Source organism: Anolis sagrei, chromosome Y, assembly GCF_037176765.1.
Source record: "Anolis sagrei isolate rAnoSag1 chromosome Y, rAnoSag1.mat, whole genome shotgun sequence".
Taxonomy (NCBI): Eukaryota; Metazoa; Chordata; class Lepidosauria; order Squamata; family Dactyloidae; genus Anolis; species Anolis sagrei.
The window spans coordinates 6,252,963-6,390,906 of NC_090035.1; the positions used below are offsets into that span (position 1 = coordinate 6,252,963).

Below are 137,944 nucleotides of genomic sequence, written 5' to 3' on the forward strand. Positions count from 1 at the left end.
GAGGAGGGAGCAAGCTTGTTTTCTGCTTCCCTGGAGACTAGGACGCAATGGAACAATGGCTTCAAACTACAAGAGAGGAGATTCCATCTGAACATGAACTTCCTGACTGTGAGAGCTGTTCAGCAGTGGAACTCTCTGCCCCGGAGTGTGGTGGAGGCTCCTTCTTTGGAAGCTTTTAAACAGAGGCTGGATGGCCATCTGTCAGGGGTGATTTGAATGCAATATTCCTGCTTCTTGGCAGGGGGGTTGGACTGGATGGCCCATGAGGTCTCTTCCAACTCTTTGATTCTATGATTCTGCAGTTGTTGGTGGTTGGTGATGGAAGGGTTAATGTAAGTCTTAGTTCTAAAGGGTTGAGTAATCTGTAAGTAAGAGTTCATGGGTGAAAGCAATTAAGGGTAGAGGTATGCAAGAGATGGATTGCAGCTGGGTGTTTCTGGATATAAGGAGCTAGCCTTGGGACTGATCTTTGGGAGAAAAGTATTGTTTTACCTTGGTGGTAGATGCTGCTGGTTTTTCCCCAGGTTTGTTTACTTTTGGTGTCCTGACCTGTCTCCTGAACCTTTGGAATTCTGGGACCTTGAACCTTTGGACTGGCTTTTGACTATGGTATAGACTCTTGATCCCTGGACTTTGTTTATTCAACACTCAGCGTTTGACCACTGGACTGGACCTTTTGACTATGCAACGCACTCTACGTGGGGTTGCCTTTGAAGACTGTTCGGAAACTTCAACTAGTTCAATGGGCGGCAGCCAGATTACTCACCAGAGCATCATACAGGGAGCATACCACCCCCCTATTATGTCAGCTCCACTGGTTGCCGATCCAGTTTCGAGCACAATTCAAAGTGCTGGTCTTGACCTATAAAACCCTATACGACTCCGGCCCAACGTACCTGTCCAAACGTATCTCCTTCTACGTCCCGCCTAGGAAATTAAGATCTTCTGGAGGGGCTTTTCTCTCGGCCCCACCCTTGTCACAAACGAGACTAGTGGGGACGAGGGACAGGGCCTTCTCGGTGGTGGCCCCCTGCCTGTGAGGGAAATTCGATCATCGTCATCCCTCCTCTCTTTTAGAAGGAAATTAAAAACATTTATATGGGACCATGACAAGGACAATGACGACAAGAGCTTTGGAAATGGATTATGATAAGCTGAATGGCTCACTAAATACGGAACTTGGCGAAACGATGGCCACTCAGTTGGCTTTTTATGAGATTTTATTGTAATAATTTTATGGTTAATTATTTATAATTATTGTTGATATGTATTTTTATTTAACTGTAGGGATAGAATTGTGCCGGCTGGAAGCCGCTCTGAGAAAGGCGGGGTAGAAATGCACGAAATAAATAAATATGGAGTTATCTTGAACCTGCAACAGTGTTTGCTGTTTTTGTTTTGTATTCTGTGGCTGAGTGCTATCTTTTGTTTTCTATTTTGGACTATTAAAACAGCCAGAAAGTGAGTGCCGTTTTAATTAAATTGTTTTATACAAACTGGGTTTATACAAACTGGGTTTGTTTGGTTCATCTCTGCCTCTGTAAAGGCCGAGCCCTGGCAACGTGAAAAACAAGGACATTGTGTGAGTTGATGCAACTGATCACATGATTGCACATAGAATCATAGAATCAAAGAGTTGGAAGAGACCTCATGGGCCATCCAGTCCAACTCCATTCTGCCAAGAAGTAGGAATATTGCATCCAAATCACCCCTGACAGATGGCCATCCAGCCTCTGTTTAAAAGCTTCCAAAGAAGGAGCCTCCACCACACTCCGGGGCAGAGAGTTCCACTGCTGAATGGCTCTCACAGTCAGGAAGTTCTTCCTCATGTTCAGATGGAATCTCCTCTCTTGTAGTTTGAAGCCATTGTTCCACTGCGTCCTAGTCTCCAAGGAAGCAGAAAACAATCTTGCCCCCTCCTCCCTGTGGCTTCCTCTCACATATTTATTTATACATGGCTATCATATCCCCTCTCAGCCTTCTCTTCTTCAGGTTAAACATGCCCAGCTCCTTAAGCCGCTCCTCATAGGGCTTGTTCTCCAGACCTTTTATTATTTTAGTCGCTCTCCTCTGGACACATTCCAGCTTGTCAATATGTTGTTCTGAATTTTATGTGGCATATTTTCTTTCTCTGGCAAGACGGTGTGTGAACTGGTCAAATGTGAAGTACGCATAATTTTCATTTCGTCACATTTTGCCTTTAGCCTTTTCTCCCAAAGTGCACTGATTCCTCACCAAACTACAAATCCCAGAATTCTATGTCATTGATCTGTGACACTGAAAGTGATATCAAACTGCATTCATTCAATAGCGTAGATGCACTCCTTGTTGCTGGGACCTGAAAATGAATGATAAAGAAAAGTACTGCCTGTAAATCTTACATAAATGCAGGCATTCATAATTAGAAGGGGATTAACGGTTGCGCTGTGCTCCAGTAAACACCTCCCAATTGCTTGGGGCTTTGCACTGCGATGCAATTATCGCTGGACTCACACAGTGTTGGATTTCTTTAAACTACCTTTGCTTTCTCAACATGGTATCGTTTCTCTTTCCGTAGGAGAAAGTAGGAGTTAGTTGGTGGTGTCCATATCAGTGGGGTAGTGAACGCACTCTAGATTTCAGTCTGAATTTAAGGACATTATCGAAGCAGCTGAGTCTATTCTGTGGATAAGATGCAAGTGTAGTAATCATATCCTTTGAAGTTCAGACTAAAACCCATTGCAGATTAACTGCCTTGCTGATATCAGGGGTACCAGCTGCTCTTGAGCAGACCTACCACTGGCTAAAAGTCGAGCTAAAAGACCAAAAGTTAGTCTGACTAAATGGGCGCATGCAGCAGATTTTGTGCCAATGTTGCAGCATCAGTTAAACCAGCCCTACAGCACCTCGTGCACCCGGTGACACAGTGGTTAAACCGCTGACCTGCTGAGCTTGTTGACCGAAAGGTCACAGGTTCGAATCCGGAGAGCGGTGTGAGCTTCCGCTGTCAGCCCCAGCTTCTGCCAACCTAGCGATTCGAAAACATGCAAATGTGAGTAGATCAATAGGTACTGCTCCGACGGGAAGGTAACGGTGCTCCATGCATGACCTTGGAGTTGTCTACAGACAATGCCGTCTCTTTGGCTTAGAAATGGACATGAGCACCACACCCCAGAGTCGGACACGACTGGACTTAATGTCAGGGGACAACCTTTACCTTTTAAAGCTCTTCACAGGGCAATCTGATAGCTATTTTTATGTCTGATTTGGGATGATCAATGCTTTTAAAGCTGTCCAAATGAGATCAAATTTAGACTAGGACTGTGGATATGGAGGGTCCATGCCCGGTGAGCATTTACGCTGAAGCCCAGTTCCAGATTAGAGAACACACTCGCCAGGTGAAGACAAGCCACGGAGGTTTATGATCCTGAAAGCAAGAATCCCTTTTAGGAGCAGCTTAAAGAGCTGGGTCTGTTTCGCCTCCCGAAGTGAAGGTTGTAAGGAGACATGCTCACCATGTTTAAATATTTGAAAGGATGTCCTGAGAAAGAGAGAGAAGCCTTGTTTTCTGCTGCCCTGGAGACTGGGACTCAATGACAGGAAAGGAGATTCCACCTGAACATTAGGAGAACTTCCTGACCATCAGAAGAGCTGTTCAGCAGTGGAACTCCCTGCCTCAGGATGATGTGCAAGCTCCTTCTTTGGAGGCTTTCAAAGAGAGGCTGGATGGCCATCTGTCAGGGGTGCTTTGATTGTGCTTTTCCTGCATAGCAGAAGGGGGTTGGACTAGGTGGTCCATGTGGTCTCTTCCAACTCTATGATTCTATGCCTTGGAATCTAATGACAGTACATACTTTGAGTCTTTATTGTGTTCTTTAACCAAAACAGAGATATTTGCAAAGAAGATGCCCCCTCTTATACATAAACTATAATTCAAAAACTTAACATCTATCCATTTGCTTGCTTTACCTCTTTTCAGCTAAAATGAAGTAAATGAAGGCTGATGTTCTATTCACATTGTCCAAAGCATATGAACTTATTACTGGTATATAGGATTTTGTGTATTCAAGTCTTATTGCGTGTGTATATTGTGTATTGTGTATTATTGTGTATTCAAGTCTTATTGAATATTTGTGTATTCAAGTCTTATTTGTGTATTCAAGACTTATTGCGACCCCATGAGTTCCATGGGTTTGTACTGTATTGGTTTTTTATTACAATGGCGTTCCTGAAATTGAAATGACAGTGTCCTCCGTTGTCTTCTTTTGGCCCAAGTCTTTAGTCCTTTGGGGTAGGAACTGAATTCATAATCCTGATTTTCCATATTCACTTTGCAGTCCAATTCACAATATTTACTAATTCCACGTGGCGTGATAGAGAAGGTGCGGTTTCCAATCTTTCTATTCTTGAAGTCCAGCTCTGCGGACCAACTTAAGTTTGATGGGATTTTTTGGTTTCAGGAGGACCTCGCCACACACTTCCAAGGGGATCTGTTTCATTAGGAAAGAAAGAAATAGTGTTAGTGAATAGGTTGAAAACAGCATTGGAGACATTGGAGACAACTTGAAAACTTATGTATCTCCTCTTATTGCTTTAAATTTACTATTAAGGGTGCCTCTATACTGTAGAATTAATGCAGTTTAACACCATGTTATGACGCAATGCTATGGAATCCTCTGAGTAGTAGTTTGGGATGGCACTAGCACTCTTTGACAGAGAAAGTTAAATACCTAATAACAACAATAATTTGTGTGTGTGTGTCAGGAGCGACTTGAGAAACTGTAACTTTTTCCTGGTTGTAATCCCACCAGTTCTTTGTTGCAGGCAGATGTTATTTGTGACAAAAGTTCGAGTGAATCATCTGAGCAACGGTGTTGTGCCTCTGCTTGGAGGCTGTCTGCGTGATCTTCTTGCAGCAGCTGAGGATGGGATCTATTGTTTCATCTGCTTCCTTGCAGAGTCTACACTTGGGATCTGTCGCTGACTTTCAATTCTGGCTTTGAAGGCATTGGTTCTCATGGCTTGCTCTTGGGCTGTAAGAATCAGGCCCTCCTTCATCTCCTTTTTCAAAGTTCCATTTGTGAGCCACAGCCATGTGTTTCCTTTGTCAATTTGGCTCTCAATTTTTCCCAGGAACTGTCCATGGAGAGCCTCCTTATGCCAGTTTTCTCGTCTGCTCCGGATTGTGATTATTATTATTATTATTATTATTATTATTATTATTATTATTATACCTTGCCACCATCTCCTGGAGGAACTCGGGGCAGCTCACAAAGCACTCAAAGATGTCAGGATTATTTAGTTATGTATGTGTGTTTTTCAATGTGTTTCTATGTAATTCAAGATGGATTAAGATGTATTTCAAGATGGATTCTATTCTGCTCTATTGTGTATAAGAAAGCATAGTGCTGAGGCTGTGAAACTGTATTATTATTATTATTATTATTATTATTATTATTAAACTTTATTTGTACCCCGCCAACATCTCCCGAAGGACTCGATGTGGCTTACACAGGCCAAGGCCTCAACACACAATATAACAATACAATCTAAGCAAATCAAAACAATTAAAACAAAATAAAGCAGAAGAACAACAGGCAATAAACAATACATTGTAACCTTGACAGAAATGAGATAACGTATTATCTGGCTGGGAAGAAGAGGGAGGATCTGGTCTCAGCCAGAAGTCAGATAAGCAGATGTTCAGAGACTGTTGTTTGTGCCTAGGAGTTCCTGTCTGTTGCTTGCTGTGAATAGACGTGTATAGATGTACTTAGTAAACTTAGTTTTCTGTTGTGGCTGAAAGCTTGCAGAGTCCTGATTTCAGTGTCTGCTGATCTAGCAATCCTTCCGCTGGCAAAGCTTCAATTCTCTGACAAAAGATGCAAACATGCAATATACAAAAAGCGCAAAGACAACACAAAGCAACAACAACCAACATAGACATCACAACCCTTCCCCCCAATCAAGATCAATAAAATGCAACAATAGCTGCAGAATACAAAACTGCAATCAATATCAGTCTCATAAAGTGCACGGTGAAAATCTCTACGTCCTCTTTGATATAGAGGTATCCAAATTTTTGTTTTCTACTTATTTTATTTAACAGCGTATAGGCAAGCAAATCTGCATGACAGTTTGCCTTATTACTTCTTTAAGCATAATCCCTGCTTACTTGGGTCTCTTTGCAGGGTCGGAAGGTATATTTTTGCAGGAGGATCACGACAGCCACTTTTAGGACCAGCAGAGCAAAGCGCATCCCGATGCAGTTCCTGGGACCTGCTCCGAAAGGCAGGTAGACGTATGGGTTTTGGGTTTCCTTGTTCTCTTTGCTGAACCTGTTTGCACAGCAACGGAGAGAAAGGCGTGAATGAAGCATCTCTTCCAGAAGATGCTGGGAGGCAGAAAGGAAGAAACACCTTTGATCCTTCGCTGCGGGAGGAGACTGGCGAACCCAGCTGGTGCTTGTGGCCCCTGGCAAGGCATGCTTTGATCCTTCTCTAATGGGGACTTGCCTGAGTCAAGGAGGCACACAAGAGTCATTAGTTGCGGAAGGAATTGATTTGGGTCGAATGAATGATCTGAGGCCAGACCCAAAGGGTATGTTCTTTAGAGAAATAAATATAGCTGGAAATCACAAGCACAGCCCAAGGTGGAATGATTAACCAACATCATTCTTCTGGGAGATAAAGGTTTGAGTGTTGGATCATGGCTTTGGAAACCAGGAGTTGGCTCCTCGCTCAACCAAGGAAACCTGCTGAGCAAAGTCACTCTCTCTCAGCCCTGGAAAACTCTATGTTAGGTATGTCTCACCTCACTGCCATAGATGCAGGCGAAATGTCAGGAGAGAATGCCTCTAGAACATGACCATATAGCCCAAAAAACCCTACAACAACCCAGTGATTCCAGCCATGAAAGCCTTCGACAACATATGTCTTAAGGTTGCCATACGTCAGAAATAACTTGAGGGTGCATAGCAATAATAGCTTACCCTTTCCCTTTCAAAAAGAAAACAAGAGAAAATAATCTTAATGCTTCCTTAGTATAACACAAGTTTCTGAAACACTGCCGGAGTTTAAATGTGATAGATCAGCGTTTCTCAGTCTGGGGGTCAGGGCCCCGGGGGAGGGTCATGGAGGTGTCAGAAAGGTCATCAAAGACCATCAGAAAACACAGTATTTTCTGTTGGTCATGGGGGTTCTGTGTGGGAAGTTTGTCCCAATGCTATCATTGGTGGGGTACAGAATGCTCTATGATTGTAGGTGAACTATAAATCCCAGCAACTACAACTCCCAAATGTCGAAGTTTATTTTCCCCAAACTCCACCAGTGTTCACATTTGGGCATATTGGGTATTTGTGCCAGATTTGGTCCAGATCTATCATTGTTTGAGGCCATAGTGCTCTCTGGATGAAGGTGAACTACATCTCCAAAACTCAAGGTCAATGCCCACCAACCCCTTCCAATATTTTCTGTTGGTCATGGGAGTTCTGTGTGCCAAGTCTGGTTCAATTCCATCATTGGTGAAGTTCAAAGTGCTCTTTCATTGTAGGTGAACTAGAAATCCCAGCAACTTCAACTCCCAAATGACAAAATCAATCCCCCCAACTCCATCACTATTCAGATTTGGGTGTGTTGGGTATTTGTGCCAAATTTCATCCAAATTCCATTTTACCATCAAACATTCTATCAGATAGACGTGTGAAAGAGACTTGGCTCTAAAACCCTTAATTAAGTTACCTCTCATCACCAATTCTAAGGTTTTTATTCTTGGGACTCATGCTTCATGCCCAGATCGCCCTGGACAATGTTGAGGAGACCCAAGCGCCTTCAAACCGCTCCTTTGGCATCAAAAGGAAGACTCTGTGCCTTCAACATAGGCCATTGGTCTGGGGGTTGTGTTTGTTTCGGCCTTCACAGCCATTGAGAAAAGAGGGAACAGGAAAAGCTTCTTAGCTGCGAAATCTCCTTGGACCCAAGACAACCAGAGACTCAAAGGGATAACTCTTTGTGAACAATAAAACCTATTTTGAGTTATCTACAGTGTTTTGGTTCTTGGGGGTTCCAGTTCTTTAAAGGAAGGCATGAAGCAATCCCCTGGGGAAAAGATTGCTCTTCTATGTCTCTTTTACTAAGAGTTATAGCCCCCAGGCGTGACGGCATAATCCTGCATATCAGATATTTACATGACAATTCATAACAGTAGCAAAATTACAGTTATGAAGTAGCAAGGGAAATAATTTTATGGTTGTGGGTCCCCACAATGAGGAACTGTATTAAAGGTTCCTGGCATTAGGAAGGCTGAGAACCACTCGTGATAGATGCATGATACATGGGACATTCGTAGGGAGACCAAGGTGCTTGTCTATAAAGCTATTGTCCTCCCAACCCTGCTATATGCCTGTGAGACGTGGACTGTCTACAGTCGTCACATGCAACTCCTGGAACGTTTCCATCAGCGCTGCCTCTGGAAAATCCTGCAAATCTCCTGGGAAGACAGGCGGACAAACGTCAGTGTGCTGGAAGAAGCAAAGACCACCAGCATTGAAGCGATGGCCCTCCAACATCAACTCCGCTGGGCCGGCCACGTTGTCCGGATGCCTGACCACCGTCTCCCAAAGCAGCTGCTCTACTCCGAACTTAAGAACGGAAAACGGAACGTTGGTGGACAGGAAAAGAGATTTAAAGATGGGCTCAAAGCCAACCTTAAAAACTCTGGCATAGACACTGAGAACTGGGAAGCCCTGGCCCTTGAGCGCTCCAGCTGGAGGTCAGCTGTGACCAGCAGTGCTGCAGAATTTGAGGAGGAACGAGTGGAGGGTGAAAGAGAGAAACGTGCCAGGAGGAAGGCGCGTCAAGCCAACCCCGACCGGGACCGCCTTCCACCTGGAAACCAATGCCCTCACTGCGGAAGAAGATGCAGAGCAAGAATAGGGCTCCACAGCCACATACGGACCCACAAGGAAATCCATAATGGAAGACCATCTTACTCGTCCAACAAGGGATCGCCTAAGTAAGTAAGTAAGTAAGTAAGTACATGGAATGATAGATCGATAGATCAATGAACAATGAGATAGGAGAGAATGACAAACACAAGGGAGGGCATCCCAATATGATCAAGAAAGAGTTTGGCTTCAAGACCATCAATGGTCAGGTGTAATCAAAACAAAAGGAAGTGGGAAGTCTCAATATTTCCAGAGACATTTTTCCTTCCTTTCATAAACCTGCTGCCTCTCTCTCTTTTTTCCATGATGGCTGATCATTGGCTACTCAGCTTCTTCTGGCAACCTACCTCTCTGGTCTGAATTCTTCTGGTTCTGGCCAATATTCTGGATCACGATGCAGGGCAAAAGTGGGGATCACAATGACGGTTCCTTTCGGGATAGTCACCCCATTGATTTCCACCGTGTCTTTGCATTCTCTTTCAACCCGACCTCCGACGGGGTAGAGCCGGAGGGTTTCATTGACCACCATGTCAAGATACTCCATCTGATGGAACGCATCGTAGGTGGGAGTCGCCTAGGAATTAGAAAAAGCACCAAATACATAGAAATATTATCATAGAACATCTAGATCCTGATATGTGTTGGAACCCTGTGTTCTCAACACAGAGAAACTACATCCTATCTATAAATGTGCCTGTATGCTGGATTAATACAAGATGTTTATGAGTAAATAAGGTATGTTACTTTTAAAAGAAGACTTTGTTGAAGCCCCCCCCCCCCCCGAGTCCCCCCCTCTGGGTGAGAAGATCAGGATACAAATATGCAAAATAAATAAATAGTTAATTTTGTTCCTGAGTGTATATTTTAAACTAAGAAGTTTAATTCTTTTCAATTCTGGCTTGGCTAGCATTTGTTTTTAAGTACAGGCCAAGGTCTTTAAGCACTGCACCCAGTGTGCCGATCACCACCGGGCCCACTTTACTAGCTTATTATTATTATTATTATTATTATTATTGAATTCTTACCCTCTGGTAGATAGTACAGGGTGACAAAGACAAGGACAAACAGACTGAGTGATAGCTTCTATCCTAGAGCTGTAACTATATTGAACTCCATACTTTCGCATTGACGTGGCACTGGGAGCTGTGTGATGGTGGTTGAGGTGTGGAGAGATGGGTGTGTTGTTTTGTGGTGTGTGCTGGGGAAAGAATTTAATTTCATTGTGCAATAGCACAATGACAATAAACGTATTCAATTCAATTCAAACGCCCAAGAGATATCACCACCCTGCTTTCAAAATTACCTCCCTAGCCACGAGGACTAGATACTAGGCTTGGGTAACAATTTGGTTCTAAACTTGTTTCGTTTGTAGGGGGCGATGGTGTTTCGGGTTTTTTTTTTTGGACTTCCGAAATTGTCCTTTTCAAAATTTCGAAATTTACGAAATTTTGTAAATTTCGAATTGATTCGTTAATGGTGGACGCGATTGCGCAATATGCTAAAAAACCTCCAAATGGGACAGGGGGAACTTCTGAAGCTTCCTTCTCCCTCTGTTGTTGACTGTTGGTGTGATAAAACAAACAACAACTATATTATATTATATTATTATAATATTATTATATTATATTATATTGTTGTATATTATATTATTATATATTATATTATTATAATATTATTATATTATATATATTATATTATATATTATTATGTTATTATATTATATTATATATTATTATATTAAATATTATTATATTATATTATTATAATATTATTATATTATATTATTGTATATTATATTATTATAATATATTGTATTATATATTATATATTATTATATTATATTATGAAAATAATTACGAAATAATTACGAAAATTGGAAAAATTGTTTCGATTCTTAATTACTCCTCACACTATTCCTGCATGGCTCAATATTGGATCGTAAGTGAATTTAAATACGAATTAATAACGAATTACGAAATTAACGAACGAAACTGCCCAAGCCTACTAGATACATTTTTCAGAAATCCACTTGAAAAACTTCCATACATCACAGACCACTGGATTCATGTTTGGTCCATGGAGACTTTTACCTGGTTGGGAAGGGTGGCATCAATCTCCTCCTGAAGTTTCTGCTGGACATCAGGGTTGGTGGCCAGGAGGTAAGACAGGAAGCTAAGGGCAGTGCTGGTAGTTTCGTAACCGGCAAAAATAAAGACTATGGCCTGTGTCAAAATCTCTTTGTCAGTTAGAGCTGGAAATAGACGAGGAAGGAAAACACAACAGTAAATCAGGTCTGCGGAGAAGCAGCCAGTAATAATCAGGGTGGGATTAACTGTAACACTGTGTATACTGCAAGTATAAATCTCAAAATCACTTTTGGCCCACGCTGCGGTGAAATTCATCTTTGGGATGAGAGTGCCTTTAAAAGGTCTTTTTCGATGACAAAGAGCAGCCCACTGATTTCCAGCCGAAGGGAGAGAGAAAACATCTGAAACTGGGGCCCGGCAATGGAGTTGTTTTTCAGATTTTTTTTTGAGAATGTGGCAAAGCTACACCAGATCTTGAAAATGTCACATTTTCTTGAACTACAACTCCATTGTTTAGCTGGCATGGCTACCCACTGACCTAGGGGATTCTGGTGATTTGGGAGAGATAGCCAATACTCCAGAGGACAGGAGCAGGATTCAAAACGATCTTGACAGATTAGAGAGATGGGCCAAAATTAACAAAATGAAGTTCAACAGTGACAAATGCAAGATACTCCACTTTGGCAGGAAAAACGAAATGCAAAGCTACAGAATGGGGGATGCCTGGCTCGAGAGCAGTATGTGTGAAAAAGATCTTGGAGTCCTCGTGGACAACAAGTTAAACATGAGCCAACAATGTGATGTGGCGGCAAAAAAAGCCAATGGGATTTTGGCCTGCATCAATAGGAGCATAGTGTCTAGATCTAGGGAAGTAATGCTACCTCTCTATTCTGCTTTGGTTAGACCACACCTGGAATATTGTGTCCAATTCTGGGCACCACAATTCAAGAGAGATATTGACAAGCTGGAATGTGTCCAGAGGAGAGCGACTAAAATGATAAAAGGTCTGGAGAACAAGCCCTATGAGGAGCGGCTTAAGGAGCTGGGCATGTTTAGCCTGAAGAAGAGAAGGCTGAGAGGAGATATGATAGCCATGTATAAATATGTGAGAGGAAGCCACAGAGAGGAGGGAGCAAGCTTGTTTTCTGCTTCCTTGGGGACTAGGACGCAATGGAACAATGGCTTCAAACTACAAGAGAGGAGATTCCATCTGAACATGAGGAAGAACTTCCTGACTGTGAGAGCCGTTCAGCAGTGGAACTCTCTGCCCCGGAGTGTGGTGGAGGCTCCCTCTTTGGAAGCTTTTAAAGAGAGGCTGGATGGCCATCTGTCAGGGGTGATTTGAATACAATATTCCTGCTTCTTGGCAGGGGGTTGGACTGGATGGCCCATGAGGTCTCTTCCAACTCTTTGATTCTAGGATTCTATGATTTCAGTATGCAAAGTACCATGGGGACAGGAAAATGTGGATAATACCGATCCCAATTAGATTGCATGACTGTTATTTACAGCATTTATATTCCCCACTTCTCACCCTGAAGGGGACTCAGGGCGGATCACAGACTATTTATTTATTTATTTATTTATTATTTGAACGTATATGCCGCCACTCCCCTGGGGCTCGGAGCGGCTTACAAGAATGGCTAAAATCTAACACAATTTCAAAACAATTTAAAACAATTTAAAAACAGCAATATCAAACATTAAAAGCCTGTCGAAACAGATATGTCTTATATGCCCTGTGGAAAGCTGATAAATCCCGCAAGGCACGGACTTCAGGTGGCAAAGTATTCCAGAGTGATGGTGCCACTGCTGTGAAGGCTCTGCGCCTGGTTGCTGTTAGACGCAAGGTTTTGACACTGGGAATTTCCAGTAGATCTTAGTCCTCAGAATGGAGGGATCTCTGGGGTTGGTAGGGGGTGAGGCGGTCCCTCAGGTACATCGGCCCCAGACCATGCAAGGCCTTAAAGGTGAGCACCATCACTTTGAAAGTGATCCGGTGCTGAACTGGTAACCAATGCAGCTGTAGTAAGATTGGGGTTATGTGGCATCTCATCGGAATTCCCGCAAGAAGCCGAGCAGCTGCATTTTGTACCAACTTGAGCTTCCGGATCACCGACAGAGGAAGGCCAATGTAGAGGGTGTTACAGTAGTCCAGTCTTGAGATGACCGTAGCCTGGACCGTAGCTAGGTCGTCCCTGGACAGGGAGGGGGCCAGTCGTCTAGCTTGCCGCAGGTGAAAAAAGGCAGTTCTGCTCACGGCGGAGACCTGGGCCTCCATCGTCAGCAGAGGGTCCAAAAGGACTCCCAGACTCTTGACCAACGATGATGGGCGTAGTGCCTCGCCATCCAGGGTAGGCAGCTGGATATCTCCACTGCCCGGTCGACCCAGCCATAGGATCTCCATCTTTGCTGGATTCACCCTCAACCTGCTGGCACGCAGACATCCAGTCACAGCCTCGAGGCACTGATGGAAACAATCGGGTACAGGATCCGGTCGTCCTTCCATCTTCAGCACCAGCTGAGTGTCATCGGCATACTGATAACACTCAAGCCCAAAACCTCGAACCAGCTGAGCAAGTGGTCGCATATAGATGTTAAACAACAGAGGGGAGAGAATGGCCCCCTGAGGAACCCCACAAGATAGAGGGGATCTCTCGGAAACTAGGCCTCCCGTCTCCACTCGCTGTCCACGGTAAAGTAAGGTAAGGTAAAGGTTTTCCCCTGACATTAAGTCCAGTCGTGTCCGACTCTGGGGTGTGGTGCTCATCCCAATTTCCAAGCCTAAGAGCCGGCATTGTCTGTAGACACCTCCAAGGTCATGTGGACTGCATGAAGCGGCGTTACCTTCCTGCTGGAGCGGTACCTATTGATCTACTCACATTTGCATGTTTTTGAACTGCTAGGTTGGCAGGAGCTGGGGCAAATAGCAGAAACTCACACCGCTCTCCGGATTCGAACCTGCAACCTTTTGGTCTACAAGCTCAGCAGCTCAGCACTTGAACCCACTGTGCCACCGAGGGCCATATCACAGAACATATACACGGCAAATTTGATGCCTTAAAACAGACAGGACAGACAACAGATAGAGGTATATGTCAGCGTTTTCCCCAACTTCGGTGTCTTGGAGGTCATGCTCGATTCCAGCCACAGGGGGTGCTGTTGCTCCCATCCTCTATGACAAAGAGCCCTTGATCACAGACTTCCCTTTTTCTTTGATCACCAGCATTTTCTGGTATTTCCTTTTATGGTGCTGTAAAATATCTCCCCTCTTAAGCGGTGCCTAATATCTCCACTCACAGCTGTTTTCAAACTGCTTAGGTGGACAGTAAGCTGGGCTGAAGGTTGGGTGCTCACCTCAACCCGGGCTTTGAACTGCCAGCCTTTCAATTACTGTGATCTATTGCTGCAGGTGATTAACCCCTGCTAGGCATTACCATAGAGGGTCTATAATATCTCTAGAGAAGTATTATCCCCTAAAAATTTACTTGGTCCTCCAGGGCAACCTCTGGTGAAAGCAAACCATAAAATCACATGGAGAACCTACACAAACGCCAGGCAGGACATATTTTGACAGATTCACATAGAATCATAGAATCAAAGAGCTGGAAGAGACCTCATGGGCCATCCAGTCCAACCCCATTCTGCCAAGAAGCAGGAATATTGCATTCAAATCACCCCTGACAGATGGCCATCCAGCCTCTGTTTAAAAGCTTCCAAAGAAGGAGCCTCCACCACACTCCGGGGCAGAGAGTTCCACTGCTGAGCGGCTCTCACAGTCAGAAAGTTCTTCCTCATGCTCAAATGGAATCTCCTCTCTTGTAGTTTGAAGCCATTGTTCCTCGTCCTAGTCTCCAGGGAAGCAGAAAACAAGCTTGCTCCCTCCTCCCTGTGGCTTCCTCTCACACATCACATACATAGCTATCATATCTCCTCTCAGCCTTCTCTTCTTCAGGCTAAACATGCCCAGCTCCTTAAGCTGCTCCTCATAGGGCTTGTTCTCCAGACCCTTGATTGTTTTAGTCGCCCTCCTCTGGACACATTCCAGCTTGTCAATATCTCTCTTGAATTCTGGTACCCAGAATTGGACACAATATTCCAGGTCTGGTCTAACCAAAGCAGACAGGTGAAACCACACTCTACTGTCCTGGTATTTACCTTTGTACATATTTGTTTCTTCAGGAACGCTGCCTGAAATTTGGGAGTCCACCATTAGTTGCAAGAAGTCAACCCTGTTCTGCAATGGAAAAATGTCACATAGGATGATAATAGGTAGAGGATAATGGCAAAATGTAGGCTCCATTCATCCCAAGGAATGCTACAGACCAATCTCCCTGTTGTGCCACCTCTACAAAGTTCTGGAGATACTTATTTTGCATAGAATTATGGAAAATATAGACCCCTGTCTGATCCCACAGCAAGCTGGCTTCAGAAAAGGCAAAAGCTGCACATCGCAAGTGCTGAACCTGACTCAGCACATAGAAGATGGCTTTGAAAGGCAGCAGATCACAGGAGCTGTCTTCATAGACTTGTCAGCAGCCTATGATACTGTGAACCACCACCTCCTCCTGAGAAAAATGTATAATATCACAAAGGACGACCACCTCACCCGCCTCAGAGGAAACCTGCTACAAAACAGGAGCTTCTTTGTTGAGTTCCAGGGCCAGAGAAGCAGATGGCGGAAACAGAAGAACGGCCTGCCTCAGGGGAGCGTGCTTGCTCCATCCATGTTCAACATCTACACAAATGACCAGCCACTGCCAGAAGGGACAGAGAGTTTCATCTATGCTGACGATCGTGCCATCACCACTCAAGCAGGGAGCTTTGAGATGGTTGAAAAGAAGCTCTCCGAAGCTCTAGGTGCTCTTACTGCCTATTACAGGGAAAACCAACTGATCCCTAATCCATCTAAAACACAGACATGCGCCTTTCACCTTAAGGACAAGCATCCCGAGCTCTGAGGGTTACCTGGGAAGGGATCCCACTGGAGTATTGCAACACACCCAAATACCTGGGAGTCACTCTGGACTGTGCTCTGACCTACAAGAAGCACTGCCTGAACGTCAAGCAAAAAGTGGGCGCTAGAAACAACATCATACGAAAGCTGACTGGCACAACCTGGGGATCACAACCAGACACAGTGAAGACCTCTGCCCTTGCGCTATGCTACTCTCTTAATGAGACATGCCGCATTATCACGGGGTGTCTGCGCCCTACACCACTGGAGAAATTACACTGCCTAGCCGGTATTGCACCACCTGACATCCGCCGGGAAGTAGCAGCCAATAGTGAAAGGACCAAGGCAGAGACATCTCCAGCTCATCCCCTGTTTGGGTATCAGCCAGCACGCCAATGACTTAAATCAAGACATAGTTTTCTTAGATCTACAGAGACACTCGCTGGAACACCCCAGCAAGTGAGAGTCCAAAAGTGGCAGGCCCAAACCCAGCACCTCAATTCATGGGTGATACCAGATGAGAGACTCCCCCCTGGGCACACAGAGGACTGGGCGACTTGGAAGGTGCTGAACAGACTGCGCTCTGGCACCACGAGATGCAGAGCCAATCTTAAGAAATGGGGCTACAGGGTGGAATCCTCGACATGCGAGTGTGGAGAAGAGCAAACCACTGACCACCTGCTGCGATGCAACCTGAGCCCTGCCACATGCACAATGGAGGACCTTCTTGTGGCAACACCAGAGGCACTCCAAGTGGCCAGATACTGGTCAAAGGACATTTAACCAACTACCAAGTTTGCAAAATCTGTGTGTGTTTTTTTCCCTTTTTTCTTTTTAATCTGTGTGTTTGTTTTGTTCTGTTAGAATTGTAACACAATGGTATGGTTGCTGATGACACGATAAATAAATATCCCAAGGAAGTGTCCCAGAATTGCTACAGGGGACCTATGGTGGTCCTCTGATCTCCAGAGCAAGGGGAAGAAAGCTCAGTGTGAGAGCACCACCTTGAAAGTATCTATTTTGCCACCTATGTTTGTCATGGCGCGTGTGCTTTGAATTTCATACATTGTGCAACTGTGGATGTTGCTAAAGCTGCTGTGCTAAGTGACACTACCAGCATCTGCCCCTCATGTGAGTGACACCTCGAGTGGTTGTCCATAGATCTCCGGTTATGACTTTGGAACGGTCGTGTCCCGTCCACCCTGCACCCACAGAACCAAAAGAGACCCCAGAAACGAGTCTAACTCACCTTGTGATCATTCTTTTGCCGGTCCTTCTTGACTTTTTTGAGAACGTCTATGAAGAAGGTTGTGAACGACGATGGTGCCACCATGTTGAAGTTTAGTCTCTCTAAAAGTGGCCTGAGGAATGGGAAAATAACTGGGAAAGGAGATGAAAAGGGTCCTTTGGGAGATGCCATAAAACTGTGATACAGTAACTCAGGGGCATTTCATACTACGCAGTTATTCCACTTTGACAACCATCTGTTTTACAAAATCTTGGAGTTCATCATCTGAGGAGCTCTCAACTTCAAGCCAGTTACAGTGCTCACAATGTAGACACAACATAAAACATTAGAAACATTTCACACACTTTTTCCTGCTGTAATATCAGCCTATTAATTCAACTTTTACTTCAGCTGCAACTGTGCATGTTGGACAAACAGCATTGTGCCACCCAACATCTCATAAATGAAAACTAGGGGACTTATCTCCAAGCAGAGTGTGACCAAGCTGGCAAAAGGTATTAGTGAGGAAGAACACACGTTAGAAGAGGCTGAAGCAGTCGGTTTTTGCCCGAGTCTATTGGGAATGGCAAGATTCTGCCCCTCTTCTCTGGCTTAGTTGAGCACATTCTGATTTTACACTTTGAAGTTAGATTGTGGCAGCCAAAAAAGACAGCAGAGGACAAAGGGGTCCAATGGGAGGAGGAAAAATATAAATTTCTTCAAGTTGAAAAAGTAGGGGAAGAGACAATTAATCAGGGTGGTCTCTGCAAATTTGGGCTATCAGAGAATATGGAGCCCATATTCCTTCATCCCTCACCACTCACAGTAAAACGAACAGAGACCAAAATTTTGAATAAGTACTACAAACTGTATAGTGTCTGCCCTGGTACTTCAAATCTCTCAAAGAAGTAGGAAAAGGAGATGAAAGAGGGGAAAGAGAGGAGAAGAAGGAGATGAAATGAAAAGGGCATGGAGGAGGACATGATGGAGATAGAGATGGAGGCGATGGAAATGATGGAGGTGGAGATGGAAATAGAGATGGAAATGGAGAAGGTGGAGATGATGGAAATGATGGAGATGGAGACAGAGATGGAGATGGAGATGGAGATGATGGAGATGGAAATTATGGAGATGGGGATGGAGATGGAAATTGAGAAGATAGAGATGATGGAGATGGAGACAAAGACAGAGACAGTGATGGAGATGGAGATGATGGAGATGGAGACATGGATGGAGATGGGGATGGAGATGGAAATGGAGAAGATGGAGATGATGGAAATGGAGACAAAGACAGAGGCAGTGATGGAGATGGAGATGGAGAAGTGGATGGAGATGGAGATGATGGAGATGGAAATTATGGAGATGGGGATGGAGATGGAAATGGAGAAGATGGAGATGGAGACAAAGACAGTGATGGAGATGGAGATGATGGAGATGGAGACGTGGATGGAGATGGAGATGATGGAAATTATGGAGATGGGGATGGAGATTATGCAGATGATGGAGACAATGAACATTATGAAGACAGAGATGGAGATGGGGGTGGAGATGACGGAGATAGAGAAAGAAACAATGGAGATGATGGAAATGGAGGTGGAGGTGGAGATGGAGAGGAAAGTAGAAAATGGATGAGGGGAAGAAGAAGTAGAGGACAGAAGAAGTAGAAGGAAGGAAGGAAGGAAGGAAGGAAGGAAGGAAGGAAGGAAGGACGGAAGGAAGGTCAAAATACAGAGGCCTCCTACCAACGAGAAGTATCACCGGATCAAAAGTGTCAAACTTCAAAAATGTTTTAATATGCTTGACAAAAGGATCATTGGGGTTGTTAATGGAGTCCACGTTGATGCTGAATGAGGTGCTGGTGGTCACATCCATACTGTAGCCTCCAAAGAAGCTGGGAAAGAGAAGAAGAAAAGACAAATTCATCTAAATGTGACAGGATACCATGGCATGCAGGGATCTTCTCAAGACACCCTTCCACAACAAGAAGTACTGTATGTCTCAGTTCCTCCTAACACAATCAACTTGGGCTTCTTCTACACTGCTCTATATCCCAGGATCTGATCTCAGACTTTCTGCTTATCACAGATTATATGGCAGCAGAGGCGGCCCTAGGTAATTTTCAACGGTAAGCAAACAGTATTTTGCCCCCCCCCCCCAACCAATCATTGATATATATTTTCTGTTTGTCGTGGGAGTTCGGTGTGCCATATTTGGTTCAATTCCATCATTGGTGGAGTTCAGAATGCTCTTTGATTGTAGGTGAACTATACATCCCAGTAACTACACTTGCCACATTTGCTCCCTTGCCTGGCCCGCTTTGGGTCCGGAGGCATGCCTGAAGACCCCGGCGTGTGCACCAAAAGTTACCTCTTTCCTGACTTTCTCCTCAGCCATTGGGACCGAGAGAGATAGAGAGAGAGAGAGAGAGACAGAGGTGGAGATGCCCACTTTTCCTGAAGGTAGGCGCAAAAACAAAAGAGGGAGCGGAGGTGGGAGATACCTCCAGCCGGAGGGGCTCCCTCCCTCCCTCTCTCTCTCTTGGTCCCAATGGCTGAAGAGAAAGTCAGGAGAAGAGGCGACTTTTGGTGCACACTCTGGGGTCTTCAGACACACCTCCGGACCCAAAGCGGGCCAGGCGCGGCGGCTCCGCCCCTTGGCCCACCCGCGGATTGAGAAGAGGAGAGGAGGCGGGTGGAGCGCCGGGGGATCGGGAAAGGGAGCCGGTCATGGGGAAGGGATCAAATGCAGAGAACAATTGAGCGCCAGCTCTGCTCATGCACCCGGCGGCCGGGTGGAGCAGGAACGAGAGGGGCTAGGCGAGGCTCAAGGTCCCGGCCCCTTTGGGAAGAGGATCGCCTGGCAGCGAGGCAAGAAAGCCGAGGCTCCCCCCGGACTGCTAGGACTGTTGTGAGCTGAGCGAGCGCTCCTCAAGTGGCAGTCGAGGGGCATTTACAGAGGCGCCTCTGCGCCCCTGGCAAAAAAAAGTGTTCTGCGACTGCTTACTTCGCATAATGGACGAGCCGCCCCTGTATGGCAGTGGGGACTCATATAAACCAGTTCAAATCAGATAATTCTGGGACTTAGGGCAGTGTAGATCCAGCCTCAATCTACATCTTTTGCAGTATCTTGTGATGGAGACTTTTTGTGCTGTGGAAAAGCTCAGACAGGCAGTAAAAAGATTCAAATTAATCCTCTATATTTATCTGACATGTCTGCAGCCTGTATGGCATTTCATTAGAGAACAGTAAATTTATTTAAAGAATGACATTTAAAAACCCATTACAACTAATTGTAAAAAATCATGCGCCATTAAACTTGGTTACCCTGTATCCAGTCTATCTATATTACAGATCACTATTACCGTTTAAATCAATATACTTCTGTCATTTGATAATGAATATGGTTTCATTTAAACCATACCTAGAAACCACGATTTTATCTTCGAAAACACAATTATAAAGTCAAGCAAAGTAAACAATGATATCTCATTCTTGCTGCAATATCCTTCTAGGAGCGAAAACAACACATGCGTGCAATTACTTCCTGAACTTCCTGACTGTGAGAGCCGTGGAACTCTCTGCCCCGGAGTGTGGTGGAGGCTCCTTCTTTGGAAGCTTAGAAACAGAGGCTGGATGGCCATCTGTCAGGGGTTATTTGAATGCAATATTCCTGCTTCTTGGCAGAATGGGGTTGGACTGGATGGCCCATGAGGTCTCTTCCAACTCTTTGATTCTATGATTCTATGATTCTAATTAAAAAAGAAATCACGGAAAGGAGCCTAAAACGGCAGCACATCTTGACCCGAGATCATTAATGAATTCTTGTATTTGAAACTGACTCACTAAAAGGAAGAAGTTGCTGACATTAGCTTTGTAGACTTAAGCCTACTACATCTCAAGAGCATATGGTACCAACCTCTTTCTCGCCTCAAAGACACTACAAGGTCCCCTTTGCTTCCTGATCCAAGATAACATGACCATGTTGCTGAATTCATTGTCAAATAGACAGTATTTCTGATTTATATATGGCTGATCACCCAGTGGATGATGATGATGATAACAATAACAATAATAATAATTGCACAGGCTCTGGCATAAACCAGTCCAGATGGTCCTATTGGTCATTGGCACACTGGTTGCCGTGCCAAAAGATCTCAGCCGGCATTTGGAAACAATAAACATTGACAAAATCACGATCTGTCAACTGCAAAAGGCCACCTGACTTGGATCTGCATGCATCGTTCGAAAATACATCACACAGTTCTAGACGCTTGGGTAGTGTTCGACTTGTGATTTTGTGATACGAAATCCAGCATAGAGATCTCGTTTGCTGTGACATACTCTGCTTTTGTGTCAGTAAAATAACAACAACAACAACAACAGTGCAAGGGCAGGTTGTGATGGGTTGACGGTTTTCATATTTCAATCATAGGTGATCCCAAATAATAAATAATAATTTATTTATCATATCAGAAGCGAATCCCAGAAGCTGGCCACTTGGAGTGCCTCTGGTGTTGCTGCAAAAAGGTCTTCCATTGTGCATGTGGCAGGGCTCAGGTTGCATTGCAGCAGGTGGTCTGTGGTTTACTCTTCCCTACACTCATGGACTCCAACTTTTGGTCCCATTTCTTAAGGTTGGCTTTGCACCTCATGGTGCCGGAGCACAGTTTGTTCAGTGCCTTCCAAGTCATCCAGTCTTCCGTTTGCCCAGGAGGGAGTCTCTCATTGGGTATCAGCCACTGATTGAAGCTCTGGGTTTGAGCCTGCCACTTTTGGACTCTCGCTTGCTGAGGTGTTCCAGCGAGTGTCTCTGTAGATCTTAGAAAACTATTTCTTGATTTATTATTATTATTATTATTATTATTATTATTATTATTACTTTATTTGTACCCCGCTAGCATCTCCCGAGGGACTCGATGCAGCTTACATAGGCCAAGGCCTCATAACACAATACAACAATACAATACCCAAAGCAAATTAAAACAGTTAAGTAGAATGAACAACAACAATAACAATGCATAAAAACAAGACACTATAAAACTGGGCTGGGCTGGGGTACTGGGTACAAGGTTAAAAGTGCTGATGTGGCAGGAGGTATGAAGGATTATAGCATAGGTGCAGTGTGCGGTGTGTAGTGGACTTAGTTCTACTAAAGTGCTTCTAGGATTTGGTACTGGGGGGTTCCTAATCTGAAAAGGCACATCGGAACAGCCAGGTTTTCAAGTTCTTTCGGAAGACTGCCAATGAAGGGGCCTGTCTGAGGTCCCTTGGGAGGGCGTTCCAGAGTTGGGGGCCACCACAGAAAAGGCCCTGTCTTGAGTCCCCACCAAGCGCGCTTGCGACGCAGGCGGGATCACGAGCAGGGCCTCTCCAGATGACCAAAGAGAACATGTGGGTTCGTAGATGGAGATGCGGTCACGCAGGTAGGGTGGTCCCAAACCGTTCAGGGCTTTGTAGGTGAGCACCTGCACCTTAATATGATTTAAGGCATTGGTGTGCTGGCTGATATCTAAACAGGGGGTGGACTGGAGATGTCACTGTCTTGGTCTTTTCATTATTGGCTGCTACTTCCCAGCAGATATCAGGTGGTGCAATACTGGCTAAACAGTACAATTTCTCCAGTAGTGTAGGGCGTAGACATTCTGTGATAATGTGGCATGACTCATTAAGAACCACATCCACTATTTTAGCATTGTGAGATGTATTCTACACTGGGCTGCATACTCAGCAGCAGAGTAGTAAAGTGCAAGGGCAGATGTCTTCACTGTGTCTGGTTGTGATCCCCAGGTTGTGCCAGTCAGCTTTTGTATGATATTCTTTCTAGCACCAGTTTTTTGCTTGATATTCAAGCAGTACTTCTTGTAAGTCAGAGTGTGGTCCAGAGTGCCTCTCAGGTATTTGTGTGTGCTGCGATGCTCCAATGGGATTCCTTCCCAGGTCATCCTCAGAGCTCGAGATGCTTGTCTGTTCTTAAGGTGAAAAGCACACGTCTATTTATTTATATTCTGCTCTATCTCCCCAAGGGGATTCAGGGCAGATTACAGAACACATATACAAGAAACACTATTATACAATAAACAAGGACAGACAATACATAAACAGAGGTAAAGGCTTTCCCCATCTTTTTCCATTTCCATCTGGAGGCTGTGCTTGACTCCGGTCATGGGAGGGGTGGGGGGAAGGGGTGCTGTCACTCAATCTTCTGTGCCAAGGAGCTTTGTTGATGTCCACCCAATTGAATCACCAGTACGTCCTTATGGGCGCCTTTCATTACGTCCCTGCTTAAAGTGTTATCTATTTATCTACTCACATTTCTGTATTCGATCTGCTAGGTGAGCAGAAGCTAGGGCTGATGGTGGGTACTCACCCCAACCTGGATTTGAACTGCCAACCTTTTGATCGCCAGGATTTTCTGCAGCTTAGCGGTTTAAGCTGCTGTGCTAAGCCCAGCCTCATTATTGTTATCATTTCTGAGTAAGGATTTGCAGGCACCGTAGTCCAACCAAACTGACTTTAAAGATAGACATGTGATTGCCTTCCTCTGAAATTGAGAGTCACATGACCTTTGCTCAGGAATTACTCACTTTTTCAAGTCTATGGATTCCTCATTTTCTACTTTCTTCTGGACACTTTCCTCTAACATTTTCCCATAATGGTTGATGATGGGCAACATCTGAAAAACACACCATATGAAGAGTATCAATTCATGAAGTTGGCAGTGGAAGTGAGTGTTATAGATTCCATGGATTGCCAAAAGAACAAATAGAGGAAAACATCAAGTCTGAACATTTCCCATATGCCAAAATGACTGTGAAGTTGATAGGAACTTTAGAAGGGTCTACCCCAGGAGGAGAGACCCTGCGCCCCCACCAAAGAGGGATCGCTACATTGGTGAGCAAAGAGAAGCCTAATTTTAAGCAATTTATTTTCCCTAAGTTCCCAAAACGAATCTCATCAAAGTTGAAGAAAGTGCCACCGAGGTTTATTAGCGATTCAGCTGAAAAGAATGCAAAGCCGTGATCATTCGTCAAGCAGAGCATGTGGTTACAGAAATAAATGCCATTTTTATAGAAAATACAGAATTGTGAGTTTCAAAATTCCCGCTCACCCCTCTCGCCCAGCTCGAAGGGGATTGGCTGACGCACAAACAGCTAGGAGGAGGCTTGGCCGTCCTCCGCGCGCCTGGGCCAATCAGGAGGCTTCTGCCGCCTTGACGCTCCAGCGAATCAGAAGGGAGGGAGGCGGGACAAAGGGATACAATGCATTCTTGAGTGGATTATGGAGTTTAATGTCCTGGAGGTTTAATGAGTCCGGAACCGGCCTGCCAGAAAAACCAAGGCTATTGTCTTAAGATGGGTCTGCAATAAGCATTGATCACTTAATCCGAGTTTTCCCCTTGCAATCAGATAAGGCACAAAGGGGAAGACTTTGGTGAATGTCTTTAGTGGAGAGATTTAAAAGAAATATGGGTTGGGGGAAAAAGGGCTTTCTGAAGGTCATCCCCCCTCCCCCCCATTGTTATATGATTAAAAAGTCTGCCAAGAGAAAATCCTCTTGATGGCCCAACTCTGAAGTCAAGTCCTTTGTTATTGTCCATGCAAGAAATGTCCTAAGATAAGGGGCTTTCATGATCGCAGATTGCTTTTTCAGAGGCAGGGCAACTTCCTTATGTAATTCCTCAAGGAGAGGGAAAGGGGACAACAAGGGTCAGGGCAAGGTTAGATGCATGAGGGGGAAATATAGAAAAACAGGAGAAAATATGAAAATACAGACATCATAATACAGAGAGTAAACCCAACTACCCTCCCCCAGTGTCCATAGTTCATATTATTCATAGGAAGGTCCATAAAGGGAAATATATCCACGAGGGGGAAAGAGAGTCCTTGTTTGTGAGGTAGGGGACCATCAGGAGCCCAGGTGTGTCTCAGATTTTCAGTAATAAATCGGTTACTTTCTGCTGTAAACATATGAACATAGGGCATAAAGCCTTGATTAAATGATACACACCAATCTGACCAAGGCTTAACCCTTATTATCCAGTCTGGTGTCCTTGCCCTTAGCAAAACTATAAGTTACTATCTCTAATTGGGGGGGGGGGGGGGGTGTCATGTTAGACATCAACTGCACTAAGGTCCCTTCTACACTGCCATATTAAATCCAGATTATCTGCTTTGAACTGGATTATATGGCAGTGTAGACTCATATAATCCAGTTCAAAGCAGATAATGTGGATTATTTGCTACATGGCAGTGTAGACTCACATAATCCAGTTCAAAGCAGATAATGTGGATTATCTGCTTTGATAATAATATGGATTACATGGAAATGTAGACTCACATAATCCAGTTCAAAGCAAATAATGTGGATTATCTGCTTTGAGAATAATCCAGATTACATGGCAGTGTAGACTCATATAATCTAGTTCAAAGCAGATAACGTGGGTTATCTGCTTTGATAATAATCTGGATTATATGACAGTGTAGACTCTCACAATCCAGTTCAAAGCAGATAATGTGGAAAATCTGATTATACTCGATTTTGTGAGGCTATGCTTCCATATAATCTGGATTACTATCAAAGCAGATAATCCACATGGAAATGTTCATGGAAATGTCGACTCATATAATCCAGTTCAAAGCAGATAATGTAGATTATCTGCTTTGATAATAATATGGATTACATGGAAATGTAGACTCACATAATCCAGTTCAAAGCAGATAATGTGGGTTATCAGTTTTGACAATAATCTGGATTAGATGGCAGTGTAGACTCACAGTTCAAAGCAGATAATGTCGATTATCTGCTTTGATAGTAATCCGGATTATATGGAAGCTTAGACTCATATAATCTAGTTGAAAGCGGATAATGTGGATTATCTGCTTTGGTAATAATCTGGATTATATGGCAGTGTAGAAGGGGCCTGAGACTGTTGCACTTTAGACATCTCATGAGATGATCTGATTCAATGAGAAAGACAATAATGCTTAGTAAAAGGGAAGATAGTCGGAAATGAGGACGGGCACACAACAAGAAGATTGAGTCAGTGGAGGAGTCTATGGCTCTACATATGCGTCTACACTGCCATATAATCCAGTTCAAAGCAGATAATCTGGATTTTATCTGGAAGATGGAGTTTATGACTTTTTTTGGCCGACAGGATCTTAGCGGAGCTGTTGATGACTGGCCAAAATGACTAAATGGAGGCTTTGATAAAACTCTTTGGGCATCTCATGAGATGACATGGTTCATTGGGCAAGGTGATCATGCTCAGTAAAGTGGAAGGTGGCATCACAAGGAGATTGAGTCAATTAAGGAGCCTACAGACTCCAAGTGTTTCAATCCAATGATGGTTGTACATCAAAGCCAACTTGATGGCAAATAACAGTAACAATGCTGGCCGCATCCATGGCTTACTTCTTTCAGCCTCCCGCTAGTGAAGTTTGGAGACAGGACGGTGCGGATCCTCTTCCAGTGTTCATCTCGAGTTATGGCTATTGAAGTATCCAGCTCTCCATTCAGCCCAAAGTCCTACAAAAGCCGAGTCAAAAAGAAAACAATAAGGGGTGTCAGTTGCATCTATTATTCTCCTCCTTTTTAAAAATCCAGAACATCTTTTTGCCATATATGTGAGGGTTGAATGAAAAGTAATGCCTCCACCTTCATTACTTGGGTTTGGATGGGAATATTTTAATAAATCAAACACAGAAATAATTCTTAGAATGTGCTCTTTAACTACCACTATGCACTTTTCCACATAATCTCCAGACAATTGGATACATTTCTGCCAATGATGAACAAGTTTCTGAAGTCGTCATGGAAGAAGTCGACACTCTGTTTCTTCAACCAGTATCTCACAGTTCTCTCAACGTCTTCATCAGAAGCAGAATGATGTGCTCACAGATCTTCTTTCATTATCGGGAACAGATAGAAGTCAGACGGTGCTAAATCTGGACTGTATGGAGGATGCTGTACGGTGGTGAGATCCAGTCTCTGAAGTTTCAATCTGTGCGCTTTCATTTCAGGCGTCAGCATCCTGGGTACCCATCATGCACAGATCTTCCAATAGCCAAGCAAAGCAATAATGTGACCCGCACGCTCTTGTGAAATGCCAATTATACTTGAAATTTTTGAGTGATATGACGATCATCCTGAATCAATCCTTTTGCTTGTGAAACTCGGTGGTTGCTGTCACAGGACATCCAACTCTTTGTCACGCAAGTCAGATGTTCCCACCTCAACATCTTTAAACTTACTTGCCCAACGACGCACAGTACTCACATCAACCCAATCCCCATAAACAGCTTGCACTCTCTGATGAATCTCCTTTGGGATGACACCTTCTGCTGTCAAGAATTCAATGACTGCACATTGCTTAAGTCGCATTGACCGACCACCTGCGAAGCGTTCCATACTTTGAACTTTAACAACACAACCATTCAATGCTAAGGCTTCCTGACAAAATGGAACTGTAGAGGAGAGTCTACTGAACAAGCCAGTATCTATCGCATACCAGTACTGCCATCTGTTGAGGAGTTACGAAGATGGAGGCATTACTTTTCATTCAACCCTTGCACTATGCAGGGTTCCATACTTCGCACTTTAACAACACAACCGTTCAATGCTAAGACTTTCCACCAAAATAGAACTGTAGAGGAGAGTCTACTGAACATACCAGTCGCATACCAGTACTGCCACCCGTTGAGGTGTTACGAAGGTGGAGGCATTACTTTTCATTCAACCCTTGTATTATGCAGAGTTCGCACTTTACTTCGCACTTTAACAACACAACCGTTCAATGCTAAGACTTCCCACCAAAATGGAATTGTAGAGGAGAGTCTACTGAACAAGCCAGTACCTGTTGCATACCAGTACTGTCATCTGTTGAAGAGTTACGAAGATGGAGGCATTACTTTTCATTCAACCCTTGTACTATGCAGGGTTCCATACTTCGCACTTTAACAACACAACCGTTCAATGCTAAGACTTTCCACCAAAATAGAACTGTAGAGGAGAGTCTACTGAACATACCAGTCGCATACCAGTACTGCCACCCGTTGAGGTGTTACGAAGGTGGAGGCATTACTTTTCATTCAACCCTTGTATTATGCGGAGTTCGCACTTTACTTCGCACTTTAACAACACAACCGTTCAATGCTAAGACTTCCCACCAAAATGGAATTGTAGAGGAGAGTCTACTGAACAAGCCAGTACCTGTCGCATACCAGTACTGTCATTTATTGAGGAGTTACAAAGGTGGAGGCATTACTTTTCATTCAACCCTCGTATTTTTAAATGCATACTCATCCTTAAAATGGGAGCTTGGTTATCAAAGGAAACCTCCTTGTAGATACTTACCCGGCGGTTGGTGAAATGGGTGTAGAAATGTTTCACTAAGATTACTTTAATGATGGCAGGGTCCAAAATAGCCATCACTGGCTGGCGGCCATCAAATAGTCTAAGGGCCAAAAGAAAGAAGAAGAAAAGTGTCTTTGTAATTCTTGGTTGGATGTATAATGCAACAGTTTGTAGAAAGCATCTGGGATGCAACCCCTTATCTTCAGCTGCAACATGACTAGTGGTTCTCAGGCTTCATCTACATAGTTCAGTGCAATTTGCAACTGCATTGAACTGCATTATACGCAACTACATTGGCCACAGAATGCATTCCAAACTACATTAAACTCAGTATGTTCAAACACCTGGTCTTCCCCTGACAGATGGCCATCCAGCCTCTGTTTAAAAGCCTCCAAAGAAGGAGCCTCCATCACACCCCGGGGCAGAGAGTTCCACTGCTGAACAGCTCTCACAGTCAGGAAGTTCTTCCTCATGTTCAGATGGAATCTCCTTTCTTGTAGTTTGAAGCCATTGTTCCATTGTGTCCTAGTCTCCAGGGAAGCAGAAAGGAAGCTTGCTCCCTCCTCCCTATTACTTCCTCTCACATATTTATACATGGCTATCATCTCTCCTCTCACCCTTCTCTTCTTTAGGCTAAACGTGCCCAGCTCTTTCAGCTGAGGGCTTGTTCTCCAGACCATAATCACTTCGTCCAATGCTCAGATTTTCAGAGCTGAAGTCCAAAAACGCAGACAACTTATGTCTGAGGACCAAGGTATGAATAAGTTAAAAAGTTATTTAAAAAGAATACAATATGTCCCTTCCTTACATCTGAATAAATGTTTCAAAGATGGGAAGTTATGGGCAAGATCCAAACTCAGCCATGCTTAGAGTAGAATCATAGGATCCTTGAGTTGGAAGAGACCTTGAGGGTCATCCAGTCCAACCCCCTGCCAAGAAGCAGGAAAATTGCATTCCAAAAGGAGTAGACCCATACAGAAATCAAAAGTGAGTCACAACTGACTTGAGTCTAACTTGCCCAGGTAAAGTCTAAGAGTCTAGAGATGCCAAGGAATAGGCTTTTGCACAGATTCGGAGTAGTTGGGTTGCTTTGGCCAATTTGTTCGGCTTGGTCAGATGGCCATAACAGCAAGGGCCCAACTGTCACATTTTTCATCCGTTATGGGACCACATGGCAGCCAATCACGGATCCTCCTCCCCTATTCAGCATCATGCGGTGCCCAAAGAGGCTGCCACGTGCTACTCACATGGGATTTCCCTGTGAGCCCTGCCTGTTGAAGAATGCCATCATGTGTCTTATGAAAGCTGACTAAATCCGGTTGCTGAAACCCAGGCTCCCTTGAAAGGAAGAAAGGAAAGGGTCCCAGGAAGGATGCTTCCTTAAACCAGTTGCTGAAACCCAGGCTCCCTTGAAGAGAAGAAAGGAAAGGGTATCAGGAAGGATGCTTCCTTAAACCAGTTGCTGAAACCCAGGCCCCCTTGAAGAGAAGAAATGAAAGGGTTCCAGGAAGGATGATTCCTTAAACTAGTTGCTTAAACCCAGTTGCTGAAACCCAGGCTTCCTTGATGGAAAGAAAAGAAAGGGACCCAGGAAGGATGCTTCCTTAAACCAGTTGCTGAAACCCAGGCCCCCTTGAAGAGAAGAAATGAAAGGGTTCCAGGAAGGATGATTCCTTAAACTAGTTGCTTAAACCCAGTTGCTGAAACCCAGGCTTCCTTGATGGAAAGAAAAGAAAGGGACCCAGGAAGGATGCTTCCTTAAACCAGTTGCTGAAACCCAGGCCCCCTTGAAGAGAAGAAATGAAAGGGTTCCAGGAAGGATGATTCCTTAAACTAGTTGCTTAAACCCAGTTGCTGAAACCCAGGCTTCCTTGATGGAAAGAAAAGAAAGGGACCCAGGAAGGATGCTTCCTTAAACCAGTTGCTGAAACCCAGGCTCCCTTGAAGGGAAGAAAGGAAAGGGTCCCAGGAAGGATGCTTCCTTAAATCAGTTGCTGAAACCCAGGCTTCCTTGAAGGGAAAAAAGGAAAGGGTCCCAGGAAGGATGCTTCCTTAAATCAGTTGCTGAAACCCAGGCTCCCTTGAAGGGAAGAAAGGGAAGGGTCCCAGGAAGGATGCTTCCTTAAACCAGTTGCTAAAACCCAGGCTTCCTTGATGGAAAGAAAAGAAAGGGTCCCAGGAAGGATGCTTCCTTAAATCAGTTGCTGAAACCCAGGCTTCCTTGATGGAAAGAAAAGAAAGGGACCCAGGAAGGATGCTTCCTTAAACCAGTTGCTGAAACCCAGGCCCCCTTGAAGAGAAGAAATGAAAGGGTTCCAGGAAGGATGATTCCTTAAACTAGTTGCTTAAACCCAGTTGCTGAAACCCAGGCTTCCTTGATGGAAAGAAAAGAAAGGGACCCAGGAAGGATGCTTCCTTAAACCAGTTGCTGAAACCCAGGCTCCCTTGAAGGGAAGAAAGGAAAGGGTCCCAGGAAGGATGCTTCCTTAAATCAGTTGCTGAAACCCAGGCTTCCTTGAAGGGAAAAAAGGAAAGGGTCCCAGGAAGGATGCTTCCTTAAATCAGTTGCTGAAACCCAGGCTCCCTTGAAGGGAAGAAAGGGAAGGGTCCCAGGAAGGATGCTTCCTTAAACCAGTTGCTAAAACCCAGGCTTCCTTGATGGAAAGAAAAGAAAGGGTCCCAGGAAGGATGCTTCCTTAAATCAGTTGCTGAAACCCAGGCTTCCTTGATGGAAAGAAAAGAAAGGGACCCAGGAAGGATGCTTCCTTAAACCAGTTGCTGAAACCCAGGCTCCCTTGAAGGGAAGAAAGGAAAGGGTCCCAGGAAGGATGCTTCCTTAAATCAGTTGCTGAAACCCAGGCTTCCTTGAAGGGAAAAAAGGAAAGGGTCCCAGGAAGGATGCTTCCTTAAATCAGTTGCTGAAACCCAGGCTCCCTTGAAGGGAAGAAAGGGAAGGGTCCCAGGAAGGATGCTTCCTTAAACCAGTTGCTAAAACCCAGGCTTCCTTGATGGAAAGAAAAGAAAGGGTCCCAGGAAGGATGCTTCCTTAAATCAGTTGCTGAAACCCAGGCTTCCTTGATGGAAAGAAAAGAAAGGGACCCAGGAAGGATGCTTCCTTAAACCAGTTGCTGAAACCCAGGCCCCCTTGAAGAGAAGAAATGAAAGGGTTCCAGGAAGGATGATTCCTTAAACTAGTTGCTTAAACCCAGTTGCTGAAACCCAGGCTTCCTTGATGGAAAGAAAAGAAAGGGACCCAGGAAGGATGCTTCCTTAAACCAGTTGCTGAAACCCAGGCTCCCTTGAAGGGAAGAAAGGAAAGGGTCCCAGGAAGGATGCTTCCTTAAACCAGTTGCTAAAACCCAGGCTTCCTTGATGGAAAGAAAAGAAAGGGTCCCAGGAAGGATGCTTCCTTAAATCAGTTGCTGAAACCCAGGCTTCCTTGATGGAAAGAAAAGAAAGGGTCCCAGGAAGGATGCTTCCTTAAATCAGTTGCTGAAACCCAGGCTTCCTTGAAGGGAAGAAAGGAAAGGGTCCCAGGAAGAATGATTACTTAAACCAGTTGCTGAAACCCAGTTACTAAAACCCAGGCTTCCTTGGTGGAAAGAAAAGAAAGGGTCCCAGGAAGGATGCTTCCTTAACTCAGTTGCTGCAACCCAGGCTTCTTTAAAGGGAAAAAAAGAAAAATGTCCCAGGAAGGATGTTTCTTTAAACCAATTGCTGAAACCCAGGCTTCCTTGAAGAAAGGAAAGGGTCCCAGGAAGGATGCTTCCTTAAACCAGTTGCTGAAACCCAGGCTCCCTTGAAAAGAAAAAAGGAAAGGGTTCCAGGAAAAGAAAGGGGAGCCTCGGTAAGTTTCCCATTGCTGCCAATGGGCTGGTTCTAGCTGTATTTTTCGGCTGCAGATCGAAAATGGCTATCCGGCTACCCACCTGTTTTTGGGAGGTGTGTGAAAATGGGTTCGGGGGTCTACCAGAATCCAGACAGCAGAAACGGGTCGAGGTTCAGCTAAAATGCACAAGCCTACTGAGGAATAAGATGTCTGATAGTTGGGAGTGTGATCAAGGAGATAAATAATGGGGGGCTTCACAGACAGGGAAGAATGGAGAGGAAACCAAGCCAGGCAAACTAATCTAGGGCTGTAACCACTCTGCCGACCCTCTGTCCCTTTTTGTGGAAGACTCACCCCCAGATTTTACCATACTTCTCATGGGATTGCTGGTCGAAGTTGTTTACTCCCTGCCAAAACAAAAGAGACATCAGAAAAGCAAGGAGAGAAAAGACTCTGCAAAACAAATGTATATTCCATCTCTTTGCAGCCTCCACTGTTCAGCTGCATTTTGCTGATCCTCACATTAATATCCCTGGATACTCACTATTCGTTGTTCGCGAAGAGTGCCAATGAAAGGCAAAGGTCTTGGCCCAGGGATCCCCAGCTTCTTAAAAAAATTGTAGGGCCATATCCCGTATCTGGAAAGGCAAAGGGGATGAGAGAGATTAGTACAACACTCAAGCTTAATTGAGAACTGTTTCAGCACTTGGGACTCCATTTGTAGCACAAGGGATGGAAATGGGAGAAGGAGAGAGCAACGAGGACATTGTAAAACTGGGATAACTGTAGATTATTTGGAACTGTCATCGCAAAATTGGTGAAGTTGATAGGAACTTTAGAAGGGTCTACCCCAGGAGGAGAGACCCTGCGCCTCCACCAAAGAGGGATCGCTACATTGGTGAGCAAAGGGAAGCCTAATTTTAAGTAATTTATTTTCCCTAAGTTCTCAAAAGGAATCTCACCAAAGTTGGAGAAAGTGCCACCGAGGTTTATTAGCGATTCAGCTGAAAAGGATGCAAAGCCGCGATCAGTCTTCAAGCAGAGAATGTGGTTACAGAAATAAAGGCCATTTTTATAGAAAATACAGAGTTGTGAGTTTCAAAATTCCCACTCCCCCCTCTCACCCAGCTCAAAGGGGATTGGTTGATGCACAAACAGCTGGGAGGAGGCTTGGCCGTCCCCCATGCGTCAGGGCCAATCACAGGGCTTTTGCGGTGTGCCAGAGCCAATCAGGAGGCTCCTGCTGCCTAACGCTCCAGGGAATCAGAAGGGAGGGAGGCGGGATGAAGGGAGACAATGCATTCTTGAGTGGATTATGGAGTTGCAATGTCCTGAAGCTTATTGAGTCCAGATCCGGCCTGCCAGAGAAGCTAACTTTATTGTCTTGAGAGGGGTCTGCGATAAGCATTGATTACTTAATCCAGGTTTTCCTCTTACGATCAGATAGGGCACAAAGGGGAAGTCTTTGGTGAATGTTTTTAGTGGAGAGATTTGAAAGAACAAACGGCTTGGAGGAAAAGAGGACTTTCCAAAGGTCATTTCCCCCCCATTGTTATATGATTAAAAAGTCTGCCAAATGGAAATCCTCCAGGTGGCCCAACTCCGAAGTCAAAAAGATTTCCTTTGTTATTTTCCATGCAAGAAATGTCCTAAGATAAGGGTTTTTTCATGATTGCTGATTGCTTTTCCAGAGGCAGGGCAGCTTCCTTGTAGATTTCCCCCAAGGAGAGGAGAAGGGCGCAAAAGGGTCAGGGCCAGGTCAAATACATGAAGGGAAATATAGAAATACAGGAGAAAATATGAAAATATAGAAATCATAATACAGAGAGTAAACCCAACTACCCTCCCCCAGTGTCCATAGTTCATATTATTCATAGGAAGGTCCATAAAGGGAAATATATCCATGAGGGGGAAAGAGAGTCCCTTGTTTGTGAGGTGGGGGACCATCAGGAGCCCAGGTGTGTCTCAGATGGAAAAAGTCAAATACTTTTGTGGCATGATTTTAAGTAATAAATTGGTTACCTTCTGCTATAAACATATGAAAATAGGGCATAAAGCCTCGATTAAAATGATACACGCCAAATTGACCAAGGCTTAACCCTTATTTTCCAGCCTGGTGTCCTTGCCCTTAGCAAAACTATAAGTTACTATCTCTTATGGGGGGGAGGGTGGTCATGTTCGACTTCATTGGGACAGTTGCAATACTGTGCATCGTTACTCATATGACAACTTGTTTTAGCAAAAAGGGAATGAGAGAAAAGAGTGGGTTAGAAGTGGAAGGTGCCCATAAAAATCCCATGCCATGGAAGATCCTATTAAAGCAGCCACAGGACTTAGGCAGAAGGAAACTCAGCATGGTTGGGTTGTTGTGAGTTTTCCAGGCTTTATGGCCATGTTCCAGAAGCATTCCCTCCTGACGCTTCGCCTGTTGTGAGGTCTGTTGGAAACTAGAAAAAATGGGTTTATATATCTGTGGAATGTCCAGGGTGGGAAAAAAAACTCTTGTCTTTTTTAGGTAAGTGTGAATGTTTCAATTGGCCAACTTGATTAGCATGGCCTAGCAGTTTCAAGGTGTGGCTTCTTACTGCCTGGCAGAATCCTTTGTTGGGAGGTGGCCCTGATTAGCTGGCGATTGAAATCCACAACCATGTGGACAATTTCAACAGAAAGGGGAAAAATACATGAAAATGAACAAAATCTGGCTACCAGTATTTAAAAAACCCTCTAAAATCATAACAGTAAATAAAGAACAACACTCAAAAACAGGGGAATTCCAGACAAATAACAATCAGGGTCAGCTAATCCCCTCCCAACAAAGAAAAAATGAAATGCAAAGATACAGAATGGGGGACAGTGCCTGGCTCGAGAGCAGGACGTGTGAAAAAGATCTTGGAGTCCTCATGGACAGGAAGTTAAACATGAGCCAACAATGTGATGTGGCGGCAAAAAAAGCAAATGGGATTGTGGCCTGCATCAAGAGGAGCATAGTGTCTAGATCTAGGGAAGTCATGCTCCCCATGCTCAATTCCGCTTTGGTTTGACCACACCTGGAATACTGTGTCCAATTCTGGGCACCACAATTCAAGAGGGATATTGACAAGCTGGAATGTGTCCAGAGGAGGGCGACTCAAATGATCAAGGGTCTGGAGAACAAGCCCTATGAGGAGCGGCTTAAGGAGCTGGGCATGTTTAGCCTGAAGAAGAGAAGGCTGAGAGGAGATATGATGAGGGCCATGTATAAATATGTGAGAGGAAGCCACAGGGTGGAGGAGGGAGCAAGCTTGTTTTCTGCTTCCCTGGAGACTGGGACGCAAGGGAACAATGGCTTCAAACTACAAGAAAGGAGATTCCATCTAAACATGAGGAAGAACTTCCTGACTGAGAGAGCCGTTCAGCAGTGGAACTCTCTGCCCCGGAGTGTGGTGGAGACTCTTTCTTTGGAAGCTTTTAAACAGAGGGTGGAAAGCCGCTCCTTTGGAAATCTGTCAGGGGTGATTTGAATGCAATATTCCTGCTTCTTGGCAGAATGGGGTTGGACTGGATGGCCCAGGAGGTCTCTTCCAACTCTTTGATTCTATGAAAGGATTCCTCCAGCAGTAAGAAGCCAGACCTTGAAACTGCTAAGCCATTCAACGCTATCCAAGGTGGCGAATTGCAACTTTCACACTTGCCTCAAACAGACAAGAGTTCTTTCTCCCACTCTGGACAACATTCCATGGATATATAAGAGAAATGTCAGGAGAGAATGCTTCTGGAACATGCCCAGACAGCCCAAAAAACTCACAACTCAGTGATTCCAGCCACAAAGCCTTCGACAATACATCAGCATGGTTTTTCTGTCTTGTAAACATGTTTTAATATTTGGATCTATTTGCAGCAGACGCTGGTCCTTCTCGGATGTATAAGCAACAGTCAAAATGATATCTTCCAGGTCCTTCCCTCTATAAAGACATTGCTTCCTCCAGTGTCCACCCCAGACATACTTACAGCATGAACAGGGCCACAAGGACACCAATGAGGAGCCACTTTTCCGACAAATAGCTGAGGAAGAAGTCCATCTTGTGTCGCGCTCTGTGGAAACTTTCCTTCTCTCTCCACCGCCTTTCTCGGCCTTTCTATTTTTAATGTTATTTAGCAATCTGAGATGAACTTTGCTTGGATGGCAGCCGCTCCTTTGGAAATCACGTGGAACAGACTGGAGGGCTTTGTTTGACTTTTTTCCTAATATTAACAGGAACTGGCAAATGACAGCAAGGCTAAGCTTGGAAGCAGAGTTGGCGGCACTTTCGTTTTTACACTGGGACATTGTGCTTGGGAATAAACAAACAAACAAACACACACATAGAGAGACAGAGAAAGAACAGCTCTTGGCTTTACTCCACTGTGTGCAAGAGAGCTGCGAAGCAGGGATTCTATAAACTGGAGCTCCAAGAAGTAACTTTTCCAAAGCCTGGGAATTCATAAGGAACAGATCCAGTATTAAGTTCTTGTGGGTTTTTTCAGGCTATATGGCCATGTTCTAGAGGCATTTCTCCTGACATTTCGCCTGCACCTATGGCAAGCATCCTCAGAGGTAGTGAGGTCTGTTGGAACTAGGAAAAAAGGGTTTCTATATCTGTGGAATGACCAGAGTGGGACAAAGGACTCTTGTCTGCTGGAGCTCGGTGTGAATGTTTAAACTGACCACCTTGATTAGCATTTGATTGTCTGGAAATGCCTGGAGCAATCTTTTGCTGAAAGGAAACAAACAAAGACATCTAATCACCTCTCCACAGATATATAAACCCATTTTCCTAGTTCCAACATACCTCACTACCTCTGAGGATGCTTGCCATAAATGCAGGCGAAACGTCAGGAAAGAATGCCTCTAGAACATGGCCATATAGCCTGAAAAAACCTAAAACAACCTTGGCACAAATACTCAATATGCCCAAGTGGTAACACTGGTGGAGTTTGGGGAAAATAGACCTTGACCTTTGGGAGTTGTAGTTGCTGGGATTTATAGTTCACCTACAATCAAAGAGCATTCTGAACTTCACCAATGATGGAATTAAACCAAACTTGATGCACAGAACTCCCATGACCAGCAGAAAATACTGGGTTTGGTGGGCATTGATCTTGAGTTTGGGAGTTGTAGTTCACCTACATCCAGAGAGCACTGTGGGCTCAAACAATGATGGATCTGGAGCAAACTTGGCACAAATACTCAATATGCCCAAGTGGTAACACTGGTGGAGTTTTTTCGGGCTATATGGCCATGTTCTAGAGGCATTTCTCCTGATGTTTCACCTGCATCTATGGCAAGCAGCCTCAGAGGTGAGGTCTGTTGGAACTGGGAAAAAGGGTTTATATATCTGTGGAATGACCAGGGTGAGACAAAGAACTCCTGTCAGTTGGGCTAGGTGTGAATCTTTCAACTGACCACCTTGATTAGCATACAATGGGCTGACTGTGCCTGGAGCAAACTCTTCTTGAGAGGTAATTAGATGTCCCTGCCTGTTTCCTCTCTGCTGTTTTTGCTGTTGCAGTTTTAGAATTTTTTAATACTGGTAGCCAGATCTTGTTCATTTTCATGGTTTCCTCCTTTCTGTTGAAATTGTCCACATGCTTGTGGATTTCAATGGCTTCTCTGTGTAGTCTGACATGGTGGTTGTTGGAGTGGTCCAGCATTTCTGTGTTCTCAAATAATCTGCTGTGTCCAGGCTGGTTCCTCAGGTGCTCTGCTATGGCTGACTTCTCTGGTTGAAGTAGTCTGCAGTGCCTTTCATGTTCCTTGATTCGTATCTGGGCATTACTGCGTTTGGTGGTCCCTCTGTAGACTTGTCCACAGCTGCATGGTATACGGTAGACTCCTGCAGAAGTGAGAGGATCCCTCTTGTCCTTTGCTGAAGGTAGCATTTGTTGGATTTTCTTCGTAGGTCTGTAGGTGGTTCGTATGTTGTGTTTCCTCATCAACTTCCCTATGCGGTCAGTGTTCCCTTGATGTATGGCAAGAACACTTTTCCTCTGGGTGGATCTTCATCTTGACTCTCGTGGCTTGTTCTCGATGGTCTTGCAGCTCTTCTGATGCCTGAGGTGGAGTCTCCATTGGCCTGGAGAGCCCAGTTGAGGTGGTTCAGTTCATCTTGGAGGAGGTGGGCTTCGCAGATTCTTTTTGCATGGTCTGCCAAGGCTTTAATGGTGCTTCTTTTTTGACTTGGGTGATGGTTGGAAAAAAAACCCACAAGAACTTAGTGATTCCAGCCATGAAAACCTCCAACAACACAGATCCAGTATTGTTTCTCAACCTGGGGGGAGGGACCCCGGGGGGGGGGGATCGTGAGGGAGTTTCAGAGGGGTCGCCAAAGACCATCAGAAAACATATATTTCTGATGGTCTTATGAACCCCTTTGGCAGAGAAGGCTGAAGATCTCTCCGCCTGTCCTTCTCTTCCTTTTTGGAAACAGACAACAAATCCTCCCACCAAAAGCTCTCTTGCACTGTGATTGGCCAACCTCTCAGCCGAGGGGAGGGCTGTTTCTGAGACTCCAAGCGAGGAGGAGAGAGCAGGCGTGCTCGGTGCATAGTGAATATGTGCGGGAGAGGGAGAGCGTACAAGGTTGGGGTTCTGTGTGGGAAGTCTAGCCCAATTCCATGCTTAATGGGATTCAACCCATTATGCAAAGTAAGCATTTGCAGTATAGTTGATTTTGCCCAGGGGTGCTCTTGAGGCGCTCTTGGGGGAAAATAGATCTTGACATATGCGAGTTGTAGTTACTTAGATGTATAGTTCATCCTTCCTCTCACATGTATAAATATGTGAGAGGAAGCCACAGAGAGGAGGGAGCAAGCTTGTTTTCTGCTTCCTTGGAGACTAGGACGCGGAACAATGGCTTCAAACTACAAGAGAGGAGATTCCATCTGAACATTAGGAAGAACTTCCTGACTGTGAGAGCCATTCAGCAGTGGAACTCTCTGCCCTGGAGTGTGGTGGAGGCTCCTTCTTTGGAAGCTTTGAAACAGAGGCTGGATGGCCATCTGTCAGGGGTGATTTGAATGCAATATTCCTGCTTCTTGGCAGAATGGGGTTGGACTGGATGGCCCATGAGGTCTCTTCCAACTCTTTGATTCTATGATTCTATCTACAATCAAAGAGCATTCTGAACTCCACCAATGATGGAATAGAACCAAATATGGCACAAAGAACTCTCACAACGAACAGAAAATATATAGCAGTGATTGGTTGGGGGAGGGGGGGGGGCGCCAAAATACTGTTTGCTTACCGTTGAAAATTACCTAGGGCCACCTCTGTTCACAATGCTCTTTGGTTGTAGATGAACTGTAAATCGCAGCAACTACAACTCCCAAATGTCAAGGTCTATTTTCCCCAAACTCCACCAGTGTTCCCATTTGGGCATATTGAGGATTCGTGCCAAGTTTGGTCCAGAGCCATCATTGTTTCAGTCCACAGTGCTCCCTGGATGTAGGTGAACTACAACTCCAAAACTCAAGGTCAATGCCCACCAAACCCTTCCAGGATTTCCTCTTGGTCATAGGAGCTGCAAGGCCATTCAGTGCTAATCAAGGAGGCCAATTGCAACATTCCCACTTGCCTCCAAAAGGTAAGACTTATTTCTCCCATACTGGACATCATTCTATAGATATATAAACCCAATTTTCCTAGTTTCCAACAGAACTCACAACCTCTGAAAATACCTGCCATAAATGTGGGCAAAACATCAGGAGAAAATGCTTCTGGAACATGGCCAGACAACCCGGAAAATTCACAGCAACTCAATCTGGATTTTATTAGTGGATTTTAATTTGCATTTTGACTCTGTATATCTTGTATGGTTTTTAAAATATTGCTTTATCTCTTGTTTTAATGATCTATTCCACCTCGAGCTACAAAGAGAGGCGGGTAATACATTCAAAAAAAATCTTGAGTTTAACACATGTCTCTGAAACTAAATTTAAGGTGCATTGTTTTCATTTCATCCAATAATCTCCATGTGTGCATTAGGAGAAGGTCATTTTCAAAAAGAAGCATAATAAAACATTATTTTTCTCACTTCGTGATACAATTTAATTAAAAAGACATGTACTTATTGGCATTCTTTCTTGAATATTGATCTCACACAAGCTTAATCTGAAGGAAATAAGCCTGCTATTCCACCCAGGGGTATCTGGATATAGGCGAGCTCTTGAACTCAGTAGGGCTTATCTGTAAGGAGTAGACTTCTGCATGGATTTGGATTGGTTGGTTTCCTCCGGCTAAATTGGGCTGTTTGGCTTGGTCCGGTAGCCAACCGCCATGCTTTTTTTTTTGCCCGAATCGCGGCTACTTCCTCTCCCATTTGGCTAGAAGGAATGGGGATACCACATCACCTTGTTTGTCTCCTGAATCTGTATAACGACCCAGTAGCAACAGTAAGAACTGACCACGGAACAACAGACTGGTTCAAGATTGGGAAAGGCGCATGTCAGGGTTGTATCCTCTCACCCAACCTATTCAACTTGTGTGCAGAACACGTCATGTGATGTGCGGGGTTTGACGAATCCAAGATTGGAGTAGAACTTGCTGGAAGAAACATTAACAGCCTTATATATGCAGATGATACCACTTTGATGGCCGAAAGCAAGGAGGAGCTGAGAAGTCTTCTAACCAAGGTGAAAGAAGAAAGCGCAAAAGCTGGGTTGCAATTAAACATCAAAAAACCCAGATTATATCAACAAGACTGATTGATAACTGGCAAACAAAGGGAGATAATCTGGCCCTCCAACAGTTTGAGGGACTGTGACCTGGCCCTCTGTTTAAAAAGTTTGTGGATCCCTGATCTAGTTGCTTTTTCAGCGGCGAACCAAAAACAGCGGATCGGCAGTGAGCCCGTTTTTAGGAGCCTCGCAAAAATGGATATGGGGGCGGGAGGGCGGGGGCTCCTGAAATTCGGCCAGCAGAAATGGATTGAGGTTCAACCAAAATGCATCTGCTTAGTAAGTAGATGTGTGTAGGATTGAATTGCAAGACTGTGCTTGTGTACAAGTCGAAATATTTTTTAACAACAATGGACCCTCCAAACCTTGTAGTTCTCTAATTTTTTTATCCATGGGCTAGCTGTATCCATCACGAGTTGCTGTGGCCAACCTTCCCTCCCTCTTTATCTCCTCCTTTCTTTTTCTCCTTCGTTCCTTCCTTCCTTCCTTCCTTCCTTCCTTCTTTCCTTCCTTCCATTTTTTCTTTCATTCTCTCCTCCCACCCTTCCTTCTTTCCTTTCTTCCTTCTCTTCCTTTTCCCTCCTTCCCTTTTTTCTTTACTTCTCTCCTTCCTTCCTTCCTTCCTTCCTTCCTTCCTTCCTTCCTTCCTTCATCTTTCCTTCCTTCCTTCCTTCCTTCCTTCCTTCCTTCCTTCTCTTCCTATTCCCTTCCTTCCCTTTTTTCTTTCACTTTCTCCTTCCTTCCTTCCTTCCTTCTTTCCTTCCTTCCATTTTTTCTTTCATTCTCTCCTCCCACCCTTCCTTCTTTCCTTTCTTTCTTCTCTTCCTTTTCCCTCCTTCCCTTTTTTCTTTACTTCTCTCCTTCCTTCCTTCCTTCCTTCCTTCCTTCCTTCCTTCCTTCCTTCCTTCCTTCATCTTTCATTCTCTCCTTCCTTCCTTCCTTCCTTCCTTCCTTCCTTCCTTCCTTCTCTTCCTATTCCCTTCCTTCCCTTTTTTCTTTCACTTTCTCCTTCCTTCCTTCCTTCCTTCCTTCCTTCCTTCCTTCTTTCCTTCCTTCCTTCCATTTTTTCTTTCATTCTCTCCTCCCACCCTTCCTTCTTTCCTTTCTTCCTTCTCTTCCTTTTCCCTCCTTCCCTTTTTTCTTTACTTCTCTCCTTCCTTCCTTCCTTCCTTCCTTCCTTCCTTCCTTCCTTCCTTCATCTTTCATTCTCTCCTTCCCTCCTTCCTTCCTTCCTTCCTTCCTTCTTTCCTTCCTTCATCTTTCATTCTCTCCTTCCTTCCTTCCTTCCTTCCTTCCTTCCTTCCTTCTCTTCCTATTCCCTTCCTTCCCTTTTTTCTTTCACTTTCTCCTTCCTTCCTTCCTTCCTTCCTTCCTTCCTTCCTTCCTTCCTTCCTTCCTTCTCTTCATCTTCCCTTTCTTCCCTCCTCCTATTCTTTCCCTTCTTCTTTCTCCCCTTTCTTCCTTCTCTACCTTTTCTTGGACTGCAACTCCCAGCAGTCTACCTATCTTTCTCTATCTAGATAAGACAATCTTATCTATCTGGAGGATTGCTGAGAGTTGCAGTCCAGGAATAGGAAATTGGAAATATCCAGGGATTGGGAGGCTCTCAAAGAAATCCAAGGAGAAGAAAGCTTTGCGTCTTGGAAGCAGTGCATTTGGATCATTCTCTTCTCTTAAAGGGCCTGGTCTAGGGGATGCTGGGAGCTGTAGTCCGAAAGACAATGTGAATATGCTATTGTGTGTTTTGTTTGCCGGGGGAGTTGTTTTGCGCATGCGCTGCAGTGTCTTTTTGCTTTTTGGCTTTTTAAGTCCCTTCTGCTGTGTTTCTCAGTCTTTTTATGAGTGATGGTCACTCATTGGCCTGATAGGTGTCTCATGTCCAACGTTTGTGTCAATTCATCCAGTGGTTTTTGAGTTATGTTAATCTCGCAAACTAACATTACATTTTTATTTATATAGACTAGCCATCCCCTGCTACACATTGCTGTGACCCAGTCTGGTGATCTGGAAAATAAAGTAATGGTTTCTAATCTATGTAATTTTTTTCTGCTTGTGGGTGAACAGTATTTCTTGCTGTTTTTTTGTCAGTGTTGATGTAGAGAGTGTCTGTTTTGCCTACTCTGGAACATGCAACATATCATTGTCCTTCTTTAGGAGTCCCTTTCAAATCTATGATATTATATCTGTGTGTGTGTGAATCATATATGTCTATCTATATCTATGGCTGGATGGCTCTTTGTCAAGAGGGCTTTGATTACGTTTTCTTGCCCTGGTGAAGGGAGTTGGACTGGATGGCCTTAAGTATTTTCTGTTGGTCATGGGGGTTCTGTGTGGGAAATTTGGCCCAATTCTATCGTTGGTGGGGTTCAGAATGCTCTTTGATTGTAGGTGAACTACAAATCCCAGTAACTATAACTCCCAAATTTCAAGGTCTATTTCCCCCCCAAACTCCATCTGTGTTCATATTGGAGCATATAGAATATTTGTGCCAAGTTTGGTCCAGATCCATCATTGTTTGAGTCCACAGTGCTCTCTGGATGTAGGTGAACTACAACTCCCAAACTCAAGGTCAATGCCCACCAATGCTCATGTTGGTCATGGGAGTTCTGTGTGCCAAGTTTGGTTCAATTCCATCATTGGTGGTGTTCAGAATGCTCTTTGATTGTAGATTTATTATTATTTATTTATTTACCTTACTTATATACCGCTGTTCTCAGCCCAAAGGCGACTCACAGCGGTTCACAACAAATACGAACAGCAAAAATTCAGTGCTACAGTATAGAAACAGTTAACAACCTCACACATTACACCATTAATAAACAGTTACTACAATACCCATTCACTGTCGTCTCGTCATCAAAAACATGTTCCAGATTCGTCATCCATTGTTCCATTCCAGTGTTCATTAACTAATCATTGCACTAATTATTCGAACGCCTGCTCAAACAGCCAGGTCTTCACCTTTTTGCGGAATACCATTAGAGATGGTGCTAGTCTAATGTAGGAAGGGCGTTCCACAGCCGAGGAGCCACCACCGAGAAGGCCCTATCTCTCGTCCCCGCCAGCCGAGCTTGAGAAGCAGGCGGGATCGAGAGCAGGGCCTCCCCGGAAGGTCTCAAAGTCCGGGTGGGTTCATAGGCAGAGATGCGGTCAGATAGGTAACCATTTAGGGCTTTAAAGGCCAACGCCAGCACTTTGAATTCAGCCCGGTAGCAGATCGGTAGCCAGTGGAGTTGGCGCAACAGGGGGATTGTATGCTCCCTGTGCTCCGCTCCTGTTAAAATCATGGCTGCCGAGCGTTGGACTAATTGGATGAACTATAAATCCCAGCAACTACAACTCCCAAATGACAAAGTCAATTTTTTTTTAGTGAAGGACATACATTGGGTTGTTAGGTGTCTTGTGTCCAAATTTGGTGTCAATTCTCCCAGTGGTTTTTGAGTTCTGTGAATACCACAAACTAACATTACGTTTTTATTTATATAGAGTATATCAAAATCTTTAAGCAGGGGTCAGATGGGCTGCGAAGGAGTGTATTATGAACACAGAAGGTGACCTGAGGTGCAACAACACACAAAAGACAAGAAGGGAAGGAGGCAGGTGAGGGGAGGAGACAAAAAGCTGCAAGCCTTCTATACGTTCTCTCCATTGAAGTCTCTGAATGGATCCATTCATACACGTTCTTTCCCCAATACAATCGTCAATCGGCTCATTTCATTTTCCATGTGACGCAGACGAGAGGAGGGTCTCAACAACTCTTGGATATATTGATTTTCATTCCTTGGACTCAGCCATAACTCTGGGAACGAACTTCAGTCGGATGGGTTTTTTCGGTGCCATGAAACCTTGGCTCTGCAGTTCCAAAGGGATCTTCGCCGAAAGGAGAAAAGAAGAGAGAAGGCAAAGAAAGAAGAATAGTGAGTACATTGCTTAGACTCCAGCCACGTTGATTTGGATGGATCAAGTCTGTGCAGAGCTATCCAGCAGCTGAATATACTAGAGAGGTTGCGGGGAGAATTCACCATAATTTATAGGAGCTGTAGGTCCTGGGATGTATAGTTCACCTGCAATCTAAGAGCACTCTGAACTCCACTGGAACTGGAACTCACTTGGCACACAGAACCCCCAAGACCAACAAAAATGGGATTTATTGGAGGGATTTATTGGAGTAATAGTTCACCTACATCCACAGCTCACTATGAACCTAAACAATGAGGAATCTGGACCACACTTGGCATGCATACCCAATATGCCCAAATTTGAATACTGGTGTGTTTGAGAGGAATTGGCCTGGACATTTTGGAGCTGTGGGTACTGGGATTTATAGTTCACCTGCAATCAAGGAGCGCTCTGAACTCCCAAAGGGGACTTATAGATGGAATTGGACCAAACTTGGCATGCATACCCAATATTCCCAAAAGTAAAGGGGAAATGTCCTGGACATTATGGAGTTGTAGGTACTGGGATTTATAGTTCACCTGCAATCAAGAAGCACTCTGAACTCCACCACAGATGGAATTGGACCAAACTTGGCATGCATACCTGATATACCCAAATGTAAATACTGGCGTTGAGGGGAAATGACCTGGACATTTTGGAGTTGTACGTACTGGGATTTATAGTTCACCTGCAATCAAGGAGCACTCTGAACTCCACCACGGATGGAACTGGACCAAACTTGGCATGCATACCTGATATACCCAAATGTAAATACTGGTATTGAGGGGAAATGTCCTGGACATTTTGGAGTTGTAGGTACTGGGATTTATAGTTCACCAGCAATCCAGGAGCACTCTGAACTCCATCATAGATGGAACTGGACCAAACTTAGCATGCATACCTGATATACCCAAATGTAAATACTGGCGTTGAGGGGAAATGGCCTGGACATTTTGGAGTTGTAGGTACTGGGATTTATAATTCACCTGCATTCAAGGAGCACTCTGAACACCATAGATGGAACTGGACCAAACTTGGCATGCATACCTGATATACCCAAATGTAAATAATGGTGTTGAGGGGAAATGGCCTGGGCATTTTGGAGTTGTAGGTACTAGGATTTATAGTTCACCTGCAATCAAGGAGCACTCTGAACTCCACCATAGATGGAATTGGACCAAACTTGACATGCATACCTGATATACCTAAATGTGAATACTAGCGTTGAGGGGAATTGGCCTGGACATTTTGGAGTTGTAGGTATTGGGATTTATAGTTCACCTGCAATCAAGGAGCACTGTGAACTCCACCATAGATGGAAATGGACCAAACTTGGCATGCATACCTGATATACCCAAATGTGAATACTGGTGTTGAGGGGAAATGGCCTGGAAATTATGGAGTTGTAGGTACTGGGATTTATAGTTCACCTGCAATCAAGGAGCACTCTGAACTCCATCATAGATGGAATTGTACCAAACTTGGCATGCATACCTGATATACCCAAATGTAAATACTGGCATTGAGGGAAAATGGCCTGGACATTATGGAGTTGTAGGTACTGGGATTTATAGTTCACCTGCAATCAAGAAGCACTCTGAACTCTACCATAGATGGAAATGGACCAAACTTGGCATGCATACCCGATATACCCAAATGTAAATACTGGCGTCGAGGGGAAATGGCCTGGACATTATGGAGTTGTAGGTACTGGGATTTATAGTTCACCTGCAATCCAGGAGCACTCTGAACTCCATCATAGATGGAAATGGACCAAACTTGGCATGCATACCTGATATACCTAAATGTGAATACTAGTGTTGAGGGGAATTGGCCTGGACATTATGGAGTTGTAGGTACTGGGATTTATAGTTCACCTGCAATCAAGGAGCACTGTGAACTCCATCATAGATGGAATTGGACCAAACTTGGCATGCATACCTGATATACCTAAATGTGAATACTGGTGTTGAGGGGGAAGTGTCCTGGACATTATGGAGTTGTAGGTACTGGGATCTATAGTTCACCTGTAATCAAGGAGCACTCTGAACTCCACCAGAGATGGAACTGGACAAACTTGACATGCATACCTGATATACCCAAATGTAAATACTGGTGTTGAGGGGAATTGGCCTGGACATTATGGAGTTGTAGGTACTGGGATTTATAGTTCACCTGCAATCAAGGAGCACTCTGAACTCCATCATAAATGGAATTGTACCAAACTTGGCATGCATACCTGATATACCCAAATGTAAATACTGGCGTTGAGGGGAAATGGCCTGGACATTATGGAGTTGTAGGTACTGGGATTTATAGTTCACCTGCAATCAAGGAGCACTCTGAACTCCATCATAGATGGAACTGGACCAAACTTGGCATACATACCTGATATACCTAAATGTGAATACTGGTGTTGAGGGGAATTGGCCTGGACATTTTGGAGTTGTAGGTACTGGGATTTATAGTTCACCTGCAATCAAGGAGCACTCTGAACTCCACCATAGATGGAACTGGACCAAACTTGGCATGCATACCTGATATACCCAAATGTAAATAATGGTATTGAGGGGAAATGTCCTGGACATTTTGGAGTTGTAGGTACTGGGATTTATAGTTCACTAGCAATCCAGGAGCACTCTGAACTCCATCATAGATGGAACTGGACCAAACTTAGCATGCATACCTGATATACCCAAATGTAAATACTGGCGTTGAGGGGAAATGGCCTGGACATTTTGGAGTTGTAGGTACTGGGATTTATAGTTCACCTGCAATCAAGGAGCACTCTGAACTCCACCATAGATGGAACTGGACCAAACTTGGCATGCATACCTGATATACCCAAATGTAAATAATGGTGTTGAGGGGAAATGGCCTGGGCATTTTGGAGTTGTAGGTACTAGGATTTATAGTTCACCTGCAATCAAGGAGCACTCTGAACTCCACCATAGATGGAATTGGACCAAACTTGGCATGCATACCCAATATTCCCAAATGTAAATACTGGTATTGAGGGGAAATGTCCTGGACATTTTGGAGTTGTAGGTACTGGGATTTATAGTTCACCAGCAATCCAGGAGCACTCTGAACTCCATCATAGATGGAACTGGACCAAACTTAGCATGCATACCTAATATACCCAAATGTAAATACTGGCGTTGGGGGGAAATGGCCTGGACATTTTGGAGTTGTAGGTACTGGGATTTATAGTTCACCTGCATTCAAGGAGCACTCTGAACTCCACCATAGATGGAACTGGACCAAACTTGGCATGCATACCTGATATACCCAAATGTAAATAATGGTGTTGAGGGGAAATGTCCTGGACATTTTGGAGTTGTAGGTCCTGGGATGTATAGTTCACCTGCAAACTAAAGCACTCTGAATTCCACCAACGATGGAACTGGAACTCACTTGGCACACAGAACCCCCAAGACCAACAAAAATACTGTAAGGATTTATAGGAGTAATAGTTCACCTACACCCAGAGCTCACTATGAACCCAAACAATGATGGATCTGGACCACACTTGGCATGCATACCCAATATTCCCAAATTTGAATACTGGTGGGTTTTGAGGGGAATTGGCCTGGACATTTTGGAGTTTTAGGTACTGGGATTTATAGTTCACTTGCAATCAAGGAGCACTCTGAAATCCACCATAGATGGAAATGGACCAAACTTGGCATGCATACCTGATATACCCAAATGTAAATACTGGTGTTGAGCGGAAATGGCCTGGACATTATGGAGTTGTAGGTACTGGGATTTATAGTTCACCTACAATCAAGAAGCACTCTGAACTCACCCATAGATGGAAATGGACCAAACTTGGCATGCATACCTGATATACCCAAATGTAAATACCGGTGTTGAGGGGAAATGGCCTGGACATTTTGGAGTTGTAGGTACTGTGATTTATAGTTCACCTCCAATCAAGGAGCACTCTGAACTCCATCATAGATGGAACTGGACCAAACTTGGCATGCATACCTGATATACCTAAATGTGAATACTAGTGTTGAGGGGAATTGGCCTGGACATTTTGGAGTTGTAGGTACTGGGATTTATAGTTCACCTGCAATCAAGGAGCACTCCGAACTCCACCATAGATGGAACTGGACCAAACTTGGCATGCATACCTGATATACCTAAATGTGAATACTAGTGTTGAGGGGAATTGGCCTGGAAATTTTGGAGTTGTAGATACTGGGATTTATAGTTCACCTGCATTCAAGGAGCACTCTGAACTCCATCATAGATGGAACTGGACCAAACTTGGCATGCATACCTGATATACCCAAATGTAAATACTGGTGTTGAGGGGAAATGTCCTGGACATTTTGGAGTTGTAGGTACTGGGATTTATAGTTCACCTGCAATCAAGGAGCACTCTGAACTCCACCAAAGAGGGAACTGGACCAAACTTGGCGTGCACTTTCTGGGCCTGCATGCCACATACACACACTTTTTCCAAGGCAAGGAGGCTGCTCATGAAAAGTAGGCGAGGAGCTTGCTTTCACATTGAGCTGATTTTTGTACTGGGAGGGGGCTTCCCGTTACGTGATACCGAAGATAATGAAAGTAACAAAAGAACAGATATAATGAAGGAAAATGGACCCATGCACAACTCTAATTGTTATTATTATTGTTATTATTTATTTATTTACGACATTTATATGCCACCCTTCTCACCCCAAAGGGGACTCAAGATATATATATATACATACAATATATTATATTATTAGCATAGTACAATATCAGTATTATATATTACTATATTGTACTATACCATCATATTGTAATTTTATTAGTAATATTACATGTAATATAAAAATATAATTATAATATCATATGATCATTAGTATTATATTGTATGACATAATATTATAAATATTACATGTATATACAATATATTACATTACATTACATTATATATTATATCATATTATTGTTATTGTTGTTGTTATTTGAAACACAACAAGATGAGTCCACAGCACTCTGTTGGCTGTTATATTGGATCACGTGTTGGACACTTCCCAACTGTGTTGGACTGTGTGATCTATGTGTGATCTATGTGTGGCCTTTTGCAGCTGGCAGATGGTAATTTTGTCAGTGCCGATTGTGTTTAAGTGCAGGCCAAGGTCTTTAGGCACTGCACCCACCGATTGTGTTTAAGTGCAGGCCAAGGTCTTTAGGCACTGCACCCACCGATTGTGTTTAAGTGCAGGCCAAGGTCTTTAGGCACTGCACCCACCGATTGTGTTTAAGTGCAGGCCAAGGTCTTTAGGCGCTGCACCCAGTGTGCTGATCACCACTGGGACTGCCTTGACTGGCTTGTGCCAGAGTCTTTGCAGTTCAATCTTTAAATCCTCATATCGTGCCAGCTTTTCCCGTTATTGTTGTTGTTGCTGCTATTATTATTATTATTACTATTATTATGGGTTGTTTCCTTTTAGTGATTCAAAAACCTGCAAAGGATCTTTCATTTACTAGAACAGTTACATTTCTCAACTTACCGGGGTCTCTTCGCAGGTTCTAAAGGAGAATCTCTGCAGCAGGACGGTCATGGCGACTTTCAAGGAGAGAAGAGCAAAACGCATCCCGATGCAGTTCCTGGGACCCGCTCCAAAAGGCAGGAAGGTGTACGGGTCAAGGGTTTCCTTATTCTCTTTACTAAACCTGTTGGCAAAACAACAGAGGAAAAGCCAGAAGTTAAACCTCTATTGACAAGATGGAATGTGTCCCGAGGAGGGCGACTCAAATGATCAAGGGTCTGGAGAACAAGCCCTATGAGGAGCGGCTTAAGGAGCTGGGCATGTTGGGCCTATAGAAGAGAAGGCTGAGGGGAGATATGATAGCCATGTATAAATATGTGAGAGGAAGCCACAGGGAGGAGGAGGGAGCAAGCTTGTTTTCTGCTTCCCTGGAGACTAGGACGCAATGGAACAATGGCTTCAAACTACAAGAGAGGAGATTCCATCTGAACACGAGGAAGAACTTCCTGACTGTGAGAGCCGTTCAGCAGTGGAACTCTCTGCCCTGGAGTGTGGTGGAGGCTCCTTCTTTGGAAGCTTTTAAACAGAGGCTGGATGGCCATCTGTCAGGGGTGATTTGAATGCAATATTCCTGCTTCTTGGCAGAATGGGGTTGGACTGGATGGCCCAAATGCTAATCAAGGTGGTTAGTTGAAACATTCACACCTAGCTCCAACAGACAAGAGTTCTTTGTCCCACCCTGGTCATGCCACAGATATATAAACCAATTTTCCTAGTTCCAACAGACCTCACTACCCCTGAGGATGCTTGCCATAGATGCAGGCGAAACGTCAGGAGAGAATGCCTCTAGAACATGGCCATATAGCCCGAGAAAACCTACAACAACCCACTGATTCCGGCCATGAAAGCCTTCGACAATATATTGAACTTAATATAGTTGAAAGCGTCGTTGTGGTTCTGAACAAAGATTAAACCATCAACTCTCCCTTTTTTCAGCAATGGAAACACTTCAAAGAAGTTCCTAAGGAAGACACAAGGGCATTTACCATCACATATTGATCCCCTAATGCTCGGTACCACACCATTACTAGTTAGGGAAGATTCACTGGTGACCATTAGCAAAAGCAGATGGTGATTGAAGTGGGGAAGAAGAGGGCTCACTCCACATTTATGGGTTGAGACTTTCCATATGGAGATCATGGGTTATTGCACAGTCTCAGCCAAAAATGTACTTCTCCTTCTGGATCAATAAGAGCAAAACACTGCTTTCTGACAATGTCAGAGCCATCTGGAGTGCCCTCCGGAGAAACTGAAAGCCATGACCAAATCAAACAGCATTGATTTCTCCAGTAGGAGAAGGCGGAACAATTGCACAAGGGAGAAAAGGATCCTCTCCCACCTCTCCGGCCTGAATTCTTCTGGTTCCGGCCAAAACTCTGGATCCCGGTGGAGGACAAATGCCGGAATCATAGTAACAGTGCCCTTAGGGATGGTCACTCCATTGATCTCCACGGTGTTTTTGCAAACCCTTTCAATCCGTCCTCCTATGGGGTAGAGTCTCAAGGTTTCATTGATCACCATGTCAAGATACTCCATTTGAAGGAGAGTGTCATAGACAGGAGTTGCCTGCAAAGAAAAGAGAAAAGGTTACACGCAGGTTCTAGAACAGGCGTGGGCAAAATTGGGCAATACTGGTATTGCACCACCTGTGTTTTGTACTTCAACTCCCACAAGTCCTAATAGCCTACCGCCCAGCTTACTTGTCCGAACGTATCTCCCTCTATGCACCGCCTCGTAGTTTAAGATCCACCGGAGAGGCCCTGCTCTCGATCCCACCAACCTCGCAAATGCATCTGGTGGAGACGAGGGACAGGGCCTTCTCGGTGGTGACCCCCCCCCCTCACTTGTGGAATTTGCTCCCTAGTGAGATTAGATTGGCGACGTAACTCCTTTCCTTTAGGATAAAAAACTGAAATCATGGTTTTGGATCCATGCTTTTGGCTAGCAGGCACAACGGCACTTGGGACATTGAACTGAACCATATGATTGTTATGATAATGGAAACAGCTATATGACTGAATAATGAATGTTGCTGTTTTTAATCTTTTGTGTATTTATGGTTTTATTGTTGTTATATTGTGATATTGCGGCATCGAATTGTTGCCAGTGTTAGCCACTCTGGGTCCCCCCTCGGGGGTTGAGAAGGGCGGGGTAGAAATGTTGTAAATAAGAAATAAATAAATAACAAATAAATAAATAATACTGTGCAAGAATTCTGGGAATAGGAAATTGGAAATATGCAGGGATTGGGATGCTCTGAAAAAAAAATCCAAGGAGAAGAAAGCTTGCAGCTTGGAAGCAGTGCATTTGGATCATCCTCCTCTCCTAAAGGGTCTGGTCTAGGGGATGCTGGGAGCTGTGGTCCGCAAGAGAGTGTGGATATGCTATTGTGTGTTTTGTTTGCCGGGGGAGTCATTTTTACTCATGTGCTGTATCTTTTTGCTTTTTTGGGCTTTTTAAGTCCCTTCCGCTGTGTTTTTCAGTGTTTTTATGAGTGATGGCCACTCGCTGGCCTGATAGGTGTCTTGTGTCCAAATTTGGTGTCTGCGTGTCTGCGCCCTACACCATTGGAGAAATTACACTGCTTAGCCGGTATTGCACCACCTGACATCCGCCGGGAAGTAGCAGCCAATAGTGAAAGGACCAAGGAAGAGACATCTCCAGCTCATCCCCTGTTTGGGTATCAGCCAGCATGTCAACAACTTAAATCTAGACATAGTTTTCTAAGATCTACAGAGACATTCGCTGGAACACCTCAGCAAGCGAGAGTCCAAAAGTGGCAGGCTCAAACCCAGAACCTCAACCAATGGCTGATACCAAAGGAGAGACTCCCCCCTGGGCACACAGAGGACTGGGCGACTTGGAAGGCGCTGAACAGACTGCGCTCTGGCACCACGAGATGCAGAGCCAACCTTCAGAAATGGGGCTGGCTACAAAGTGGAATCCTCGACATGCGAGTGTGGAGAAGAGCCAACCACTGACCACCTGCTGCAATGCACCCTTAGCCCTGCCACATGCACAAGGGAGGACCTTCTTGCGGTAACACCAGAGGCACTCCAAGTAGCCAGACACTGGTCAAAGGACATTTAATCAACTACCAAACTTGCAAATTTTGTGTTTTGTCTGTCTGTTTGTTTCGTTCTGTTAAAAATGTAATACAATTGACTGGTTGCCCTGACATGACAAATAAATATTTGGTGTCAATTCATCCAGTGGTTTTTGAGTTATGTTAATCCCACAAACGAAAATTACATTTTTATTTATATAGATATCAACCATAGTAGCTGAGAGATTTGAGAAACTGTACATTTTGCACAAGATCTGGATTTTCTGCAGGACTTTTCCTCCTCTTCTACTATCGAGCAAGTCAGATTTCTGGACACCTTGAGAGGTTTTCCTGATGGTCTTTCCAAACCGCTACTTAGTACTTACCTTTCCTCCTGCCAATTATGTTCCATTTGCTGGAGATCAGCAGCTCTCATCTCAGCTGATCTGAGCCATGGGGACAGAGCAGAGTTTTACCTGGTTGGGAAGGGCTTCATCGATTTCCTCCTGAAGCTTCTGCTGCACATCTGGATGGGTGGCCAGGCAGTAAGCCATGTAGCTGAGGGTACTGCTGGTGGTCTCGTAACCAGCAAAGACAAAGATAACGGCCTGTGTCAAAATCTCTTTATCATTGAGAGCTGGAAAGAATGTGAAAAAGAAAAATGCAATAGTAGTAGTCAGCTCAATTGGTTAGTAGAGAAATTGCCAGTAATAATCAGGGTGGAATTAATGGTTGCACTTTGTATCCTACGAGGGTTGAATGAAAAGTAACGCCTCCGCCTTTGTAACTCCTCAACAGATGGCAGTACTGGTATGTGGCAGGTACTGGCTTATTCAGTAGATTCTCCTCTACAGTTCCATTTTGGTGGGAAGCCTTAGCATTGAACAATTGTGTTGTTAAAGTGTGAAGTATGGAACCCTGCGCAGAAGGTCGGTCAATGCGACTTAAGCAACGTGCAGTCATTGAATTCTTGGCAGCAGAAAGTGTCGCCCCAAAGGAGATTCCTCAGAGAATGCAAGCTCTTTGTGATGATTGCGTTGATGTGAGTACTGTGCGTCGTTGGGCGAGTGAGTTCAAAGATGTTGAGGTGGGAACATCTACTTGCGTGACAAACAAAGCGTTGGACATCCTGTGACAGCAACCACCGAGTTTCACAAGCAAAAGATTGACAGGTTGATTCAGGACAATCGTCGTATCACTCAGAGGGAAATTTCAAGCATAATCAGCATTTCACAAGAACGTGTGGGTCACATTATTGCTTTGCTTGGTTATTGGAGCTGGGCATGTTTAGCCTGAAGAAGAGAAGGCTGAGAGGAGATATGATAGCCATGTATAAATATGTGAGAGGAAGCCACAGGGAGGAGGAGGGAGCAAGCTTGTTTTCTGCTTCCCTGGAGACTAGGATGCAATGGAACAATGGCTTCAAACTACAAGAGAGGAGATTCCATCTGAACATGAGGAAGAACTTCCTGACTGTGAGAGCCGTTCAGCAGTGGAACTCTCTGCCCCAGAGTGTGGTGGAGGCTCCTTCTTTGGAAGCTTTTAAACAGAGGCTGGATGGCCATCTGTCAGGGGTGATTTGAATGCAATATTCCTGCTTCTTGGCAGAATGGGGTTGGACTGGATGGCCCAGGAGGTCTCTTCCAACTCTTTGATTCTATGATTTTATGAAATAAATAAACAAACTGGCTCTTGATTGTTTGCTGTTTGGAAACTCTACACAATGTTCTACAAAAGGAGGAATGACTTTCTTGCCATGGGGATAGAATAATCATCTAACGATGGAAATGTTGGGATGACTATGTCTACTTCTGAGATAAAAATGTACAGAGTAGCCAATGGGAAGAACCCTTTTCAAAGATCTTCCAATATGAATATATGAAGAGCAGCACCCATATTTCCAGCTCATATGAGATCCAGAACATCCGAGACTGGGCCAAGAAGACTGAAATAGTCTTTGGATGATCTGGAACCATGGCTGTTGTATCATCTACACTTGTTGTCTATCTCAGAATGACTTCTGAGAATGCAGGTGGGCTTCCCTCTCCCATCATCTCATGATCTATCTTTATTGGTGAAAAACAGAATGAAAATGATAAATAACGAGTGTGAAATACACCCAAAATATCATGTATCTTTACCTTTATATGATTTTGAGTCGTCGATGATGTCACCTGATATTTGGGAGTCTACCATGAGCTGCAGAAAGTCAACCCGGTCCTGCAGGGAAGAGAAACACAAGAGCTGATGGCTGAAAATGATCAAATGCAAGAGTATTTCCTCCTGCAGCTCATCTTGGTGGAGACCATTCATTCCACCTCAAAGCCATGGTTTCCCCCCAGATTTGTTCATAGGGACTTAAAAGACAATTGTATGGCTGAGGCTGACCTTATGAAGGTTCTTTTGTCGGTCCTTCTTGAGTTTCTTGATGGACTCCTTAATGAAGTTTGTGATGGATGCGGGTGTCAAGCTGAAATTAAATGCCTCCAGCACCGGTGTGAGAAATGGAAAGATGACTAGAAAAACAGAAGAGGAGATAGATTGCATTGACTCACACAATGTCTGGGCTGTTGTAGGGTTTTTTGGGCTATATGGCCATGGTCTAGAGGCATTCTCTCTTGATGTTTCGCCTGCATCTATGGCAAGCATCCTCAGAGGTAGTGAGCATTACCTACCTCTGAGGACGCTTGCCATAGATGCAGGCGAAATGTCAGGAGAGAATGTCTCTAGACAAAGGCCATATAGCCCGAAAAAAACCTACAACAGCCCAGTGATTCCGGCCATGAAAGACTTCGACAATACATCACACAATGTCCTTTGAGAGATATTCAAATGGTCCTTAGGTGTCCATGTGAAGGATCTCCTTCCAGCAGGCCAGAAGCAGAAAAATACTAACTGTCCTGGCAAGCTCCAAAAACAGAAAACCTAAACATGTAACTATGTATAGTCGAAGGCTTTCATGGCCAGAATCATTGGGTTGTTGTAGGTTTTTTTGGGCTATATAGCCATGGTCTAGAGGCATTCGCTCCTGACGTTTCGCCTGCATCTATGGCAAGCATTCTCAGAGGAAGTGAGGTCTGTTGGAACTAGGAAAAGGGGTTTATATATCTGTGGAATGACCAGGGTGGGACAAAGGACTCTTGTCTGCTGAAGCTAGGTGTGAATGTTTCAACTGACCACCTTGATTAGCATTTAATGGTTTGGAAGTGCCTGGGGGGAATCTTTTGTTGAGAGTGTTTTGATGTGTCTGATTGTTTACTTTCTGTTGTTTTGCTGTTGTAATTTTTGAGTTTTTTAATACTGGTAGCCAGATTTTGTTCATTTTGATGGTTTCCTCCTTTCTGTTGAAATTGTCCACATGCTTGTGGATTTCAATGGCTTCTCTGTGTAGCCTGACATAGTAAAAAATTACAACAGCAAAACAACAGAGAGTAAACAGTCAGGCACATCAAATCAGGGAGGGAAAGAAGAAAGGAAGGAAGGAAAGAAAGGTAGAGGAGCAAGGAAGGAGAGAAGGAAATAAACTGGTGAATGGAAAAGGAGAGGGAAGGAAGGAGAGAAGGAACAAAAGATAGGGAAGGAAGGAAGGAGAGAAGGAAGGATGTAACCAAAGAGCAAAGAAAGAGAGGAAAGAAACAGGTAGAGATGGAAGAAAGAAGAGAAATAGGCAAAGAAAAAGAAGAAAGGAAGGAAAGAGGGAAGGAGAGAAAGAGGGAGGGAAGGTTGGCCACAGCAACGTGTGGTGGGTACAGCTAGTATCTAATAAAACTTGACTTGACTTGTAATGACTTATGAAACTTTTTTTCATGAATCGCACAGCCCTACTATTAATAAAAAAGGGGGTCCAAATGCTCAGGTAGAGCAAAGACTTCGTACCAATGAGGACTAGCAGTGGATTCACAAAGTTGAACTTGATTAACTTCTTCATGTTTGTGACAAAAGGGTCGTTGGGGTTGTTTATGGAGTCGATGTTGATGCTGAAGGAAGTGCTGGTGATCACGTCCATACTGTAGGCCCCAAAGATACTGGAAGAAGGAGAAGAAAAAGGTGAAGAAAAAACACCCAACCCTACAAACATCAAATGTAATGGGCATCTATGGCATACAGTGGTCTTCCATTGGCATCCCTCAACAACTTGATTCCCCCTCTGATAGTCTGAAGCCCAGCTACTAATTCAGGACCACAATTAGGTCAAGCAGGCAGTACAATGGACGGCATTGTTCACACAAAAATTACTCACTTCTTGGTGTCTATGTTTTCCCCATTTTCCACTTTCTTCTGGACGTTCTTCACCAACATCTCCCCATAATGTTTGATAATGGGAAACATCTGAAACACAGACCAAAGACCGAGATGCTGAAACAGACTTTAGGTGTCCATCAAAAGGAACCAATGTCAACAATTTGCAATTTGCAACCTCACCGTTACGTGCCCCCGAAAGTAGCGAAGGCAAACAGATCTGCGCACAAGTATACTTGTAGCCCAAATATGTTCAATTTCTTTGTAGTATTATTGTTGTAATACATGATGTGAAAAGTATTTCTCGAAAGTAGAAAGTTTAATTAGGATTGTGGTAATCCATTTTGAAACAAAATATACCTTTTACATGTGGATAAGAGTCCAAGTTGCAACCCATTGTTACAATGGTATGATTCTGAAGGAAAAGAAGAATTCATTAGGAAACACTGGCCACTTACTTCTTTGAGTCTCCCGCTGGTGAAGTTGGGAGAAAGAACCGTGCGAATCCTCTTCCACTGTTCATCTTGAACTATCAATATGGATGAATCAAACTCACCGTTCAGGCCAAAGTCCTACACAGTCCAAGACAGAAAGAAAACAGTCATGAGAGTGACTTGGACCTGGGATTCTTATCTGGTTCTCTTGGGTTTTTAGTACATGCTATCAGAGGAATTTCAAAGGAGTTCTTTACCCGGCGGTTGGTGAAATGGGTGTAGCATTCTTTCACCAGGATGGTTTTAATGATGACAGGGTCCAGGATAGCCAGCACTGGTAGCCGGCCGTCAAAAAATCTAGTTGACAAAGAAGAAGAAGCACATGAACTTAGCAAGGACTTAGCCAGATAAACCCGATCCAACAGTTCACATCTCAGAAATTCTGTGATCCAAATTTCCATGTCTTCTTGACTTCAAAACCTCCCATATCCTCTTGACCCACATTAACGACTGGATGCAGGGATTCTGCTGAAGAGCCACCCATGTGTTGTGTAGACTTGGCCTGATACATATATTGTGTCCAAATTTGGTGCCAATTCATCCAGCGGTTTTTGAGTTATGTTAATCCCACAAACGAACATTACATTTTTATTTATATAGACTAGCTGTCCTCTGCCACGCATTGCTGTGGCCCACATGGGGGTTCTGTGTGGGAGGTTTGGCCCAATTCTTTTGTTGGTGGGGTCCGGAATGCTCTGTGACTGTCGGTGAACTACAAATCCCAGCAATTACAACTCCCAAATGTCAAGATTCTATTTTCCCCAAACTCCACCAGTGTACACCTTTGGGCATATTGAGTATTCGTGTAGAGTTTGGTCCAGATCCATCATTGTTTGAGTCCACAGTGATTTCTGGATGTAGGTGAACTACAACTCCAAAACCAAAAGACACTGCCCACCAAACTCTTCCAGTATTTTCTGTTGGTCATGGGGTTCTGTGTGCCAGGTTTGGTTCAATTTCATAGTTGGTGTGGTTCAGAATGCTCTTTGATTGTAGGTGAACTATAAATCCCAGCAACTACAATTCCCAAATGACCAAATCAATTTTTTTGAGTGAAGGACATACATTGGGTTGTTGGGTGTCTTGTGTCCAAATTTGGTGTCAATTTGTCCAGTGGTTTTTGAGTTCTGTTAATCCCACAAACGAACATTACATTTTTATTTATATAGACTAGCTGTACCCGTCACGCATTGCTGTGGCCAACCTTCCCTCCCTCTTTCTCTCCTTCTTTCCCTCCTTCCTTCCTCCCTTCCTTCCCTTTTCTTCTTTCCTTCTCTCCTCCCTTCCTTCTCTACTTCCTCCTCTACCTCTTTCTCTCTTTTCTTCATTTACTACCTCTTTCCTTCCTTCACTTTTTGCTTCCATCCTTCCTTCTGTCTTTCTTCCCCTCCCTCTTTCTCTCCTTCTTTCCCCCCTTCCTTCACTCCGTCTTTCCTTCTCCTTCCTTCCTTCCTTCCTTCCTTCTATACCTCTTTCTTTCCTTCCCCCTCCTGTTTTCTTTTCCTCCTTCTTTCTATCCTCCCTTCCTTCTCTATCTCTTTCCTTCCTTCTTTCGCTCTTTGCTTCCATGCTTCCTTCTCTCTTTCATTCTTTCTTTCCCTCTCTCTTTCTCTCCTTCCTTCGCTCCCTCTTTCCTTCCTTCCCTTTTTTCTTTCCTTCTTTCTTTCCCTCCCTCTTTCTCTCCTTTCTTTTTCCCCTTCCTTCTCTTCCTTTTTTTCTGTATTGTCATTTAGCTTTCCATTATTTAGCTTTTGGGGGGATTTTAAGGCTTTTCCACTGTTTTTTTGGGGGGGGGGGTGGTGGTTTATAAGTGGTGGTCACTCATTGGTCTGTTAGGGGTAAAAGGTAAAGGTAAAGGTAGTCCCCTGACATGAAGTCCAGTCATGTCTGACTCTGGGGTGTGGTGCTCATCTCCATTTCTAAGCCGAAGAGCCAGCGTTGTCCGTAGACACCTCAAAGGTCATGTGGCCAGCATGACTGCATGGAGCGCTGTTAGGGGTATAGTGTCCAAATTTCGTGTTAATTCGTCCAGTGGTTTTTTGAGTTCTGTTAATCCCACAAACAAACATTACATTTTTATTTATATAGATTATACATAAACATTGATTGAGGCTCCACGACTGAAAAGGGTTGAGAACCCCTGTGCAAGGCTATCGACAAACCCCGCTTAGGTAGGATGCAAAGGTCAGAAAGGGAGTTGCAGGGTTGAGTTTGAGATGCTATGCATGTCTGCACTAGAAATAACTGGACAGCTCCAGCCAACAGCAAATTGTCTCTGTCAACCAACGGTAGGAACTCACCCCCAGATCTTGCCATACTTCTTGTGACACATCTCATCGAAATCAAGGACCCCCTGCCAAGAGAAAAAGAGATGTCAGAAAAGCCAGGAATGGGAAATCCAGGCAAGGGGAGGGGGTAGTTAGTTACACTTTAAACTGTGTTGTCTCCACCCGCCTATGAACGAATGAATATCCGTGGATACTCACTTTCCGATATTCAAGGAACGTGCCGACGAAAGGCAAAGGCTTCGGACCAGGAATGCCCAGCTTCTTGAAGAAATTGTAGGGCCAGATCCCATAGCTGGAAAGACAAAGAGAGAGACGCTCAGTGGATGAAGCATCAGAGGGAGGTTTGCAAGGAGAGAAGAGGCAATGATTGTTCTGTTGTGCGCTGGGCCTGTAACAATTGACTTTGAATAGGACGTGTACTTTGTGCCCAGCGGGAAGCCAGGGCACCTCGAAGAGAGGCCCTCAAGGGTTTTCCTGTAGAAATGGTCTTAGAGTCTTTAATGATTTAACAAAGTGCTTTATTATTGAACAAATTAAACAGATACTTCTCAAATCTTCAATGAGTCAAACAAATGCTTCAAGGCTTTGAGTCAACTGGTGGCTTCCTTACTCTTGTCCTCAAGGGACAGGCAACTGTCTTCGTTAACTGTTCTTTCACTTTAAGAGGAACACCCTTTTTTAACCTCTCCCAGGCTGTCTACTATCTAAGCCTTACTGATGTGGGTTCTACTATCGGATTCAAACTGCGTCTTGAGCACCGAGTAGACCTACCAGTAAAGGCTTGCAGATTCTCCAGCTGTTGTTCTTTGGGTCTGTAAAGCTCCTTTCCCTCGGAATATCTTAAGAAACCTTTTAGGGCTATTTCCCTCACATGCCATAAGACTGAGAGGCTGTAAGCTCCCTGCCAGAGCTTTGAGACTGTTCTCCCCAGAATTCCCTGGAATTCTTGAGAAGTGAAGCTTTTCTGCGGGTGAAGCTACTCCACGTCCTACAGCTTGGTTTCCTTCTGTAAGACTAACTAAAAATGGCTCCCTCTCCTCCCATGACCCTGGGAGAAGGGGCGGATCCAAACTTAACAATGATAGACAGGTGGCTTGCCCCATGGCTGCAAACCAAGGGAAGTCACCTTTTGCAAAATCCCTGAAGCCTTGCAATGCATGCAAACATTTAATAGAAAGAAAATGAAATTGGAGCTCCTGGTACAGACGTACCAGTACAATGATGGTTTATTTATTATTTATTATTTATTTACAGTATTTCTATTCCGCCCTTCTCACCCTGCAGGGGACTTAGGGCGGATTACAATGTACACATATATGGCAAACATTCAATGCCAAAAACACAAAAAATATAGACAGGCAGTCAGAGGCTATTGAACTTTTCTGGCCGCCAGGGGAGCTGTCGCTTTCATCGTCCATCTGCGACACTGATGAAGTACTTCCGCATTCCCCGCATGCTTTTTGCTGGAGTGCTGTACTGGAGTATTTTTTTATGGCCTCATAAATTAGTTAAATTAGCCTCCCCACATTTAGGTGGTACCTAATTTTCCTACTTGACAGATGCAACTGTCTTTCGGGTTGCAAAGGTCAGCAACAAGCTACACAATTGGTTGGAAGCTCACTCTGACCCGGCTTCGAACTCATGACCTTGTGGTTAGAAGTGATCTTAATGCAGCTGACACTCAAGACAGCTGTGTTATAGTCCCGGATAAGTTAAAAGATAACTGGAATGAGCGATACTCCGTCTGAGAGTCATCAGAACAGCATTTGCAAGGCAATGAGCAACAATAAAGTTTATAGAGTTGGAAGAGACCTGGTGAGCTATCCAGTCCAACCCCGTTCTGCCAAGAAGCAGGGAAATTGCATTCAAAACACCCCTGACAGATGGCCATCCAGCCCCTGTTTAAAGGCTTCCAAAGAAGGAGCCTCCACCACACTCCGGGGCAGAGAGTTCCACTGCTGAACGGCTCTCACAGTCAGGAAGTTCTTCCTCATGTTCAGATGGAATCTCCTTTCTTGTAGTTTGAAGCCATTGTTCCATTGTGTCCTAGTCTCCAAGGAAGCAGAAAACAAGCTTGCTCCCTCCTCCTCCCTGTGGCTTCCTCTCACATATTTATACATGGCTATCATATCCCCTCTCAGCCTTCTCTTCTTCAGGCTAAACATGCCCAGTTCCTTAAGCCGCTCCTCATAGGGCTTGTTCTCCAGACCCTTGATCATTTTAGTCGCCCTCCTCTGGACACATTCCAGCTTGTCAATATCTCTCTTGAATTATGGTGCAACCGTCTTTCGGGTTACAAAGGTCAGCAACAAGCTAATAATAATAATAATAATAATAATAATAATAATAATAATCTTTATTTATACCCTCCCACCATCTCCCCAGTGGGGACTCGGAGCGGCTTACATGAGGCCAAGCCCGAACAACAAATTACAATAAAATAAAACCATTACACAATTGAAAATGCAAACAGTAAACAACAGCATAATAAAATAAAACATGTAAATACATAACAATATAAAATTACAATAGACGCAATCACAATGACAATGGGTGGGCTACATGTAATGATTAAAAGAGAGACTAATTAAAACTAATTAAAACTCGGGTGAGATAAAAAAAGAGACAGATTATTTGCGGAGGAGGGCTCATTATAGCAGGGGTTGTGGAATCAAGCTTTCCCACGGGGGACGGGGACGGGGACGACATATACTCCAATGACAGAACGTTGAGGCTAAGCAGTAGTGTGGGATTGTATACCTACTCACCAAAGGCGCAGCGGAAGAGCCGGGTTTTAAGGTCCTTTTTAAAGGTTTTTAAGGTAGGGGCTTTCCTAATTTCTCTAGGTAGTGAGTTCCAAAGTTGGGGGGTCACAGAGAAGCTACACAATTGGTCGGAAGCTCACTCCGACCCGGGCTGGCTTCGAACTCATGACCTTGTGGTCAGAAGTGATCTTAATGCAGCTGACATTCAGACAGCTGCTCGACAGTCCCGGATAATGGATAAGATAAAAGATAACTGGAGTGAGTGATACTCCGTCTGAGAGTCATCAGAACAGAGTTTGCAAGACAATGAGCAACAATAAAGTTTATAGAGTTGGAAGAGACCTGGTGGGCCATCCAGCCCAACCCCATTCTGCCAAGAAGCAGGGAAATCTCATTCAAAACACCCCCGACAGATGGCCATCCAGCCTCCAAAGAAGGAGCCTTCACCACACAGAGAGTTCCACTGCTGAACAACTCTCTCTCACAGTGAGGAAGTTCTTCCTGATGTTCAGGTGGAATCTCCTTTCTTTCCTGTTCCGTCTTCCAGGAGCTTGGTTTGCATTGCCCCTTAGTTGCATAAAATAGCATCCCTTTGCATTTTCCCCCAGGGTTGCTACAGTCTTAGCAGCACCCTGAAAGTTAAACATTAACAGAGGCTGGAAAGTCAGCCTGCAAGCTTTTTGCTGCTATTGGTTTAAAAAGGTATCCTTTTGGTCTAGAGACCGCCCTTTTTCCTGGGGATGAGATCTCCATTTTGAAAAGGCTCTCCTGCTTTCTTTAGTATAGAAAAAGCCTCAAATGTGCTGGTAGCCAAGCTAGGCAGCTCAGACAAGTACGATTAAGGTTGAGGTTGCCCTCTTACCTTTGAAACTGGCACTGAGCTCAGATAGAGAAAGACCCGCTCTTTCTAAAGGACAGTAGCTCAGCGCTGGGGCAGGGAATATCTCAGGATTTCTCTGCCATTGGGAGAAGCTCCATTACTTCATCCCCAAAACTAATCTAGGGGAAGACCTGCTCTTTTGGATAGATAACAGCTCAGGGTTAGTGTAAAAGATCCCAGGATTTTTCTACCGTTGGGGAAAAGTTAACTCGGTAACTGAAGGAAAAAGAAAAGAAAGAACATCTATATCAGTGGTTCTCAACCTTCCTAATGCCGCGACCCCTTAGTACAGGTCCTCATGTTGTGGTGACCCCCAACCATAATGTTATTTTCGTTGCTACTTCACAACTGTAATTTTGCTACTGTTATGATTCGTAATCTAAATATCTTATATGCAGGATGTATTTTCAGTCACTGGAACAAATTTGGCACAAATACCCAATACGCCCAAATTTGAATACTGGTGAGGTTGGGGGTGATTGATTTTGTCATTTGGTAATGCTGGGGTTCCTGGGATTTATAGTTCACCTAAAATCAAAGAGCCTTCTGAACTCCACCAATGATGGAATTGAATCAAACTGGGCACACAGAATTCCCACGACCAAAAGAAAATATTGGGAAGGTCTGGTGGACATTGACCTTGAGCTTTTTGGAGTTGTAGTTCACCTACTTCCAGAGAACACTGTGGACTCAAGCAATGATGGATATGAATCAAACTTGGCACAAATACTCAATATGCCCAAATGTGAACACTGGTAGAGTTTGGAGAAAATAGACCTTGCCATTTGGGAGTTGTAATTGTTGGGATTTATAGTTCACCCACAATGAAATAGCATTCTGAACCCTACCAATGATAGAATTGGACCAAACTTTCCACACAGAACCCCCATGACCAACAGAAAATACTATGTTTTCTGATGGTCTTTGGTGACCCCTCTAACACTCCCTCACGACCCCCACAGGGGTCCCGACCCCCAGGTTGAGAAACACTGATCTATATGGTTTCATCAAGCTGTGCCAAGTCTGTCAAGGACTTTGAAAAATAAATGTTCTGTTGATGTTCAATTCTGGACTGGCCTCAGTTGCTGAGAATCTGGAGCTTCTAAGAAAGGCACCCGCAGTTCACCCAGATAAAGAGAGAAACACGTCTTCGTTTTAACTTCATAGTGTCTGGGTGCGACGGCACATTTCCTGTCATTTGAAGCCATTGCTCATTGCTTCCTAGTCTCCAGAGCAGCAGAAAACAAGCCTGCTCCCTCTTCCCTAGGACTTCCCCTCACCTCTTGATCCATGGCCCTCCTCGTATCTCCTCTCAGCCTTCTCTTCTGCAGTCTAAACATGCCCAGCTCTTTGAGCCACTCCTCCCAGGGTTTGTTGCTGTTCTCTGTACACATTCCACCTTAGAGTCAACATCTCCCTTCAATTGCAGTGCTCAGAATTGAACACAGTATTCCAGGCAGGATAGAATAGGGGGGAGCAAGACTTCTTTGGATCTAGGCACTAGGCTCCTATTGATCCAGGCCAAAATCCCATTGGCTTTTTTTGCCGCCACATGACAATGTTGGCTCATTATAACTGAGGCCCCTTCTACACTGCCATAAGAGAGATATTGACAAGCTGGAATGTGTCCAGAGGAGGGTGACTAAAATGATCAAGGGTCTGGAGAACAAGCCCTATGAGGAGCGGCTTAAGGAGCTGGGCATGTTTAGCCTGAAGAAGAGAAGGCTGAGAGGAGACATGATAGCCATGTATAAATATGTGAGAGGAAGCCACAGGGAGGAGGAGGGAGCAAGCTTGTTTTCTGCTTCCCTGGAGACTAGGACGCAATGGAACAATGGCTTCAAACTACAAGAGAGGAGATTCCATCTGAACATGAGAAAGAACTTCCTGACTGTGAGAGCCATTCAGCAGTGGAACTCTCTGCCCCAGAGTGTGGTGGAGGCTCCTTCTTTGGAAGCTTTTATACAGAGGCTGGATGACCATCTGTCAGGGGTGATTTGAATGCAATATTCCTGCTTCTTGGCAGAATGGGGTTGGACTGGATGGCCCAGGAGGTCTCTTCCAACTCTATGATTCTATAAGTAAGTAAAAGCCATATAATCCACATTATCTGCTTTGAACCGGGTTATATGGCATTGTGAACTCAGATAACCCAGTTCAAAGCAGATAGCATGGATTATCAGACTCGATATTCTGGACCCAGGAGGATCCGAAGTCGAACTAAATATGGGAATTGCAACTGAAGGCAGAGTCTGAAAAGGCAGGGTTTTAAAACTGTTTATGAGGGCAAAGGACATTGGCTTCCCTCTGGTATCGAGTTTCAAGAACAGCTTTGAACAGAAGGTCTTGGCATCTACATCACTTTGAACACACGTCTGCACAGGTATGTGGTATAATCCATTTTAATTATCGCCAGTCTCCACCAAACACAACAGACCTCACTAACTCTGAGGATGCTTGCCGAAGTGCAGGCGAAACGTCAGGAGAGAATGCCTCTAGACCATGGCCATACAGCCCGAAAAACCTACAACAACCCACAACTCAAGTGTTGGCTGGGTTTGGTATTTGTTGTTGTCGTTCTTGGATATTATTTTAAAAATACATTATTTTGATTCCCCCGGCCCCCTTCTAAACTGCCATACAATCCAGATTATCAAATAAAATAATCCACATTATCTTCTTTGAACTGGATTATATGAGTCTACACTGCCATATAGTCCAGTTCAAAGCATATAATCCGGAAGTTTAGGACAGGTTGCATGAAAGAGTGCAGCAGTGCAATCCAGAAGTAAAAACCCTAAGGTGATACCTTCATGGGATTCTGCACTGACAAATTAACACAGTTTGACGCCACTTTAAAGCCCCGTCTACACTGCCATAAAAAAGCCAGATGATCTGTTTTGAACTGGATTATATGGCACCGTGGACTCAAATAATCCAGTTCGAAGCAGACAAAATGGATCTGCGGTGGCACAATGGGTGGAAACCCTTGTGCTGGCTCAACTGCTGACCTGAAGGTCGGCGGTATTAATCCGCGGGATGGGTGAGCTCCCATCTGTCAGCTCCAACTTCCCATGCTGGGAAATGAGAGAAGCCTCCCACACATCCGGGCATCCCATGGGCAACATCCTTGCAGACAGCCAATTCTTTCACACCAGAAACGACTTGCAGTTTGAATCTGCGGGACAAGGTGAGCTCCCATCTGTCAGCTCCAGCTTCCCATGCTGAGAAATGAGAGAAGCCCCCCACACATCCAGGCCTCCCCTGGGCAACATCCTTGCAAACAGCCAATCCTCTCACACCAGAAACGACTTGTGGTTTGAATCTGCGGGATGGGGTGAGCTCCTGTCTGTCAGCTCCAGCTCCCCATGCTGGGAAATGAGAGAAGCCCCCCACACATCCGGGCGTCCCCTGGGCAACATCCTTGCAGACAGCCAATTCCTTCACACCAGAAACGACTTGCGGTTTGAATCTGCGGGACGGGGTGAGCTCCCATCTGTCAGCTCCAGCTCCCCATGCTGGGAAATGAGAGAAGCCCCTCACATATCCGGGCGTCCCCAGGGCAACATCCTTGCAGACAGCCAATTCTTTCACACCAGAAACGACTTGCGGTTTGAATCTGCAGGACGGGGTGAGCTCCCATCTGTCAGCTCCAGCTTATTTTTATTTGGGACATGAAAGAAGCCTCCCATAGGATGGTAAGACATCCGGACATCCTCTGGGCAACATCCTTGCAGACAGCCAATTCTCTCACACCAGAAATGACTTGCGGTTTGAATCTGTGGGATGGGGTGAGCTCCCATCTGTCAGCTCCAGCTTCCCATGTTGGGAAATGAGAGAAGCCCCCCACACATCTGGGCGTCCCCTGGGCAACATCTTTACAAACAGCCAATTCTTTCACACCAGAAACGATTTGCAGTTCGAATCTGTGGGGCGGGGTGAGCTCCCATCTGTCAGCTCCAGCTTCCCATGCTGGGACATGAGAGAAGCCCCCCACACATCTGGGCGTCCTCTGAGCAACATCCTTGCAGACAGCCAATTCTTTCACGCCAGAAATGACTTGCAGTTTGAATCTGCGGGATGGGGTGAGCTCCCGTCTGTCAGCTCCAGCTTCCCATGCAGGGATGTGAGAGAAGCCTCCCATAGGATGGTAAGACATCCAGACATCCCCTGGGCAACGTCCTTGCAGACAGCCAATTCTTTCACACCAGAAACGACTTGCGGTTTGAATCTGCGGGCCGGGGTGAGCTCCCGTCTGTCAGCTCCAGCTTCCCATGCAGGGACATGAGAGAAGCCTCCCACAGGATGGTAAGACATCTGGGCATCCCCTGGGCAACGTCCTTATTATTTATTTACTTACTGTATTTGTATACTACCTTTCTCAGCTTATTGGCGACTCCTTGCAGACAGCCAATACTCTCACACCAGAAGCGACTTGAAGTTTCTCAAGACACTTCTGACATGACAAAAAAATATCTGGATTATATGGCAGTGTGCCACTTAGAGAGAAGCATACCTAAATCAAGGCTTCCCTTTGGCACTTTAGGGGGAAAAGCAAGTTTCCTGGCTGTCGAACCTGACCTTGGTTGACCCCTAAGGAGATGCCAGACCCCCCATTGTACTCACAGCATCAGGAGGACCAAGAAGAGCCCCACAAACACCCAAGTTTGGGGGGAAAGGAAGGAAAGGAGGTCCATGTTGCACCGCACACTGATCCCTTGTCTCTCCTTGGCAGCGTTGAGAGGAGAAAGTGTCCTATGTTTGCTTTCCCTGGCACTCCTTGTGCTCTTATATGTCTGTTTCCTCCTTCAGAGGTCACGTGAGAGAGGCAGGGAAATCCCAGTTGACAGGGATGTTGACATCACAGCAGCCCAGCTGGCCTCGCCCTTGATCTCTCCAGAAACTGGTTTTGCCTTTATTTGCCCTTTGGATGCATTCCCTGCCAGTGCCAACTTTGAGCCCCGAATCGGGAACAGCAGCCTTGGCATCCAGCCCATGGCAGGGATTTCTTGGCACGAGTCAATCAGACAAAAAAAGAAAGAAAGAAAAAGGAATCTGAGGAAGTGTGCTTTGCCCAAGGTTACCCAGGGTGCTTCCACACCATGTATGGGTAAACCCAGGCCCAAGGGAGGGATGTGGCCCCTTGGGCTCTTTTCTCAGGCCCTCTTCTTTCTCACCATCTTATCCTTCCTTCCTTCTCTTTTTCTCCCTCCCTCCTTCCTTCCCTTCCACGCTTTCATCTTTCTTTTCTTCTTTCCTCCCTCCTTCCCTCTCTCCCTTGCTCTTTCTTTCCTTCCTTCCTTTCTTCCCCCTCCCTCTTTTCTTCCTTTTTTCCTTCCTTCCTTCCTTCCTTCTTTCCCTCCCTCCCTCCTTCCTTTCTTCCTTCCCTCCCGCTCTTTTCTTCCTTCCTTCCTTCCTTCCTTCCTTCCTTTCCCCCTCCCTCTTTTCCTCCTTCATTTTTTCCTTCCTTCCCTCCCTCCCCCTTCCCTCCTTCCTTCTTTACTTCCCTCCCTCTTCCTTCCTTCCCTCCTTCCTACCCTCCCTCTCTTTTCTTCCTTCCTTCCCCTTCCCTCTTTTCTTCCTTTTTTCCTTCCTTCCCTCCCTCCTTTCTTCCTTCTTTCCTTCCCTCCCTCTTTTTTCTTCCTTCCCTCCTTCCTTCCCTCCCTCCTTTCCCTCCCTTCTGTCTTCCTTCCCTCCTTCCTTCCTTCTTTCCATCCCTCCCTCTTTTTTCTTCCTTCCTTTCTTCCCTCCCTCTTTTCTTCCTTTCTTCTCTCCCTTCCGTCCCTCTTTTCTTCCTTCCTTCCCCCTTTACTTCCTTCCTTCCCTTCCTCCCTCCTTCCCTCCCCCTTTTTTTCCTTCCCTCCTTCCCTCCCTCCCTTCCCTCTTTTCTTCCTTCCTTCCCTCTTTTCTTCCTTCCTTCCTTCCTTCCTTCCTTCCTTCCTTCCTTCCTTCCCTCCCTCCCTCCCCTCTCCCTCCTTCTCTCCCTCTTTTCTTTCTCCGTTCCTTCCTTCCCTACCTTCTCCATTCCTTCTTTCCCTTCCTCTTTTCTTCCTTCCCTCCCTTTTCTTCCTTCCTTCCCTTCCTACCTCCTTCCCTCTCTTTCTCCTTCCTGCAGTTTCCAAAGTGGCCTGAATCTGATGTAAATCTGCCACAAGATGCTGACACTTCGGTCATGTTGATTCATGTAGGAACCAATGATACTGCAAGGCATACGTTTCAAAAGATCACAAATGATTTTCGAGCTCTAGGAGCAATGCTAAAAGAATGTAATGTACAGGTGGTCTTTTCATCCCTCCTCCCTGTTGTAAGACACGGACCCACAAGAGCCAGAAAAATAGTACAGGTCAATGACTGGCTTAGAAAATGGTGTCAGGAGGAACGCTTTGGCTTCCTCGACCATGGCCTGCTATTCCAGGAGGATGGCCTACTGGCAAGGGATGGGGTGCATCTCACACAAGTAGGAAAACACCTTTTTGCTCACAGACTCGCAAACCTCATTAGACGCACTTTAAACTAGGTCCACCGGGGGAGGGGGACAACAGCCTTGCGAACACTACTTTACCCATAATGTCTGGGAATCGCCAGAAGGCTAAACGGAGGGCTGCACAAACACAACAAGGACCAAGTACCAAAAGCACAATAATCCCAATTAAACAGCTCAAGGGAAGATCCCAGGGGCTCACATGTCTTTACACTAATGCACAGAGCATGGGAAATAAACAAGATGAACTCCAACTTCTAGCACTACACCACAAATATGATATCATAGCCATCACTGAAACCTGGTGGGATGACTCCTATCGCTGGAATGTAGATATCGAGGGGTATAACCTCTTTCACAGAAACCGAACAAAGGGGAGAGGAGGCGGAGTAGCCTTATATGTCAAAAACTCTTATGCGGCAGAAGAAATTCAAGACAGCAATCTGGGAAACCAGCTTGAAATCATCTGGATAAGAATCAAGGGAACTGGGACTCAAAAAGATGTCGTTGTAGGCATCTACTACAGACCCCCAAGCCAGGAGGAAGATCTTGATGAAGTCTTCTGCCAACAGTTGACCAAACAGGCACAGAAAAGAGATGTAGTAGTCATGGGCGATTTCAACTATCCCGATATTTGCTGGAAAACAAACTCGGCCAAGAGTACAAGGTCCAACAAATTCCTCGCTTGCCTTGCAGACAATTTCATGGTCCAAAAGGTAGAAGAGGCAACAAGGGGATTGGCTACTCTTGATCTCATCCTAACAAATGCGGAGGACCTGATCGATGTGGTCGAAGTGGTAGGATCCTTAGGGGCAAGTGACCATGTGCTCCTGCAATTTGAGGTACAAAGGAAGGCCGAAACTAAGACAAGTCAAACCCGCATTTTGGACTTTAGGAGAGCTGACTTCCAAAAAATGAAGGAAACGCTGAGCAGCATTCAGTGGACACAGATACTAAAAGACAAGGGAGCTACGGATGGATGGGAATTTCTCAAGAGTGAAATACTCAAGGCGCAATTGCAAACCGTGCCAACAAAAAGAAAAAATAGGACAAGTGCAAAGAAGCCAGAATGGATGTCCAAAGAACTTCTAACTGTGCTAAGACACAAAAGAGACATGCACAAGAAGTGGAAAAAGGGAGAAATCACCAAAGAAGATTTCAAACAAATAGCCAACACCTGTAGGGAAAAGGTCCGCAAAGCTAAAGCAAAAAACGAGCTCAGACTTGCCAGGGACATTAAAAACAATAAAAAGGGCTTCTATTCTTATGTCAGTAGAAAAAGGAAAAACAAGGAGGCGATAGGACCTCTTCGAGGAGAAGATGGGGCAATGCTGACAGGGGACAGGGAAAAGGCAGAACTACTTAATGCCTTCTTTGCCTCGGTCTTCTCACAAAAAGAGAGTCTTCAACCTCAGCAAGATGGAGTGGATGAGGGATTGGAGGACATCCAACCCCAAATTGGGAAAGAAGTCGTCCAGGAATACCTGGCCGCTCTTAATGAGTTCAAGTCCCCAGGGCCAGATCAACTACACCCAAGAGTACTGAAGGAACTAGCGGAAGCCATTTCGGAACCATTGGCAACCATCTTTGAGAGTTCTTGGAGAACGGGAGAAGTTCCAGCAGATTGGAGGAGGGCCAATGTGGTCCCAATCTTCAAGAAGGGAAAAAAGGATGACCCAAACAACTACCGTCCGGTCAGCCTCACGTCGATACCGGGCAAGATTCTGGAAAAGATTGTTAAGGAAGTGGTCTGCAAACACTTAGAAACAAATGCAGTCATCGCTAATAGTCAACATGGATTTATCAAAAACAAGTCATGCCAGACTAATCTGATCTCTTTCTTCGATAGAGCTACAAGCTGGGTAGATGCAGGGAATGCCGTGGATGTGGCATACCTGGATTTCAGTAAGGCCTTCGACAAGGTCCCCCATGACCTTCTGGCAAGGAAACTAGTCCAATGTGGGCTAGGCAAAACTACGGTGAGGTGGATCTGTAATTGGTTAAGTGGACGAACACAGAGAGTGCTCACTAATGCTTCCTCTTCATCTTGGAAAGAAGTGACGAGCGGAGTGCCGCAGGGTTCCGTCCTGGGCCCGGTCCTGTTCAACATCTTTATTAATGACTTAGATGAAGGGCTAGAAGGCAGGATCATCAAGTTTGCAGACGACACCAAATTGGGAGGGATAGCCAATAGTCCAGAGGACAGGAGCAGAATTCAAAACGATCTTGACAGATTAGAGAGATGGGCCAAAACTAACAAAATGAAGTTCAACAGTGACAAATGCAAGATACTCCACTTTGGCAGAAAAAATGAAATGCAAAGATACAGAATGGGGGACGCCTGGCTCGAGAGCAGTACGTGTGAAAAAGATCTTGGAGTCCTCGTGGACAACAAGTTAAACATGAGCCAACAATGTGATGTGGCGGCAAAAAAAGCCAATGGGATTTTGGCCTGCATCAATAGGAGCATAGTGTCTAGATCTAGGGAAGTAATGCTACCCCCCTATTCTGCTTTGGTTAGACCACATCTGGAATATTGTGTCCAGTTCTGGGCACCACAATTCAAGAGAGATATTGACAAGCTGGAATGTGTCCAGAGGAGGGCGACTAAAATGATCAAGGGTCTGGAGAACAAGCCCTATGAGGAGCGGCTTAGGGAACTGGGCATGTTTAGCCTGAAGAAGAGAAGGCTGAGAGGAGATATGATAGCCATGTATAAATATGTGAGAGGAAGCCACAGAGAGGAGGAGGGAGCAAGCTTGTTTTCTGCTTCCTTGGAGACTAGGACGCGGAACAATGGCTTCAAACTACAAGAGAGGAGATTCCATCTGAACATTAGGAAGAACTTCCTGACTGTGAGAGCCGTTCAGCAGTGGAACTCTCTGCCCCGGAGTGTGGTGGAGGCTCCTTCTTTGAAAGCTTTTAAGCAAAGGCTGGATGGCCATTTGTCAGGGGTGATTTGAATGCAATATTCCTGCTTCTTGGCAGAATGGGGTTGGACTGGATGGCCCATGAGGTCTCTTCCAACTCTTTGATTCTATGATTCTATGATTCTATGCAGGCATTAAATAAAGCTTCCATCTTTTTTCCCTTCCTTCCCTCCCTCCCTCTTTTCTTCCTTCTTTCCTTCCCTCCCTCACCCTTTCTTTCTTTCCTCCCTCTTTTATTCCTTCCTTCCCTTCTTCCTTCCCTTATTCTCTCCCTCCTTTCTTCCCTATCTCCCTCCCTCTTTTCTTCCATCCTTCCCTCCCTTCCTTCTTTCTTTCTTTCCTTCCCTCTTCCCTTCCTTCCCTTCCTCCCTCTTTCCTTCCTTCTTTTCTTCCTTCTTTCCTCCCTTCCTACCTACCTACCTTCCCTTCCTTCCTCCCTTCCTTTCTTTCTCTCTTTCTCTTTCCTGCCATCTTTATAGCCTCCAAAATGGTCTGGATCTTCTGATATAAATCTGCCACAAGATGTTGACACTTTGGTCATGCAGGCAATCAATGAAGCTTCCATCAATTTATTGATTTATTTAAATTGTGTTTATCTTTTGAATACAAAGCTGCCCAAAAACAGGACAAAAGATTACGAGGCAACAGATATTGTCTATATATTACAATCACACACACAAAGTCTAGATTCAAGAAGAGGTTGTGATGCTCTTGAGCGATCGATTGATGTATTTGCCTTTTTCACAAAAATGTTCACATTCAAGTTGAGCTGCCAAATAGAAAGTAAATGACATAAACATGCTATGGAATCCACATAGAAATTAACATAGGTATATGGCTTGCTTTGCCTTCTTATTACAGGTTCTTCTTTTCATGTCAGGAGCGACTTGAGAATCTGCAAGTTGCTTCTGGTGTGAGAGAATTGGCCATCTGCAAGGAAGTTGCCCAGGGGACGCCCGGATGTGTGGGAGGCTTCTCTCAAAACTCACAGAAATCCATATACAGAACTATTTTGCTGAAGTTCTTGGAAGAAAAAGCTAGCAAGTTCTTATTCAGCTTTTCTCTATTAATGTCACCAACGTGACGATATGCATGAGACCATTCACACACATGGCCTTCCCCTGTCAATATTCAGTCCACTTCCTTCCATTCCATGGGATGCAGAAGAGTGGAGGTGGCAGTGACCTCTTGGCTATATCAATTGTGTTTCATTCCTTCGATTCAGCCATAACTCTGGGAACGAACTTCAGTCGGACGGGATGTTTTGGCCGCATGAAACCTTTACTTTCCAGCACCAAAGGGATCTACAAGGGTTGAATGAAAAGTAATGCCTCCACCTTTCTAACTCCTCGACAGATGACAGTACTGGCATGTGTCAGGTACTGGCTTGTTCAGTAGACTCTCCTCTACAGTTTTGGCAGGAGGCCTTAGCATTGAACAGTTGTGTTGTTAAAGTGCGAAGTATTAAACCCTGCACAGACAGTCGGTCAATGTGACTTAAGCAAGGTGCAGTCATTGAATTCTTGACAGCAGAAGGTGTCACCCCAAAGGAGATTCCTCAGAGAATGCAAGCTGTTTATGGTGATTGTGTTGATGTGAGTACTGTGTGTCATTGGGAAAGTAAGTTTAAAGATGTTGAGGTGGGAACATCTGATTTGCATGACAAACAAAGAGTTGGACGTCCTGTGACAGCAACCACCGAGTTTCACAAGCAAAAGGTTGACAGATTGATTCAGGACGATTGTCGTATCACTCAGAGAGTAAGTTCAAGCATAATCGGCATTTCACAAGAACGTATGGGTTACATTATTGCTTGGCTTGGCTTTCAGAAGATCTGTGCATGATGAGTTGTGGAAATAGTGCGTCGGCTTCCCATCGTACGCATGATGGGTATGTTGAGAGAACTGTGAGACGCTGGTTGCGGAAACATAGTGTCGACTTCTTCCATGAATTCTTCAGAAAACTTGTTCATCGTTGGCAGAAATGTATCCAATTGTCTGGTGATTATGTGGAAAAGTGGATAGTGGTAGTTAAAGACTTGCATGACAAACAAAGAGTTGGATGTCCTGTGACAGCAACCACCGAGTTTCACATTCGAAAGGTTGACAGTTTGATTCAGAACCATCGTCGTATCACTCAGAGAGAAATTTCAAGCATAATCGGGATTTCACAGGAACGTGTGGGTCACATTATTGCTTTGCTTGGCTATCAGAAGATCTGTGCACAATGTCTACCCAGGATGCTGACTCCTGAAATGAAAGCGCACAGACTTGAAACTTCAGAGACTGGATCTCACCACCGTACGACATCCTCCATACAGTCCAGATTTAGCACTGTCTGACTTCCATTCATTCCCAATAATGCAAGCTGTTTATGGTGATTGTGTTGATGTGAGTACTGTGTGTCGTTGGGCAAGTAAGTTTAAAGATGTTGAGGTGGGAACATCTGACTTCCATGACAAACAAAGAGTTGGACGTCCTGTGACAGCAACCACCGAGTTTCACATGCAAAAGGTTGACAGATTGATTCAGAACCATCGTCGTATCACTCAGAGAGAAATTTCAAGCATAATCGGGATTTCACAGGAACGTGTGGGTCACATTATTGCTTTGCTTGGCTATCAGAAGATCTGTGCACAATGTCTACCCAGGATGCTGACTCCTGAAATGAAAGCGCACAGACTTGAAACTTCAGAGACTGGCTCTCACCACCGTACGACATCCTCCATACAGTCCAGATTTAGCACTGTCTGACTTCCATCCATTCCCAATAATGCAAGCTGTTGATGGTGATTGTGTTGATGTTAGTACTGGGTGTCATTGGGCAAGTAAGTTTAAAGATGTTGAGGTGGGAACATCTGACTTCCATGACAAACAAAGAGTTGGACGTCCTGTGACAGCAACCACCAAGTTTCACATGCGAAAGGTTAACAGATTGATTAAAGACAATTGTTGTATCACTCAGAGAGAAATTTCAAGCATAATCGGCATTTCACAAGAATGTGTGGGTCACATAATTGCTTTGCTTGGCTATCAGAAGATCTGTGCACGATGGGTACCCAGGATGAGAGAACTGTGAGACGCTGGTTGCAGAAACAGAGTGTTGGCTTCTTCTGTGGCAGCTTCAGAAAACTTGTTCATTGTTGGCAGAAATGTATCCAATTGTGTGGTGATTATGTGGAAAAGTGAATAGTGGTCGTTAAAGAGCACATTCTAAGGATGATTTCTGCGTTTGATTTATTAAAATATTAAAATATAAGCTGGAATGTGTCCAGAGGAGGGCGACTAAAATGATCAAGGGTCTGGAGAACAAGCCCTATGAGAAGCGGCTTAAGGAGCTGGGCATGTTTAGCCTGAAGACGAGAAGGCTGAGAGGAGATATGATAGCCGTGTATAAATATGTGAGAGGAAGCCACAGGGAGGAGGGAGCAAGCTTGTTTTCTGCTTCCTTGGAGATTAGGACGCGGAACAATGGCTTCAAACTACAAGAGAGGAGATTCCATCTGAACATGAGGAAGAACTTCCTGACTGCGAGAGCCATTCAGCAGTGGAACTCTCTGCCCCGGAGTGTGGTGGAGGCTCCTTCTTTGGAAGCTTTTAAACAGAGGCTGGATGGCCATCTGTCAGGGGTGATTTGAATGCAATATTCCTGCTTCTTGGCAGGGGGTTGGACTGGATGGCCCACGAGGTCTCTTCCAACTCTTTGATTCTATGATTCTATGATTCCCATCCAAACCCAAGTAACGAAGGTAGAGGCATTACTTTTCATTCAACCCTCGTATGCCACAAGGAGATGGAAATCGGGAAGACAAAGAAAGAAGAAATAGTGAGTGCATAGGACTATGGGAAGATTCCAAGCACATAGGAGTCAACGAGCAGACCCACTGAGCTCCAATACACCACATTTCTGTTACTTTACATTCACCTCTAGCTCTTCTCACACATCTACACACACCCTGGTGCATTGGATAAGAGTACAATGGCATGTCAAAGGGTGTGCTCACACTTCTGCTTAGCCACTGAGCCAGGAAACTCATCCTGAGTCGAAGTGCGAACACAGCTACCCAGGCGCACGGACTGCCGGAGGGTGATGTTGGCCAAAACTACAAAATATAATTGAGGTTGTTGAAGAGGAGCTAAAGTGTGGGAAGAAGGGGTGCAAATGCATGGGTGTCCTTTGGCTCTTGGTGACTCAAAACACGCAAAGCCATTTTCATTCAGCGGAACGGCTGCATTCGAGCAAGGAGACATTCCCTCTCTTTGCAGGTTCAGAAGGAGAATCTCTGCAGCAGGACCACCATGGCCACTTTCAAGGAGAGAAGAGCAAAACACATCCTGATGCAGTTCCTGGGGCCGATTCCGAAAGGAAGGGAAGATGTAGGGATCGAAGGATTCCTTATTCTCTTTCCTAAACCTTTTGGCAAAACAAAAGAGTGAAAATGAGGAGTGATGTGTCTCCCCCAAAAGAGACAAGTCAACACACAGCTTTGATCTGTTGCTGTAAGACCCAGGATGGCATTTGTGGCCCTCAAGCAATGCATACCTCAATCCTTTCCTGCCAAAGCATAGACCTAAATCAGGTGGACACTCAAAAACCATCATAATCATCATCAGAATCCGGGGAGAGGTGGATGAGCTCCCTCTATCAGCTCCAGCTTCTCATGCGGGGACATGAGAGAAGCCTCCCAGAAGGATGATAAAAACATCAAATCATCCGGGCGTCCCCTGGGCAACATCCTTGCAGACGGCCAATTCTCTCACAACAGAAGCAACTTGCAGTTTCTCAAGTCGTTCCTGACATGACAAAAAAAATCATCATCATCATCATCACTCTTCCAGCAGTCACCATCCAATCCCTCTCCAATGCCAGAAATACAGCTTAATGGTGAAACATTAGAAAATGTTGACCATTTCTGCTACCTTGGCAGCCACCTCTCCACAAAAGTCAACACTGACACTGGAATACAACACCGCCCGAGCTCTGAGAGTGCAGCATTTTTCTGAATGAAGCACAGAGTGTTTGAGGATAAAAAAAAACATCATCATCATCATCATCAGGGCTCTTCCAGCAGTCGCCATCCAATCCGTCTGCAATGCCAGAGATACAGCTTAATGGTGTAACATTAGAAAACGTGGACCATTTCCGCTCCCTTGGCAGCCACTGCTCCATAAAAGTCAACATTGACACTGAAATACAACACCGCCTGAGCTCTGCGAGTGCAGCATTCTTCCAAATGAAGCAGAGAGTGTTTGAGGACCAGCACATCTGTAGGAATACCAAGGTGCTTGTTTATTATTTATTTATTTATTTACATGCAATGACTTGCTTATTTTTTAAAAATAAAGATTTTATTTACATACAATAATTTACATACAATAATAACTTACAGTGTAAACAAAACACAAAACAGTGAACATTATACAAACACATAGCCCTCTCCACAAAAGTCAACATTGACACCAAAATACAACACCGCCTGAGCTCTGCGAGTGCAGCATTTTTCCGAATGAAGCAGAGAGTGTTTAAGGACCAGGACATCCGTAAGGATACCAAGGTGCTTGTTTTTAAAGATATTGTCCTCCAAACTCTGCTATACGCCTGGGAGATGTGGACTGTCTACAGATGTCACATGCAACTCCTAGAACAATTCCATCAGTGCTGCCTCCGAAAAATCCTACAAATCTCTTGGGAAGACAAGCGGACAAATGTCAGCGTGCTGGAAGAAGCAAAGACCACCAGCATTGAAGCGATGCTCCTCCGCCATCAACTCCGCTGGACCGGCCACATTGTCCGGATGCCTGACCACCATCTTCCAAAGCAGTTTCTCTACTCCAAACTCAAGAATGGAAAACGGAATGTTGGTGGGCAGGAAAAGAGATTGAAAGATGGGCTCAAAGCCAACCTTAAAAACTGTGGCATTGACACTGAGAACTGTGAAGCCCTGGCCCTTGAGCGCTCCAGCTGGAGGTCAGCTGTGACCAGTGCTGTAGAATTTGAAGAGGCACGAATGGAGGGTGAAAGAGAGAAATGTGCCAAAAGGAAGGTGTGTCAAACCTTCCTCTTGGGACCACCTCCTCTTGGGACCACCTTTCACCTGGAAACCGATGCCCTCACTGCAGAAGAACATGCAGGTCAAGAATAGGGCTCCACAGTCACCTACGGACCCACCGCCTGTACACCAAACTTGGAAGACTATCTTACTCGGTCAATGAGAGATCGCCTAAGTAAGTAAGTAAGCATCAATAATAATAATAATAATAATAATAATAATAATAATAATCCCTCCCTTCAGGTGCCACCTTGTCGTTGGCAGGGGGGCTTGACTGATTTATGATGTTGAGAGCTGTGTAGGCAGTAGTGCAAACTACCAGTAGGTTCAACCAAGCCAAAGTCATCTCAACTGAGAAGCAGAACTAAGTGCACCCAAGCCATTTAAATATGGTGAAACAAACCCTAAAGAGGTCTATACTGGCTTGGTCGTCGCCCAGGCTAATAAGGACCATGGCGAGTGCTTCTCCTCGACACCTGTCAACAAATGGTCTACAGGAACCAGGATTCACTGACGAGCAACCAGGGCATGGGACTGCAGGGCAACTGGAAGCAAAACAACTACAAAAGTGGCAGAAATTTTCAATGTCATAGAATCAAACTGTCGTGAACTGCTATTATAGCTTGGAATCCCAAAAATGTGGTTACCAAAAATGGATAACTGTGGAAATTTAAATATCCAGGTTCAATGCGTCAAACTACTCTGGGACTTCCAAATCGAGATGGACAGAGTTTTGGAGCATAATATTCCTGACCTCATGATTTTGAAATGTTTATGTCACTATTGATTGTTTATTATTTTTTGTTCATGTGATTTATATGATTTGTATTTTATTGATTGTTTTATTGATGTTGTGTTTATTGATGTTTTGTTTAATGTATTTTGGGCTTGTACTCATGTAAACCGCACCGAGTCCCTTGGGGAGATGGTAGCGGGGTACAAATAAAGTTTATTATTTATTATTATTATTATTATTATTATTATATTATTATTTATTATTATTATTATTAAAATACCTTTCTGACCGCATCTTGGCCTACGAGCCCACGAGGACCTTGAGATCGTCTGGGGAGGCCCTTCTCTCGATCCCGCCTGCATCACAGGCACGGCTGGCGGGGACGAGGGAGAGGGCCTTCTTGGTGGTGGCCCCCCGGCTGTGGAACACTCTCCCGGCACACATCAGACAGGCGCCCTCCCTCATGTCCTTTCGAAAAAGCCTTAAGACCTGGCTGTTCGAGAGGGCATTTAATTAAGTGCTAAGCAACAACATTACGGTAATGAGAACTGGAATGGTACAAGGAAAATGAGACTGGCTATGATTCTACTAAGAGACGAAGCGGATTTTTATGTAGTTTGTATTTGTTGTATAGTCATATGTTGTTGATACTGGCCTCTGTAACTGTCTTTTTATGTGTACTGTACACTGCCATGAGTCGCCCGTAAGGGCTGAGAATGGCGGTCAATAAGTGCATCTAATAAATAAATAATAATAAATAAATAAATTATTATTATTATCAGGGGGGGGGGGAGTATGGATCATCAATGTTGCAATCCCAGGCTACAGCAGGATTGAAGTGAAAGAACTGGAAAAGCTGACATGATATGAGGATTTAAAGATCGAATTGCAAAGAATCTAGCACAAGCCAGTCAAGGGAGTCCCAGTGGTGATCGGCACACTGGGTGAAGTACCTAAAGACCTTGGCCTGTACTCAAAAACAATCGGTGATGACAAAATTACCAACTGTCAGCTGCGAAAGGCCACCCTACTTGGATCTGCGCACATTATTCGGCGAAACATCATATAGTTCTAGACACTTGGGAAGTGTCTGATGTGTGACCAAATAGTGATCTTGTTTGCTGTGTACTAATCTTGTTGTCTATCAAATAATAATAATAATAATAATAATAATAATAATAATAATTCTTAACCATCTAATTAAAACACATGAGCATTGTAAAACCAAATGACAATGCTGTAATAACCATGTTATAAATCTTATTACCACCCCATCCACATGAGAGCCCCTTGGCCAGGTGACCACATCTCCCTCCGCCATCCATATGGTTATGTTTTTATATTGTGCTTTGGCAATATCTTCCATGTTTTTTGTGCCACTGGGACCATCCTTAATACTGAGCTTGTCCCTTCACAAGTTTTGCATTTCGATGGCTATAGTATTCACCCACACGGTCTGCATATAAAGGCCTGTACGTGGGCATTTCATGCCATGATTTTCAGGAAACACGCTCCGTTTATGAAAGCTTGAGCAAGCGACTTTGTTCTCCCAGTTGGTCTCTAAGGTACTTCAAGATCCCTTTACATGCATACATCCATCCCTGGTTTCTATGTTAATGGAGACTCTGAGTTAATTCTATTTTAGCCCTGGGACAATGAATAGAAGGCAAAGAAAATACAGAAGAATTGCCTGGCGGAACCAGATCAGAGGTCAAAGCAGACTGATTTCAGGGCAGACGCAAAGGGCATGTTCTTTGGGGAAATACATGCAACAATGGCGCTGACCTTTGGAAACCACAAGCACAACCCGAGGTAGTCTTTTCCACTGGGACTAATGTGTGCGTGGAGGGAGGTGGGCAGAAATATGTCTCTAATTGGCTTGCATGCCAACGAGCCCTCTGAGTGGATGTTTTCCTTGAACTGTGAAGTTGGAGGGGATGGAGAAACTGCCCCTGTGATTCCTCACCAAAGGACAAACCATCAACATTGGTTTCTTTTCCAGCAATGAACAACCCAGAACTTCAGAAAAGTTCATAAAAAGGCAACAACAGCATATTTACGCCCTTCCACACAGCTGTAGAAAACCCACATTGGACTGGATTATATGGACTCAGATAACCCAGTTCAAAGCTGAAAAGAAGCAAGGGAGCGGAGGAATGATTTATTGTTGCCACCAATTTGAAAAGAACCAGTATTCAGGAGATTTTATTCCAGTTCCCAATTTTTAAAAAGAACTGGCCGATTTGCAATGGAGTTTGCCGATTAGGAACCAAATTTACCATCAAGTTGGAAGGGAGGCTGTTCAATTGCACCTCCTCCTTTATTAAGAAAGTAATAACTTAGTAGTAATTACACTTTATATACTGTAGCGTGACTGGAGAGAAGAATGTAGATTTATTTGGTTACTTTTCCCTGTGTTTCTGCCACCACGTGAGGTAAGTTGTAATATTGTGAGAAATGGCACTTTGGACACAGAATAGACGGAGCTGAGGCAATCTTCAAATAAAAGTTAACAATTTTATTAAGTACACAGCGTGTGGTTGCAAGATGTAACTTTTCCTTGTTGCACTTGGAATAATACTTGTAACTTTAACAGTTCATTCTTTCAAGTAACACAGTATCTTTCTGACGTAGAGCACTTGTTTCAGACAAAGTTTCAATACAGGGATGTTTCCCTTATTTGATCCTCCCTAGATCAAATACTAAGTAAACTATACTTTAGCCTCTCCTTAGACTAAAAGAATACCAGCTCTGTTTCATCATTCGGCTGCACTAGCCGGAGAAACTTCCAATAGCCAAACCCAGCTTTTCAAAGCCTCAAAGCTTTGCTTCACAAGTCACTCCACCACCTTTCCTTTCCTTCTCTCCCAACTCCTCACTCCTCACTCCCCTGAACCTAACTCCTGACTGCTCACTCCTCTAAACCTAAACCCTAACTGATTTTTAACTGTCTTTTTTTCAAACTCTCCCCTCTAAGCTCCTCCCACTTCCCTCTCTCCTGCATCGGTCTCCATGGCAACGCACATGGAGGACTCCTCTGACTTAGGCCGCTCCAGCATTACTGCAGCCAATCTAAACACAAATACAGTTAAAATCATACAATTTATAATCAACTCCTGTACAAAAGCAGATATTGTGGATTATCTGCCTTGATATTCTGAGTTATATGGCTGTGTGGAAGGGCCCATATTTATTTATTTACAGTGTTTATATTCCACCCTTTTCACCCCGCAGGGGACTCAGGGCGGATTACAATATACATATACATGGCAAACATTCAATGCCATAGACACACAACAGATATAGACAGACACACAGAGGCCATTAAACATTCCAGCTTCATGAGGATATTCTGGCCACGAGGGGAACTGTCCCTTCACAGTCCATTTGTGACACTGATGTAGTACTTCCTCATTCTTTTGCACGCTGCTGGAGATGTTTATGGCATCGTAAATTAGTTACATTAGCCTCCCCGCATAAGCGGTACCTACATTTCCTACTTGACATATGCAGACCACAGTGGTCCATGCTCTTGTTACATCCCGAATAGATTACCGCAACGTGCTCTACATGGGGTTGCCTTTGAAGACTGTTCAGCAACTTCAACTAGTCCAGTGGGTGGCAGCTAGACTTCTCACTGGAGCATCATACAGAGAGCATACTACCCCTCTGTTATGTCAGCTCCACTGGCTGCCGATTCAGTTCCGAGCACAATTCAAAGTGCTGGTCTTGACCTATAAAACCCTATACGGCACTGGCCCAGTGTACCTGTCCAAAGGTATCTCCTTCTACGTCCCACCTAGGAATTTAAGATCTTCTGGAGGGGCCCTGCTCTCGGCCCCGTCCTTGTCACAAATGAGATTGGCGGGGACGAGGGACAGGGCCTTCTCGGTGGTGGCCCCCCGCTTGTGGAATTCACTCCCCGGGGAAATTAGATCATCGTCATCCATCCTCTCTTTCAGAAGGAAATTCTAAACATGGATATGGGACCAGGCCTTTGGGTAATCTAGCAGACTGATAATGGACAATGACCACTAAAGCTTTGGAAACAGACTATGATAAGCAGAATGAATTTATTAATTCCGGACTTGGCAAAACGATGGCTTTTTATTGTATTTTTATTGCATTAATGTAATGTTTTAACTGTTATAATTACTGTTATTATGTATTTTATTGTGTGAATTGTAGGCATCAACGCACAGCAGACAAAGAGTCAGTACAAGAAAACTGCACTCCAAGCCAGAGCTGACAGCTGGCACAACAAAGCATTGCAAGGGCAGTTCCTTGACAACATTGAAGGAAAAATTGACAGGGAGAAAACCTGGTGATGGCTCACGAATGGAACCCTGAAGAAGGAGGCAGAAGAAGGCCTGATTCTTGCAGCCCAGGAGCAAGCCATCAGAACCAATGCAATTCAGGCCAGGATTGAAAAATCAGTGGATGACCCAAAATGCAGACTGTGCAAAGAAGCTGAGGAAACCATGGATCATCTCCTCAGCTGCTGCAAGAAAATCGCACAGACGGACTACAAATAGAGGCACAACTCTGTGGCCCAAATGATTCATTGAAACTTGTCCCACAAGGACCACTTGCCAGCAGTAAAGAACTGGTAATGGGATCATAAACATGCAAAGGTAGTGGAAAATGAACATGCAAAAATGCTGTGGGACTTCCTAATCCAGACTGACAAAGTTTTGGAACACAACACACCAGACATCACGATTGTGGGAAAGAAAAAAGTTTGGATTATTGATGTCGCCATTCCAGGTGACAGTCGCATTGAGGAAAAACAACAAGAAAAACTTGGCTATGATTAGGACCTCAAAATTGAACTGCAAAGGCTCTGGCATAAACCAGTCCAGGTGGTCCCAGTGGTCATTGGCACACTGGGTGCCGTGCCAAAAGATCTCAGCCGGCATTTGGAAACAATAAACATTGACAAAATCATGATCTGTCAACTGCAAAAGGCCGCCTGACATGGATCTGTGCGCATCATTCGAAAATACATCACACAGTGCTAGACGCTTGGGAAGGGTTCGACTTGTGTTTTTGTGATATGAAATCCAGCATAGAGATCTCATTTGTTGTGACTTACTGTGGTTTTGAGTCAGAATAACAACAACAACAACAGTGCAAGGAGAGATTGTGGTGAGTTAAGGCTTTTCATATTGCAATCATAGGTAATCCCATGCCTTAGACAAAAACATATTTGTCCTTAAACCCTAGTGCCGGCTGGACTGCTGCCTGAAAGGTCAGCAGTTCGAATCAGGGGAGCGGGGTGAGCACCTATCTGTCAGCTCCAGCTTCTCATGTGGGACATGAGAGAAGCCTCCCACAGGATGGTAAAACATCCAGGCATCCCCTGGGCATAGAATCATAGAATCAAAGAGTTGGAAGAGACCTCCTGGGCCATCCAGTCCAACCCCATTCTGCCAAGAAGCAGGAATATTGCATTCATAGAATCATAGAATCATAGAATCAAAGAGTTGGAAGAGACCTCATGGGCCATCCAGTCCAACCCCCTGCCAAGAAGCAGGAATATTGCATTCAAATCACCCCTGACAGATGGCCACCCAGCCTCTGTTTAAAAGCTTCCAAAGAAGGAGCCTCCACCACACTCCGGGACAGAGAGTTCCACTGCTGAACGGCTCTCACAGTCAGGAAGTTCTTCCTCGTGTTCAGATGGAATCTCCTCTCTTGTAGTTTGAAGCCATTGTTCCATTGCATCCTAGTCTCCAGGGAAGCAGAAAACAAGCTTGCTCCCTCCTCCTCCCTGTGGCTTCCTCTCACATATTTATACATGGCTATCATATCTCCTCTCAGCCTTCTCTTCTTCAGACTAAACACGCCCAGCTCCTTAAGCTGCTCCTCATAGGGCTTGTTCTCCAGACCCCTTATCATTTTAGTTGCCCTTCTCTGGACACATTCCAGCTTCTCAATATCCCTCTTCAATTGTGGGCAACATCCTTGCAATGGCCAATTTTCTCACACCAGAAGCGACTTGCGGTTTCTCAATTTGCTCCTGACAATCACACAAAACAGGTGAGTTACCCCCTTGTAATAATTTCCCATTAGTACAGAAAATGCCCCTGACTTGAGGTTGAAAGCTTTTTAAACAGACTGAACAAGACGCTAAAGAAATCCTTACCTGGGGTGCCAGAAATGTGTCATTCTGCCATTTATGCCTCTGGGCAATATGTTACATTTTGAAGCAAAACACAGCTGGTGAACCCAAATCAAGACTTTCCTTTGGCATTTGGAGAAAAAGTTTTGTTAGCAGCTGTTTCCTGACTGTCAATCCAGGGAGCAAATACACTGTGGAATTAATGCAGTTTGACACCACTTTCACTGCCATAGCTCAATGCTATGGAATCGTAAGAGGTGGACCTTAATGTTATGGAATGGCCCGATTATGGCATAACAGGATCCCCAGCTTTGTGTAGTGGTGCGGCCACACTGCAGAGTTATAGCAGTTTGGCACCACTTTAAGTCCAGCGGTTCCATCCTGTGAATGGATCTTTAGTTTTGCAATGCCTCCTCAGAGTGCTGGTGCTTCACCCAATTACAAAACCCAGGATCCCAGAGCCTTGAGCCAAGGTAGATAAAGTGATGTTGTGCTGGTATGGCTGTACCAGGAGCTCCAAATTTATTTGCTTTGGATTAAATGTTTGCTTGCAGCCCTGAGTTTCAGGGACTCTGCAGATAGGTGGCTTCCTTTGGTTGCAGTCATAGGGCAAGTCACCTGTCTATCATCATTAAGTTTTGGTTCCACCCCTTGCTCAGGGCAATTGGGAAGAGAAGGGAGACATTTTTCAGTTAGTCTCAGCAAGGAAAGCTAATGTACAGGACGTGTGCAAGCTTCCCCTGTACAAAAGCTTCAACCCTTTCCCAGGGGGAAACAGTCTTAAGAGCGTCAAACCTTTCCGGGGGAGAACAGTCTTAAGAGTCTCCAAAGATTTCCAGGAAAATAGCCCTAAAGATCACAGAACTCCAGCTGGAGAGTCTACTGCCTTACTGGTAGGTCCACTCGGCATTCGAGACGCAGTTCAACCCGGTAGCGGAACCCACATCAGTAAGGGTTAGATTACAGTCAGCCTGGGAGAAGTTAAAAAGGGATTTTCCTTTAAAGTAAAGAAGAAGTTATTGAAGACAGTTGCCTGTCCTTCGTGGGCAAGTTTAGAAAGCCACCAATTGCATAAAAGCCTGGAATCATTTGTTTATCTTTACTGAAGACAAGAGAAGTTTCTGTTTAATTGTTCATTAATAAAGGACTTTGTTATACATCACAAGCCATCTAAAGATCATTTGTGGTGGAAAACCTCTGAGAACTTCTCTTTGGGCCCCCTGGCTTCCCGCCGGGCAAAGGTTGCATGTCCTGTTCTAAAGGAAATGATTTACAGGCCCAGCGCGCAACAGAACAGATGTCAAACTGCATTAATTCCATAGTGCTTTCTTGATAATGCCAAAACCTGGGGCGGGGGGACTTGCTCCAAAAGGAGTCTTTCCAAAAGGAGTCAGACATTCCTCACAGCATAAGGAGGACCAAGAACATCTCCAAGAGTCCAAGTTTGGAAGGAAAAGAAGGAAAAGAAGTCCATTTTGCACCACACCAGATTTTTTCTCTCTTGTAGAAGATTGGCAAAGAAAGTTTGTTTTTTCCTGGACTTTTCCTGCAAGTCTGCTTTGCCTCGCCTTCCTCCTTTGGAGATGACATGAAACAGCCAGGGAGATCTGTGCTGACTCCTTTTTGGACAGAACAACAGCCCAATTGCCATCGCCCTTTGGCTCCCTGCCCTCCAGAGGCCCTTTCTCTTTGGTGTTGGCTCCTTTCCCATTCCCTTTGAGCTGCAAATTGGGACAGCGCCCTTTGCATCTGGCCCTAAAGCAACCCCATTCCCAAAGTTGTCTTGGCATGATGTGATCAGAAAAGATTTTCCCTGAAGCTGAGAGAGTGTGCCCTGCCCAAGGCCACCCAGGATTAATCTGGAGTCCTCGTGGACAACAAGTTAAACATGAGCCAGGAATGTGATGTGGCGGCAAAAAAAAAGCCAATGGGATTTTGGCCTGCATCAAGAGGAGCCTAGTGTCTAGATCTAGGGAAGTCATGCTACCCCTCTATTCTGCTCTGGTTAGACCACACCTGGAATATTGTGTCCAATTCTGGGCACCACAATTCAAGAGAGATATTGACTCTAAGCTGGAATGTGTCCAGAGGAGGGCGACTCAAATGATCAAGGGTCTGGAGAACAAGCCCTATGAGGAGCGGCTTAACGAGCTGGGCATGTTTAGCCTGAAGAAGAGAAGGCTGAGAGGAGATATGATAGCCATGTATAAATATGTGAGAGGAAGCCACAGGGAGGAGGGAGCAAGCTTGTTTTCTGCTTCCCTGGAGACTAGGACGCGGAACAATGGCTTCAAACTACAAGAGAGGAGATTCCATCTGAACATGAGGAAGAACTTCCTGATTGTGAGAGCCGTTCAGCAGTGGAACTCTCTGCCCCAGAGTGTGGTGGAGGCTCCTTCTTTGGAAGCTTTTAAACAGAGGCTGGATGGCCATCTGTCAGGGGTGATTTGAATGCAATATTCCTGCTTCTTGGCAGAATGGGGTTGGACTGGATGGCCCATGAGGTCTCTTCCAACTCTTTGATTCTATGATTCTATGATTCTATTCTATGGCTACCAGTATTAAAAAAAACTCTAAAATTACAACAGCAAAACAACAGAGAGGAAACAATCTGGGACATCTAATCACCTCTCAACAAAAGATTGCCCCAGGCACTGCCAGGCCATCAAATGCTAATCAAGGTGGTCAGTTGAAACATTCACACCTAGCTCCAGCAGACAAGAGTCCTTTGTCCCACCCTGGTCATTCCACAGATAAATAAACCCCCTTTTCCTAGTTCCAACAGACCTCACTACCTCTGAGGATGCTTGCCATAGATGCAGGCAAAACGTCAGGAGGGAATGCTTCTAGAACATGGCCATATAGCCCGAAAAAACCTACAACAACCCAGTGATTCCGACCATGAAAGCCTTCGACAACACATTTCCACCCAGGATTCTTTACACGATTGAATGAATGCAGTTTGACACCACTTTAAATGCCTGGAAATCCTGGGAGTTGGATGTTGATCACATTCAATGTTTATGTTATTTGAACTTTTGCCTCGGATATTTTAACATGGACGTGTTACGGTTGCCTTTTATCTGTTTTAATATGCGATTTTACCAATGTGTTTGACTATGTTGTGCTCTGCCTCAAATGAAAATAGAGGCGGGTAATAAATAAATTTATTATTATTATTATTATTATTATTATTATTATTATTATTACTAGAAACACAACAAGATGAGTTCACAGCAGACACTCTGCTGGCTGTTGTATTGGATCACACGTTGGACACTTCCCAAGTGTCTAAGACTGTGTGATGTGTGTGATGAAGAAGAGAGGAGATTCCATCTGAACACGAGGAAAAACTTCTTACTATAAGAGCCGTTCAGCAGTGGAACTCTCTGCCCTGGAGTGTGGTGGAGGCTCCTTCTTTGGAAGCTTTTAAGCAGAGGCTGGATGGCCATCTGTCAGGGGTGATTTGAATGCAATATTCCTGCTTCTTGGCAGAATGGGGTTGGACTGGATGGCCCATGAGGTCTCTTCCAACTCTTTGATTCTATGATTCTATGTATTGGTGAAAGAATGCATGCAGATCCCAATAAGGTGGCCTTCTGCAGCTGGCAGATGGTAATTTTGTCAGAGCAGATTGTGTTTAAGTGCAGGCCAAGGTCTTTAGGCACTGCACCCAGTGTGCCGATCACCACTGGGACCACCTTTACTGGTTTGTGCCAGCGTCTTTGCAGTTCAATTTTTAAATCCTCATATCATGTCAGCTTTTCCAGTTGTTTCTCTGCAATCCTGCTGTCACCTGGGATTGTGACATCGACGATCCATACTTTGTTTTTTAACACAATTGTGAGGTCAGGAGTATTGTGCTCCAATACTCCGGAAGTCCCAGAGGAGTTTGGCGTGTTCATTCTCTGTAACTTTTTCCGGCTTGTGATCCCACCAGTTCTTTGTCGTAGGCAGATGGTATTTGTGGCACAAGTTCCAATGAATCATCTGAGCAATGGTGTTGTGCCTCTGCTTGTAGTCTGTCTGTGCAATCTTCTTGCAGCAGCTCAGGATGTGATCTATTGTTTCATCTGCTACATTGCATTATTATTATTATTATTATTATTATTATTATTATTATTATTACTATTTTACTGACACAAAAGCACAGTATGTCACAGCAAACAAGATCTCTATGCTGGATTTCGTTTCACAAAATCACAAGTCGAACCCTTCCCAAGCGTCTAGGACTGTGTGATGCATTTTCGAATGATGCGCGCAGATCCAAGTCAGGTGGCCTTTTGCAGTTGACTGATTGTGATTTGGTCGATGTTTATTGTTTCCAAATGCCGGCTGAGGTCTTTTGGCACGGCACCCAGTGCGCCAATGACCACTGGGACCACCTGTACTGGTTCATGCCAGAGCTTTTGCAGTTCTAGGTTATTGTAGGTTTTTTTAGGCTATATGGCCATGTTCTAGAGCAGTGGTTCTCAACCTGGGGTCCCCAGATGTTTTTGGCCTTCAACTCCCAGAAATCCTAACAGCTGGTAAACTGGCTGGGATTTCTGGGAGTTGTAGGCCAAAAAACATCTGGGGAACCCAGGTTGAGAACCACTGTTCTAGAGGAATTTTCTCCTGCATCCCCACCATGCATGATAGTAAGTTGCTAGTTCTTTTTCACATTTCTAGCAATGATTATTTTAATATTTTGATAAATGTGTGCCAAGTTTGGTTCAATTTCATCATTGGTGGGGTTCGGAATGCTCTTTGATTGTAGGGGAACTATAAATCCCATCAACTACAACTCCCAACTACAACTCCCAGCAAACACAACTCCCAAATGTCAAGGTCTGTTTTCACCAGTGTTCACATTTGGGCATATTGAGTATTTGTGTCAAGATCCATTCTTGTTTGAGTCCACAGTGCTCTCTGGATGCAGGTGAACTACAACTCCCAAACTCAAGGTCAATGGCCACTAAACCCTTCCAGTATTTTTTTTTTTTGGGTCTTGGGAGGCCTGTGTACCAAGTTTGGTTCAATTCCATTGTTGGTGGAGTTCAGAATGCTCTTTGATTGTAGGGGAACTATCAATCCCAGCAACTACAACTCCCAAATGACAAAATCAATCCTTCTCCCAACCCCACCAGTATTCAAATTTGGGTGTATTGGGTATTTGTGTCAAATTTAGTCCAGTGAATGAAAATACATCCTGCATGTCAGATTTTTACATTACAATTCCTAACAGTAGCAAAATTACAGTTATGGAAGTAGCAACAAAAATTATTTTATGGTTGGGGGTTACCACAACATGAGAAACTGTATTAAGGGGTTGCGGCATTAGGAGGGTTGAGAACCACTGCTGTACACCAACCCTGTAAGGTAGGCCAATCCATTACATTCTGCCCCCTCCCCAAGGCTAATCTGTTACAATGACCTTCTCAATGAGGCATGGGTGATGGACCTTTCTCACAGATAGCCCTGATCTTATCAATAGGAGCGGGAAATGGTCTTAGGTCATCTGACATAATCTGTTGAGTAATTTCCCTTCTCTTCCAGTTCTTTGTCTAGCGATTATTAAAGGCAAGGGTCTTGGGTATAATTGGACACCATTCCAAGAATGGTTTACATAATATGTTACCGAAGACAAAATTCTTGCTGGGTCTTGCAGAGCTATGCCGTTGCGCCTGGGGGCTATAGCTCTTAGTGAAAGAAACATAGACGTGACATCTTTTCCCCAGGCGATTGCTTCTTGCCTTCCTTTAGAGAACTGGAACTCTCAAGGATCAAGGATCATAGAATCAAAGAGTTGGAAGAGACCTCATGGGCCATCCAGTCCAACCCCATTCTGCCAAGAAGCAGGAATGTTGCATTCAAATCACCCCTGACAGATGGCCATCCAGCCTCTGTTTCAAAGCTTCCAAAGAAGGAGCTTCCAAAGATAGATGCTTTTGAGCTGTGGTGTTGGAGGAAAGTTCTGAGAGTGCCTTGGACTGCGAGAAGATCCAACCAGTCCATCCTCCAGGAAATAAAGCCCGACTGCTCACTGGAGGGAAGGAGACGAGAGGCAAAGTTGAAGTCCTTTGGCCACATCATGAGGAGACAGCAAAGCCTAGAGAAGGGAATGATGCTGGGGAAGGTGGAAGGAAAAAGGAAGAGGGGCCGACCAAGGGCAAGATGGATGGATGGCATCCTTGAAGGAGCTGGGGGTGGTGACGGCCGACAGGGAGCGCTGGCGTGGGCTGGTCCATGAGGTCACGAAGAGTCAGAGACGACTGAACGAATGAACAACAACAAAGAAGGAGCCTCCACCACACTCCGGGGCAGAGAGTTCCACTGCTGAACGGCTCTCAGTGTCAGGAAGTTTTTCCTCGTGTTTAGATGGAATCTCCTCTCTTGTAGTTTGAAGCCATTGTTCCATTGCGTCCTAGTCTCCAAGGAAGCAGAAAACAAGCTTGCTCCCTCCTCCCTGTGGCTTCCCCACACATATTTATACATGGCTATCATGTCTCCTCTGAGCCTTCTCTTCTTCAGGCTAAACATGCCCAGCTCCTTAAGCCGCTCCTCATAGGGCTTGTTCTACAGACCCTTGATCATTTTAGTCACCCTCCAGCTTGTTAATATCTCTCTTGAATTGTGGTGCCCAGAATTGGACACAATATTCCAGGTGTGGTCTCACCAAAGCGGAATAGAGCATGGGGAGCATGACTTCCCTAGATCTAGACACTAGGCTCCTATTGATTCAGGCCAAAATCCCATTGGCTTTTTTTGCCTCTATAGATAACTCGAAATAGGCTTTATTGTTCACAATGAGTTATCTTTCTGAGGCATTCAACTTGATGTTTCAAAGGGGGGTAAAGAAAATATACATTACAGTCTTTGTAGTCTTGGGTCCAAGGAGTTTTCCAGCTGAGAATCTTTCCAAGTTCCCTCTTTCTCAATGGCTGTGAAAGTCAGAACATTCTCAACCCCAGTCCAATGACCTATATTGAAGGCACAAAGTCTTCCTCTTGATGCCAAAGACTGGTTTGAAGGCGCTTAAGATCCCTCAACGTCATCCAGGGTGAACTGGGCATGAAGCATGAATCTTAAGAGCACAAACTTAAGAATTGGGGATAAGAGATGACTTGACTGAGGGCTTTAGAGCGAAGCCCCTTTTCACGTCCATCTGTTGAGTTGTTTGATGGTGGAATGAAAAAGAAAGCACTGCCCTCTTATTTATTTATTTATTTTACTTGTATACCGCAGTTTCTCAGCCCAACAGGCGACTCAACGCGGTTTACAACAAGGATAAGAATCAATCAACGATATACAATTTAAAACCATAAAAGCATAATATACAATATTGACACAACAATAGACAACACAATGCATCTCATAACTAGAGTCGTGATCTAATCTGTCGTCCAAATTTCCATTCCTGTAATCCTCTTCCCCAGGAAGGGGTGGAGCCAAACAATTGGGCTGGGGGAGCAATTCAACCGGTGCAAAACAACATTGATAGAAAGCAGTAGAGTGGGTTTCCAACCAATTGTGTGTAGCCTGTTGTCGACCTTTGCAACCCGAAAGACAGTTGCATCTGTCAAGTAGGAAAATTAGGTACCATCTTAAAAGTGTGTGGAGGCTAAATTAACTAATTTATGAGGCCATAAAGAAGACTCCAGCAAAGCATTCCAGCAGGGAAGCATGCGGGGAATGCGGAAGTGCTTCATCAGCATCGCAGATGGGCGATGAAAGCGACAGCTCCCCTGGCGGCCAGAAAAAAGTTAAATAGCCTCTGTCTATGTCTGTATATGTTTGTATGTCAAAATTGGCATTGAATGTTTGCCATATATGTGTACACTGTAATCCGCCCTGAGTCCCCTGCGGGGTGAGAAGGGAGGAATATAAAAGCTTTAAATAAAATAAATAAATAATAATAACCAAACAATTTAGATATATATTTACATACAAGTGGGGACAGATGCGCCGTCACAGAGCCGAGGTTTCAATTTCTTATCATGTTATGTATTTCATTATATTTTCCTTGATAGGTAAAGGTAAAGGTTTTCCCCTGACATTAAGTCCAGTTATGTCCAACTATGGAACTCTGGTGCTCATCACCATTTCTGGGAGAGGCGGATGAGCTCCCTCTAACAGCTCCAGCTCCTCATGCGGGGACATGAGAGAAGCCTCCCACAAGGATGATAAAGACATCAAAATCATCCGGGTGTCCCCTGGGCAACGTCCTTGCAGACGGCCAATTCTCTCACAACAGGATTCTCCTGCTCATCACCATTTCTGGGAGAGGCAGATGAGCTCCCTCTATCAGCTCCAGCTCCTCATGCGGGGACATGAGAGAAGCCTCCCACAAGGATGATAAAGACATCAAAATCATCCGGGCGTCCCCTGGGCAACGTCCTTGCAGACGGCCAATTCTCTCACAACAGGATTCTCCTGCTCATCACCATTTCTGGGAGAGGCAGATGAGCTCCCTCTATCAGCTCCAGCTCCTCATGCGGGGACATGAGAGAAGCCTCCCACAAGGATGATAAAGACATCAAAATCATCCGGGCGTCCCCTGGGCAACGTCCTTGCAGACGGCCAATTCTCTCACAACAGGATTCTCCTGACACGACGAAAAAAAATCACCATTTCTAAGCCAAAGAGCTGGCGTTGTCCGTAGACACCTCCAAGGTCATGTGGCCGGCATGACTGCATGAATCGCCGTTGCCTTCCCGCCGGAGCAGTACCTATTGATCTACTCACATTTGCATGTTTTCGAACTGCTAGGTTGACAGAAGCTGGGGCTAACAGTGGGAGCTCACGCCACTCCCCGGATTCGAAACTGAGACCTTTCGGTCAGCAAGTTCAGCAGGTTCAGCGTTTTAACCCACTGCGCCACTGGAGCTTCCCTTAATTCCCTTGATATTGATATGATATTGGAAGAGAAATCCAGTCACCCTTAGCCAGTACTGCCAATGGTAAGGGATGCTGGGAAATGTGATTCAACATTGGGAGGGCAGCAATTATCCATTCTTCTGTGATGGCGAGTGAACAAGAGTCGTAATTTGCATGCAAGTGATAATTTGTGCCTTGTGCATTTCAAAGCCGGAGCGGTGCTTTATGCACAACTTAGTTCAGCATAACATTACTATGTTTGATATATTAAAAGGGACTGTATTATTCGGAAAGCCCTTATGGATTGAGTTTACTTAGTTAAATCCTTTTTTCCCCTATTACAAAGGAACCCCCAAGACCCCGAAATGTGAAAGAACACCCCAACTTTAAAGGCTCTCTTTGTTTTGCCAGGTTGTGCAGGGCAAAAGAACCGATGGAAAACATTAACATTGGTAATATAAAGGAAAATTATTCTGTGCCAAGTAGACACAAAGCAGTGATTTCCATAAGAAAGGAAACCACAGTCAGGAAGTGAAATGATGGGAGATACATAAAGACATAACCAAAAAGTTTACCTGCGTTTACCCAGTACTGTAAACATAATGGGCCTTGTGTTGTCGAAGGCTTACATGGCCGGAATCACTGGGTTGCTATGAGTTTTCCAGGCTGTCTGGCCATGTTCCATGTTTGCCTGCATATATATATGCAGGCAAAACGTCAGGAGAGAATGCTTCTAGAACATGGCCATATAGAATCATAGAATCAAAGAGTTGGAAGAGACCTCATGGGCCATCCAGTCCAACCCCATTCTGCCAAGAAGCAGGAATATTGCATTCAAATCACCCCTGACAAATGGCCATCCAGCCTCTGCTTAAAAGCTTCCAAAGAAGGAGCCTCCACCACACTCCGGGGCAGAGAGTTCCACTGCTGAACGGCTCTCACAGTCAGGAAGTTCTTCCTAATGTTCAGATGGAATCTCCTCTCTTGTAGTTTGAAGCCATTGTTCCGCGTCCTAGTCTCCAGGGAAGCAGAAAACAAGCTTGCTCCCTCCTCCCTGTGGCTTCCTCTCACATATTTATACATGGCTATCATATCCCCTCTCAGCCTTCTCTTCTTCAGGCTAAACATGCCCAGTTCCCTAAGCCGCTCCTCATAGGGCTTGTTCTCCAGACCCTTGATCATTTTAGTCGCCCTCCTCTGGACACATTCCAGCTTGTCAATATCTCTCTTGAATTGTGGTGCCCAGAATTGGACCCAATATTCCAGGTGTGGTCTAACCAAAACAGAATAGAAGGGTAGCATTACTTCCCTAGATCTAGACACTAGGCTCCTATTGATGCAGGCCAAAATACCACTGGCTTTTTTTGCCACCACATCACATTGTTGGCTCATGTTTAACTTGTTGTCCACGAGGACTCCAAGATCTTTTTCACACGTACTGCTCTCGAGCCAGGCGTCACCCATTCTGTATCTTTGCATTTCATTTTTCCTGCCAAAGTGGAGTATCTTACATTTGTCACTGTTGAACTTCATTTTGTTAGTTTTGGCCCATCTCTCTAATCTGTCAAGATCGTTTTGAATTCTGTTCCTGTCTTCTGGAGTCTTGGCTCTCCCTCCCAATTTGGTGTCGTCTGCAAACTTGATGATCATGCCTTCTAGCCCTTCATCTAAGTCATGAATGAAGATCCTGATCAGGACCGGGCCCAGGACGGAACCCTGCGGATGGCACTCCACTTGTCACTTCTTTCCCAGATGAAGAGGAAGCATTAGTGAGCACTCTCTGTGTTCGTCCACTTAACCAATTACAGATCCACCTCACCGTAGTTTTGCCTAGCCCACATTGGACTAGTTTCCTTGCCAGAATAACCTGAATAACCTACAACAATTCAGCTGGTAAGCTGTCTGGAATTTCTGGGAGTTGTAGACCGAAACACCTGGGGACCCCAGGTTGAGAACCACATATTTAACCTATCCTTCTGACAACCCTTTGCAGCATTTCACAGCACATGTGTAACCAATATCCCTTTCCATATAAGGCAATTTGGAACTACACTGACCATATAACATAGGTGGGATCCAAGAAACATCTGAAGGGGCTCAAGATGGCAAATGTTACCTACAAGAAAGGCTATAGAATCGACAAGAAGCTGTTTGCTTTTGCCCAACTCTGCAGGGAAGGGTAAGATTTCGTTTCTATTACTTGAGTGCAGCAATTTGGTCCAAACTGTTGAAACTGGGAGGAAATCATGTGAAACTCCAGTTCACCTTTGGCAAAAGATCACTCAAAGAAGTCTGTTTGCCCCTAAGGCCCTTCCTGAGTGGCTACACACACCACAACATCAGCTTTCATGATGTAACCACTGAGTAATGAGGTGTGGATGATCCTGTTGCACCATGAAAGAAATGTTTAGCAAGAAACATGGGGATTTTCCTTTCTGCATCACATGTAAGAGATTGCACTGATTATGAATTGTGTTTCCTAGAATTTGTAGACTAGGAGGGAAATCTGGCTTGAAATCCATCTTGAAAACAGGCTCTTCTTTCACTGATTGCTTTAAATGAGAACAGCTGGCCATTTGGCCACATTCAAACTGTTCCTGTGTCCCAATAGGCTACAGCCCATAGAGAGTTGAATTGATATCCAGTAGCACTTCCCTCTGACATATGTTCTCAAACTTCCTAATGCCACAAGCCCTTAATATAGTTCCTTATGTTTTGGTGACCCCCAACCATAACATTATTTTCGTTGCTACTTCATAACTGCAATTTTGCTCCTGTTATGAATCATAATGTAAATATCTGATATGCAGGGTGTATTTTCATTCACTGGACCACATTTGGCACAAATATCCAATATGCCCAAATTTGAATACTGGTGGTGTTGGGGGGATTGATTTTGTCATTTGGGAGTTGTAGTTGATGGGAATTATAGTTCCCTGTGATGAATCTAACCTTTTGCCAGGAAGGCCGAGGCCTGGAAAGTCAGTGGCTGACATGTTGAGATAGGCAGGAGAGCCAAGAGGCAGGAGGGAGGAGTCAGCCGGCTCCTGATTGGCTAGAGCAGTCAGGGGAGGAGCCAGCTTTTAGAGGGAAAAGGGCTGTGTCTTTTTGACAAGCTGGAGAGAAGGGCTTTAAACATCGAAGAGTGTAAAAGTATATTTAGGAAGAGGGAGCTGAGAAGATTTTAGACAGAGAGAACTTTTGAAGTGAGCCTTGGGATTAGAGCATAGGAAAGGCATAGGTTCCTGAATCACTGTACTTAGTAGGGTCAGTGAAGGAAAGCCTGGTTTGCTCTGTGAGGCAGTCAGTAGGCTGTTCTCAGGGACACACTGTGTCAGAGTTAGTGAGCAGTGTGAAACAAGGAACTCACAGGGAACAAAAGTTAAAGTCTTAAGAAAAGACTGCTTGTCTAAACAGCTAAGCCTCAAGTAGCCGCATTACACTTTTGTACCACTCTTATGAAGAGTCGATTTGTTCACCAAGTTTAAATAAACCTGTTCCTAATTTCATCTTTAAACTGGTGTCTGCCTCGGTCTGTCACAATCAATAGATCTCAGCTAATCTAAAGAATACTAATTTTCAGCCCAGTCAGCAAGAGAAGCAGTTGTTAAAGAGGAACCTAGGGCTTGAACAAACTTTACCTATTTTCACATTCACACTCATGTTTTCCTCAGACATATAATTGAGGTGATGGCGGCGAATCTACCTATTACATCGGTCATTAACAACGTTAATACAGTTGGTCACTTAATAATAATATTGAGGTGGGATAAGAGAGTCTTTCCCCCTTGTCGTAGTCATTTATCATCGTTAAAGTAGTGTCCAGCTGAACGTGAACCCTGTCACACTGGTGGGCAGTTGGGTGATTTATAGTCCCCCCTGCCAAAGTTGTCTTTGATCTTTATTATATTCCCCTACAATCAAAGAGCATTCTGAACTCCACCTGCAATGGAATTGAACCAAACTTGGCACACAGGCCTCCCAAGACCAAAAGAAAATACTGGAAGGGTTTGGTAGGCATTGACCTTGAGCGACATACAGGGAGCACACCACCCCCCTGCTTTGTCAGCTCCACTGGCTGCCGGTTCAGTACCGAGCTCAATTCAAGGTGCTGGTTTTGACCTACAAAACCCTGTACGGTTCCGGTCGAGTGTATCTGTCCAAACGTATCTCCCTCTACGTCCCACCCCAGAATTTGAGATCATCTGGGGAGGCCCTGCTCTCGACCCCACCGCTATCCCAAGTGAGGCTGGTGGGGACGAGGAGCAGGGCCTTCTCAGTGGTGGCCCCTCACCTGTGGAACTCACTCCCGGGGGAAATTAGGGCATCAACATCTCTCCTTTCCTTTAGGAGGAAGGTAAATACGTGGTTGTGGGACTAGGCCTTTGGGCAATCTACTAACTAGATAAGGACAGCCAGACGAATAGGACTGACAATTGTGGAATTGGAAATTGAACTATGAGATAGCGAACGCTGACCGGCAACAAGGAGTAATTGGTTTGTATTGGTTTGTATGGATTTTTATTGGTCTTATTGGTTTTATCGGTTTATAGATGTAATGTAGAATTGTGGTTTGATTGCTAATTTATGCTATTTTGTTTTATTACTGTTGTATGATACGGGCATCGAATTGTGCCTTGTTTTTGTAAGCCGCCCTGAGTCCCCTTCGGGGTGAGAAGGGCGGGGTAGAAGTAAACTAAATTTTAAAAAATGGAGTTGTAGTTCACCTCCATCCAGAGAGCACTGTGGACTCAAACAAGAATGGATCTGAACCAAACTTGACACGAATACTCAATATGCCCAAATGTGAACACTGGTGAAAACAGACCTTGACATTTGGGAGTTGTGTTTGCTGGGATTTATAGTTCACCTACAATTAAAGGGCTGGAGGTTTAGCACAGCTGGTAAATAATCAGCAATTATAAGATCTATCAACCAAAAGGTTGCAAGTTCGAAGCCCTGGGTTGGTGTGAGCTGCCAACTGTCAGCCTGGCTCATTGTTTACCTAAGCAATCTGAAAACAGCTTTAGCTGTGATTAGGGAAATTAGGTACCGCTAAAAAAGCAGGGGAGGTGTTTTATGACGCCATCAAGAAGGAAGATCAGAGAATGCTGGGTGACCAAAAGGAAGGAGGAAGTCCTGATGGCTCTATGTCATAGAGGATAGAGCAACAGCACCCCCTGGACTCAAGCCCAACCTTCCATGGCACCTCCTGTTCTGTTCTGTCCTGTCTGTGTGTGTATTGTCTAGACAAAGCGGCATTGAATGTTTGCCATGTATACGTACTGTGATCTGCCCTGAGTGCCCATCGGGGTGAGAAGGGTGGAAGAGAAATAAAATGGTATTTGGGTTGTTGTAGGTTTTTTGGGGCTATATAACCTACAACAACCCAGTGATTCCGGCCATGAATGCCTTCAACAATACAAAGATTTATTTATTTATTTATTTATTTATTTATTTATTATAATACTGGAAGGGTTTGGTGGGCATTGACCTTGAGTTTGGGAGTTGTAGTTCACCTACATCCAGAGAGCACTGTGGACTCAAACAATGATGGATCTGGACCAAACTTGGCACGAATATTCAATATGCCCAAATGTGAACACTGGTGGAGTTTGGGGGAAATAGACCTTGACATTTGGTAGTTGTAGTTGCTGAGATTTATAGTTTACCTGCAATCAAAGAATATTCTGAACCCCACCAACATTAGAATTGGGCCAAACTTCCCACACAGAACCCCCATAACCAACAGAAAGTACTATGTTTTCTGGTGGTCTTTGCGACCCCTCTAATACCCCCTTGCGACCCCCCCCCCAGGGGTCCCGACCCCCAGTGTAAGAAGGTCCTCCATTGTGTATGTGGCAGGGCTCAGACCACATTGTAGCGAGTGGTCTGTGGTTTGCTCTTCTCCACACTCGTATGTCGTGGACTCCACTTTGTAGCCCCATTTCTTAAGGTTAGCTCTGCATCTCGTGGTGCCAGAGCACAGCCTGTTCAGCGCCTTCCAAGTCACCCAGTCTTCTGTGTGCCCAGGAGGGAGTCTCTCATTTGGTATCAGCCATTGATTGAGGTTCTGGGTTTTAGCCTGCCACTTTTGGACTCTTGCTTGCTGAAGTGTTCCTGTGAGTATCTCTGTAGACCATAGAACACTATTTCTTGATTTAAGGTGTTGGCATACTGGCTGATATCCGAACAGGGGATGGGTCGGAGATGTCACTGCCTTCATCCTTTCATTATTGGCTGCTACTTCCCAGTGGATGTCAGGTGGTGCAATACCGGCTAAACGAGTGGTTCTCAACCTGTGGGTCCCCATATGTTTTGGCCTTCAACTTCCAGAACTCCTAACAGCTGGTAAACTGGATGGGATTCCTGGGAATTGTAGGCTAAACAGTATAATTTCTCCAGTGGTATATGGCATAGACCTGTGATAATGTGACAATGCGGCATGTCTCATTAAGAGCCACATCCACTGTTTTAGCGTGGTGAGATGTATTCCACACTGGGCATGCATACTCAGCAGCAGAGTGGCAAAGCACAAGGGCAGATGTCTTCACTGTGTCTCGTTGTGATCCCCAGGCTGTGCCAGTCAACTTTTATATGATATTGTTTCTAGCACCCACTTTTTTATATTCAAGCAGTGCTTCTTGTAGGTCAGAGCGTGGTCCGGAGTGACTCCCAGGGATTTGGGTGTGCTGCAGTGCTCCAGTGGGATTTCTTCCCAGGTCATCCTCAGAGCTGGAGATACTTGTCTATTCTTAAAGGGAAAAGCACATCTCTGTGTTTTAGCTGGATTAAGAATCAGCTGTTTTTCCCCCTGTAATAAGTAGTAAGAGCACCTAAAGCTTCGGAGAGCTCCTGTTCAACCATCTCAAAGCTCCCTGCTTGGGTGGTGATGGCATCATCGTCAGCATAGATGAAACTCTCTGTCCCTTCTGGCAGTGGCTGATCATTTGTGTAAATGTTCAACATTGATGGAGCAAGCTGGTTCTCCCTGTAATAGTCAATAAGAGCATCTAAAGCTTCAGAGAGCTTATGTTCAACTATTTCAAAGCTCCCTACTTGGGTGGTGATGGCATCATCGTCAGCATAGATGAAACTCTCTGTCCCTTCTGGCAGTGGCTGATCATTTGTGTAAATGTTCAACATTGATGGAGCAAGCTAGTTCTCCCTTTAATAGTCAATAAGAGCATCTAAAGCTTCAGAGAGCTTCTGTTCAACTATTTCAAAGCTCCCTGCTTGAGTGGTGATGGCACAATCATCTGCATAGATGAAACTCTCTGTCCCTTCTGGCAGTGGCTGATCATTTGTGTAAATGTTCAACATTGATGGAGCAAGCTGGTTCTCCCTGTAATAGTGAATAAGAGCATCTAAAGTTTCAGAGAGCTTCTGTTCAACCATTTCAAAGCTCCCTGCTTGAGTGGTGATGGCATCATCGTCAGCATAGATGAAACTCTCTGTCCCTTCTGGCAGTGGTTGTTCATTTGTGTAAACATTGATGGTGCAAGCACGCTCCTCTGAGGCAGGCCGTTCTCCTGTTTTCACCATCTGCCTCTCTGGCTCTGAAATTCAACAAAAAAGCTCCTGCTTTGTAGCAGATTTCCTATGACGCAGGTGAGGTGAAATGGTGAAATGGAAAGATACTCCTTCACCTGCTTAATTCAGTGTTGCAACAACCTTGAGAGATGGCACACAGCTACATCTTATGTATTAAATTGCACATATAGCAATCTTGTGCACACTGTATATTGTGGTTGTGCATTGCTCATTTCAAATAGGCAGCATTAACTTGTGTTGTACAGTATTGTTGATAATATATGTATGGTAGGAGTGCAATGTGGTGTCACATATCTCCATATATGTGTGTATGTTTATGCTATGCCGAGGGTATGTTGGATTGCAGCTGCCTCGTAGTAACTCCAAAATGTTTTAAGAGGAAAATCTGATTTATTTACTCCTGCCCAACTTTCTGAATACTTACATTCCTTTTTAATTTTTTAAAATTTATCCCACCTAAGTGCTAAGAGCTAGGGTGCAACAATACAGCCACATATCTCACATTGTGGAAGAATAAACAAACTAGGAGGTGTTGCTAGAACAGTTTGCTTTTGCTTGAGCTGTTTGAAAGGGGAAAGATACTGCCCCCTTCTGTCTCCACCTTGGAGAAAATACTTTCAAATTATGGATTTAGGCTGCATCTACATTGCAGAATGAATGCAGTTTGGTGTCACTCAAGGCTATGGAATCCTGGGAGTTATAGTTTCACAAGGTGTTTACCCTTCTCTGCCCAAGAATGTTGGCACTTCATTAAGCTACAACTCCTAGCATTGAGCCTGGGCAGTAGGTGCACCCTTAGGCCCCTTCTACACTGCCATATAATCCAGATTATCAAAGTGTATAATCCACATTATCTGCTTTGAACTGCATTATATGAGGTCCCTTGTACACTGCCATATAAAATCGAGACGATCTGCTTTGAACTGGATTATACGGCACTGTAGACTGAGGCCCTTTTACACTGCCAGATAAAGCGGCAATGTAGACTCAGTTCAAAGTGGATTATCTGATTTCATAATCTGGATTATATGGCAGTGTAGAAGATGTCAAAGAGGGGAAATGGGAGGAGGAGAAGTGAAAACTGTGGCATTTTGAATGCAGCTATTTATTTATTTTATTGTGACAGGGGCAACCGGACCATTGTATTACATTTCTAACAGAACAAAACAAACAAACAGATAAAAAACACAAAGTTTGCAAGCTTGGTAGTTGGTTAAATGTCCTTTGACCAGTATCTGGCCACTTGGAGTGCCTCTGGTGTTGCCGCAAGAAGGTCCTCCCTTGTGTATGTGGCAGGGCTCAGGGTGCATTGCAGCAGGTGGTCAGTGGCTTGCTCCTCTCCACACTCACATGTCGAGGATTCCACTTTGTGGCCCCATTTCTTGAGGTTGGCTCTACATCTCATAGTGCCAGAGCGCAGTCTGTTCAGCGCCTTCCAAATCGCCCAGTCCTCTGTGTGCCCAGGGGGGAGTCTCCCATTTGGTATCAGCCATTGGTTGAGGTTCTGGGTTTGAGCCTGCCACTTTTGGACTCTCGCTTGCTGAGGTGTTCCAGCGAGTGTCTCTGTAGATCTTAGAAAACCATGTCTTGATTTAAGTCGTTGAAGTGCTGGCTGATACCCAAACAGGGGATGAGCTGGAGATGTCTCTGCCTTGGTCCTTTCACTATTGGCTGCTACTTCCCGGTGGATGTCAGGTGGTGCGATACGGGCTAAGCAGTGTAATTTCTCCAGTGGTGTAGGGCGCAGACACCCCGTGATAATGCGGCATGTCTCATTAAGAGCCACATCCATTGTTTTAGCGTGGTGAGATGTGTTCCACACTGGGCATGCATACTCAGCAGCAGAGTAGCATAGCGCAAGGGCAGATGTCTTCACTGTGTCTGGTTGTGATCCCCAGGTTGTGCCAGTCAGCTTTCGTATGATATTGTTTCTAGCGCCCACTTTTTGCTTGATGTTCAGGCAGTGCTTCTTGTAGGTCAGGGCACGGTCCAGAGTGACTCTCAGGTATTTGGGTGTGCTGCAATGCTCCAGTGGGATTCCTTCCCAGGTCATCCTCAGAGCTCGGAGGAGCTCTGAATGCAGCTGAGAAAGTAGGATAGGTAAAGGTAAATAAGGTTTTCCCCTGACATTAAGTCCAGTCGTGCCCAACTCTGATGCTCATCTCCATTTCTAAGCCAAAAAGCTGGCATTGTCCGTAGACACCTCCAAGGTAATGTGGCCAGCATGACTGCATGGAACACTGTTACATTCCCGCTGGAGCGGTACCTATTGATCTACTCACATTTGCATGTTTTCAAACTGGTTGGCAGAAGCTGGGGCTGACAGTGGAAGCTCAGCCTGCTCCCCAGATTCGAACCTGCAACCTTTCAGTCAACAAGCTCAGCGGTTTAACCCACTGCGCTATTGGGGGCTAGATATCAGAGGTTTAATTGGGACTAATTTGGACAGAACAGGTAATCCCCAGGTCGGAAATCTTGTCAGCTACTAACTTGCGAGAATGTACAAAGTATATCTTGAATGTGATGTACTGGAGAGATGTTGCCATCTTTTAAGAAATGCACATTTCCGATGTGTATCAGCAGACCAAAAGAAGACCAGGCCTGTCCCTGTTCCTCATCTCAACCCAAATATATCAAAATCCATTTTCCGGTTGTAGCAAAGCGAGCCTTTTGTGATGGATTGTCCCTTCAATGTGGAACTTGACAGCGTGGAAAGCAGGCTAGCGCTTCAAAAGTAACCACTGTTTGTCCACATAGTAAATAGGCTTTGAGTTGCGGCTTTGGCTTTGGCATAATTCTCTCTGTCTCTCCTTGCAAAGGGGTTACGGAGTGTGGAGGGGAAGGCGAGGAGAGACAACGGAGCCCAGTTGGCAGCATTTCAGCTGCAGGAACTTAACTAGCTCAGGAACAGCAGCAGCATGTCGTTCTCTGACAAGCTTCAGTCCTGGGAGACTTGTGCATTGAGCTGAAGCAGACATTGTTCTCTGGGTTTTAGATCTAAAAAGCACAAGGCAGACACTCCCTGGACAAATATATTCTCACTCCTCTATCAGGAGGACACAATGTTTTACTTTCCTGACTGATGTAGGCTGGGTCTGAAAAGTGAAGCCTGTGGGGCACATTTGGCTCTTGGCATCCCGAGTGTGGCCATCAATGCCTCTGAATCCCTCCAAAACTCCTAGACGATATTATTGTTATTATTATTATTATTATTATTATTATTATTATTTTAAACACAACAAGATGAGTCCACAGCAGACACTCTGCTGGCTGTTGTATTAGATCACATGTTGGACACTTCCTAAGTTTTTAGGACTGTGTGATGTATTGGCGAATAATGCGTGCAGACAGGGGCGGCTCATCCATTACGCGAAGTAAGCGGTCACAGAACACTTTTTTTTTGCCAGGGGCGCAGAGGTGCCTCTGTAAATGCCCCTCGACCACCACTTGAGGAGCGCCCCCTCAGCTCACAACAGCCCTAGCAGTCCGAAGGGAGCCTTGGCTTTCTTGCCTTGCTGCCGGGCGATCCTCTTCCCAAAGGGGCCAGGCCCTTGAGCCTCGCCTAGCCCCTCTCGTTCCTGCTCCACCTGGCCACCGGGTGCGTGAGCAGAGCCAGCGCTCAATCGTTCTCCACGTTTGATCCCTTCCCCATGACCGGCTCCCTTTCCCGATCCCTCGGCACTCCACCCGCCTCCTCTCCTGTCCCCAATCCGCGGGTGGGCCATGGGGCGGAGCCGCCGTGCCTGGCCCGCTTTGGGTACGGAGGCGTGTCCGAAGACCCCAGCATGCGCACCAAAAGTCGCCTCTTCTCCTGACTTTCTCTTCAGCCATTGGGACCAAGAGAGAGAGAGAGAGAGAGAGAGAGAGACCCTCCGGCTGGAGGTATCTCCCACCTCCACTTCCTCCTTTGTTTTTGCGCCTACCTTCAGGAAAGGTGGGCATCTCCACCTCTCTCTCTCTCTCTCTCTCTTGGTCCCAATAGCTGAGGAGAAAGTCAGGAGAAGAGGTGACTTTTGGTGTCTTCAGACATGCCTCCGGACCCAAAGCGGGCCAGGCAAGGGAGCAAGTGCGGCAAGTGTAGTTACTGGGATGTATAGTTCACCTACAATCAAAGAGCATTCTGAACTCCACCAATGATGGAATTGAACCAAATATGGCACACAGAACTCCCACAACAAACAGAAAATATATATCAATGATTGGTTGGGGGGGGGGGGGAATACTGTTTGCTTACCGTTGAAAATTACCTAGGGCCACCTCTGTTGCAGATCCCAGTAAGGTGGCCTTTTGCAGCTGGCAGATGGTAATTTTGTCAGTGCCGATTGTGTTTAAGTGCAGGCCAAGGTCTTTAGGCACTGCACCCAGTGTGCCCATCACCACTGGGAACATCTTTACTGGCTTGTGCCAGCGTCTTTGCAGTTCAATGGCTGACTTCACAATCATGTTAAAAAACAAAGAATGGATCGTTGATGTTGCAATCCCAGGTGACATCAGGATTGGAGAGAAGCAACTGCTGTTGGAGTCAGGGGGACAGCTTTAAATTGGGTGTCCTCTTTTCTTCACAACCATGGACAGTGAGTGGAGAGGGGAGGCCTGGTCTCTGAGAGGTCCCCTCTATCTTGTGGGGTTTCTCAGGGGGCCATTCTCTCCCCTCTGTTGTTTAACATCTATATGCGACCACTTGCTCAGCTGGTTTGAGGTTTTGGGCTGGAGTGTTATCAGTATGCCGATGACACTCAGCTGGTGCTGAAGATGGAAGGCCGACCGGACTCTGTACCCGATTGTTTACATCAGTGCCTCGAGGCTGTGACTGGATGGCTGCGTGCCAGCAGGTTGAGGGTGAATCCAGCAAAGACGGAGATCCTATGGCTGGGTCAACCAGACAGTGGGGATATCCATCTCCCTACCCTGGATGGTGAGGCACTACGCCCGTCATCGTTGGTCAAGAGTCTGGGAGTCCTTTTGGACCCTCTGCTGATGATGGAGGATCAGGTCTCCGCCATGAGTAGAACTGCCTTTTTTCACCTGCGGCAGGCTAGACGACTGGCCCCCTCTCTGTCCAGGGATGACCTAGCTACGGAGATCCAGGCTACGGTCATCTCAAGACTGGACTACTGTAACGCCCTCTACATTGGCCTTCCTCTGTCGGTGATCTGGAAGCTCAAGTTGGTACAAAATGCAGCTGCTCGGCTTCTTGCAGGAATCCCGATGAGATGCCACATAACCCCAATCTTACTCCAGCTGCATTGGTTACTTTCAAAGTAACTCACCTTGAAGGCCTTGCATGGTCTGGGGCCGATGTACCTGAGGGACCGCCTCAACCCGTACCAACCCCAGAGATCCCTCCGTTCTGAGGACCAAGATTTATTGGAATTTCCCAATGTCAAGACCTTGCGTCTAACAGCAACCAGATGCAGAGCCTTCACAGCAGTGGCACCATCACTCTGGAATACTCTGCCACCTGAAGTCCGTGCCTTGCGGGACTTACCAGCTTTCCGCAGGGCATGTCAGACATACCTGTTTCGACAGGCTTTTAATGTTTGATATTGCTGATTTTAAATTGTTTTAAATTGTATTAGATTTTGGCCATTCTTGTAAGCCGCTCTGAGCCCCAGGGTAGGGCGGCATATAAGTTCGAATAATAAATAAATAAAAGCTGACATGATATGAGGATTTAAAGATCAAACTGCAAAGACTGGCACAAGCCAGTAAAGGGGGTCCCATTGGTGATCGGCATACTGGGTACAGTGCCTAAAGACCTTGGCCTGCACTTAAACACTGTTGACGAATTGCATCACACACCCAGCAGCAATTAAGCTTATATCACAGAAGGTTCTGCTTTAGATGTACTAACGCAATTCCTGGGAATTTCTGGCATTACTAAGAACCTTCCCCAGATCTGTTTAAATCAAGCAGTATTTTCCAAACTGACTACTTGGCTAGCTGTTTGCATTATTTTGGAAATAGACCCCACTGGTAAACACAGCTGTTGTTTCAGGACACAGATTCAACAAATATCAAGCTTGAACTTTTGCCAGGCCTATATTTTGGTTTTTCTTGGCAATTGCATTTTCTTTGAGTGAGGATCAGAGTCCTATTCTTTCCAAGTCCTGCATTTAAACTGCTACCTCATACTGACTCACAAAAATTGAATAACTCACAGATCCTAATTTGGGATTTTCTTGCAAGATTTATTGAGGGTTGCTATTGCCTTCATCTAACCCTTAGCGCAGTGGTTCCCAACCCATGGGTCACGGCCCCAAATGGGGTCACGAAGGGTTTTCCATGGGTCGCCAGGCAGTGGTGAGCTATGAAGATGGCAAAAAGGGGGAAACATAAGCTTCTGAGAACTATATAATTAACTAAAGGTCTTCCTAACAATCTCCCAAGTTGGATAAACATCAAACCATTTGTGTATCTATGTGAGACAGATGATCCTTTTTGTCACTAAGGTGAGCTTAAGATAGTTTCCTGTTTAGACAATGCCAGAGGCTTATCATTCCCATGGGAGAGAAGGCTAAACAAACATGTCTGAGGAAGATTGTCCTCCAATAGGTTCTTGTGGGTTTTTTCAGGCTATAGGGCCATGTTCTAGAGGCATTTCTCCTGACGTTTCGCCTGCATCTATGGCAAGCTTCCTCAGAGGTAGTGAGGTCTGTTGGAATTAGGACAATGGGTGTATATATCTATGGAATGGCTGGGGTGGGGCAAAGAGCTCTTCCCTGCTGGAGCTAGGTGTGAATGTCTCAACTGACCACCTTCATTAGCATTTGAAGGCCTGGCTGAGCCTGGGAAAATCTTTTGTTGAGAGGTGTTAAGATGTGCCTGGTTGTTTCCTCTCTGCTGTTTTGCTGTTGTAATTTTTGAGTTTTTTTAATACTGGTAGCCAGATTTTGTTCATTTTCATGGTCTCTTCCTTTCTGTTGAAATTGTCCACATGCTTGTGGATTTCAATGGCTTCTCTGTGTAGTCTGACATGGTGGTTGTTGGAGTGGTCCAGCATTTCTGTGTTCTCATATAATATGCTGTGTCCAGGTTGGTTCATGAGGTGCTCTGCTATGGATGACTTCTCGGGTTGAAGTAGTCTGCAGTGCCTTTCATGTTCCTTGATGCGTGTTTGGGCAACGCTGCGTTTGGTGGTCCCTATGTAGACTTGTCCACAGCTGCATGGTATACAATGGTAGACTCCTGCAGAGGTGAGAGGATCCCTCTTGTCCTTTGCTGAACGGAGCATTTGTTGGATTTTCTTGGTGGGTTTGTAGATTGTTTGTATGTTGTGTTTCCTCATCAGCTTCCCTCTGCGGTCAGTGGTTCCTTTGATGTATGGCAAGAACACTTTTCCTCTGGGTGGATCTTCATCTTTACTCTCGTGGCTTGTTCTTGGTCTGAAAAGACTGTCTTTTCTAGATGTCCTAGTTATCCGCAAACCAGATCAACAATTGGGTCACACCGTCTACAGAAAACCCACACACACAGATAGATATCTACATAAAAACTCCAACCATCACCCAAGTCAAAAAAGAAGCACCATTCAAGCCTTGGCAGACCGTGCAAAAAGGATCTGCGAAGCCCACCTCCTCCAAGATGAACTGAACCACCTCAACTGGGCTCTCCAGGCCAATGGAGACTCCACCTCAGACATCAGAAGAGCTGCAAGACCAAGGTTGGGATAAAAAGATCTCAGGATTTTTTCTACCATTTGGAGGAAGGCAACTCAGCGACTAGAGGGAAAAAAGAAAGAACATCTCTATGGTTTCACCAATTGACTGTTTGTTTGTAACTTTGCCAAGCTGTGCCAAGTCTGCAAGGACTTTGAGAAATAAATATTCTGTTTTGGTGTTCAAAAGCTGTAGTAGCCTCAGTTGCTGGGAATCTCAAACTTTTAAGAAAGACATCCGCAGTTCTCCCAGATATAGAGAGAAGCACATCTTAATTTTATTTTTATAGTGTCTGGGTGTGACGGCACAGTGTGCTCCCTGAGCGCCGCTCCGGTTAGCAACCTGGCTGCTGCTCGTTGGACCATTTGCAGCTTCCGAACAGTCTTCAAAGGCAACCTCACGTAGAGCGCTTTGCAGTAGTCTATATGGGATGTAACCAGAGCATGGACAAATTTATCAAATTTACAAGGTTTGTGTCTTCTCCACATAGAAGAAGCCTACATCCTTGTATTAAGTTATAAGCCACCAATCTGGGGGGACAGACAGAATGATTAGAGAAATAACAATTGTGGTAATTAGAATCATAGAATCAAAGAGTTGGAAGAGACCTGATGGGCCATCCAGTCCAACCACATTCTGCCAAGAAGCAGGAATATTGCATTCAAATCAGTCCTGACAGATGGCCATCCAGCCTCTGTTTAAAAGCTTCCAAAAAAGGAGCCTCCACCACACTCTGGGGCAGAGAGTTCCACTGCTGAACGGCTCTCACAGTCAGGAAGTTCTTCCTAATGTTCAGATGGAATCTCCTCTCTTGTAGTTTGAAGCCATTGTTCCATTGCGTCCTAGTCTCCAAGGAAGCAGAAAACAAGCTTGCTCCCTCCTCCCTGTGGCTTCCTCTCACATATTTATACATGGCTATCATATCTCCTCTCAGCCTTCTCTTCTTCAGGCTAAACATGCCCAGCTCCTTAAGCCGCTCCTCATAGGGCTTGTTCTCCAGACCCTTGATCATTTTAGTCGCCCTCCTCTGGACACATTCCAGCTTGTCAATATCTCTCTTGAATTGTGGTGCCCAGAATTGGACACAATATTCCAGGTGTGGTCTAACCAAAGCAGAATAGAGGGGTAGCATGACTTCTCTAGATCTAGACACTATGCTCCTATTGATGCAGGCCAAAATACCATTGGCTTTTTTTTGCTGCCACATCACATTGTTGGTTCATGTTTAACTTGTTGTCCACGAGGACTCCAAGATCTTTTTCACACGTACTGCTCTCGAGCCAGGCATTGTCCCCCATTCTGTATCTTTGCATTTCATTTTTCCTGCCAAAGTGGAGTATCTTGCATTTGTCCCTCTTGAACTTCATTTTGTTAGTTTTGGCCATTCATCTCTCTAATCTGTCAAGATCGTTTTGAATCCTGCTCCTGTCCTCTGGAGTATTGGCTCTCCCTCCCAATTTGGTGTCGTCTGCAAACTTGATGATCCTGCCTTCTAACCCTTCATCCAAGTCATTAATAAAGATGTTGAACAGGACCGGGCCCAGGGGGGAACCCACCTGATGGCACTCCACTCGTCACTTCTTTCCAGGATGACAAGTGGAATGCCGCAGGGTTCCGTCCTGGGCCCGGTCCTGTTCAACATCTTTATTAATGACTTAGATGAAGGGTTAGGATTATTATTGTTGCTATTTTTCTCCATCGTGACAGGGACTGGTACCATATTTGTCCCTTTTCCTTGAGTACACTGGTTTTTGACTTGAACCTTTCCAAGCACCAACAGCTGATGGCTCATGTGCACCATGCTGTGGATCACTATTTTGAGTCACACTGATGTCGAAGGCCTGATTCTGCAGTGTTTCTATACAATATCGTTTTTGGCATGGTATAATATTGTATAATATACTCTGAAAGCAATGAAGAGGTTTGTCCAAGGGCTGTAGGCCAAATGTCTCCGAAGCCAACCTTTGTTATGAATACTTACCTTTTTATTACCTCTGTGAAGTATTTCACAACTTTGCTGTGCAGTGTTGCATGCACAATTTATTGCGTATAACAATAAATTACCATACTTGGGTTGTAAATCGACAGCATGCGAGGCCAACAGTTCGTGGTGTTTGTTTTAGCTGCTGAGCAGATGCCTTGGATGCAGAATCATCCAAGATCTCAACAGTTCTCAGGGCGAGGTGGAGGAACTCCAGGGCAAGAACGCTGTCTTGAAAAGTAAGTGCATACACGTGTGTATTTACCTTATGCAAACTTGGTATTTTTTTATTTGAATGGTACAATCTATGCAACTTTGATTGATGCTTAATTTGTCGTGCTTAATGATATCAGGATTTGGCCCTAAAATTGCAGACAATGGTGTGCTGGTACAGCTGTACCAGGAGCTTTCTTTCTGTTATCTGTTTGCAGTCATAGGGCAGACCTCCTGTCCATCATAATTAAGCTTTGGTTCCGCCCCTTGTTCAGGGCTCTGGGAGGGAAAGGAGCCATTTTTTGGGCAGTCTCACATAAGGAAGCTAAACTATAGGACACAGACCAGCTCGTCCCATAGAAGAGCTTCTTTTCTCAAGAACATCCGGGAAGACAGAAACCGAAATTCCAGGGAAAAGGTCCCAAGGCTCTGGCTGAGAGCTCACAGCCTCTCAGCCTCACAGCAATCAGAGGGAAAACAACCCTGAGGTTTTCAAAGAATTCTCTGAGGGAGGACAGCACTACAGATCCACGGAACTCCAGCTGAAATATCTACAAGCCTCGGTTGGTAGGTCTACTCAATACCCAGACGCATTTGGAATTGGTAGTAGGACCCACACCGATGAGGCATAGATAGTAAACAGCCTGGGAGAGGTTAAATACGTCGGACACTTCCCAAGAGTCTAGGACTGTGTGATGTATCGGCAAATAATGTGCACGGATCCCTGTAGGGTGGCTTTTTGTAGCTGACAGATGGCAATTTTGTCAGCACCGATTGTGTTTAAGTGCAGGCCAAGGTCTTTAGTACCAACTTTGCACCCAGTATGCCAATTACCACTGGGACCACCTTTACTGGCTTGTGCCAGAGTCTTTGCAGTTCGATCCTTAAATCCTCATATCGTTTTCCAGTTGTTTCTCTTCAATCCTGCTGTCACCTGGGATTGCGACATAAGACAATCCACACTCTGTTTTTTTTAACACGATTGTGAGGTCAGGAGTGTTATGCTCCAAAACTCTGTCTGTCTGAATCTGGAAGTCCCAGAGTAGCTTGACATGTTCATTCTCTGTAACTTTTGCAGCTGACAGATGGCAATTTTGTCAGTGCCAATTGTGTTTAAGTGCAGGCCAAGGTCTTTAGGCACTGCACCCAGTGTGCCGATCATCTCCGGGACCACCATTATTATTATTATTATTATTATTATTATTATTATTATTATTTTCAGAGTAAGGACTCCAGAATTAAACAGGAAATAACACTTTCAAACCAGGAACAGAATTTTGTACACATTTTGGATACAACTTCAATTTGCTACACAACTCTAAAGAATACTGGTTTCAGCTCAGAGTAAAGAGGAGGATGGATTGCTTCATTTTCGAGTATCAGAAAGAGAGAGAAACCAGAGGGACGGCTGTTGTCATAAAATCAAGTTTAATGCTGAATCGCATATTTGCTTCTGAAAACAAGGCAGGAACACTTGAACTGAAAAGCAATGGGCGGCGATAAGACTTTATAGTCCAGAAAGAAGAGCCCGGGATTTCTGCCTGCGTTTCATTTTCCGTGTGCAAAGTTGGCCGATCGAGAGCGCATTTGGCTGGACTCTGAGGCACTTCTCTTTAGGAATAAATATCAAGCAAATGCATGCAGATTTCAGGAAAAATAATGTGCTCTTTGTGAGAAGCAAACCTTGGGAATGATGTTCTGATGGAGAGGCAATAAGCCGGACCCTTCAGGAGCAGAATTCAAAACGATCTTGACAGATTAGAGAGATGGGCCAAAACTAACAAAATGAAGTTCAACAGTGACAAATGTAAGATACTCCACTTTGGCAGAAAAAATGAAATGCAAAGATACAGAATGGGTGACGCCTGGCTTGAGAGCAGTACTTGTGAAAAAGATCTGGGAGTCCTCGTGGACAACAAGTTAAACATGAGCCAACAATGTGATGTGGCGGCAAAAAAAGCCAATGGGATTTTGGCCTGCATCAATAGGAGCATAGTGTCCAGATCTAAGGAAGTAATGCTACCCCTCTATTCTGCTTTGGTTAGACCACATCTGGAATATTGTGTCCAATTCTGGGCACCACAATTCAAGAGAGATATTGACAAACTGGAATGTGTCCAGAGGAGGGCGACTAAAATGATCAAGGGTCTGGAGAACAAGCCCTATGAGGAGCGGCTTAGGGAACTGGGCATGTTTAGCCTGAAGAAGAGAAGGAAGAGAGGAGATATGATAGCCATGTATAAATATGTGAGATGAAGTCATAGGGAGGAGGGAGCAAGCTTGTTTTCTGCTTCCTTGGAGACTAGGACGCAATGGAACAATGGCTTCAAACTACAAGAGAGGAGATTCCATCTGAACATGAGGAAGAACTTCCTGACTGTGAGAGCCGTTCAGCAGTGGAACTCTCTGCCCCGGAGTGTGGTGGAGGCTCCTTCTTTGGAAGCTTTTAAACAGAGGCTGGATGGCCATCTGTCAGGGGTGATTTGAATGCAATATTCCTGCTTCTTGGCAGAATGGGGTTGGACTGGATGGCCCATGAGGTCTCTTCCAACTCTTTGATTCTATGATTCTATGATTTTCCCCATAGAAATAATTTAATCAGATGGTGTTCTGCGGGACTTTCCCAGCCAAGAGCTAAAAGTAAGGAGTCCTGTCCTATGATAGCATTAAAGGGAGATTAATTTTTCAAAGTGACATGCGGCATTGCTTCTGTATTCTAAGCTGACAGCAGTCATGTCGGAAGATTAAATTGAGTGGTGCACAATACACTCTTCTTTCTGTCTCGTCTTCATTCTTTTCTGTTTTCCTTTGGCCACGGAATCCATATTTGAGATATATACTTAGAGATGCAAGGAAGAAGAATCTATGTGACAATTTTGTTGGCATCAGTGTAATAATATTATCAGGTTCTTGTGGGTTTTTTCGGGCTATAGGGCCATGTTCTAGAGGCATTTTCTCCTGACGTTTCGCCTGCATCTATGGCAAGCATCCTCAGGATACCTCTGAGGATGCTTGCCATAGATGCAGGCAAAACGTCAGGAGAAAATGCCTCTAGAACATGGCCCTCTAGCCCGAAAAAACCCACAAGAACCTAGTGATTCCGGCCATGAAAGCCTTCGACAATACAATAATATTATCCTTTCTCCTTTATTGAATTGAATGCCCATTGAATGCTAGGCTGTGGCGCAGCTAGCTGGGAGACAGCTGCATTAAATCACTACTGACCGAGAAGTCATGAGTTCGAAGCCAGCCTGGGTTAGAGTGAACTTCCGGCCATTAGTCTAGCTTGCTGTTGACCTATGCAACCCAAAAGACAGTTGCATCTGTCAAGTAGGAAATTTAGGTACGGCCTTATGCAGGGAGACTAATTTAACTAATTTACAATGCCATAAAACCTTCCAGCAGAGTGCAGAAGAATGAGGAATGTATTGTCGAAGGCTTTCATGGCTGGAATCACTCAGTTCTTGTGGGTTTTTTCGGGCTATAGGGCCATGTTCTAGAGGCATTTCTCCTGACGTTTCGCCTGCATCTATGGCAAGACCTCACCTCTGAGGATGCTTGCCATAGATGCAGGCGAAACGTCAGGAGAAATGCCTCTAGAACATGGCCATATAGCCCGAAAAAACCCACAAGAACTGAATGAGGAATGTGCTGGTACGGCTGTACCAGGAGCTCCAATTTTATTTGCTTTGTATTAAATGTTTGTTTGCAGTCCTAGGTTTCAGGGTTCTGCAGAAAGGTGGCTTCCTTTGGTTGCAGTCGTAGGGCAAGTCACCTGTCCATCATCGTTAAGTTTTGGTTCCACCCCTTGCTCAGGGCAATTGGGAAGGGAAGGGGGACATTTTTTTAGTTAGTCTCGACAAGGAAAGCTAATGTACAGGATGTGTGCAAGCTTCCCCTGTACAAAAGCTTCAACCCTGAAGACTTTCCGGGGGAGAACAGTCTTAAGAGCATCCAAAGATTTCCAGGGAAGCAGTCCTAAAGCTTTGAGGAATTTCGGAGGGTGAACCGTTTGGAAGACCAAAGAACTCCAGCTGGAGTATATCCAAGCCCTTACTGGTAGGTCCACTCGGTGCTTTGAGACGCAGTTTGACCCAGTAGCGGAGCCCACATCAGTAAGGGTTAGATTACAGTCAGCCTGGGAGGAGTTAAAAAGGGGATTTTCATTTAAAGTAAAGAAGAAGTTATTGAAGACAGTTGCCTGTCCTTCGTGGGCAAGATTAGGAAGCCATCAGTTGCACAAAGCCTGGAAGCATTTGTTTAACTTTGTTTAACTCACCAACTCTCATGGGAGTTGAGTGTGCCAAGTTTGGTTCAGGATGCTCTTTAATTGTAGGTTAACTATAAATCCCAGCAACTACAACTTCCAAATGACAAAATCAACCCCACCCCCAACCCCACCAGTATTCAAATGGGGACATATTGGGCATGTGTGCCAAATTTGGTCCAGTGAATGAAAATACATCCTGCATACCAGATATTTACATTATGATTCATAACAGTAGCAAAATTAGATATGAAGTAGCAATGGAAATAATGTTATGGTTGGGGGTCAACACAACATGAGGAATTGTATCAGGAAGGTTGAGAACCACCGCTAATCTGTTAAGATCGTTTTGAATTCTGCGTCTGTCTTCTGGAGTCTTGGCTTTCCCTCCCAATTTGGTGTAATCTGCTAACTTGATGATCATGCCTTCTAACGCTTCATCTAAGTCATTGATAACAATGTTGTTGTTGTTTATTTATTTACATTATTTATATCCCGCCCATATCAGCCCGCAGGCGACTCGGGGCGGTCTACATAGCGGCACAATTCGTTGCCATCAAAACATACATTCAAAAAGAAAAAACAATTAAGTGCATAAACAATTAAGTGCAATTAAGTGCAATCCTCATCCGTTTCATCGTTTTGGCCGTTCCTGGGTCATTCTCCATCTCAAGCTTAACTATCTATTCCGGGATTCTGAATGCTTGGTTTTTACTCTCTTCTGAAAAGTCAGGAGGGAGGGGGCTGATCTAATATCCCTAGGCAGGTAGTTCCACAGCCGAGGGGCCACCACAGAAAAGGCCCTGTCCCTCGTCCCCACCAAGTGTGCTTGCGAAGCAGACGGGATCGAGAGCAGGGCCTCCTCAGATGATCATAACTTCCTGGAGGGTTCGTAGGAAGAGATGCGTTCGGATAGGTAGGCTGGGCCGGAACCGTTGTTGTTGTTGTTGTTGTTGTACGATTTGTGGAAGTAACACGAAGTCCTGTGCAGATCGATGACAAGTGTCTCCCCAGGTTTTTTTGTAGTTGGGGGAAAAGGCTTCGACTAAACTCTGACTTGCACGTATGTCAGAACTATTTGGAGCCCAACGTGTTTCCTGGATGATCAATGCTGCCAATTAACTCTTCCCAGGCAACACTAAGAAAATAATGCACTTCCAGCTCAGAGTGAGCTTTCCAAGGTGTGATGTGTAAAGCTGAAAGATTCTCTTTGAGTTACCAAGCAGCCCTAATATCCGTGCCTCTAGGCCAGTTTATATATATTCAGGAGAATCGGGTGGTAATGTTTTTCTCCCCTGGAGGGCTGCCTTTCTAGAGTAGAGATATTGACAGATTATATGCCTGAACGCTTCTATGTTGGAGGTAAAAATGTGTAAGGCCAGGCACAATCATCAGCATCCAGACCCTTTTCTCATCTCAGACAAAATGGATTAGGGTGTTGACGAAGGCTTTCATGGACGGGAATCACCAGGTTGCCTTGAGTTTTCTGGGCCATATGGCCATTTCCCAGAAGCATTCTCTCCTGACGTTTCGCCCACATCTATGGCAGGCATCCTCAGAGGTTGTGAGGTCTGTTGGAAACTAGGCAAGTGGGGTTTATAGTTATAGTTATAGTCTGCTTGAGGTAACTGAGATTGTGGCAATTGGCCAGCTTGATTAGCATTTAATGGCCTTGCAGCTTCAAAGCCTGACTGCTTCCTGCCTGTGGGATCCTTTATTGCAGTGTTTCTCAACCTGGGGGTCGGGGCCCCTGAGGGGGTCACGAGGGGGTGTCAGAGGGGTCGCCAAAGACCACAAGAAAACACAGTATTTTTTGATGGTCATGGGGATTCCATGTGGGAAGTTTGAGCCAATTCTATCATTGGTGGAGTTCAGAATGTTCTTTGATTGTAATGACCTATATATCCCAGCAACCACAACTCCCAAATGTCAAGACTCCCCCAGACTCCACCAGTGTTCACATTTGGGCATATTGAGTATTTGTGCCAAGTTTGGTACAGCTCCACCATTGCATGAGTCCGCAGTGCTCTCTGGATATAGGTGAACTACAACTCCCAAACTCAAGGTCAATGCCCATCAAATCCTTCCAGTGTTTTCCATTGGTCATGGGAGCCAAGTTTGGTTCAAATCCATCGCTGGTGGAGTTCAAAATGCTCTTTGATTATAAGTGAACTATAAATCCCAGCAACTACAAATCCCAAATTACAAAATCAATCCTCCCCCAACCCCACTAGCATTCACATTTGGGTGCATTGGGTATTTGTGCCCAGTTTGGTCCAGTGAATGGAAATGCATCCTGCATATCAGATATTTACATTATGATTTATAACAGTAGTAAAATGGTTGTTATGAAGTAGCAACGAAAACAATATTATGGTTGGGGGTCACCACCACATGAGGGACTGTGTTAAGGGGTCACGGCATTAGGAAGGTTGAGACCCACTGCTTTATTGGGAGGTGTTAGCTGGCCCTGATTGTTTCATGTCTGGAATTCCTGTTTTACTATCCTGATTGGATTAGGCCGGGTAAGTCTCTACAGGCTGCAGTTCTGGCTCCACACCCTGAACTTGCAAAACAGTGCCTTGCTTGAATTGCAGTCTTGCCCCATCCAGTGCCAAATATCCAGCGTGATTTCCATGAGGTTGAATGAAAAGTAATGCCTCCACCTTCGTTACTTGGGTTTGGATGGGAATATTTTAATAAATCAAACACAGAAGTAATTCTTAGCATATGCTCTTTAACGACCACTATTCACTTTCCCACATAATCACCAGACAATTGGATACATTTCTGCCAACAATGAGCAAGTTTTCTGAAGCTGTCACGGAAGAAGTCGACACTCTGTTTCCACGTTGACCGACTGTCTGCGCAGGGTTCCATACTTTGCACTTTAACAACACAACCGTTCAATGCTAAGGCTTCCCGCCAAAATGGAACTGTAGAGGAGAGTCTACTGAACAAGCCAGTACCTGCCGCATACCAGTACAGCCATCTGTTGAGGCGTTACAAAGGTGGAGGCATTACTTTTCATTCAACCCTTGTAATTTCTATCTTCTTCTGGATGTTTCATGCACCATTATGTTACTCTAGCTCAGTGGTTCCCAACCTGTGGTCCATGGACCATCAGTGGTCCACAAGAATGAAAATATGGTCTGTGGCCTCACAATTACTACACTGTTGCCTCGAAACCACGTGGCAACGAGAGAAACTAGTGTTGCAAAACTATCTTACAGTACCGAGGCAAGGGGGATGTCGAGGGGAGAGGCTGACTACCCATGAAAGATTACGACTACCATATCAGCTCTAGATTATTACATATGATTTTCTGTGGGTGAGCAGATGGCGACTCCTGGATGGCATATGTTCTGAACCAAAAATCAGAGCTATCCAATGCAATTTTCTGAATCAGCACCCCAAGTAACCAAACCGAATCTAAAGTTGACCAAAAACTGATTCGTAACCCATTTGGTTCTAATGTTGGAGAGTGGTCCCTGGTCAAGGTGGTCCCTGGTCAGCGTGGTCCCTGGTCAAAGTGGTCCCTGGTTAAGGTGGTCCTTGGTCAGAGTGGTCCCTGGTCAGAATGGCCCCTGGTCAGAGTGGCCCCTGGTCAAAGTGGTCCCTGGTTAAAGTGGTCCCTGGTTAAAGTGGTCCCTTCTCAAGTGGTACGTGTTTAAAGTGGTCCCTGGTCAGAGTAGTCCCTGGTTAAAGTGATCCCTGGTCAGAGTGGTCCAAGTGGTCCCTGGTCAAAGTGGTCCCTCCTCAAGTGGTCCCTGGTTAATGTGGTCCTTGGTCAAAGTGGTCCCTGGTCAAAGTGGTCCCTGGTTAAAGTGGTCCCTGGTTAAAGTGGTCCCTAGTCAGTGGCCCCTGGTCAGAGTGGTCCCTCCTCAAATGGTCCCTGGTTAAAGTGGTCCCTCCTCAAGTGGTCCTTGGTTAAAATGGTCTCTGGTCTCAGAGTAGTCCCTGGTTAAAATGGTCCCTGGTTAAAGTGGTCCTTGGTCAGAGTGGCCCCTGGTCAGAGTGGCCCCTGGTCAAAGTGGTCCCTGGTTAAAGTGGTCCCTCCTCAAGTGGTCCTTGGTTAAAGTGGTCCCTGGTCTCAGAGTAGTCCCTGGTTAAAGTGCTCCCTGGTCAGAGTGGTCCCTCCTCAAGTGGTCCCTGGTTAAAGTGCTCCCTGGTTAAAGTGGTCTTTGGTCAGAGTGGTCCCTGGTCAGAGTGGTCCCTGGTCATAGTGGTCCCTCCTCAAGTGGTTCCTGGTTAAAATGGTCCCTGGTCAAAGTGGTCCCTCCTCAAATAGTCCCTGGTGAAAGTGGTCCCCGGTTTAAGTGGTCCCTGGTCAAAGTGGTCAAAGGTAGGGAACCACTGCTCTAGCTTATCTCTTCATTATGTATTCTGCCTCTGCATGGCCTACTGCATGCTTTGTTGTTGTTTGCCATCAGACTGACGTTGATGTAGGGCAACTCTGTCTCCGAATCCCGACTCGGCTATGAAACTCACTGAGTGACCTTCCTCAAGTCATATCCTCTCTCAGCCTTACAAGAAACTGGCAAAACCTCTTCAGATCACATTGTGCTAAGAAAACCCTGGGATGGATCCATCATAGGTTGGACGTGACTTGAATGCACACAATGGCAGCAAACAGAGTAACAGCATGGCTGGATATTTTTCTATCATGCTAATGTTCTGTCGGCAGGGAGCCCATTTATTGGGGAACAATTCAAAGTTTCTGATTCCTGCACCTGTTGCCAAGAATGGCATTAGTCCAGCAGAAAATATTGAGTTTGTAATCTTGCCTCCTGACCTCTTCCTTTGCAGAGCGATGGCCGTCAATCAGATTATGATTCTATTAGTCTGAAACAGTCTGTTTTGTATCGACCATCGCCACCTTCCTTCCCAGACCAGCTTTTTCATATCTGTTCTGCAAAGTGTTTCCAATTGGCAAGGGAGCGTTGGGTATGGGCAAGGCACAACCCGTCAAACTACCAAAGCAAAACAATGCCCTCTCCTGGTTCGTCCTCGGTCATGCATTAGGAACCCAGGGTCTTGCTGTTTGGCTGCAATGCTCAGCAGAGGTGTCAAATTAACCGAGATTGCCTGGTGGAAATGTGCCGGTATCTGTGGAGAGGATAAACATGTGGAGCTGGGTAGAAAGAAACAGCTGGTATGTTGCAAAGCTAAAACCTGAGGGCAGATGGAGTCTTGTAGAGTTACCATATTTTGCAAAGCAAAACATAGGACATTTTTTCCAACAACGTAAATAGGAGACCTCGGTGGCATAGTGGGTTAAACCCTTGTACTGACAGGACTGGTTCGAATCTGGGGAGAGTGGATGAGCTCCCTCTGTCAGCTCCAGCTCCCCATGCAAGGACACGAGAGAAGCCTCCCACAAGGGTGGTAAAACATCCAAACATCCAGGCGTCCCCTGGGCAACGTCCTTGCAGATGGCCAATTCTCTCACACCAGAAGTGACTTGCGGTTTCTCAAGTCGCTCCTGACACACACACAAAAACAAACAAATGCAAAGATACAGAATGGGGGACAATGCCTGGCTCGAGAGCAGTACGTGTGAAAAAGATCTTGGAGTTCTTGTGGACAACGTCACCTACAATCAAAGGCGCCCAACCAACCAATCATTGATATATATATTCTGTTCGTCGTGGGAGTTCTGTGTGCCATATTTGGTTCAATTCCATCATTGGTTGAGTTCAGAATGCTCTTTGATTGTAGGTGAACTATACATCCCAGGAACTACACTTGCCGCACTTGCTCCCTTGCCTGGCCTGCTTTGGGTCTGGAGGCGTGCCTGAAGACCCTGGCGTGTGCACCAAAAGTAACCTCTTCTCCTGACTTTCTCCTCAGCCATTGGGACCAAGAGAGAGAGAGACAGAGATGGAGATGCCCACCTTTCCTGAAGGTAGGCGCAAAAACAAAGGAGGGAGCGGAGGTGGGAGATACCTCCAGCCAGAGGGGCTCTCTCTCTCTCTGAAGAGAGAGAGAGCCTCTGGACCTGAAGCGGGCCAAGCGCAGCAGCTCCGCCCCTTGGCCCACCCGTGGATTGGGGAGAGGAGAGGAGTCGGACGGAGCGCCGGGGGATCGAGAAAGGGAGCCGGTCATGGGGAAGGATTCTAATACGGAGAACGATTCAGTGCTGGCTCTGCTCGCGTACCCGGTGGCCAGGTGGAGCAGGAACGAGAGGGGCTAGGTGAGGCTCAAGGGCCCGGCCCCTTTGGGAAGAGGATCACCCGGCAGCGAGGCAAGAAAGCCAAGGCTCCCCCCGGACTGCTAGGGCTGTTGTGAGCTGAGGGGTCGCTCCTCAAGTGGCGGTCGAGGGGCATTTACAGAGGCGCCCCTGGCAAAAAAAGTGTTCTGCGACCGCTTACTTCGCGTAATGGACGAGCCGCCCCTGACCCCACATGCATAACTCAATTTATGCATTGCTATGGCACTAACATAATGCCATAATTGGAATGTAGGGAACTCTTAACTTAGATCCATTGGTAAGCTGAAAATCAAACATGCAAGCAGTTTTCAGAAAGCCTTTTGGCTTTATCACACAACTGTGGTGTTTATAGAGGTCACTATATAGGAGCTGTCTTCATAGACCAGTCAGCGGCCTATGATACTGTGAACCACCGCCTCCTCCTGAGGAAAATGTCTAATATCACAAAGGACGACCATCTCACCCACCTCATAGGAAACCTGTTACAAAACAGGAGCCTTTTTGTTGAGTTCAATCCATGGCTGATACCAAATGAGAGACACCCCCCTGGGCACACAGAAGACTGGGCGACTTGGAACGCGCTGAACAGACTTTGCTCTGGCACCTCAAGAAATGGGGCTACAAAGTGGAATCCACGACATGTGAATGTGGAGAAGAGCAAACCACTGACCACCTTCTGCAATGCAACCTGAGCCCTGCCACATGCACAATGGAGGACCTTCTTGCGGCAACACCAGAAGCACTCCAAGTGGCCAGATACTGGTCAAAGGACATTTCATCAACTACCAAACCTGCAAATTTTGTATTTTGCCTGTTTGTTTGCTTTGTTCCGATAGAAATGTAATATAATTGGTTGCCCTGACACAACAAAAAGAAATAGAGGTCACTTAAGGTGCTCAGGGGTCTTCATGGTTACATAGTGAGGTCCGGAACATGTTAGGCTTCACTGCAAGTAAGGGCTTAGCTTAGATTACAACATCCATTCTGCAATCCACTTTTCAGCTCGAATGGAGAAAATTTAGGGTTGTGGGTTATTTTTACTTTGGAACTCAGCTGGGTTCTAATCAACCTTAGATATGATGTTAATGTTCTGGAACAAATTGAAAGGAGAGTAGAAATTGATCAAAGTAGATGCTTTTGTAAGTACGGAGGAATTTTTTGAGTATTCCAAAAACAGTAGGAAGAGGAAACCAAATGTGACTCGATAGATATACCATTTATACATCTTTCTTGATTAAAACGTTGCGTAGACGAGAGAACATTGCTTTCAACAGGCCTCGATTCCAACAAATTTACGATTCCTCCAGCTTTTAGCTACACAAGGCTTTGTTCTTGCCAAAAGCAGCCATCTCTGATCCGGCTGTGATAAATAATAAAAACAACCTTAATAATGATTATTGTGTCTATGGACTTCCGGTGAGCTGTGATGGAGGCAGGCTGGGCGTTTTGGGAGCTCCTGAAACGTCAACCTTTCAAGGCCGGCTGGTGGGCGTTGTAAGCCCCCCTCTCCTCGGCAAAGAAGCGGAGGGGAGCGCAGAGACCTCTTATACCCAGCAAACCCCAAATGGCACCCACCCCTCAAGGGTGAGGGTCAGTGGGTAGGCTGTGGTGAGGCCGTGCGAGCCGCGGGAAGGGGAGCAGGCTTGACGCTATTCAAGCCAGCATCCACTGCACATCCAGCTCGGATACCAGCGAAACAAGAGAAAAGAACAGAATGGCTGTGGTAAAAGACAGCCAAGAAAGTATGTGAGTACTCATTGCACCGCGGGGGTCATTTCCCTTGGGAAAGGCGCGTTTTTTTTCATACAGAATACAACATAAAGGAGACCGCGACTCTCGGCCCATATTATCAAGATTTTTCCACCATCCATGGGAAAGTAAACTTCTTTGTTTTATCTCTTTATGTTGAAAGAAGGGGAAACGCAGTTAAAGTACTATAACCATATCCTCTCCGGCCGCATAGCCTTTGACGAGGTGGCGTGTTATAGGATATCACATGTGGATTTCAAGGGAACAAAGAAAATAGTTTCTCAAGGGCTCAAAGGCTTAAAAGCCCACACGGAGCTAACGGGTTAACCCCTCCCCAAGCGGGAGTCAGCTGAAGGAGCAAACCACACTCCTTGAACTCCTTGAACTCCTCGAACCAGTAACAATCTGTTAACAAATTAACCCCCAGCTAAAGTACCTTAGTGGGAATCTGCACAGGATTTTTAAAGAAACATCCAGCGTCGCTCGGGAAGCCGCCGGGAACACTCGCGCACACAACCCGGAAGCACGGGAAGGGGCATGCGCGGGAGGTAGGAAGTCAAACAAAATACACCGCGAGACCCCAAGGCCCCGCAAACAGCGCTACCAAGGGGAGGAGGTGGTGAAGCGGAGAGAGAGGGAAAATCGCGGAAGGCCCCTCTCACCCCCCCCCGCCACAAACCCAGTGCGTCAGACACCCCCGGACAACAGCGAACCCGAGGAGAAGAGAGATTTGGGCAAGAGCGAGAGAGGAAAGAAGTGGCGAAGAGCTGCAGTAAACAAGGAAAAGAAGGAACGGGCGGAGGTGAAGTACTGCGTGAGGGAAAGGGGATAGGGGGAACGGAAGAAGGAGGGAAGAAGAAGGAGGGGGAGGAAGCAATAGGAGAGTAAACTGGGGTTTGTGAAGACCACTGCAAGTGAAAGAGACGGATTTTACGACTTCTCCTGATACTTCCTCGACGAGAGGAATCGAAAGTGATCCAAAACCCCCACTCACCCCCCTCTTCAAAATCTTCCCCCGCCCCGACTCCACTTACCTTCCCTACTCTCATCCCTCCCCTCTCCCCAACCACCTTAGTGGAAAACAGACCATACAGACGTAAAGAAGAACCCATTAAAGGACACCAAACAAGTAATAACAAAATAAAGTCAGATAAACAGGGGGAAAATCTAAGATCTAAGTAGAAAAAAATAATAATAATAATATTAATAACCCAAGCTAATCTGTGGGCCCTGTGCCACTCCAAGACCAATCTAACAAAGACAGAAAAGGAAGCCCATTAACCGTGTCTAACCCGAAAATGATGACTCCTAAAACAAAGCCGGAGAAAACAGATAAGGAGAACAAAGAGAGTAAGGAAGTAAAAGATCTAAAAGAAATTAAAGACAACAAAGACTCCAAAAGCCAAGCAAGAAAGGGCTCTTCAGCTGAAGATTCGATAAACAAAGAAATCTTGAAAGAGATCTTGAAGATTGCTGACAAACAAGACGAACTGAAGAAGGACCTTAAAAGAATCGAAACAAACCATGCAACGCAACAAAAAAACCTACAAGAAGAGCTACAATTGCTAAGGAAGGACCTCACTTCGGAAGTCTCCCTGATAAAAGATGAGATGAACAACATGGCCTCGGATATAAAAAAGATCAAAGAAGATAAGGGAAAAGCTGAGAAAGCCCACAAACAATTAGATGAGAAAATCAGTAAACTGGAATTGGAAATCACAAAGACTAAGGAGCTGCAGGAAAGAATGGAGATGAAAGAATTAGAATCACAATTAAGATTCAGGAACATCACAGAAGAACCCAATGAAGACCTGAGGCAAATAATCGTCACCATGACTGCGGCCATGCTTAACAAAGACCAGAAGGAGGTAGATCTGGAGATCGATAGAACCTACCGAATCGCAACGAATTACTCAAGAAAAAATAAAACACCTAAAGACACAATAGTCCAGTTTACAAAGAAGAGGACTCGAGATGAAATTTTGAAGACTAACAGCAACACGCCCCCTTACTACAAGGACAACAAAGTGACCATTATGAAAGAAGTTCCTCAATCAACGATAATCAAAAGAAAGAAATACTTCTTCTTAGTGGATGAATTAAGGAAATCAAACATTAGGTTCAGATGGGAAAAACCAGAGGGATTGATGGTGTCTTATAAAGAACAAAAGTTTTGGTTGACAAGCGAGGAGAAAGCCTCCGACTTCTATAGAACCCTGATGAGCGACCAAGGAAGGACAGCTAGCGACCATAGACTGATTGGGGGCAGACAGATAAAACGACCTCTAAGCTCACCAGACAATGATAGACAACACGGACCCAAGGCAAAAGAATTTAAAACCAGGCAGACGGACAGCGGAAACGGATTTGGCGACTCAGGACTGAGCCATGAGGATCAAAATGGAAAAAATGATTGAATGTATGAAAGAAATAAAGATATTTTGTAACAATGTAAACGGTCTCAATTCGCCTGTTAAAAGGAAGAAATTGTTTAATAAAATTAAGAAAGGGAAATACGATCTGGTAGCCCTACAGGAGACCCATACGGCACAGAAACATTCAGTACACCTAGTAAACAGGGAACTAGGTAAAGAGTTTCACTCATTGGCAGGGGAAAAAAAAAGGGGAGTAATAATCTACGCAAGAGAGAGACTAGCCCCAGAACTAGCTTTCCGGGATTCAGACGGTAGGGTTGTCGGCATAAAAATAAAGCAGGGAAATAAAAATATCTTAGTTTGCAATCTATACGCCCCGAACGGGCCAAAAACAAAATTTTTAAAGAATTTGAACGAGCAACTCCAAGAATCACAGCATGATCATTTGATCCTGCTAGGTGACTTCAACGGAGTGGTCAACAATGCCTGGGATAAAAGCAAAGCGGTTAAAGACACCAAGGGGGATAAATGCAACTCGCTCCCATTAAAATTTTTACAACTTAAAGAAGAGTGGGACCTAGTGGATGCCTGGAGAACCCAAAACATAGAAGAGAGGGACTACACATTCTATTCTGGAAGGCATAATAGATGGTCCAGAATAGATATGGTCTGGGCCTCAAAAGCAATCAATCCACAGCTCTCTAGAATTAAAATCCTTCCTAGAGACCTATCTGATCACTGCGCCCTGGAATTTACTCTTAATCAGAGGGAAAAAACCTTCAGATGGCGTTTAGACGATAACCTACTTAAAGAAGAGAAAGACATAGATACAAATAAAAAATTGCTAAAAGAATACTTCGAGCTAAATGATCTGCAAGACACTAATTCTATAACCCTGTGGGAAGCCTGTAAGGCCGTCATGAGGGGCCACCTCATTAAACAGAAGAGAAATATCAACAAGGCAAAATCCCAGAAACTCGAAGAGATCAACAGAGCGATAGAAAAAGTTGAACACCAACTCAAAAAAAATGTGGAAAACAAGAAAGCAAGAAAAGAACTAGACCATCTAAAGAAACAGAAACTCTCACTAGAAACAGAAGACCTGGCAAAACAACTACGGTCGATCAGACAGAAGGAATTCCTCCAAGCAAACAAACCAGGGAGATGGCTCGCCCGGAAGATCAGAAGGAAAAAACAAGAGAACTACGTTGTGAGAATTAAAACCAAAAAGGGCGAAGCCACATCGGATCCAGATATAATTAGAGAGTTCTACGACTACTACAATAATCTTTACAGCGAAGATAGAGTGAGCATAGATGAGATTACGTCATATCTGAGTGACCAGAAGCTGGAGAGGCTATCAGATCAGGAAAGAACATTACTGAACAACGAAATATCAGAAGACGAAATCAAGAAAGCGATAAAAAGACTAAAATCATCAAAGGCACCTGGCCCGGACGGTTTTACGGCCGCTTTCTATAAGTCAATGTGCAACGAAATTACCCCTTACCTGAAGAAAGTCATGAATCTGGCCATGACGGACAAAGTGATCCCAGATTCCTGGAAAGCCGCGACAATCATAGTAATACCAAAGGAGAATACCGATCCAACGGAAGTGAAGAACTACAGACCTATATCTTTACTTAATCAAGATTATAAGATATTTACGTCAATTCTCAGCGAGAGACTGAAGACCTTTCTAAACAATTGGGTAGGAGAGGAACAATCGGGCTTCCTTCCAGGAAGACAAATGAAGGAAAATATAAGGAACATCATCGACCTAATCGAGTATTACGATTTCCACCACCAGAGGGAAGTAGCCTTCATGGCGGTCGACGCCGAGAAGGCGTTCGACAACGTACGCTGGGAGTTCTTTCAAGCGATTCTGAGGGAAATGGACTTTGGATATGGATTCACTAATGCGATCGAAGCTATATACACCACGCAGGAAGCTAGGCTTTGGATTAATGACTGCCCGTCCAACTATATAACAATAAGGAAGGGGACTAGACAGGGTTGCCCTCTCTCCCCCCTTATCTTCAATCTAACCCTGGAAATCCTGCTTAGGAATCTGAGATTAGACAAATCCCTGCCCCACCTGAGTGTAGGCAAAAAGGCTCTAAGGTTTAGAGCCTTCGCAGACGACTTGATCTGCGTAATAGAAGACCCAAGGAAACATGCCCAAACGTGGATAGCACAGATAGAGAGGTTCGGTAAGCTGGCGGGCTTCAAGATCAACAGAGAAAAAACAAAAATCCTGACGAAAAACATAAACAAGAAGAACCAAGAAGAGCTTAAGAAAACTACAGGAATGACAATAGTCACAAAACTAAAGTATCTAGGCATTTACATCTCGGCAAACAATAGACAACTCTTCAAAAACAATTATGTTCCAGCCTGGGACAAAATGAAAAAGGACCTGAAGAATTGGTCCAACATCAACATCTCCTTGCTAGGTAGAATCAGCGTCATCAAAATGAATATTTTGCCCAGGTTTCTTTTCCTGTTCCAAAACCTACCGATAATTCAAAGTAAGACCCCATTCAATGAATGGAATAAAACGATCAGATCATTTATTTGGAAGGGGAAGAAACCCAGGATCAAACACCTTCATATGATTGACGCAACAAAAAGAGGGGGTCTTGGGTTACCCGACCTAAATTTGTACCATGATGCGTGTGGCATATCCTGGATCAAAGACTGGATTATGCTTGAAAAAGAGAAGATATTAGCCCTAGAGGGATTCAACTTGAGAAAAGGCTGGCATGCCTACCTATGGCTAGACCAAAGAAAAAAAGAAAAATCTTTTAACAATCATGCCATCAGGAGGCCCCTGCTGAAGATATGGGAAAAATACAAAAAAACCCTGTATCTGGGGAAAATTCCTATGTGGTTCTCGCCCCTAGAGGGCGAACAAAGGAGATTGCTCGGCTGGAGGAAATGGCCCACTTATAGAGCCGCAATCACCAAGAAGGAGGGCCTACCACAGCTGAGAACGAAAGAAGATCTAAGCAAGGAATTTAACTCATTTTCCTGGCTTCATTACCATCAGCTCAGAGACCACTACAACAGAGACCAAAAAATAGGCTTTATGGAAAATGACCCGTTCTGGGAAAAAGTTTTAAGAAAAGAAAAGAAGACCACCACATCCATCTATAACCTACTCCTAGAATGGACAACAGAACAAGAAAAAGTCAAAGACTGCATGGTCAAATGGGCCAGGAACTTTGGAAGGACGATAAGTCTCCAGGAATGGGAACAGCTCTGGACGAAGAAGATCAAGTACACATACGCTATCGTGTTAAAAGAGAATTGGTACAAAATGTTCCATCGCTGGTACATGACTCCCCAAAAAGTGGGCAAGATGTTCAGAACAGCGAACAACAAATGCTGGAAATGTGAAGAACAAGTCGGCACCTTCTTCCACCAATGGTGGTCATGCCCTGTTTCCCAGAAATTCTGGAAGAAAATAAATGGAATCTGTGAAAAAATACTCAATATCAAGATTAGAGAAAAAGCGGAATGTTATCTCCTGAGTTTATTTAAGGAAGAATGGAATTTGGGAGTCAACGAAGATATCCTACTTACCTTTCTCACAACCGCGGCAAGAATAGTCTTTGCCAGGAAGTGGAAATCGAAGGAGATCCCCACAGAACAGGAATGGTGGGAAAAAGTTCTGGAGATAAGAGATATGGACAGATTAACATATGCCCTGAGAGATGCAAATGGCCGCCCTCTAAAGAGGACGGACTGGCTCCCACTTGATAAATACCTAGGAATGGATTAGAACTCACGAGGGCCTGAGAGAAGAAATGCAATCAGGAGTACAAAAGAGACAAAAGGGACTGACTACAGACAACAGTGTATAAAAAAGAAGAGATCCGGAAAACGCGGTGTAGATGGAGTCGGAAGTCATCCCCTCCCCCACACCCCCTGAACCCTTCCCCCCCTCGCTTTCGCCTGCTTGTCCAATCATCTCTCCCCTCCCCCCCTCTTTTTCTTCCCACCCCCGTACCCCACCCTCCTATCCTTCCCCTTCTCTCTCCCCCCCTTTAGAAGCTTTTATAACACTGTATTGTATTGTAATACTATATGGTACTTTGAATTGTATTGTACTTTGTTCTTAATTCTTCTACTCTTCTTTCCCCCCTCCCTCTTTTTTCCTACTTACCTTTTATACTTACAAGTGACTTTTTGTAACAACCTGAAAATTTAATAAAATTTATAATAAAAAAAAAAAAAAAAAAAAAAAATAATAAAAACAACCTTCATGTTTAATCCTATTATTATAGCGACTACGTCTCAAAGCCTGGCCTTGTCAGGTCCCTGATATACGGTAATGAGAGGAGAAAGGGATAATTCAGTCCCGGCATCTTGAGAATCCCCTGTTCCCTGGGTTTCAATTGCCCACTTTTTCTGGACTCAGTTGTAACTGAATAAACACCGCCAATAACCGCACCATTATGGAGATGGATGTGGATTGGGAGAGCAGAAATTACTCTGTTAGTGTCAATGTGTCTTAAAAGAATTACCCTTGATATCTCCCATTTGAAAGGCAAATGGAAGGAGAGAGCATTTGAGAAAGCCAGCCGCTCGTACTTTTGGAAAAGTCTCTCCAGAAAGAGCAGTCCCTCTTCCCATGATGATGGCTTGGAAGGGAGCCGGGTGGGGATTGTTAAATGGCCATTTTCGCCTATGCGTTATTGGCTTCTGGCTATTTATCCAAAGGAACAGGGAGAAGCCATTGGGATTGTGCAATCCAGGTAATTGAGCCATTTTGGGTCCCGGGGGCCCTGATCCATTTTTTGGGAGGCAGATATCTATTTTCACTCTGGGGTGCTGAAAGATCCGTTTTTTTACCAGCCCATTATTTGGGGGGGGGGGGGGTGTTCCTGTCATTTTAGGCATTTAAGCTGTTTTTACTCTAGAGGAGAGGTACTATAGGCAGGCACGCACACTTTAAGGAGGCTTCTGTTTTTACTCTAGAGAAGAGGTGCTGCAGGCAGGTGCACATGCTTTAAGGAGGCTTTAATGCTGTTTCTACTCTAGAGGAGAGGTACTATAGGCAGGCACACACACTTTAAGGAGCCTTCTGTTTCTACTCTAGAGAAGAGGCGCTGCAGGCAGCTGTATGTGCTTCATCATGCCACACATTCTTTCCAAGGCATTTAAAGGAGGCTTCTTAAAGCTGTTTCTACTCTAGAGGAGAGGTACTATAGGCAGGCACGCACACTTTAAGGAGGCTTCTCACCTGTTTCTGCTCTGGAGAAATTGCAGGCAGGTGCACATGCTTTAAGGAGGCTTTAAAGCTGTTTCTACTCTATAGGAGAGGTACTATAGGCAGGCATGCACACTTTAAGGAGCCTTCTGTTTCTACTCTAGAGAAGAGGCGCTGCAGGCAGGTGTGCGTGCTTTCTCTCCCAGGTCTGCATCATGGCACACACTCTTTCCAAGGCATTTAAAGGAGGCTTCTTAAAGTTGTTTCTACTCTAGAGGAGAGGCGTTACAGGCAGAAACGCACACACTTTAAGGAGGCTTCTTACCTGTTTCTGCTCTGGTGAAATTGCAGGCAGGTGCACATGCTTTAAGGAGGCTTTAAAGCTGTTTCTACTCTAGAGGAGAGGTACTATAGGCAGGCACGCACACTTTAAGGAGGCTTCTGTTTTTACTCTAGAGAAGAGGCGCTGCATGCGGGTGTGTGTGCTTTCTCTCCCAGGCCTTCATCATGCCGCACACTCTTTCCAAGGCATTTAAAGGAGGCTTCTTAAAGCTGTTTCTACTCTAGAGGAGAGGTACTATAGGCAGGCACGCACACTTTAAGGAGGCTTCTGTTTCTACTCTAGAGAAGAGGTGCTGCAGGCAGGTGTGTGTGCTTTCTCTCCCAGGCCTTCATCATGCCACACACTCTTTCCAAGGCATTTTAAGGAGGCTTCTTAAAGCTGTTTCTACTCTATAGGAGAGGTGCTGCAAGCAGACACGCACACACTTTAAGGAGGCTTCTTACCTGTTTCTGCTCTGGAGAAATTGCAGGCAGGTGCACATGCTTTAAGGAGGCTTTAAAGCTGTTTCTACTCTAGAGGAGAGGTACTATAGGCAGGCACGCACACTTTAAGGAGTCTTCTGTTTCTACTCTATAGAAGAGGTGCTGCAGGCAGGCAGGTGTGTGTGCTTTCTCTCCCAGGACTGCATCATGCCACACACTCTTTCCAAGGCATTTAAAGGAGGCATCTTAAAGCTGTTTCTACTCTAGAGGAGAGGTACTATAGGCAGGCATGCACACTTTAAGGAGGCTTCTGTTTCTACTCTAGAGAAGAGGCGCTGCATGCAGGTGTGTGTGCTTTCTCTCCCTGGCCTGCATCATGCCACACACTCTTTCCAACGCATTTAAAGGAGGCTTCTTAAAGCTGTTTCTACTCTAGAGGAGAGGTACTATAGGCAGGCACGCACACTTTAAGGAGCCTTCTGTTTTTACTGTAAAGAAGAGGTGCTGCACGCAGGTGTGTGTGCTTTCTCTCCCAGGCCTGCATCATGCCACACACTCTTTCCAAGGCATTTAAAGAAGGCTTCTTAAAGCTGTTTCTACTCTAGAGGAGAGGTACTATAGGCAGGCATGCACACTTTAAGGAGGCTTCTGTTTCTACTCTAGAGAAGAGGCGCTGCACGCAGGTGTGTGTGCTTTCTCTCCCAAGCCTGCATCATGCCACACACTCTTTCCAAGGCATTTAAAGGAGGCTTCTTAAAGTTGTTTCTACTCTAGAGGAGAGGTGCTTCAAGCAGACACACACACACACTTTAAGGAGGCTTCTTACCTGTTTCTGCTCTGGTGAAATTGCAGGCAGGTGCACATGCTTTAAGGAGGCTTTAGAGCTGTTTCTACTCTAGAGGAGAGGTACTATAGGCACGCACGCACACTTTAAGGAGCCTTCTGTTTCTACTCTAGAGAAGAGGTGCTGCACGCAGGTGTGTGTGCTTTCTCTCCCAGGCCTGCATCATGCCACACACTCTTTCCAAGGCATTTAAAGGAGGCTTCTTAAAGCTGTTTCTACTCTAGAGGAGAGGTGCTTCAAGCAGATACGTGCTTTAAGGGAGCTTTAAAGCTGTTTCTACTCTAGAGGAGAGGCGCTGCAAGCAGACACATGCTTTAAGGGGGCTTTAAAGCTGTTTCTACTCTAGAGGAGAGGTGCTGCAGGCAGACGCGTGCTTTAAGGGGGCTTTAAATGCTACTACTACTACTACTAATAATAATAATATTCTTTATTTATACCCCGCCACCATCTCCCCAACAGGGACTCAGGGCGGCTTACATGAGGCCAAGCCCAAACAACATATTACAGCAAAATAAAACCGAAATATAAGCAACAGCATCCAAATTAAAGCTGTTTCTACTCTAGAGGAAAGGTGCTGCAGGCAGACGCGTACTTTAAGGGGGCTTTAAAGCTGTTTCTACTCAAGAGGAGAGGTGCTGCAGGCAGATGCATACTTTAAGGGGGCTTTAAAGCCATTTCTACTCTAGAGGAAAGGTGCTGCAGGCAGACGCGTGCTTTAAGGGGACTTTAAAGTTGTTTCTACTCTAGAGGAGAGGCGCTGCAAGCAGACACATGCTTTAAGGGGACTTTAAAGCTGTTTCTACTCTAGAGGAGAGGCGCTGCAGGCAGACGCGTGCTTTAAGGGGGCTTTAAAGCTGTTTCTACTCTAGAGGAGAGGTGCTGCAGTCAGACGTGTGCTTTAAGGGGGCTTTAAAGCTGTTTCTACTCTAGAGGAGAGGTGCTGCAGTCAGACGGGTGCTTTAAGGGGGCTTTAAAGCTGTTTCTACTCTAGAGGAGAGGTGCTGCAGTCAGACGGGTGCTTTAAGGGGGCTTTAAAGCTATTTCTACTCTAGAGGAGAGGTGCTGCTAGCAGACGCGTGCTTTAAGGGGGCTTTAAAGCTGTTTCTACTCTAGAGGAGAGGTGCTGTAGGCAGACACGTGCTTTAAGGGGGCTTTATAACTGTTTCTACTCTAGAGGAGAGGCGCTGCAAGAAGATACGTGCTTTAAGGGGGCTTTAAAGCTGTTTCTACTCTAGAGGAGAGGCGCTGCAGGCAGACACATGCTTTAAGGGGACTTTAAAGCTGTTTCTACTCTAGAGGAGAGGCGCTGCAAGCAGACACATGCTTTAAAGGGGTTTTAAAGCTGTTTCTACTCTAGAGGAGAGGTGCTGCAAGCAGACGTGTACTTTAAGGGGGCTTTAAAGCTGTTTCTACTCTAGAGGAGAGGTGCTGCAGGCAGACACGTGCCAATTTGTTTCAATGGAGACACTTCCAGGACCTCTTCTTCCTCAATTATGTGGCTATGGGATCAAACTTGCACAATTGTAGCACACGTTTACCTATGTAAGCTCCCTGAGTTTCAGAATGTTTCACTCATCCAAGTTTTCATGAACAACACTACAAGAGCTATCCCCTTGAATCACACTACAATGACACATTACCAGAGTATCACCCTCCCTTGCCAAGTTTCAGAAAGATTTGCTCTTCCACTGATTTTTAGGGGATTTGAAAAGTTTTGCTCTTTCTCCCTTTCTTCTAACTCCACAAAATACAGGCATCGAGGGTGGCAGAGATGCTTTGCAGACGCTGATTTTACACTCTTTAGCTTAGACTCTTGGTTATCCTGTATGGCATATCAATAAAGTGGATATGGTTGCCTGCGCCATAGTTTGTTTGCACTGAAGAAGTGGACACACTATGACTTATAAGAGTAACAAACTCTTTACAAAATCTCTGTATTTTGTTTGCAAGAGGCGGGGGCGGCGATGGCTTCGTAACGCAGGTCGTAAGTATGGATTTACTGAATTGGTTATAACTTACAATTCATGTCCTGATTTTTGTACAGCCATATTACTTGACCACACATGTTGTAGTTTTCATCTGTGAAATAAGAGCAGGTGAGTATGTCGAAGACCGGGTAAATCACCAGTAATGAGAAGATCTACCAACCAAAAGGTTGCCAGTTTGAAACCCCAGGTCGGCGTGAGAACCCAACCATCAGCCCAGCTTACTGTTTACCTAAGCAGTTTGAAAACAGCTTGAGCTGAAATTAGGTACTGCTAAAACAAGCGGGGAAGGTATTTTACAACACTGTAAAGACAAAAATCAGAAAATGCTGGTGACCAAAAGGAAGGAGGAAGTTCTGATGGCTCTTAGTCATAGAGGATGGAGCAACAGCACCCCCCGTGGCTGGATTCAAGCACAACCTCCAAGGCACTAAAAAGCTGGACGTCAACACAACATAACTCCTTTCTGTTTTGTCTGTCCATGTCCTGTCTATCCAAAATGGCGCTGAATGATTGCCATGTATGTATACTGTAGTTCGCCCTGTCCCCTTGGGGAGACTGGATGGCCATCTGTCAGGGGTGATTTGAATGCAATATTCCTGCTTCTTGGCAGGGGGTTGGACTGGATGGCCCATGAGGTCTCTTCCAACTCTTTGATTCTATGATAGGGTGGAATATAAATAAACTGTTTTTGTTGTTGTTGTTATCTATATTGAAATATGTCTAAATTTTTCTTGCACATAGTTTTGCAGAAGGTGTGTAGAAGTTAGATCATGAGCTACTGTTTTGTTGCACGGCAGTATGCAGCATTTAACATACATTCTGCATAGTGACCGCAGGCTTTCCTCCTCGAATTTAGGCTGTGGAATTTAGTACAGCATGTGGGTTTGGCAATCGATCTGAGCATATGAAGACTTTGAGTTCAAATATGGCTGATGAGAACCAATTCCTGAACCCAGCGTATGCTCTGGAGCAGCTTTGCCTTATGCTCTAAATTATTTGTTTCGCTAAATAGCAATATAATCGTATTGGGGAAATGCTTTCTTTCAAAAATACATATGTCCTAAAGAAAAAACGAAGGAAGAGCCAAATATTTTCTGGTATGTATCGCTTCCCTCTTTGGATGAACAAGCTAACTAATATGTCCTCGAGCTAAGATCTTTTGAAACACACAATGTTCTGGGTTGTTGTAGGTTTTTTCGGGCCCTATGGCCATGGTCTAGAGGCATTCTCTCCTGACGTTTCACCTGCATCTATGGCAAGCATCCTCAGAGGTAGTGAGGTCTGTTGGAAGTAGGAAAAAGGGTTTATATATCTGTGGAATGACCAGGGTGGGACAAAGGACTCTTGTCTGTTGGAGCTAGCTGTGTATGTTTCAACTGACCACCTTGAAATCCACAAGCATGTGGACAATTTCAACAGAAAGGAGGAAACCATGAAAATGAACCAAATCTGGCTACCAGTATTTTAAAAAAAACTCTAAAATGGCAACAGCACAACAACAGAGAGGAAACAAACAAGGACATCTAATCACCTCTCAACAAAAGTTTGCTCCAGGCACTGTCAGGCCATTATATGCTAATCAAGGTGGTCAGTTGAAACATTCACACCTAGCTCCAGCAGAGAAGAGTCCTTTGTCCCTCCCTGGTCATTCCAGA

General features: G+C 44.9%; 2 protein-coding genes across 2 annotated transcripts; both read right to left on the reverse strand.

Annotated features, from left to right (window-relative positions):
- Positions 1–4,171: 4,171 nt before the first annotated feature.
- On the reverse strand, positions 4,172–36,555 carry LOC132782169 (cytochrome P450 3A9-like). The gene is made up of 13 exons (XM_067462046.1): positions 36,366–36,555; positions 32,923–33,016; positions 32,733–32,785; positions 28,550–28,649; positions 26,609–26,722; positions 23,779–23,867; positions 18,938–19,086; positions 17,217–17,347; positions 15,169–15,247; positions 11,014–11,174; positions 9,271–9,497; positions 6,155–6,317; positions 4,172–4,469 (listed from the first exon to the last, which is right to left on the reverse strand). The coding sequence occupies exons 1-13, from the start codon at positions 36,434–36,436 to the stop codon at positions 4,380–4,382; spliced, it is 1,521 nt and encodes a 506-aa protein (XP_067318147.1). The 5' UTR covers positions 36,437–36,555; the 3' UTR covers positions 4,172–4,379.
- An 8,029-nt stretch (positions 36,556–44,584) lies between these two features.
- Positions 44,585–69,178, reverse strand: LOC137095407 (cytochrome P450 3A9-like). The gene is made up of 13 exons (XM_067462038.1): positions 68,911–69,178; positions 60,838–60,931; positions 60,652–60,704; positions 58,549–58,648; positions 58,316–58,429; positions 57,859–57,947; positions 57,495–57,643; positions 56,007–56,134; positions 55,760–55,838; positions 54,095–54,255; positions 51,912–52,138; positions 50,534–50,696; positions 44,585–44,942 (listed from the first exon to the last, which is right to left on the reverse strand). Exons 1-13 carry the CDS (start codon positions 68,979–68,981, stop codon positions 44,847–44,849), a joined length of 1,524 nt encoding a protein of 507 aa, XP_067318139.1. The 5' UTR covers positions 68,982–69,178; the 3' UTR covers positions 44,585–44,846.
- Positions 69,179–137,944: the final 68,766 nt, after the last annotated feature.

Bases quoted from the DNA above. Each gene is read 5' to 3' on its own strand.
- LOC132782169 (XM_067462046.1), bottom strand. From the start codon at position 36,436: ATGGACTTCTTCCTCAGCTATTTGTCGGAAAAGTGGCTCCTCATTGGT. The intron at 17,348-18,937 runs GTAGGAGGCCTC...CTCCTTTCCCAG, and splicing joins TCCGGTGATACTTCTCGTTG to TTATTTTCCCATTCCTCAGG. The intron at 6,318-9,270 runs GTAGGTTGCCAG...CTGTGCAAACAG, and splicing joins GAAGAATTCAGACCAGAGAG to GTTCAGCAAAGAGAACAAGG.
- LOC137095407 (XM_067462038.1), bottom strand. From the start codon at position 68,981: ATGGACCTCCTTTCCTTCCTTTCCCCCCAAACTTGGGTGTTTGTGGGG. The intron at 57,644-57,858 runs GTGAGTAATTTT...TCCTTCTTCCAG, and splicing joins GAAAACATAGACACCAAGAA to TATCTTTGGGGCCTACAGTA. The intron at 44,943-50,533 runs GTAAGTTGAGAA...CTTTCGGCGAAG, and splicing joins GAACCTGCGAAGAGACCCCG to ATCCCTTTGGAACTGCAGAG.